Raw genomic sequence first — 144179 nt, 5'->3', positions numbered from 1 at the left:
TTCACGAGTTATAACGATCAATTTCTTTTACGTCAAAGCACTTCAGCTCCATGGTCTAAGTCAAACAATAATTTATGGGATATTACATGCTGGTTAAACCAGTTAACATCAGTTTTTATGCATATGTATTATGACTGTAATTTCTGTAATCGTACGTGGTTAATTCGCAAATTTGCGTACAATGTAAAGTGTACAAATTTCAACGCGCATATAAAGTCTTTAAGTAATCAAAAGTTTTCGTCTTTTTGTTCGAGCTTCCTTTCATAAAGGATCACTTCTCAGATTCTGTCAGTTTAGGAAACATAACAGTTGGAACATCTTATCTCTTACACAAACTGTCTTCTAATTTCATTGAATTGCTATGTTCACTTTAAGAGTAATACGTTTCACTGAATTCAGAATAATCAATACGCAAATTTAAAATAATATTGAAACTGACCGAGTAGCCGGTCCCACTGCTAAATTTCAAGATTTCAGTAAAATGTTTCATTTCACAAAAATATTTCAGGTGAATATAGAGGAACTCACCATTTATCATACAATGAACGATCTTATTAACGGTTAATATAAATGGGTTCAATAATTAGGTCACTTCGGATCACAGTTTACGTCATTCATGCTCAGCAGGTTCAATTTAACCATTTATAAATAGTTTACGTTATGTAGCATAGAAGTATGTCAAAACATTAAATTCACAGGCGAACACAAATTAAAACTTATTTGTAGATACACGAGGACGTTGACATATCAATTAAAGTCGCTTTCATTTGTAACGTAACCAGGGACATAACATTTGAATAGTTTGCTAGATTTTAGAATCTGCATAAATCAAAGTTGAACACTAATAAATTGTCACATTTCTAAGATTGTACCGGTTCGTCACGATGACAATTTTTACTGGTCAATCTTTACTCGCCGTTTTTGGTCTGACAAAACTATATCATCATACAAGAATTAGGATATTTAACAACGTTATGATTTTTACAAAAATAAATCAGTTGGATTTCAGTTTTTTCTGTTACAAACTAAGATTATAATTTTGTCTTTTGATAGTACCAGGGTGAATATTCCGATTTTGGTATTTATTTTCACCGTCACTGATGACGACTTGATTTATGATACAGACTTGGATTTACAGCATAACATTGACGGAATTGTTTCCAATCTTAGCGGCGGTTGTGGTTTGGGGATCAGACTTATTAAACAACTGCTGAATAATAAGTAATAAATCTAAAAGCTCTTTTGCCTCAATAGGGCAGTTATAAGTATCTTGTACAAACTATCATGTAGTTGTCAGATTTTATTGTTTTCCTATATACGCTGAACATGTACCAGGTCGTCACGATGACATTTTTGGTTTAAGTTATTCAGATTCAGATAAGCAGCTCCTGGTGTAGATCCATAGAGTTCGAACATTGCTACAATCTTAAATAAAAGTAGCACTTATACCTCGGTTACATACAATACAGCTATTAAATCATTAAAAAAAAAAAAAATAAAAAAAATCACTTACCGTTTACCTTAACAATGACCGATATCAACCCATCACATTATTTTTTTATAGTGTATGTTGTTTTGTGAAAGACGAATTTAACTTACATTACAGGCTTAAAATCCTACCCCGCTGCTATTCAATTAATTCTGTTGTGTGTATGCAACCATGATTATAATAGGCACGTACCACACTGTTGCACGCAAAACTAATGGTATTTCATATAGAATTATATATAAAATAGACTCTATTTTGACAGGTGTCACTGTTCATAGTCGGGATTTTCTTGCTTTTTCAGTTACGATTCAAGGTTAAAATGTAGGACGGGAGCAGGGCTTTAAATTAATGTCACAAACTGCACGGGTTTTTCATTTACATACGGGTTTCGTCATAAATAAACTGTTAGACGGCTGTCGAAATAATTGTGCTACCCGAGACAAGCGGACTCTATCGACAAAGTTTTTAATAAAGGTCAAATGCGACTGCTTCCCGTGCACGATATACGAGGAATACGAGTTGAAAATATGTTAGACTTTGTTTTTTGTATCATACTTTGGTTTGTTTATGTGAGCAAACGATTAACATACGAATTGTTCAAGTTTCAGACTTGTCCGTAGTTGAGAACAAATATGCGTATATAAAATTTCAAAACAATGAAATATGTATCTATCAAACCCCGTTATTTCAGAATTAAGGAGTAGAAATCGGGTCACATAATTTTTTCTATAGGCGCAGACAAAATGTCTTCTGTATGTGCATTAATTATCTCAATTAATAGAGAAATGATCGTAAATTCAGGACTTCTACTCGTTAATCTGGAGTAAAATGTCAGTTTTTTCTTTTTTCTGCCGTTTCAGCCAAATCTTTAAAAGGGGAGCTTGTACTGTCTAATTGTTGATGCAAGTTATATCAAAATCATAGCTTTTGAAGTTGTAAGATTAGATTTGGTAATATATGGCCTACCGCAAGTTAGTTTATTCAGGTGGCAAATTCATTATAATTAGGCTCGATATTGATGCTATGCCACATTTTATTTCGGTAACATGGAAATACAGTATAAGAAAGTAGGACTACAGTTTTTTGGTGATTACATAAAAGATGCGATTTTTTAAAGAAGAGTTTGAAAGGCCGTAGAATTTTGGCGGATAAATTATAAATTTATTGTGGCGGTAAAATTCTGTCGGCCGTGAGGTGAGCGGATACGGTGTCTGTATGTTTGCATTCAAGTTGCGTACTTTGGGGTATCATATGTTTACCAGTTTGTGTTAACTGGATAGTAAAAGGTTTTGCCCTAGTACTTGGCAATGCCTAGTGTTGCGTGTGTTGCGTATGTTGCGTTGCTCTCAGTGGTGTCACTTTGCCTTGCCTTGCCTTGCCTTGCCTTTCATTGACTCGTGTTGCGGTTTCGCTCATTCTCGGTGAAACCCGAAATGGGTGGAATGGTAGCTCGACGTTCAATTGAAATTGGTGTGTGTTTGCATTTGAGTGATACCTGTTATAAAGTGCAAAGTGTCTTGTGTTGCTTTGCCTTTGAGTGACACCTGTTACAAAGTACAAAGTGTCTTGCGTTACTTTGCGTTGTTTGAGTGATACCTGTTACAAAGTACAAAGTGTCTTGCATTGCTTTGCCTTGTGGTCCGTTGTGCTATATTGCCTCGCTTTACATTGGCTAGGGTTGTGCATTTGACCGCAGCCCGGTGACACCCGGGCTGGGTTGGATTCACAATTCGAAGTTCGATGGATTGCGCAGTTGCGTTGTTTTTGCAAGCCTTGGGTTGGTGCGTCTGTTCTCCTCTCAGTCGACGGATTTTGCTGTGCTTTTAACGACTCTACACGGTGAGACCCTTGTTGAGTCATGAGCGGCCGATCAACTCCCAATATTGTCAATATACTTTTACTGAATTTAATTCAATTATTACAAAATGTATCATGCGTATGTTTAACTATCGTTGTAAGTATCAATGCATATTCTTGTTGAATAAAGAGTGTTGTATGAGATAATTGGTTTTTATTTTGAGTAATAAAATAATACATTTTTCCACACCTAAAATCAAGCTGCATTTCTGTGCATCCTGCTATATGAAAAATGTATTTTGTTTGGATGTGGGTTTTAAATCGAACCGACAAAGATATAGATGGTATTTGTTTCTTTCAGTGTAAAATTGAAATATATTTTATGAATGAACACCAGATGCAATATTGAAAATGTAATATATGGTGTTCATGAGTGGAGGGTATTTTTTATCTTGTATGTAAAAACAAAAAACTTTTCTTTTTAGTTCATGTTTTAACTAAATTTACTCATTTTACAGTTTTTTACCAGTCAAAAATCTTAGACTTTAAAATGCAAACCGTCGTAACTTCGTTTCTAAAATATATCTGTTTAGCTGACACTTTGCAGAGCTTTTTGTTTTAGTATACAGTACATTCATGCCAAATTTCGTGGAAATCCAGGCATGATTTACAAATTTAGGGCAAACAATGATTTTAACATTTCAAAGTCTCAGTTTCAGACTTAAAATGTTGATAAATGCGAAGCAAGGTTTAACTCAGGACATTATTTCAGGCAGACGCAAGCACCTGGGTAGAACCAACAACCTTCTATGGCTTCAAACAGGCCAATGCTTAATGATACACTCGGCCGCAGAGGCCTCTGTTGAGCCGTATATGTGGCACCTTATTGTAACAGATAAAGTGGTTTGGAAATATGGATTTCATAAACGTTGTATTTAAAACTTCTGTATGGAGGCAATTTTCTAACATTGAGAAAGTTAGCGAAATGGAACATTAAGACCAGAATGTATGAGTTTAGAATCATGCATCAAAAGCAATTCAATTCTTTTTACTTCTGGTGCCAATTTTTGCTCTGCTCGTTGCACAGATATGTATTATTACATGCCACTAGATGCTCTACAAATATGCAAATTATTCTCTTATGCATATTTCAGTAAAATTTACATTCGACTGTCATATTTACAACAATAATGTCAATCTAGAAATTTCTATATCGCGAATTTTAACTGAATTTCCAACAGTTACCATGCATTTTAATAAAACATGGTGTTTTCTGGACAAGAACTCTAAGTCCATTTGGGTTTTTGTTTCTCGTGAAATAAAGGCATTTAGATAGACAACAAGGCTGAGTAGAAATCGTTTGATTGTTATAAAAAAAAAATTAAATATCGAACTTCTACAGGGAGGTAAAAATCAGTGGTAGCAAATTAAATTAAATATGTTAATACAATCTAAACAGCTGGTCAAATACTCATATTAAGTCTAAACTGATACATAAGCTCTATCATGTTTATGTTTTAAATACTACCAAGTTATATTTAGCATAATAAGGTCAATATTCATACCTGTCAAATCAATTAGATACGTCTTAGAAACAGCATTTATCAAACCACTTAAATCAAACCTAGTCTATGTAATATGATATATGTAACAATGTCAAAAGGAAATCTATGAACCAAATTAGTATGCTCAATATATGATATGTCAGACAACTGAGAATCCTTATCATTTATTTCCCGCAGATGGAAATAACTTCAAATATTCCAAACCTATTTCTAAATGTGTTCATAATAACCACAATGTGTTATGTCAGTGGCAAAACTGTTGTTACTTTATAAAAAAAATGTCAGAAAATGTATCGTGTCAGACGGTAAATGATACTAATAGAATAGTTACATCTATATAGAGACCATTTCGATATCTCGCACTAAGTGAACAACAGAGTGAAAAATATCTTTATCTTATTTTTTGGTAAACAAATAAAAGTTTTCAATGGTTTTAAAATCATTTTTCTTCTCATTTTGTTCTTCAGTACTAATGAAAAAATATGTCTGATGTTTGTGAAAAGTGTATATATTTCAGATGATTCACTGAAAAACATGTATATAAATTGATTTCTTCGTTTGAATCCATCATTTTGTTATGAAAGTCGCCATCTGTTTAAATAACAATTAATTTCATATGGATAATGTGTCCATGCAATGTGCTGTATCAATTATAGTAATGAATTTGATCAATATCACTCTGGCTCGTTTACTGACAGGAGATAAGAACAGACTCTGTCTGATTGAGCCCTTTCATTAGTGGTAATGAAACGTGCAACACAAATCACACCCTTTAGCACGTGCTCAAGCAAAACTCTGTAATACAGGTTAATTATATGTAAGTATTTATAGTATGGATTCAATGTTCTCTTTATGAAAGAACGAAGAGACTTTTTAAGGTCGTCACGCGGAACATAAAAAGAGTATTTTTGTGATAGTAAATTATAAAGTGGTCTCAGTCTGGCCACTGAAGATGCAAAACTTTTAACTATCTATGAAACAGGCAGTACTCATGCCCTTCGTAATGAGGAGAATGATATTTTTGAGCAAACCAAAATGTGCAAAAATATACCAGAATTACTCTATTTTTAGAACAATTCTTGTCTGTTTTTTTCTGGTTTATCATGTTTTATACTAACAATAAAGAACTATTAAACAGTGAGTCAATCATTAAATATGGAGTATCATGTCAACTTCCGAAACATCTAATTGCCGTTTCCACAGCGAAAAAGGGTTAACTTCTTCTTTATGTTAATGCAGTTAACCATATTTTTGCACTGAGTAACAAAATTCATTATATTTCCTTTCATAGAAAGTTTGTAAACTACAATATGCTACAAAAACAAATAATTATCCACAATTCGGAATTATGCACCTCTTGCGAAGGGAATTATACCTACTGACGGTGTCTAGAAACTACTATACCGCCTACAGCAATGTGTAATGATAAAAAGAAAATATTTAGAGTCCAGCAATACATCAATAAAAGAGAGAATTTATATTAATTACATTTCTACGATTGTACTCATAAGTCTAGTGGTCTTTAGGGCAGCATCAGACTGGTAAATGTCAACGGTAAAGATGGAATATTCAGTAGAAGTATTCAGTTAATTACAGACACCGTAAAATGGAATCTCTCCAAATATGAATAGATATTTTATTTATCAATCACTTCTTGCCAGGGATTAGAATGTGAAGCTTCTTATGCAACAGAATGTGAAGCAAATGTTAATATGTAAGAAAAATCATAAATGTGTGGTCCGATTATTGCTGTGATACCATATTTATGTGGCACAGTTTTCATTCCTGAACACGTTATGACTATGTTTCTTGTAAACCGGGAAAAAGAATGTAGACTCTGCAGTGTTAACGATGTTTTTTCTTTGATTTCACTTACTGGTATAGTTTTGTACCTCAGATAACTAAGTTTTAAATGTGTCCGAAAATTTGTAACGACAATTTCATCAGACGTTTGTTTATCAAGAAGATAATATGCCGTAACTATTGTTTATCATGTCAGAAAATGTAATGATATAACATTTATACTGTTTTACCAATGGGAATTTAGTGTTTTCAAAGTAACAGATAAATGTTCAAAATTGTTCTTGACCTTGGGTGTTCAGAATTGCTTGGACGATCGTTTTCACTATGTCCACAGAAAATGATAGAGACACTTTATATTCCACGATTTATGGCAAAGATATTTAGTAAGTCCTTACGTCTAAGCAGCCTTGAGGCTTCCTTGGGACAGCATCTGAAATGACTTCTGAGGCCTCTGGTTGAAGTGATTGATTCATTCATTGTTCCGGCTGGGATACACGATAATCAACAAGAACCAAACGGCTTTCCAGAAATGATCCGCCAAATTTGTAAGAGGCTCTTACAAAACCACCAGCTGATCAACAGTATTGACTAGACTGCTCTGAAAGAGCGCCGAGTCAATGCGAAACTGGTGATAGTTTACATGATTATGCACGGACTTATAATATTCGCCCTGCCAACCTCAACACTAGATCCGACCAACTTAGAATCCTGGTGTCATTCTGCAGGATCGACATACACCAAACTCCATCTTTTTCTTGGCTGTCAAACTGAAGTACAACCTATCAGAGTGTGTTGACACAGCAGACACCTCCGAGGATGTCCAAGGAAGGTAGGTCTGCGTTCAGTAAAGAGACATCCCCTTTTACCTCGTCCTTATTATATCATACGCCCATTGTACGATGATGTCCAATAACGGGATAGGTACACTAAAAGAAGAAGAAGACTTTTCAAATTTGTGATGCTCGACTTTCAACGTGGGACCATGATGTAACTTCATGAAGTGTCTTAAAACGTTTCTCCATCATTATAAATTCTAGGACGCACTTACAGCAAGAAGGGTAATGGTTAGAACCTGTTTCACATAATACTTTAAGATACTCGGAAACTATGTCTATGGAACATATCAATAACCTCTGTGCGTTCTGTTAAAACCAAGTCTAGCTGCTCTCATCCCAAGAGCAGAAGCTTTTGTTGATCAGTATTGATTTGTGGAAAGCAATATCTTCATTATGCATGCAAAAATATACATGTGCAAATTTAATCATGTCAACAAAGACAGGATCTTGTTATAATTCTCCATCCAAAAACATACAATTTCGACAATAAATAGAACAAAATTGAACAGTTTAAAATTTATATTTTATTAAACATATTTTAACCATGGATAATAAAGATATTAGATACTCAATGTATAAACGAGCATGAAGAATAATATTTAAAGTCAAGTTGAATGTTTAAATATTCAAATTCAATCAGTTTTGTAAATACAGATTTTAATATTATCTTGTTTTCATTCTTTATAAAGATATGTGTATCTTACTAGATTAACAGTACAATTATCATAGTAATACGGGTTCATTTTAGTATGAAAGCATTTTTATGAGGGCAAGAAAGATCCAAGAAAAGCACCAATTATGTGCAAACAAACATTTAAATCGTTCGTTTTTACGAGTAATAGTCTTCACATCTGTTCCATTTGTGGATGTTGTCACTTGCTGCAATGATACTCTGTTAAAATATCAATATATGACTGACATTGCTAAAAAAACAGCGTTACGCCCAACACAACAATACATGTTGCCACTACTGCTATTGCTGCTACTAATGTATTTCCTACTGCTACTTATAGTACTACTATACGTGTTACTGCTACAGGTACTACTTCTACAGCTGCTACTACTGTTACTATTGCTACTGCTACTACTATAACTGCGGCTGCTATACTACTGCTACTGCTACTGCTGCTACTGCTGCTGCTGCTACTGCTGTTCCCACTGCTAATTGTACTCCTGCTACCAGGTCGATTTGGTAGGGTCGCTTTCCTGTCATCGCTGTAACCTTTTACTATTTATCTGCTTCCAATATTAAGTGTATACTTATTTTGCAGATATACTCAGAAAGCCCCGGAACTGTATCGTTCGGTGATGTAAGCTGTTTCTGTCAAGTGCCATATCACAGACGACTACCATCTCTTCTGCGAGAGAAAGCCTTCAATCTATGGAACAGTCAGAATCCCCAGATACCCCGCCAGTTCCTGATGAAAAAAAATTCACGGTACAAATATTTAACAAATTTTTCACCAACCAACTTTGTTCGCTCGGATATGGTGGCTGTTGTTGAGAGGTTGTACCGAATTATGATTGTTTCCGGGAAATCTACCCTTACCTTTTATCTTTTACTATTTGTTAGTTGCATGTCTTTTTCGGGAATACTTGATATTGACAATAGCCATATTGGACAGTACTGCGTGGTATCGTACGATGGTCGGCCATATCCTGGCATTATTCAAGACGTTGACACAACTGACTTCGAGTTGAATGTCGTGCATTTCGTTGGCGAGAACCTTTTTGTCCGAACCGAAGTGACGATGTTCCCTAGTACAACCTTGAACAGTTCATAATTCTGATTTCACCACCCTGAAAGTTGACTCGGCACTTTGACATTCAGAAAGATATATGGAAGAAAATAAAAGACTATCTAAACATATGAGGTACATAGGTGACTTGGCACAATCATGTTAATAAATGATAGAAAATATATAGCGAACAATAACTGCACTGTAAAAATACGCCTGAAAAGGGATTCAAGGGATTTAAGGTTGTTAGAAGCAGTATTTTATTATTGTTAATGACGGTTTGTTAGAGATTGTTCTGTATTTTGTTATCTTTTCTTCAGTAATTGAGTTGGTCCTGAGCAAATCTTCAGAGTGTTGTCAGGTTTAAGTCTTAAATATGTTGCAAAGGTATACACTGTTAGTCTGAAAAGGATTTCAATGGTGTTAACCCTTAAACGCTAGACTATGTTAGGCACAGACCAGCTTAGGCGCAGACAGTCGGCAAGCAACCATGCCAGCTGATCAGGGTCTAAACAGTTTGCTGCTTAATCAGTAAATAATGTATCTGTGTCTAAGCAACGAGATCAAAGGCAAGGTTGTGGGCAGGCTGATCTGCTCGCAAAGGCCTACACAATCCAGCGGTTTAAGGGTTAAAATCATTATCTATGTATTGTAAATGATAGTTTGTTGTTTGATAATGAATCTTTTCGGCTGTACCTGTCGTTGGTCTGAGCAATCAATGTAGCCTAGAACTGGTTGTGAAGGTGTAAAATGTAAGCCTGGAAAAAGGTCTAGAGTTTTTTTATTGTTCATCACTCAAGCTAAATGACAGTTTATATTGTTCGTAGTAAATGAGGTTGGCACTGAGAAAAACTTCAGAGAGTTGTCACGGTGATCATTTCCATGAATAAATCATTGAAACATGAGTGGCTTTCCTTTCATTTAACTACTAGCGTTATATGCAACAAATCATGGTAATATCTGAATTGTGCAACGGCCACGATATTATTGTATAAACAGAACAGAACATATACATGTATTATTGAAGAAGTAAACCATAACGGTTTCTACATATATCAATATATCACAGTGCCAATTTTCATAAATAGTAAAGGTATTATATATCCTAGTAGAAGATAAACATATCCTGAGAATGTGTTTAATCGCCACAAACAGAATATCGTAATAATAATGCTATGAATATAGTGTTTAATTATCCGTTTCATGTATTATTTGTCACTTCCGTTACGAACGTGTCACAGCCGAGACGCTTTGTCACAACCATGACACTGACAAATTTATTGTATATTTACCTAAATTATGTAGTTAGAGTTAACCTTTTTGGTTCGTCTTCCTTGCTTGTGCCTATATTTCTTAAACATAATCTTAAACAGTGATTCAAATTCAAAGAAATCGTCACAATTTAATTACTCTCTAGGAACAGGAGCTACATTTTGTCTTCTAACTGACTAACAACTTAAATTGAGCTGATGTTTTGTAACTCCAAGACGAAAATGCATTTACTTCATAGTTAATCAGATATAAGGCAAAATAAAAAAAAATATGTGACCTATAGCACTGAAATCCTTAATTTATCTGCGTCGCGGAAATGACTCAATTAGAACGTCCAATTGTAAAACTAGATAGAAAACCAATAGACAAACGTTATTGCTATCTATCCAATTGTCAAATTAAGAATCAGTTATATGTTTGCTTTGCAAAAAAACACAAAAACTATATAGAAGTTACATTTTTTTATTTTGGTGTTAAGGTTTTTCCAAAATACTCGTTTCATGTAGAACAACCCGTATGCAATAATCAAAAATCCATTAAATTTCCTATGAGTAAAACTTTTGAAACAGGACACGTGTCTTAAAGTATCTGTCAAACTCTCTTAACTCTCCTAATTGATTTGTCGCATTTCTAACTCCGTGATGTATTGAAGTAATGAGGAATTAAGTTTGAGATATTTCAGTATATGTTGATGAATACGCGGTTGTACTCGGGACATTATTTCAGGCAGACGCAAGCACCTGGGTAGAACCAACAACCTTCTATGGCTTCCAACATGACGATCCGGCCTAGGCTTAATGTTACGACGGCCATAAAAGCTGATTGGAAAATATGGATTTCAAACTTCTGTATGGAGACAATTTTCTAACATCGAGAAAGTTAGCGAAATGGAAAATTAAGACCAGAATATATGAGTTTAAAAGCATGCATCAAAAGCAATACAATTTTTTTTACTTCTGGTGCCAACTTTCGGTCACTGCAAAGATGTGGTGTTATTACATGCCAATATGAATATGTAAATTATTCTCTGGTGCATATTTCAGTAACATTTGCATCTGAATGTCATATTAACAACAATAATGTCAATCTAGAATTGTTTCATCAAAACAGTTCAATATATTGAATGTTAACTAAATTTCCAACCATTACAATGCACTCTGATAAAAAAGTTGCTGTTTTTTCTTCTTCTTTTTTGTTTGTTTCTCATTAAATAAAAGCATTTAAATAGACAACAATGCTGAAAAGAAATCGTTTGATTGATATAAAAGAATTTAAAACCCAACTTCTTTCGGGAGGTAAAGATCAGTAGTAGGAAATTAAATCAAACATGTTTATGCAGTCTAATCAGCTGGTCAAATATGCATATCAAGTCAAAAATGATATTATTGACAGTGGCGGTAAACACAAAGATACTGATACAACTCGTGTTCAAAGACTGCTTATCCTATCTATACAGTGAATAATATACGATAGCATTGTAGACCTTTCATTTCTAGTTTGATTTAGAACACATTTTTCCTTTCCATGTATGCAAATTACATCTTTTCTATCTATTATTAATAGAAATCAACTACACTGAAATCATTTAAAATTCATTTGGGAACTTATTTCTATATGTTTCACGGTTGGGTCGATCCACGATGTTAATCCATAGAATTATTTACTTCCCATTCCAGAAATTCATGTTCCCACGACATACATGTATTTGTCCAAAACCACCAAACATCAAGCCAACAAAATTAAATGATATTACAGTATTTAATTACATTGCCTCAACATGCAATAGATGCATTAGGTAGTCATTTCGAACGGCAATATTTGCTCATACTAGTATGACACATTAAAACAGCCTCAAGGCATAGACATTTTTTGTTTTAATCAAAGGCGGTAGGGCTTCCCTTTGTTCGCAGCTTGGAGTTGTCCGTGTTTGATTTCATGGAACAGAATTATCAGCAGAAGAATAAGGAAATTGAATGTCATGAAAATTTCCTATTATTCAATGTTTATTTGCAAACTTACTCCTGGTATGTAAGATCTTTGTAAAACCATATTAAAATTATCCAATTATTTTAATATGCAGACGTCAAATTCAGCACAACAGACAAGTTGAATATCCCACTACAGATTTCTAACAGAGGTTTAAACTTTCTGATTTAAACATAAAGAAAACGTTTGACATACCCAATATCATACCATATGCTTTGGTAATACATTTTGCATTATGCACAGTCCTAGGGCGTAATGGCTTAATAAAACTGCTAATACTCCTAGAATCACATGAACTAATGGACAGTCTAACGAAATAACAATGTCTCTCACTGAGATTGTTTTTTGCACAGAACATTTTTCCTAAAACTGATCCTATTTCTAAATATATACAATGTCTGGTTAAAAACTTGAAAAGATCAAGACCACAGATGGCAATTACTCCACGGTAAACAGGATTTATTTACAGTATAATAAGGCAGGACGATGCCATAAACACAGTGTATAGAATCTCTGTACGCCCAAACGGAAGTCGCCAAAAACTAGGCGTTCAAGAATCAAAACATAAATTTTTGCTGTCGCGGATGGCTTGGATTTTCTTTGTTTATTTCGTTAATATCGCATAAAGTAAGTGTATTTTTTAATTTACGTATTGTCTAAGAGCTACTGTTAACGTAGATACCAAACATGTCAGATGAAATACATTATATGCTTAATTTCAAGTCAAATCACGTGTTGATATTTGTTCGATTTTGTAATGAAACTATCAATTCTTTGAAATAAATGTATCTTGAGCTTTTGCAAAGAATTGAAACCTTTGCTACTTCGTAGATAAATATCTTACGCATCGGTAAATACTAGCGTGGCTCTATGGTAACGAATACGTTTTCAGGAAAATGTGTTTTTCCGAGACATGTATGCCGATGACACTGTACACTATTCGATACATTACTGGCCCACTAATCGCAATCAGTTTTAAAATCCGGACTGTACGCTTAGTCAAAATACTGTACGCCTATTCAAAACTTCTTAAAATCATTTTTTTATTTCAATGTTTTGACTTTGTGTTATGATAACCAACAGTTAAAAAATAATAGTTATAATTTATTTCGTTTCAGAACAGTCATGGACCAGTTTAGATGTTATTACTGCAGTTTTGATTCCACTTTTTGCATAGTTTAGTGTTTATTAGTACTTAAGCATTTATCAAATTAAATTGGTAGCGCGGCGCAGCCGCAAGACCAATTTAAATTGATAAATGCGTACTAATTACTAAACACTAACCTGCATAGTGTCTGAAATTATTTTTTTGTAATAACGTCTAGATTCTTGATAAAGTTAGGAACATTAATCACTAACGCATCATTCATGTAATCGTTACGTGGCACAACTCAGTGTTTGGTCCATTTCCAGCATCTCAGAGACTTGTTCGGACTTTACGATGGAGACTTTATCATCATTCACAGAAAAAAAACAGTTGTCATCAGCGCGGTAACTGGTAATTTCAGTTTATTTTAATATCAGGCTCCAGAGCACCGCTGATCATTATCATTCAAAGTCAAGCAGATCGAAGCTAACATCCAGCTCTTTCTCGTTTTCATTCATAATTACTGCAGTATTCGCTACAGAACACTACAGAACAAACTGAAAATGACCTGACTCATAGTGATTATATCAGCTGTTTTACATGTATAACTAATTTGAATAAAGCTACCATTGCCCTGGAAGATAGTTTTAATTAGACACTTTGACTTTACCAGGTAATCAGGTAGACAACGCGTGTGTCAGTAGGCGGAGCATAAATCTGTAAACAAAAAATAATAAGTATAACACCTTGGGTGACCTTGACCTTGGGTATAATGGATACAGTCCCTGCATCAAAAAGGCTTTGTTTGTAGGCTGCACAATGTTTATGTGAAGTTACAGTAAGATATAAGCAAAAGTAAAAAAGATGTGAAAGAAAAACAAGTTTGCCGAAAAACTTTTAACCAAGAAAGCCAATGCCGAAGCTGGGGCGATTAGAACAGCACCCCCGAATAGTGGAGATAAAAATACAAAGGAAAAATGAAACAAGAGGGCCATGATGGCCCTATATCGCTCACCTGAGTTCGGTTGCTTGCTTGAACAAATTTCTTTGCTAAAGCTTCAAAAACAAGAAAGTAGGTCAGTAGGTCAAATTCATGGTCACTGAAAGTCAGTTCTAAGATTAGTGTGCAAAACTGTACATGTCTTCCAAATTTCAAGGCTGTATCTTAAAAAACAAGGAAGTAGGTCACATTCATGGTCACTGAAAGTCAGTTTTCAGATCGGTGTGCAAAACTATACATGTCATCCAAATTTCAAGGCTGTATCTTAAAAAACAAGAAAGTAGGTTAGTAGGTCAAGGTCACAGTCCGGTGACCCTTATCACTTGGGGTCATCAGGTAATTATAATTAAACAGTCTAGGATATATGATCTGATAATTTTTTAAGTATTTTTTCCTATATAACTCATATATCAAGTGACCCCTGGGGCGGGGCCTCTTTTCACTCCAGGGGCATAATTCGAACAAACTTGTTAAAGATCAACTAGGCAATTATTCATACAAAATATCAAAGGCATAGGCCTTGAACTTTCAGACAAGAAGAGTTTTAAAGTTTTTTCCTATACAAGTCTATGTAAAATTCGGGACCCCCAGGGAAGGGCCTCTTTTACCCCAGGGGCATAATTTGAACATTTTTGGTAGTGCTCCACTAGGCAATGCAACATACCAAATATCAAAAGCATAGGCCCTGCAGTTTCAGGCAAGAAGATTTTTAAAGTTTTTTTCCTATATATGTCTATGTAAAACTAGGGAACCCCGTGGCAGGGCCTCTTTTCACCCCAGGGGAATAATTTGAACAATCTTGGTAGAGGACCATAAGGCAATGCTACATACCAAATATCAAAAGCCTAGGTGTTTCTTTCCTATACAAGTCTATATAAACCATGTGACCCCTGGGGCGAGGCCATATTTCATCCTAGCGGGATCATTTGAACAATCTTGGTAGGCCTTATGGTTTTGGACAAGAAGATTTTCAAAGTTTTTCCCTATGTAAGTCTATATTAACCATGTGACCCCCAGGGCGGGGCCATATTTGACCCTCGGGGGATATTTTGAATAATCTTGGTAGAGACCCACTAGATGATGCTACATAACAAATATCAAAGCCCTAGGCCTTGCAGTTTTGGACAAGAAATTTTTTAAAGTTTTTCCTTTCGGTTGCCATGGCAACCAGAGTTCTGTACGGAATTCAATTCTTTGAACAATTTTTAAAGAAGACCATCCAAGGATCATCCCTGTGAAGTTTCATCCAAATTGGCCTGGTGGTTTAGGAGGGGATGTTGCTTAAAGGAAAGTGTGGACCCACGGACGGACGGACGCCGGACGGTGTGCAATCACAATAGCTCACTCTGAACCTTTGGCTTAGGTGAGCTAAAAACAAAGTGTCCTGTCAAAATGAGCGGAATAAATATATATTTTTCTCGTTTGTCAGCGGAAACACGCATACAGATTCTATTTCTTGTCCAAGACAAGGACATCGTTCAACGGTTGGTGGAATAGATCAGTAAATACTGTTTGACTGTCGCAAATAAAATACAATACAAAACTTATATTTATTAATTCAATGAGTACAGTGTATGGAGCTTTTAAGCCCAAACACTTCATCATTTCTTTATTGAATAGGCGAACAGTGTTTTAGCGAATAGTGGAACAGTTTTATATCAAGTTTTGCGACTAGGCGGTCAGTGCATAATTCAGATGCATGTTGGATTAAACAATATTTCAAATATTCGGGATTGTAAATGCATATTTGTAGGTATAAACTCATGTGCATGGATTGATAATGAAACATTCAGAAGCGGTTCTGACACGAATTTCCTTCGCAATTCCAAAATAACAAGCGTTATTAGCCTGAATGCTTCGTCTTTTGCTTTGACTAGCTGTGTTTTTGGTGAAAATACGTTTTAATTTTAAGCGTTATCGTCTATTTAATGACCCTGTGTTGCAAAGACATTTATCATACACTGAAAAATATATACAACAAAAATATTTATTTCAAATAGCCAGAGAAAAACATAAAAATACTTACTACCGACAGCTTCAAGAAAATGAAAAACGAAAGTGAACGCCTAGTTTTTGCGACTTCCGCTTGGGCGTACAGAGAGTCTATACACTGTGATAAAAGTCTATTTAAAACGGCGTGCAAGAACATTTAAGTTCTACGCCTTTGCAGAAGGTCTTAATCATGCCGCTCTTAACCGCATTTTAAATGAGTTCCAGTTTAGTCACTAAATACTTCATCAATTCTTATCACATTACATCATTGTTAAATTGTTATAGTAAAAATAGAATATCTACCCTACAGACTAAAATGCTGAGATATAAATATAATGGACACATGATTCTTAATATGTGTGTTAAACACAAAACTTTTAGCTTGAACGCTTAATCACTACTCATACATTGAGAATTAGTGTTCCACTTCAGACTTAAAAAAGCCTTATAATGTGAACATAAAAATATTTAACTTCTTACTTGGAACGCACACTGTCAAGATAACCATACGTTAAATATTTAGCCAATATTTACAAATTTTGGTTAACGTTTCCCCCCATCTTTCCTCAGTTGTTTTCAATATTTGCTTCACCTAAACCCAAAGCAATACAAACATCCAACAGAAAATGATTATAACCGTGACCTCTAATCGTGGCACGAAATATATATAATAGTCTTTGGCGTAATTAAAGTCGTATTTTCAGGGATGCTATAATGAGATATAATGTAATCTGCATTTGCTACACATACGTCAACTGGTTTAAGCTTCTTTGCGCACTTTTTACTTATTTCGACGGATGATTATGAAATTAATATCAATGTCTGTTATATATAATATAAAAAATACCAGCCTGTATCAACCTCAGCAACATTTTTTTTATTATAAAACAAATGCAAGTAAATCGAAATTTGCAATATCTGAACATATTTACCTATACAATGGACATCCCCACTCATTAACAAAATATGTCATGTCTTTTACAAGAACATGAAAAATACGTTTTTAGTGGTTTGTAACAGCGCTAGCTTGTCTAGACTGATTGCGAAGATTAAGGTAGTGTTACAGATAAACCTGACTGCAATGGGAATCAATAGGATATATCATCCTCGTAAATTACTCCTCGTTTCTGTTTTTAGTTTCAATAAAACACTCAGAAATGACGTCAGGGAGATAAAGTAACAGAAAATTCTTCCTTGATACTCGACTGTCATACAATATAATAATTTAAGATTCTAACACGACCAGCAAATAACCTATATACATGTAGAGCAAAATCCATCTCGGGTTATTCTGCAATATACCACTCGCGTGTCATGACGTCTTCGGATCCAGGTGCGTAGTACGGTCGTAAAGTAGCTACCACTTTTTTCTAACATTTTTGATACTAGTATGTCGTGTTAGAATCGTAATAATAAGTTCCTAAGTGTGATTTATCGTAGAATAACCCGAGTTTTGAGTTCTTATGCGAAACAATATATCACTCAGGCCTACGGCCTTCGTGATATAATCTTACGCATAAGAACTCAAAACTCGGGTTATTCTACGATAAACCACGTTTGAGAACTTATTATTTCTTAAATATAGAAACACAGCAGATTTATTTAGTTTCTGGAAACAGACATTTTTACAAAGGCAACGATTTAGGTTTTAATTACATGTGAAATTTGGTAGAAACAATTCATATTAAATATGTTTGTCTTGTTTTAGAGTGGCATTTGTATTAAAAGGCAGATATGCTTGAAGAAATAGCTGATGGGCAAGTCATTACAACCAACTGTTTGATTCATCTTTTCTCTGACAATGTATCTCTAAATATATGATAATACTATTGATCAGAACTTCCATGAAGCAAATATTTTAAATGTATTAATTTTTCATTTATCATAAAAATCAATTTACACGAGTACAATAAATGGTTACAGTCTTCCACATCAACGTAGCATTATTTTTTCGCATTCATTATTCTCGTTTGAAAACATGCCATGTTCCAAACAGTTACACAAAATCTCAAGACATGAAAATAATCAACCATTATCTGTAAAACATTTAACACCAAGCAAGCAAGTTGATTCTTGACTAAATTTGAACATTATATCTTTTTTTTTTGTCATGCAAATTGCTGGAGGTTCTATTATGTCAAGTGCCTATTATGGGATAATGAAAGCATCACGAATTCCTGATTAAATAATGTAACCTACTGTAAAAGACGGCACGCGTTTCCTTACTTTCAGAACATCTATTATATGGTAGAACAGATTTCAAGAAAAGTGGAATAATCTTGCACAATTCAGAAATCCGATGACTGCTGAAATCCACGCAAGTACCTGGGTAGAACCAACAACCTTCTATGACTTCCAGCATGACGATCCGGCCTAGGCTTAATGTTACACTCGGCTACGGTGGCCTCTCATTATACCATATTAATGCTGTTTGGAAAATATGGATTTCAAACTTCTGTAGGGAGACAACTTTCTAACATTGAGAAAGTTAGCGAAATGGAAAATTAAGACCAGAATGTATCAGTTTAAAATCATGAATCGAAAGCAATTCAATTCTTTTGACTTTTGGTCGCTGCAAAGATGTGTGATATTACATGTCAATATAAATATCCAAAATATTCTCTTGTGCACATTTCAGTAAAATTTGCATCCGAATGTCATATTTACAACAATAATGTCAATCTACAATTGTTTCATAAAAACAGTTCAATATCGTAAATTTTAACTAAATTTCCAACCATTACAATGTACTCTGATAAAAAATATGCTTTTTCTTGACAGGAACTCGTAAGTCCATTTGGTTTTTTGTTGTTTTTGTTGTTGTTGTTTTGTGTGTGTGTGGGAGCGGGGAGGGGTTTTGATTGTTATAAAATATTTTAAAGTCCATCTTCTAAAGGGAGGTAAAGATCAGTAGTAGCAAATTAAATCAAACATGTTTATACAGTCTCATCAGTTGGTCAAATATTCATATCAAGTCTATAAACTGATATGATTGACAATGATGATACAACTCGTGTTCAGTTACTGTATATCCTATCTAAACAGTGTATAACTTACAACAGCAATGTAGACCTTTAATTTCTAGTTTGTTTCAGAATACATTTTTCCTTTGCAAGTATGCAAATTATATTTTATCTATCTGTTATTAACAGAAATCAACTACTCTGAAAGCATTTAATATTCACTTGGAGCTCATTTCTGTATATTTCACGGTTGCATCGATCCACGATGTTAATCCATAGAATTATTCACTTTCCGTTAAGTAACTCCAGAGATTCATGTCCCCATGACATATCTGATTTGTCCAAAACCACCAAACATTAAGCCAACAAAATTACATGATTTTACAGTATTTAATTACATTGCATCAACATTCAATAGATGCATCAGATAGTCATTTTTCGAACTGTAATATTTGCTCATATCAGTATGACAGATCAAAAAGCATAATATATCAAAATGCATCATTTACATATACATGTATTTATTACAAGTTACATTATTACAACGATATATAGTAACAATTATTTTGTCATCCGTCTCATTAACGATACAACAACGTGCTTCTTGTATGATTCTATGTAAATTACAACTTCTTGTGTCAGAGTAATTGTACAATAGACAATCTCCATGTAAGTAAAATGTCGCTAATATTGCCCAAAACCTGTCAGTGAGTTAATATTATATACAATGCTTTAGGTTATAGCAGATAACTTTTCCTGTATTCCAATTTAGATAAACGAAATTTAGTCGATTCTTTCTGTATATCAAACAGAAAACAGCTTTTCTTTACAAAACATTCAGCTTTGAATAGAAATTCGTGAGTTTTTCTCTCCATGCCATTGTTTACATGAGCAGATTTAGGGTGTACAGGATAGCTTTGGTCATTTTTTCCATTATTAGTTTACAATTCACATCTAAACAAACTTCCCACAATCGTTTTACTATAAATCAGAAAAATAATGTATTCTCTTTTCAAAAACATTCAGCTTTTTAAATTTCTGTCAAGTAGTTTTTATTCACTGATGTTTTTTACATACACACTGATTTAGTCAGTAAATGATTGCTTCGATTTTCATTTGATGACTTATGAAAAATAACACATAAAGCAAACATTTAAAATGTATGTCAGAATGTCTGTCTGCATGCCAGTAAAAGAATGATATGAAAATTTATACAATAATTAAAGTCTAAATACAAAATTTATCAACCTATCCTCTATACCATAAAATCCGCTATACCCTAAAGCACTGTACGTAGTCTTATCATACAGGATAAAAAATACGCATTCCAGACTGATGCCCAATAATCATGGAACGAAATATACATGTTTATTATATACCTAAATAAATTCTGTAAAAAACCGGCTTGTATTTTACAATTAAATATGAACACTCAGACAAAAATTCCGTATTGTACCCTTTGAATTCCGTATTGTACTTTCCGTATTGTATGCTGCCGGACTATTTTCATTAATATGCATGACACGACACATTTCTATAAATAGCGCACATAAAAACTTCACTAAGTTCCAATTAATATCGATAAACATTGAAGATTTCGTTCAAGAACAAAACAAGAATCAAAATGGTAAAGGTATTATAATAAAAGGGTCATTATAACAGTAGCTGGATCTGGGACTTTGTATTCGGCTCTCGTGGATTTTGCAAGGTCGGATCACACTCGGCGCTTGCGCGCCTCGTGAGATCCGATCTAGCAAAATCCACTCGAGCCGAATACTGCACCCCAGATCCAGCTACTGTTATAATAACCCTATTATATATAATAGTCTTTGGCGTAATAAATGTCGTATTTCTGATATGTAGTACTTTTATACCATTAAAGTAGTTCTTGACATGAGATATGATGTAATCTCAATTTGCTTCTTTGGGCACTTTTTACTTATTTCGACTGATGCTGAATGTCTGTTTTATGAAGTATAAACAATAATAGCAGTCTGTCATCAGCAACAAGATTTTTATTGTAAAATAAATGTAAGTAAATCGAAATTTGCAATATCTGAACATATTTACCTACACAATGGACATCCCCACTCATTAACAAAACATGTCATGTCTTTTACAAGAACATGAAAATAAGTTTTAAGTGGTTTGCAACAGCGCTAGCTTGTCTAGACTGATTGTGAAGATAGAGGTAGTGTTACAGACAAACCAGACTGCAATGGGAATCAATAGGATACATCATCCTTGTAAATTGCTCCTCGTTTCTGTTATTTAGTTTCAATAAAACACTCAGAAATGACGTCAGGGAGATAAAGTAACAGAACAGTCTTCCTTGATACTCGTCGGTCATACAATATAATAATTTAAGAATAAAGAAACACAGCAGATTTATTTAGTTTCTGGAAGCAGACATTTTCACAAAGGCAAAGTTTTAGGTTTTAATTACAATGGTAGAAATAATTCGTATTAAATATGTCTTGTATTAGAGTGGCATTTGTATTAAAAGGCAGATATGCTTGTAGTAATAGCTGATTGGCAAGTGTTTGATTCATCTTTTCTCTGACAAAATATCTCTAAAGATAAGAACTTTCATGCAGCAAATTTTTTAAATCTATTAATTTTTAATTTATCATAAAAATCAATTTACACGAGTCCAATAAATGTTTACCTTCTTCCACATCAACGTAACAATTTTTTTTTTCGCATTCATTATTCTCGCTTGAGAACATGCCATGTTCCAAACAGTTATCAAAATCTCAACGCGTGAAATTAATCAATCATTTTCTGGAAAAAAAATTCAGAAACCAGAATACAATCTGATTCTTGACCAAACTTGAACATTTATTAAGATCTTTTTTTTCTCTGTCATGTAAATTGCTGGAGGTTCTATGTGTCAAGTGCCTATTACGGGATAATGGAAGCATCCCGAATTCCTGATTAAATAATGTAACCTATTGTAAAAGACGGCACGAAATTCCTTACTTTCAGAACATCTATTATATGGTAGAACAAATTTCAAGAAATGTAGAATAATCTTGAACAATTCAGAAAATCCGATATCTGCTGAAATCCATCCATTTTCTGCAATAATTGAATAAAATCTGAAAAGTCAGTTGGTCTATGCAGAAGTCCAATAATTTTGATCAAATTTAGCAAACTCAGAAATAACAACAGTAAATGCAAATTTCAATTTAATGATTATTAATCGAATGCGATAATGAAAAATCGTATCAATACTTGGAAAATCAATAAATGGTGGGGAGGGGGGGTGGTACAAGTAAAATGGTCTTGCGTAAGTAATAGGTTACAACACACTAGTTATTCTTCTTTATTCTATATAACATTGACATATTTCAAATGGCCGCAGCACACATCAGGACCCATTTAAAATGTCTGTAACTTACATTTTCCTGAAGAATATTGTAAGAGCTGAATACAAATCAAAAGAAAAGTTGGGGGTAATGTTTGATGCAAGAAAAATATTTTCAGTCAAACACACAAACTGCAAAATCAGCTAAAAAGTGAGACCCCAAATTGGTGGTGTATAATATAAGTTTCCATGACAAATTCTGTCATGTTATTATTTCATTGTAAAATGCTACCTGCATGTCAAGCATAGATCTGTCATGTGATTTCAGTAAAAGAAATTGCAAAGAAAATTAGGAAAATATCTTTACAGAGCAAAACAATCTTAGGACTATTTGAATCCGCCATTATACCATTTTTCGCGCCATTTTCCTGATTAGAATCTGTATGCCAATAAAGTGTCTTTTCGTACTGAATTTATTTAGAGTTGAATAGAATAATCAAATGCGAGGCTTTGTCGAACTTTTTATCAATTTCGTTCACTTTGTTTAATAAATTCAATGTTGAAAGGCACAAATATAACATCCATTTTATCACATGTTAGATTTTCCTACTGAAACATCAAAATTTCTTCTTTCTTTACCTATGATACACTAAGTCAATTCGACAGACGTCTCCTTAAAACGACGCCAACGTAAAAGTTTTAATACACGAGTGTACCACCAAATTTATGTAATGGCTTTATTTCACTCCCTAGACGACGTAAAACATTGATAAGTTTTCTCAAGGAAAATCGTTTGATTGTCAGTAATATTTCGTAAATTCCCCTGTGGTACAATAGCTGTGCGTGTACACTACAACTTTTCTTAGTCTCAAAGTCTCAAGAACGTCCCGTTCCTTGTGATATCAAAATGCATTAGTACATTTTTTCTCCTTTTTTTCTTTGTTATTTTGTTTCTGATACATTTTTTTCAAATTTTGTTTCATTTTATAGCCAGTTCAACAACAATAATTCATCAAACCCCAAAGCTACATCGACATAAATGAACTTAAACATAACTATAAATTAATGTTCGCCGTTTCCACGTCTGTTATGGAATGAAGATCCTCCGTTTAGGTACAAACCGACACTCTATCTGTAGAGCTGGATACTGTAAAAAAAAAGGTTAAAAAAAAAAAGATAAAAACATGCACATTTAAATGAGTACGGCAACTCAACATTGCAAAACGTTACGCGCAGTGTTGTAACCAGTCGAGCTTCGCTTCGCGTTGTCGAGTGACGTATCGCATTGTCATGCGTCGTGCTATTGACGTAGACACGACACACGACAATGCGATACGACATTAAGAAAATGACACTTCGCATTATCGAGTGTCGCTTCGAGTTGTCGTGCGTCGTATCACATTGTCGTGTCGCATTGTCGTGTGTCGCGGTCATCAAAAAAGACAGAGCACGACACACGACAATGCAAAGTGACATCGCGGCAATGCGATACGACGCACGACAACGTGAAGTGACATTTCGATATATCATGCTATTGACATGCGACAATACAATATGACATCGCGACATTATCCACTCACATTGTCGCCCGTCGTATGGCATTGCCGAGTCCGTTTCGCATTGTCGGGCGTCGTTTCGCATTGTCGCGATATCTCTTCGCGTTGTCGTGTGTCGCCCCGTAAGCTCGACAGACGACATTACAACTGGCACGAACAGGATTCCGTAGCTGATAGCTAACTGATACATGGGATGTCTGCCTCATGTATCACAGACGAATGTCCAAATTACCCATATTTTACGTCATTAATCTGTTATACTATAGACAGAAATCCGTGAGATGGAAAAATGGGTCGTCATGAAAACCATCTTATTATGCTATTTACGAAATCTATTCATTGATAGCCACTTTCAGGGCAAAATAACTTTATTTTCAAACATAAACTTAACAAATCTTCTAACACAACGATTTTTTTATTTTTTTTTAATAAAATATTTATTTTTTTGAGGATGAACTTACTAAATTTCAACCGTTTATGTATTTTCTTATTTTAGACATGATTCAGGCAAAAGAATAAATGTACTCCGTCACTTTATAGTTGCATGAAAAGCAAGCGTCTATTGTGCACAAATAAATAGTGCGTGTTTCAATTATGAAAATTTGATCAGATGTTTTAAGCACAAAACGGTTAGACTTTATATGCAACAAAGGGCTCAATTTCATAGATCTTGCAGAGGGCACCACGACTTGTTGATAGGTACGTTCTAGCCCTCGTCCAGTTTTATCTATTTTGTGAAAAATATTAAATTAGTAACCATAACATTGTCATTCTTCGTAATGCAAATAAATGTTTTCACTAAAAGTCATGTTTCCATTTTGACGTCGGCAGGTGTTCATATCAGTTTTGATAATACTCGAGTAACAAGCCATTATATTTTGTGTTATATCTGGCAACAATAGCTAGAACAAACAGAAGTCTGCAACTGATGCATGGCGGAACATCTAAAAATAAGCCACGTACTTCCTGCACATTTAGTTAACGTAAAGTAAGGGCTGTTGGGCCAAGAAATCGCGTACAACATTTCTGTGTGAATCAAGGCTAATCATTTACAGTCTGTGTATGCGTATTCGCTGCCTACCCTATTTTCTTACGACACTGAACGGACATGCTAGATGTAGCATTTTTGCTAAAAATGTGCTCAAATACCACGAAAATGTGTCGTCAAAATTCTTGCGTTTGGCAACTTCTTTTCTAAATATATACCAAATTTCAAAATTATATAATTACTCGTAAAGATATTTGCAATTTATCTAGTGTTGCGTTAGAACATCTGTTAAGCGTAAGTTAAATAAGAACATGCATATCAATTCTGTAAAATGCCAACCTGTTTTCATTTTTTCGATGACGACAAATTACACAGACGTGTTTGAAATCCGTGACTCTGCGTAGAAATTCGTAAAGGAGGCTCATTACATGAAAAAAAAAGAAAGCGATTTTTGACAAGAATTAAAGAACTAACCCAAACATACGGTAAATTTAAGAAAAGTCTGGTAAGATTGAGACTTCACCATAAAACAACATTTTTTTGCACCCCACGGATTTTCTAAAATAAAAAAAATAAAAAAAAAAATTAAAAAAAAAAAACGAGGTTCACGTGCACACGTGACAATGGTTTCGCTTTGAATGTCACAAAAGGAGCCGCTATATTAGATCAGATTTAATAAACAAATATATGACTAAAATTTTTGACCTAGAAGTTAGAAGAATGAAATGTTTGACAGAAAAGGATGTTGCGGTTTCTTTTTTATTTTCTCGTGTGTGGTAAATTTAGGACTTGCTACAAGAACAAAATAATTGTTCGTATCCACATCTGTCCCTATACTTTAATACCAAACACCTCTCGTGAATTTTAAACCTACGATCTACTACAAGAACAAATATTTGCCATTGCCAACATCTACTCACCTCTCACGAGTAAAACTATTGACCAAGTCCAACCCTCAGCATTTTTAGATGATAAAAGCATAAAATATTTAAGAGTTCAGCAAATGTACCAACATAAGAAAGAAATAATATAAATCATCTTCATATATAACAATTTCCCATCTTTGTGTTAATGAGTCTGAGGGTCTTAAGGGCAGTCTGGTGATGTCAATGGTGAAGAGAGAATTATGTATTTCAGTTACAGAGCAGACAAATATAAAAAAAGGATATTCATCAAACGCTCTGGGAATAGAATATGAAGATTTCTAAAGACGTTTACATATGCATAAGTACATATGCAGAAGAAAGGTATACAATAATAATGAATGGAGAGTTTCCAATTATTATTATTATTATTATCACCTTTATATAGCACTGCTTACATCTTTAAATACGTTCATAGATGATGTATATATCGGTAAAATAATTGTTATTTACTAATCGTTTCTGTAAAGTTCAATCCAAATATATAGGTTGATGAGAAGATTGATGTTAATTTTTTTTTCATAACTGGAGTATAGGGACAATATTCATGTTAAATGGATTTGTCGGACCGTAGTTGGACAAGACAAAACAATATCTTACCATGAATGAAGGACTGCAACTATATGATTAAGTACTTAGATATATCCAAACAGATCCGTATTTAGAAAAGCAGACAATTGTTCAACAAAAGAGGTTTCATCGCTTTATTTAAAAAAAAAATATGGACGTAGCCCCCTTTTTCTTATGACTTGAAGTACAGTTTTCAAGGTTGGAGAAAATGAAACATTCTGTCCAAGGGCTCATAAATCAGCAATGCCTCAAACTACCCATGAGCCGTGCCATGGGAAAACCAACATAGTGGGTTTGCGACCAGCATGGATCCAGACCAGCCTGCGCATCCGCGCAGTCTGGTCAGTATCCATGCTGTTCGCTAACAGTTTCTCCAATTCCAATAGGCTTTAAAAGCGAAACTGGATCCATGCTGGTCGCAGAGCCACTATGTTGGTTTTCTCATGGCACAGCTCCCATAAAGTCACACAAACCATACACGTGAAGATTCATTTGAACCGAAGAAGCTGTTGCCACACATTTCCAAACACCAGTAATGCAGTCTTAATTTTATCATTATTATTATTATGCCAGATTTAAGGGCGCATAACTAAGCAATACCTCAACTGACATTACAAATATGCCTTTATGTGACCATAATATTATATATGAGACCCGAGAAGACGTCACGCATATCCACACTTCATGGCAATTATATGCGTAATTGTATGAAGTTTCAATGGAATTATTATAAAAGTGTGGAAGTATTTCGCACTATAAAATGGATAAAGGGCCCGTCTAACTCTGAAACTGCTCTTAGACTTTGGGTTGTTATATTTTCCCGACTTTTTGTGTGTTGCAGAACATTCAATATCTGTAAAACAGGATTCCGCTCTAAGGCTTGTACTAGGGGTGCGAGTGGTGTTTCAAGTTTTGTTTAATGATTCCAAAGGATTTTTATATAGTTCTTTCTTCCATCCAACACAGACGAACACTCTATGTGGAACCATTTGAACAAACTTGAGACGACCAGGATGGTACACAACAAGTTAGGTGACCATCCACACAGAGGTTCATGAGAAGTTGCCATTAAGAATTTGTAGATGATGGCCGTCGGACCATTTTCAAAGGTAACTGAACCATCTTCTCAGGTAATTGTCATATCTATAAAGGGAGGTAATTTGAAAACTGCTCACGATACTTATTGGTATTCCTCGCACTGGCATCTATCTCATCGAAGGCTCGTTAATATTTTAAATGTTATCCACCAGACAAAACGTGTAACAGACTGATATACGGATAGACAGCATGATGCTTCAGAAATTGTGAACTCTGTATCATACCTCTTCCATTTATATGGAAATACTCTGTAATAAAAACTAATGTATTTTTCAGAGTTATGTCTAAATGTTGTTTCTAATGACTACAATGTATTCATTCCAACTGTGCCAAAACTGTTGTTAACGGTGAAATAAAAAAAAAGTCAGAATACATAAGATGATAAATGATCAAGGATAGTTAGCAGCAACTATATTGTAAATTACTGGTAGGATTCCAGCATTTTTATGAAAGCAGCATTCTGTTCATATAGTGCCGTCTGGATAATGGCTTCATGCTGTGTGCTGTATCTAACACAGAAATAAAATCAATATTTCTCTTTGCCTTGGGTACTCATTATTGCTAGGACAAACGTCTTTTTTTCCTGTCATAAAAATGATAGAGAAACTTTATATCAGGGCGTTATGGCAAGAGTTTTCGGCAAAGTACTGTTAGAAAAAAAGTTCTCTCAGTGCAACATCAGACATGATTTCCGAGGCCTCTGATTCAAGTGACTGCTTAGCAGCAGATACTGGGAGGCCGTTTGACTTTAACTCCCTGTCCCTGTAAACTCGAGCACAGACTTACATTAAAGAGGGAATAAGTTGAAAATGCTGAGAAATTTTTGAATCCGACAACTATTGAAAAACACATGTAATTTTAAACGTTACGTAAATGACTAATCACGGAGGCATTCGCATTTAAGTGTATTTGTGACGTCAATTAACAAATAACCTTTAAAATAGATATATTTATATAGATATCTGAAGTTTCCTGACTTAATGATGTAAAACATGATAATTTCTTTCGTTCTAGTTGAAAAAGTAGAAAATACTTTACAGAATCAAGGAAATACCATCAAAAAGTCAACCAAATCCGCCATTTTTTTTTTTTGTTGCCATAGAAACAAAATGGCTACTATTTTGATCTTATATTGAAATGTTCACAATATTTTCATTTCTTAGCCGATTTTTGAAAACTCTTTCACCGATTTAAATGATTTCAGAAGACCTAGCAGACAGAAAAAACAACAACATTAAAGCAACAGCCTTTCCTTCATAGCTATATACAGAATCACCTTAACAATTTGGAAGAACACTGCAAAGCTCCCTCTTCAAACCAAATCTGGTTGCCCTCATTCAAATTTTCATGTGTTCAGAGTTGTAGATGGAAGTTTAATATGGTGCATATTAGTGTATATACAGTCTAAACTCGGTATCTCAGATTCAAATTGATCGAGCGTTTTACTTCGAGATAACCGAAATATTCGACCTAAAATGAGCTGTGCCATGAGAAAACAAACATAGTGTGTTTGCGACCAGCATGGATCCAGACCAGCCTGCGCATCTGCGCAGTCTGGCCAGGAGCCATGCTGTTCGCTAACAGTTTCTCCAATTCCAATAGGCTTTAAAAGCAAACAGCATGGCTCCTGACCAGACTGCGCGGATGCGCAGGCTGGTCCGGATCCATGCTGGTCGTAAACCCACTATGTTGGTTTTCTCATGGCACGGCTCAAATGATATTTTGTGCACGTGTTTTCGGGAAAAATGTCTCCGAGATAGACGGAATTTTGAGATAAGCCAGTTCGAGATATCGAGTTTCAACTGTATATTCATATTCATTCAAGTCAAAAAAGACAGCACTTTGTTATTACTGTCCAAAACATGAGAATTCATAAAGAAAACGGGACAAAAGTAAACAGTTCAAACTTTTATTTTTTGGTAAAATAAACTTTAACATGGACAATTACTTAAGATATAATAATGGACATTAAAAGGAATGTTATGAAATAAACAATGTACACACATACAGGAATGGGTATATTCACAGAGAATAAACGGTGCAGTTAACTAAGTATTTTCAAATTGATACAAGTACCAATCAAGTCATGACTTGCATACAAATCATGTGCCATATAAGTATCATGAGTCAAAGGTAAATCACGACTCGTACATATCATGAAAATCACATGTAAATCATGAAAATCACATACAAATAATGAAAATCACATATAAATCATGAAAATCACATACAAATAATGAAAATCACATACAAATCATGAAAATCACATATAAACTAGAAAATGCTTTTGTAAAAAAGCGCAAGTCTCCCCCAATGCAAAGCCCTATAGGCAAGAAGTCAATAGGGGTCTGGAGCGAAAGTCAAAGAGACACTGATGGTTGGCTGCAATAGGGATCATCTACTTGGCATGTCCAGTCATCCCGCTAAATTTCAACACTCGTGGCCTAGTGGTTCTCAAGTCACTGTTCAGGCTCCTGTGCCCTCGACCTTTGATCAAGTGACCTCAAAATAAATAGGGGTCATCTACTCTGCATGTCCAATCATCCTAATAAGTTTCAACATTGTAGGTCAAGTGGTTCACAAGTTATTTCATAACTAGAATGTGTCTGTAGGACACAGGGTGTGCCCCCCATTGGTACATTTGTCACAAATAAGGGACAATAATTCAAATGTTTGTAGTCTCAGTTTGAGGGTATAGCCTCAACAAACATTTTATGAAAAGGATTCATTATTCTAGGCCATATACTTTTTGAGCTATGTGCATCACAAACAAAGAATCCACTATTTTGGCTATTTCAAGGACCATAACTCTGTAATAAGAGCTAAGATTCTTAAGAAGAATGCCAAGTGTGCAAAGTCACATCACGATAAAGACTCCAGCAAGGTTTTCTGAATTAACATCAAATACTTTTTGAGCTAGGCACATAATTAGGTGAAAATGTGCATTTTTTGCTATTTCAGGGCCATAACTTTAAAAATAGGGGGTGGAGCCAGCCAAAAAATTAGAGGTGTGCAAGTTTATATCATGATTAAGAATTATGCAAGTTTTCAACCATTTATATTAAATATTTTTTGAGCTAGGTGCATCACAAAGTAAAAATGTACATTTTTGACTATTTCAGGGGCCATAACTCTAAAAATAGGAGGCGGACCCAAATGAAAAATAGGAGGTGCGCAAATTCATATCATGATTAAGACTCATGCAAGGTTTCATGAATTTATATCAAATACGTTTTGAGCTAGGCATGTCACAAGGTGAAAATGTGCATTTTTGACTATTTCAGGGGCCATAACTCTAAAAATAGGGGGCGGAGTCAGATAAAAAATAGGAGGTGCACAAGTTCATATCATGATTAAGACTCATGCAATGTTTCATGAATCTATATCAAATACTTTTTGAGCTAGGCATGTCACAAGGTGAAAATGTGCATATTTGACTATTTCAGGGGCCATAACTCTGAAAATAGGGGGCGGAGCCAGACAAAAAAAAATAGGAGGTGCCCAAGTTCATATCATGATTAAGACTCATGCAAGGTTTCATGAATCTATATCAAATACTTTTTGAGCTAGGCGTGTCACAAGGAAAAATGTGCATTTTTGATTATTTCAGGGGCCATAACTCTGAAAATTGGGGGGCGGAGCCAGACGAAAAATAGGAGGTGCGCAAGTTCATATCATGATTAAGAATCATGCAAGGTTTCATGAATCTATATCAAATACATTTTGAGCTAGGCGTGCCACAAGGTAAAAATGTGCATTTTTGATTATTTCAGGGGCCATAACTCTGAAAATAGGGGGCGGAGCCAGACGAAAAATAGGAGGTGCGCAAGTTCATATCATGATAAAGACTCATGCAAGGTTTCATCAATTTATATCAAATACTTTTCGAGTTAGGCGCGTCACGAACTTCGGACAGACGCACAGACGGACAGACAAGACCAAATCTATATGCCCCCACCACTCAGGGGGGGGGGGGGGGGCACAAAAATGTTTTTACATGAACAGGCCACTGTGACCTTGACCTTTAATAGACTGACCCCAAAATCAATAGGGGTCATCTACTCGGCATGTTCAATCATCCTATGAAGTTTCAACATTCTGGGTCAAGTGGTTCTCAAGTTATTAATCGGAACTGGTTATCAATGTTCAGGCCCCTGTGACCTTGACCTTTAACGAAGTGACACCAAAAACAATAAGGGTCATTTACTCTGCATGAACAATCATCCTATGAAGTTTCAACATTCTGGGTTGAGAGGTTCTCAAGTTATTGATTGGAAATGGTTTTCCATGTTCAGGCCCCTGTGGCCTTGATCTTTAACAGAGTGACCCTAAAACTGTTAGGGTTCATCTACTCTGCATGACCAATCATCCTACGAAGTTTCATCATTCTGGGTCAAGTGGTTCTCAAGTTACTGACCGGAAATGGTTTTCAATGTTCGGGCCCCTGTGACCTTGACCTTTCACAGAGTGACCCCAAAATCATTAGGGGTCATCTACTCTTTATGACCAATCATCCTATTAAGTTTCAATAATCTGGGTTCAAGTGGTTCTCAAGTTACTGACCGGAAATGGTTTTCAATGTTCAGGCCCCTGTGACCTTGACCTTTAATGGAGTGACCCCAAAATCGATAGGGGTCATCTACTTTGCATGTACAATCATCCTATGAAGTTTCAACATTCTGGGTCAAGTGGTTCTCTAGTTATTGATCAGAAATGGTTTTCAATGTTCAGGCCCCTGTGACCTTGACCTTTGACGGAGTGATCCCATAATCAATAAGGGTCATCTACTCTTTATGACCAATCATCCTATCAAGTTTCAACATTCTGGGTCAGGTGGTTCTCTAGTTATTGATTGGAAATGGTTTTCAATGTTCAGGCCCCTGTGACCTTGACCTTTGACAGAGTGACCCCAAAATCAATAGGGGTCATCTACTCTTCATGACCAATCATCCTATGAAGTTTCAACATTCTGGGTCAAGTGGTTCTCTAGTTATTGATCGGAAATGGTTTTCAATGTTCAGGCCCCTGTGACCGTGACCTTTGATGGAGTGACCCCAAAAACAATAGGGGTCGTCTACTTCAGCAGCCCTACAACCCTATGAAGTTTGAAGGTTCTAGGTCAAATGGTTCTCCAGTTATTGCTCGGAAATGAAGCGTGACGTATGGACGAACGGACGGATGGACAGGGCAAAAACATTATGTCTCCTGGGGGAGACATAATTATGAAAATCAACTATAAATCAGGAATCCGATAACAATCAAGAACAGCATATAAATCACAACTCAAGATTCAAATCATGAACATCACATATAAATCATGACTCACATACAATCCATAACTTGCATATAGATCAATACTTGCATACAAATAATGAATTACATACATCATGGCTCACATATATTTCATGAATCACATATAAATCATGAATATACAATCATGATTATGCTGATTATTTATTGAGCAAAGTTATAGGCCAGAAGACAAATCCATTCAGAACATCACAATCAGTATGTATAAATGCTAGCTCCATTTTTTCACAGTCACTACCTATTCCTCCTAAAACAGGCTTAACTGAATACAAGCTATTAACAGCCATGTTTCACCTTAAATTATAAATGAGTAACATCTCTTTAATGCTGAAAGCCAGAATTTAGAAATAAATGCTATTGCAAGCCTTAATGGAGACAAAACCTATAAATTCAAACACGGGCAACAACATTAGCTTTGGTGTATGTCACCATAAAGTAACCTAACTCAAATCCATTTACAAACTGGTATGTAATAATCGATAATCCATTATCTTTGTAATGAGTAAAACCTTTGAAATAGCACACCAATCTTAATATAACTGTCAACATCTCTGGCATTTCAAATTGTTTTGTCACCTTTTAAACTACATGAATAATAAAGAATTCATAAACTGAGACAAACTTATGACAGAAGAAACACCTGAAGCAAGGAGATACAATGGCTGTATGTAATCATAGACTGGACATACATTGTAAGCCATACTCATATTGAAGCAAAGAGATACAATGGCTGTATGTAATCAATGGCAGCCATCATAGACTGGACATACATTGTAAGTCATACTCATATTGAAGCAAGGAGATACAATGGCTGTATGTAATCAATGGAAGCCATCATAGACTGGACATACATTGTAAGCTATACTCATATTGAAGCAAGGAGATACAATGGCTGTATGTAATCAATGGCAGCCATCATAGACTGGACATACATTGTAAGTCATACTCATATTGAAGCAAGGAGATACAATGGCTGTATGTAATAAATGGCAGCCATCATAGACTGGACATACATTGTAAGCTATACTCATATTGAAGCAAGGAGATACAATGGCTGTATGTAATCAATGGCAGCCATCATAGACTGGACATACATTGTAAGCTATACTCATATTGAAGCAAGGAGATACAATGGCTGTATGTAATCAATGGAAGCCATCACAGACTGGACATATATTGTAGGCCATACTCATATTAAAGCAAGGAGATACAATGGCTGTATGTAACCAATGGCAGCCATCATAGACTGGACATAACGTGTAGGCCTTACAAATATTGAAGCAAAGAGATACAATGGCTGTATGTAATCAATGGCAGCCTTCATAGACTGGACATAACTTGTAGGCCATTCTCATATTAAAGCAAGGAGATACAATGGCTGTATGTAATCAATGGCAGCCTTCATAGACTGGACATAACTTGTAGGCCATTCTCATATTAAAGCAAGGAGATACAATGGCTGTATGTAATCAATGGAAGCCATCACAGACTGGACATAACTTGTAGGCCATTCTCATATTAAAGCAAGGAGATACAATGGCTGTATGTAAGCAATGGCAGCCATCATAGACTGGACATACATTGTAAGCTATACTCATATTGAAGCAAGGAGATACAATGGCTGTATGGAATCAATGGCAGCCTTCATAGACTGGACATAACTTGTAGGCCATTCTCATATTAAAGCAAGGAGATACAATGGCTGTATGTAAGCAATGGCAGCCATCATAGACTGGACATATATTGTAGGCCTTACTCATATTAAAGCAAAGAGATACAATGGCTAATGTAAACAATGGCAGCCAGCATAGACTGGACATAACTTGTAGGCCATTCTCATATTAAAGCAAAGAGATACAATGGCTTATGTAATCAATGGCAGCCATCATAGACTGGACATAACTTGTAGGCCTTACTCATACTGAAGCAAAGAGATACAATGGCTGTATGTAATCAATGGAAGCCATCACAGACTGGACATAACTTGTAGGCCATTCTCATATTAAAGCAAGGAGATACAATGGCTGTATGTAAGCAATGGCAGCCATCATAGACTGGACATATATTGTAGGCCTTACTCATATTAAAGCAAAGAGATACAATGGCTAATGTAATCAATGGCAGCTAGCATAGACTGGACATAACTTGTAGGCCATTCTCATATTAAAGCAAAGAGATACAATGGCTTATGTAATCAATGGCAGCCATCATAGACTGGACATATATTGTAGGCCTTACTCATATTAAAGCAAAGAGATACAATGGCTAATGTAATCAATGGCAGCCAGCATAGACTGGACATAATTTGTAGGCCATTCTCATATTAAAGCAAAGAGATACAATGGCTTATGTAATCAATGGCAGCCATCATAGACTGGACATAACTTGTAGGCCTTACTCATATTAAAGCAAAGAGATACAATGGCTAATGTAATCAATGGCAGCCATCATAGACTGGACATAACTTGTAGGCCATTCTCATATTAAAGCAAAGAGATACAATGGCTGTATGTAATCAATGGTAGCCATCATAGACTGGACATATATTGTAGGACATACTCATATTAAAGCAAGGAGATACAATGGCTGTATGTAATCAATGGTAACCATCACAGGCTAGACATATATTATAGGACATACTCATATTAAAGCAAGGAGATACAATGGCTGTATGTAATCAATGGTAGCCATCATAGACTGGACATATATTGTAGGACATACTCATATTAAAGCAAGGAGATACAATGGCTGTATGTAATCAATGGTAGCCATCATAGACTGGACATATATTGTAGGACATACTCGTATTAAAGCAAGGAGATACAATGGCTGTATGTAATCAATGGTAGCCACCATAGACTGGACATATATTGTAGGCCACACTCGTACTGAAGCAAGGAGATACAATGGCTGTATGTAATCAATGGTAGCCATCACAGATTGGACATATATTGTAGGCCATACTCATAATGAAGCAAGGAGATACAATGGCTGTATGTAATAAATAGTAGCCATCATAAACTGGGCATATATTGTATCATTCTCATATCAATGGCTGTATGTAATCAATGGTAGCCCTCATGGACTGGACATTCATTGTAGATGTACTTATAAATTGAAGCCAGGAGATACAATGTAAGTATGTTATCAACTGTCAAAGACTGGACATACATTGAGAAATTAAGTTTGTATCATTTAAGTCTGCCTGTTTCCAAACAATCATACACATTGCTCAACATCCCCTAATTTAAGTACTTGTATCAAGAAATGTCTTGAAGCAACAACAAAAAATTCAGCTAAAATCTGATTTAGCTGTATTTCTTTTATGAACTAAACAATGTAAAACCTTAAAGATATGTATGTATTAACAAATTTAGAAAATATTTTTTTCATGACTACTGGCACCAATTCTTTGGTTATCACAAAATGTGTCTTATTGCGTGTCAATATAAATATACAAAAGGCTCTCCTGTGCACATTTCAGTAAAATTAGCATAAAAATGTCATATTTAAAATAATACCAAGGCAGAAGCTATTGTTTCATCAGAACGATTCAATATCATGAATTCTAAACAGATTTCCTACTGTTCTAATAGGAATTGGTAGTATTTTCTGGAAAAGATATGTTTAAAATTCAAGAGGTGTGTTCTATGTCTCTAAAATAAACCCAATTAACTAGATAATGTTTAAAATACAGAGAAAAAAAAGCATTTGTAAAGTTACAAAAGGCTTTCCAGTCCATAATAATAAAGGGAAGTAATAAGAAGTAATGAAATAAATCAAACACATATCATAGTCTTAGATCTGATGGAAAAACATTCAACTCTAAACTGATAGTTTTGCTAGATGTTTTGAAAACATTTTTTAACAAGAGGGCCAAGATGGCCCTAGATAGCTTGCTTGAATTTCACAATTCAAACAAGTATAAATCACATATAGAAACTGGCTCTGCCTACCAGCACCAATGTTTTTACAAACAGTCCAAGTAATAGAGTGCTAACAACATTTTTCAGGACTTGATCCAGCATTTTTGACCCTGTTTTCCACATTTTTTAAGTTGACATAAATTTTCAACAAAAAATGCTTAATCTCCCCTGTGTTTATAATGATTTTCTATAATTTAACCTAGTTTTGGACCACAAATGACCAAGATGAGACATTATTATTTTCCATCTACCCTTAGCCTGCTGGCGGCAAGTGATTCTGCCTTTGCGGCCAGTGCAGACCAAGATCTGCAGTCTGATCATGATCTGCACTGTTTGCCATTCAGTCAGTATATTTTTGGTATGCACCCCTATTAACAGTTAATGGTACTGTCCAAACTGAAAGATGGACAAGTTCATTAAAGAAATTTAGCAGGGTAAAGGTTAATATCTTCCATTAATATTATCTTCAAAACTAGAAATCCACAAATACATATATATATGTCCTATAAAACTGTTAAGCCCACAATATAAAGTGATTCTACAGTAGTTTAAATGAGCTGTAACATCCAAGTACATAATATCAATATGTCACAGATGTATCTGGTAAACAAACATTTTTGTTACATACTGTATGACACATCAAAAGCAAGATATATCAACATCCATCATTCACAGATACATGCATCTTTCACCAGTTATATAATCACATCCATTTTGTCATCTGTCTCATCAACAAAAACACACTGATATGAAAACTGTATGATTAAATGTAAATGGCAATTGCATAGTTTAAAAGTCTGATCAGTGATGGTATAACTGACAGTTTTCATGTATGTACAATATTGCAAATAGCATTACTGCCTAAAACACTATCAGCTAATAAATATATTACAGAATTCAGCAGTCCATGAGTAAATAGGCCCTTTTATGGTAATTCCAGCTCACGTATTATATAGAGGATATTACATGAGTGTCATTTCATAATAATAAAATGCAAACTTTCAATTTTATTCAACGAGTTTAATAAATTTAATAAATTCAATGTTGAAAGACACAAATGTAATATTCTTTTTATCAAAATCTTGTAAGTGTTTCCTGCTGAAACATAAAAATTTCTGCTTTCTTCAGTAATTATAGACCAAGTTAATATGGAAAGTAAATAAGCAACTTGAAAATTTACTTCAGAAATATAATATCACAGAAAGTGATTTGAGCCGCGCCATGAGAAAACCAATATAGTGCGTTTGCGACCAGCATGGATCCAGACCAGCCTGCGCATCTGTGCAGTCTGGTCAGGATACATGCTGTTTGCTTTCAAAGCCTACTGGAATTAGAGAAACTGTTAGCGAACAGCATGGATTCTGACCAGACTGACTGGATGCGCAGGCTAGTCTGGATTCATGCTGGTTGTATACGCACTATGTTGGTTTTCTCATGGCATGGCTCATTTGTTGTTGAATAAAATCATTGTTTGGAGTACAGATGTGAATGAATTATATCCGGGTGCAATAATAAGGATTATAATAATACCCATCTGAAGGACAAATAATTATTTCATTCATGCAAAAACCACTGTTTGAGATATCTTATTTTGATTCTAACATAACATCAAAGATTACTTTTCTACATCCTGAATGACATCCACCAAATATTTGCCTGTTTTGTGTGCGTGCCACTATGGACGTTATAACTGTGACATACAAGCTGGTTCTTTTGTTGCATAATAAAACCTGTTTCAGTTTTCTCTGTTTAACAGGAAAGTAAATTGGGTCGTGTCAGAATGTTACATAATATTTATTATGCTGACATAATTCATGTACTAAGTTCACATTTATGTTATAATAAAATGACACTTACTGGTACGTGAAATTACTGTAGTGGCAAAGTACTAAACCATATCAAAATTTTCCAAATGTATTTACTGTACAACAATGTGCTATATAATTCAGTAATAAATCTTTGTTGAGGGTTTATTGCCTATATTTTCAAACATTTTTACAGCTCATGAATATCTATTGTCCAGATAAGGAATTACTACAGATGTCAATCAAATTTAGAAACTGAATTCATCACAGACAAAAAGTATTCCTAAACACCCTCAATTAAACATTTTTCAACTATGTATGTGTTACAAAATTTTCTGATTCTTTTAGAATGAACAAACATGGGACACAACAATTTGACCCTTTTCTTCATCATTTTGGGACTGCAACTAATAGAGGATGAATTGGGAAAAAGCTCTTTGAAATATTTCTTAATTGGGAAAAACTGAAAATTACAATAATGTATATAAAGATGTCTTTGTACGAGGTGTGTTCAGGAAGTCCGTGGACAAGACGCGCATTACAAAATGTGTAACGTTACCCTTACAAAAAGACGCAAATGTGTTGATTTGGTCAGTCTACAATCAATTTTCAACTTTTGGCGCTCCTTGCATCACTGCAAGTATACTAAAACGTTGATATAGCAACACTACCTCGCCTGCACGCGGCACTTCTTATTTTCAGAAAAACGCATATGTATGCCTTGTCTATTGTCGTCTGCATAAGCGGCAAAATGCGCGAAAAAATGTATCATATCAAATGTGACGTCATTTAAGGTTTTCAGTGGTTATTTTGAACGTCATCTGCATTGAAGCGCGTTCTATTAGCGTTAAACAAATCGCAAACAATATTCAGCTATGGCAGCTACGTTACACAATGAGTAGCGCAGTGTGATAAAGTTTTGCGTAAGTGCAAACATGACACCGACGGATACACATAAATTAATGCAGAAAGGGAAATTTCACGTTTCAAGAAGTTTAGTGTTTAAATGGCATAAAAGATTTTCAGAAGGACTTGATGATATAAGTGACAAACAGATGACAGGGAGGCCTCGCCGAAGCGAGAGTGAAGTTAAACAGGTGCGCGAAATCATTTCAGGAGGAGATCGGTGCGGGAAATCAGTGACATTACCGGCATTAGCGTAACTGGTGTTCATGATATCTTAACAGAGGAGCTTGGCATGGGCAAAGTGTGCGCGCGCTGGGTGCCGCGACTCCTCCGAGACAACGAAAAGGAAACACGTGTTAGACTGTCGAAAGTATTCATCGACCGTTATGAAAGAGAGGGTAATGATTTTCTTTATCGGGTTATAACTATGGACGAGACGTGGCTATATCCGTACGAGCCCGAATCAAAGCAACAGTCTATGGTTTGGAAACACCCTCAGTCACCACCACCAAAGAAGGCGAAAACCTGCAGGTCATCTGGGAAGTTCATGTTCATGTTCTTCATGGACTCAGAAGGGATGCTCCTGCAGCATGCGATACCTAATGGAACAACAGTCAACGCTGAATATTACCAGAAGGTTAGTTTATTATGATAAAATCACATAGATATTATTTTAATAATAATAATGAAATATTAATTCAAAATTGCAAACAAGGTGCACAATTTTAAGCTTCAAAAATTAAAAAGTAACATTCAATATTAAAAACGGAAAAACATTTTTGCACATGTGTTTGGTTCTGTATTTTCAGGTCATTCGCCGGGATCTGACGGAGTCAATTCGGAAAAAGGCAAGGAATTTGAGGATTATATTTACCACCACGACAACGCCCCCGCCCATAGAGCTACCGAGACCTTGTCAATAATAGACTTTCTTGGGTTCGAGAGGTTGGAGCACGCGCCCTACAGTCCGGACTGCGCGCCTATCGATTTCGCCGTTTTTCCAAAACTGAAGGGTGATTTACGCGGCAAGCGCTTCTATGACATTGATGAGCTGAGGTTTTCAGTTCGCTCCATAATCGCCTCGTACAAAAAGGAGTTGTTTCTGGAAGTTTACGACAAATGGGTGCAGCGCCATCGGAAGTGCGTGCAAGTTGGTGGGGAGTACTTTGAAAAAATGTGATGTTGACGTCGTGTTGTGAACGTGACGACGTCAAAGTGCCGCATGCATGTGATGGTACATGTATTGTGTACTATGTACTTCAAAAACTGTTTTATGTAATTTTGTCACTTTTTAAATATGCACTGAAATTTTAAATCTGCTTATAATGATATAAAATACAGATATGTCTCTCAAAAAATACGTTTATTTCTGGCCCTGTCCACGAACTTTCTGAACACACCTCGTATGTGATATTTGCTACAAATTTTTTATTTATAGATGAAAAAAAAAAATCCTACAAGACTTATACCGAGATTCAAGTTGTAATAGTATTATGCAAAGACCTGGAGTTAAATAGCACAATTAAACTGTTAATTAATGTCCTTAATGTAATAAAATAGCAGGTATCAACAGACCGTCTTAGATCTGTAATAATTACTTTGTCTCAAATTAAGACTGTTTTTACATACAAAATATTTCTCCTGTAACTGTCACTACTTTTAAGGAAATAGGTTTCTGTATAAAATATTCTTCAAAGCATATTAAGATCAAAGAAGCAATTTATTTTTACGGTGTCGATTTTAACAAACAGAATTTATTTCATTTCAAATCCCTAGTTGAAACATTAAACCACTTCTTAATGTACAAAATAAAATTGTTACACCACCAACTTTAGAAGTCAATATATCAGCAGACCTGGTTTGGAAAAACAGTAAACATAAACAGAAACTAGAATGTGTCTGTAGGACACAGGGTGTGCCCCACACTGGTACATTTGTCATAAATGAGGGCCAATAATTCAAATGTTTGCAGTCTTAATGGGGTATAGCCTCAACAATCATTTTATGAAAAGGATTCATTACTCTAGGCCCCTTACTTTTTGAGCTATGAGCATCACAAACAAAAATTCCACTATTTTGGTTATTTCACGGGCCATAACTCTGTAATAAGAGCTAAGATTCTCAAGAGGAATGCCAAGTGTGCAAGTTCACATCACGATAAAAACTCCAGCAAGGTTTCCTGAATTTACATCAAATACTTTTTGAGCTAGGCACATAATTAGGTGAAAAAGTGCATTTTTTTACTATTTCAGGGGCCATAACTTTAAAAATAGGGGGTGGAGCCAGCCAAAAAATTAGAGGTGTGCAAGTTTATATTATGATAAAGACTTATGCAAGTTTTCAACCATTTATATTAAATACTTTTTGAGCTAGGCGCATCACAAGGTGAAAATGTGTATTTTTGACTATTTCAGGGGCCATAACTCTAAAAATAGGGGGCGGACCCAAATGAAAAATAGGAGGTGCGCAAGTTCATATCATGATTAAGACTCATGCAAGTTTTTTATGAATCTATATCAAATACTTTTTGAGCTATGCATGTCACAAGGTGAAAATGTGCATTTTTACTATTTCAGGGGCCATAACTCTGAAAATAGGGGGCCGACCCAAATGAAAAATAGGAGGTGCGCAAGTTCATATCATGATTAAGACTCATGCAAGGTTTCATCAATTTATATCGAATACTTTTTGAGCTAGACGTGTCAGAAGGTGAAAATGTGCATTTTTGACTATTTCAGGGGCCATAACTCTGAAAATAGGGGGCGGAGCCAGATGAAAAATAGGAGGTGCACAAGTTCATATCATAATCAAGACTCATGCAAGGTTTCATGTATCTATATCAAATACTTTTTGACCTAGGCATGTCACAAGGTGAAAATGTGCATTTTTGACTATTTCAAGGGCCATAACTCTAAAAATAGGGGGCGGAGCCAGATGAAAAATAATAGGTGTGCAAGTTCATATCATGATTAAGACTCATGCAAGGTTTCATCAATTTATATCGAATACTTTTTGAGCTAGGTGTGTCACAAGGTGAAAATGTGCATTTTTGACTATTTCAGGGGCCATAACTCTGAAAATAGGGGGCGGAGCCAGACGAAAAATAGGAGGTGTGCAAGTTCATATCATGATAAACACTCATGCAAGGTTTCATCAATTTGTATCAAATACTTTTCGAGCTAGGCGCGTCATGAACTTCGGAAGGACGGACGGATGCATGGATGGACACACATATGCACGGACAAGACCAAATCTATATGCCCACACCACTTATGGGGTCGTTTCTACTTTAGTAGAGTTTTGAATTGATGTGTAGCTCTGATCATAAATATCAGTGAAAATAAATCTTTTGAAATTTTACTGAATCTACAGTAAATTGTTCTCCATATTTTATGAATTGTTTCAAATATTTAAAACCAATATACAGCCGAACTTTGTTTGCTTGAACTCAAATAATTCGAACACCACGATCATCAGGTCCTGCTCAAATCCCTATATAATCTATATTGTTTGATGGCCCGAACTACCGATAACTTGAACAAATTTTGCTGGTCCTGTCAAATTCGAAATAATGAAGTTTGACTGTAAATGCAAAATCTATCTAATTTGAAATGAAAAGAAAATTATTATAACCGTGCCCTATAATCATGGAATAAAAAGCTTAAAAAATAACAGCCTTTCATGTAATAAATTCATTAGTTTCAAAAAGTGCAGTGCTATCATGATTAATACTGCTAAAACAGTTACCCGAGAGAAAGGTATTGGGCCTTTTACTTCAAACTATCACATCGCATTTATTTCATGTCCAGTAAAAGGTTAACAGAAACACCTTTAGAATGCTTTAAAATGCTGAAGTATTTACAAAAATTCTAATGTCCAAAGAATCCAAAATTAAAACTATACACTGCTGCTTCTTATACATTATAAATATGCTGTAAATTCATCAAGACATACGTAGACTGAAAAGAGGCAAAATTTCACACATAATATTATGTTCTAGCATTTTTAATGCTGGAAAAAAAACATAAACTTAAATGCTAAAAAAATCACAAAATGCTTTGGTACACAGGAATTGCATCACACATCTGTTTGTCTCAGATCTGTTTTTTTCTTAATCTTATCAAGATACCCCATTGCTTTTATCGTTTTGTACTGATCTGGAATCTCCATCATTGCATGAAGTGCGAACGTCGTTTCGGGTTTTCTTGATTTTGCCGTCACTTTATGATAATTCACAAACTGAAAGTTGTCAAATCTCCGTTTAGGTAACAAGTTATCGAAATCTTCCATAGTTTCCCAGGGTCCATCGCCGACCCCGATAACAACAATACTGAGCGGATATTCCGAGGCGGCCACGATGGCTTCAATTGTTCGGTCTTCCTCGGTAACTTGCCCATCGGCTATAATTAGAAGTATGTGATAATGGCATTCTTTTTTCAATATTTCTATTGCTTTATAAATTAATGGAGCAAAATTTGTTGGACCACTGAGGTGTACTCTAGTAGCGATATTGTTATATCTCTCTAAAACGTCTACAAAACCTTTACACGGAGATCCATCAGAATGGAATGGAAATACACTTTGATCTAAAGTGTTACTATCACCAAATCCAAATGCTGGAATGTTTCGATCATCGTCGAAAGGTTCTAGCGCATTTCCCATGATATGTATAACTTTCTGATATGGATTGTATATTTTTGAGCCAATGATGCGATGCAAACTATTTCCGTGAAATGTCTTTCTTCCCTGCCATTCGTTACTTGCAGTAAAATCGACTCCAACTATGAGTCCACAGCGCTCCAGACCGGCCTTTGCACAAGCCTTACTTACTTCACTAAAGCTGGAAAAATGGTCCTCGATTGCATAGAAATTCCGGCGATTGTTATTGCTTTCAATACCAAGAACGGCAAATATTGAGGGTGTTTTCTGGAAACGCTTCCTTCGCTTAAGTAAAGCCTCTGTTGGAGCAGCTGCCTCATTCTTTTCCCGCTTTTGGAATGAATAGTAGAGCACCATTCCGATAATTATAGCTATAACATAAGCAAGCGAGGCATATAAGGACATCGTCAGGTTCCAGACGTCATAGTGTGTCTCGCTGAACCTGAAAATATATCAAATGGCTAAAAATAAAATTCAGCGGCAGTGCAAAATGTCAGTCTACTAGGAATATAAATAATTTGTTTTTTTTTAGTGACCTTGTACAGAAATATACAGGGTGAGTGGGATAAATAGAGGGAGGAGGGGAGGCAAATTTATCATGCCGACCCTACATATTTCCACAGAAGTTAATACTAACAAACCCAATATCGACCACATATTTTTAGCCTACTGTCAAGAAAATGTAGCAAGTTCAAGTTTATTGATATTATTTAGGGCCCATAAGGACATGTGACATGCATGACAAATAACACAATGTAGCATATTTCTGATGGCAAGACAACTATTATATAACCAAAATTTTTTATAATGTGGAGGATAAGACATCCAATTTTTTGACCAGAAAATGTTGAGTATTTCATCCTCATCCAAGCTGACCTATCAAAATTTACAACAGACATCATGTCGCTTCCCAAAGCATAAAAACAAACCCTGCCCGACTAAAAGATGGAAAACTCAACACCACACGGCCAAACAATCAGAATGTGGATCATTTACCGGCTAACATGACCTTTTTACAAAATATTGACAACTTCAACAGGGTGTCTTTACAATTACTATTCATTAATAATGAAAATTTTACAGCATTTGCAGTCCCTCTGCAGAAATATGGTGAGTCACCATGTGACCATCTATTAATCTTTTAGCCTGCTGGCGGCAAGATATTCTGCCTTTGCGACCAGTGCAGATCAAGATCAGCCCTCACATCCATGCAGGTTGATCATGGTCTACACTGTTTGCTATTCAGTCAGTAAATTTTCAGTGAACACCCCTTCGAATAATAAATGGTATTGCCAAAATTGAATGATAGACCAGTCCATTTTAAAAATTTAGCAGGCTAAGGGTTAACCCATGACAATGCTAGTATCTTGTGGGAGGTAAAACAATGTGCAGTAAACATGCCAGCTAAGTTGTTGTTTGCTTTCCTATCTTGCTGAACTTTGCTATAGATTTAGTACTTAAGTATATAGTACTTAAGTAACAAGCACTACAAAAACTGCTGAAACTGCCTCATGTCATTTCCATGACAGTCAAACATCTAAGAAGATTGTTCTGTTTATCTCCCTTTTTGTCATTTGTGATTGTTTTATTGAAACTGAATTATAGAAGCTGTAATTTACAGGGTTAATATATCATATTGATCCGGTAGCCTTTTGTCTGCAACATTACCTCCTATGTTCGCAAGTTCCAGTTTCATTAACTCTGTTGTATACCACTGTAGAAATAACATTTTCTACTAGTTTAATTACCACGTTTTTGAAGATAAAAAAATAAGTCCCTTTAAAACCCAACTATTACATAATAAGTTTTTGCATTCTATGCTTTAAAAGGATCTTCTTATATATCTTATCAACTATCACAAAAGAAGTCTTTAAGTGCTGTGTGGCAGCTGTAAAAGTACTCCCCTTACTTTGATTTAGTGTTGTTATTTTTTCTGTTCCTTTTGGATCACAGAGTACATTCATTTTAACTAGGATGAGTGATGGGTGTTGCATATTGCATTACCACTCATGAACAGATTCAATCAAACCGAGTCTGCTTTTATGTTGCTAGGTTGTGTTCTATGCTTCCAAAGGATCTTTTCATGCATTTTATTCTCTTTAACCTTTACTCTGCTGGCGGCAAGTTATTCTGCCTTTGCGACCAGTGCAGACCAAGATCAGCCTGCACTTCCGCAGGCTGATCATGGTCTGCACTGTTCGCTATTCAGTCAGTAAATTTTCAGTGAACACCCCTTCGTATAATAAGTGGTACTGCCCAAATTGTATGATGGAACAGTCCATTTTAGAAATTTAACAGGTTAAAGGTTAACTAAATGATAATATCATCATTCTAAACAAATTCCAGTGGTAAAATGGACTTATTTTAAAAACAAATTGATCAAATATTTCTAATTTACCAAACAAAAATCAGCAGGAGTATTTTCAGTTTTGTAGTACATTTAGAAAAAGTGCAATTCACTAGATCCATATGAAACTTCACATATCTTTGAGGGCATAAAAGTAACATCCACATGTAAAATATCTCAGTAAGCATAAAAGTAACATCCACATGTAAAATATCTCAGTAAGCATAAAAGCAACATCCACATGTAAAATATCTCATGAGGCATAAAAGTAACATCCAAATGTAAAATATCTCAGTAAGCATATAAAAGTAACATCCACATATAAAACATCTCAGTAAGCATAAAAGCAACATCCACATGTAAAATATCTCATGATGCATAAAAGTAACATCCACATGTAAAATATCTCAGTAAGCATATAAAAGTAACATCCACATGTAAAATACCTCAGTAAGCATAAAAGCAACATTCACATGTAAAATATCTCATGAAGCATAAAAGTAACATCCACATGTAAAATACCTCAGTAAGCATAAAAGCAACATACACATGTAAAATATCTCAGTAAGCACAAAAGCAACATCCACATGTAAAAAAAACCCATATATTTATACAGGGACTATTCTAAGAAAATGATTCAAGGAATTTTCAAAATTTTAGTTCCAACCATCACTCCTAAAGAGCTGTAGAATGAAAATAAAGATGGAATTCATGGAAAATACTGTTACAGAACCCTCCCTATCAGATAGTCATTTGTAGCTCATTTACTTAAATCTAATGGGAATCATCAATAAGTCTGTACTGTACTTGAACAACAGTGTAGAGTCACAGTCCAGTTTTTACCTGTACTTGAACAACAGTGTAGAGTCACAGTCCAGTTTTTACCTGTACTTGAACAACAGTGTAGAGTCACAGTCCAGTTTTGACCTGTACTTGGACAACAGTGTAGAGGCACAGTCCTGCTTTGACCTGTACTTGGACAACAGTGTAGAGGCACAGTCCTGTTTTGACCTGTACTTGAACAACAGTGAAGAGTCACAGTCCTGTTTTGACCTGTACTTGAACAACAGTGAAGAGTCACAGTCCAGATTTGACCTGTACTTGAACAACAGTGTAGAGGCACAGTCCTGTTTTGACCTGTACTTGGACAACAGTGTTAATAGACACAGTCCTGTTTTGACCTGTACTTGAACAACAGTGTAGAGGCACAGTCCAGTTTTGACCTGTACTTGAACAACAGTGTAGAGACACAGTCCAGTTTTGACCTGTACTTGAGCAACAGTGTAGAGTCAGTCAGGTTTTGACCTGTACTTAACAACAGTGTAGACACAGTCCAGTTTTGACCTGAAGCTAAATAACAGTATGGAGACACAGTCTGGTCTGACCTGTACTTGAACAACAGTGTAGAGACTCAGTCCAGTTTTGACCTCATGTTGAACAACAGACAGCAGAGACATGCCCGGCTGTATATATTCCAGAGAAACTGTGGAAAAACTGCAGACAAATGCACATCTTTCATGGAATGTAGGTATGGAAAAGTTACCTGTTATATAACATGTCCCGAGTGTTTGCAAAGATTTTCTATGGACATCTCTGGAAATCACTCCAGACATCTTTCAAAATGTTCTTGGAATGTTCACAGACACAGGGGAAATGTAGCACTTGAAAAATTTCTGGTCGTTTAAATAACTCTCATTTTCTGAGGGATTTTAAACACAAAACAATAAGCTTCACAGTGGGATTACCACTTATTACTAAGGATACATTTTCCTTGTTCATATAATATCATATAGTGTTTGAAACTGAAAAGTGATCAAATGCAATAAAATCATATTACTTGTTATTGCTCACTATACAGGAACCACATAAAAGTCTCATAAATCACATGTATTGTTATTGAATAATATTGTCAGCAGAGCTTCCTGGACAGCTGTGGAAAACTGTCCATGGATGTCCATGGAATAACTTGGGAAAATTGTTCAAGGACGTCCATGGAACCACTCCAAAAAATTGTCCTTGAAAATACTCGTAGTATTTTTTAAAAAATTTATCCCTAGACATTTTTCCATAGTTTTCTGCAATACTCCATATTCAACTCTGGAAAGTCTGCCCGAATACTCCAGAATCTGGACTTTCGTGGAAATTCACAGACATTCTATGGAAACCTCTGGAATTTTCTCAGCCGGGCTGAGTCAGGTTTTGACCTGTCATTGAACAACAGTGTAGAGACACAGTCCAGTTTTGACCTTAAGTTGAAAAAAAGTGTAGAGGCACAGTCAGGTTTGACCTGTAATTGACCAAAAAAGCAGAGACACAGTCCAGTTTTGATCTTAGTTGAATAAATGTGTAGATCGAGGCACAGTCAGGTTTGACCTGTAATTGACCAAAAAAGCAGAGACACAGTCCAGTTTTGACCTGAAGTATGAACACCATATCTTGCATTATGCCACTAGAGAAAATATTGCATTGGTGTTTACTTGTGAAATATTTTTCAATCTTACACTGAAATGAACAAATATCCTCTATATTCTATGTTTGCTTGTTGCCAGTATTTGAGAAGAATCCCTGCTGAGGTAAATGGAATCAAGATTAATGTCAGGTTATGTAGTTTGTCATGTTAAGTAAATAGCATGCTTTAGCAAAATTATCAATTACCAGTGAATTCAGGAAAATCAATTTTTAATGAATCAATTGTGTTAGGAGAATATTTGTCTTGTTGTAATGGTTTATAATGAATTCCTAAAGGTCCTGCTAATATGTTATTTAATTAAGGCAGCCGATGCTCAATCAGCAAGTCAGTTTGTACTCAAGCCCTCATGACCCAAACATAAATAAATGTAGTAATTAGATTCTAATCCTACAGAACCTCTACACTGTTCAACTAACGTTCAAAACCCAACTTTACTGATACTAGTGACAGAATAGCAAACAGTGCAAACCAAGATCAGCCTACACAGACCTGCATGCTGATCTTGGTTTGCATTGGTTGTAGAGGCATAATCACCTGCCACCAGCAAGCAAAAGGTTACAAAGTACTTTGAAATTTTTAATTTTTGTGGGGCATGAATCTATATCTCTTTGAAATAGAAAATTTCAGCCAAAACCATGAAATTTCCTGCATATGAAATTTTTCAGAATATGTGATTTTTATCATCAGATTGCAAACATGACTCCCCTTGTACCATATTTTAGCTGACGTTATGACTAAAGATAAAACAGACTAATGGAAGTACCAGTGACCAGTCTTTCAGACTAATGGAAGTACCAGTGACCAGTCTTTTCAAGACCAGTTGATATGTATGCACTTTGCCAACAAATCTAATATTATGCTATGCCATATTCATTTACCATGAACCTCAATAGTACCAACATTTACCATGAACCTTAACAGTACAAAATTTGCCATGAACCTCAACTGTACCAACATTTACCACATACCTCAACAGTACAAACATTTACCACGAACCTTAACAGTACCAATATTTACCATGAACCTCAACAGTACCAATGTTTACTAAGAGCCTTTACAGTACCAACATCTACCATCTACCTCAACAGTACCAACATTTTGCAATGACCCTTAACAGTACCAACATTTATCATTTACTGTAAAATCATTTAATTTCGTGGGCATGAAAGTTCGTGGTTTTGGTCAAAACGGCTATTTCTTGGGGATATGAATTCGTGGATTTCAACTTCTGAACATAAGATGAATGGGAATTTTACTTGCTCATTGGGATTAAATTTCGTGGATCGACTCAACCACAAAGTCCACGAAAACTAGTCCCCCACGAATATATTAATGATTTCACAGTACCTTAACAGTACCAACATTTACCATCTACCTTAACAGTACCAACATCTATCATTCACCTTAAAAGTACCAACATATACCATCTTCCTGAACAATACCAGCATTTACCATCAACCTCAACAGTACACATTACATTACCTAACAGTTCCAAATCTACCTTAATAGTACCTAACATTTTGCCAGACCTATACGTACCACATTCATTACCTTAACGTTCCAATCTACCTTATAGTACCAACATTTTGCCATGAACCTTAACAGTACCAACATTTACCATTTACCTTAACAGTTCCAAATCTACCTTAATAGTACCAACATTTTGCCATGAACCTCAACAGTACCAACATTTACCATTTACCTTAACAGTTCCAAATCTACCTTAATAGTACCAACATTTTGCCATGAACCTAATAACAGTACCAACATTTTGCCATTAACTTCAACAGAACCAACATTTACCATGAACCTTAACAGTACCAACATTTTGCCATGAACTTCAACAGAACCAACATTTACTATGTACCTTAACAGTTCCAACATTTACCATTCAGCTTAACAGTACCAACATTTTACCATGAACCTTAACAGTACCAACATTAACTGTAGCATTACCAACATTTACCATCTACCTTAACAGTACCAACATCTTGCCACAAACCTTACCATTACCAACATTTACCCTCTTCCTGAACAGTACAAAAAATTGGCCTCTGCAGTAATAACTATCAAGGTTTATTTGACTGTGTCGAACTTTCTTACCTAAAATAATCCAGTTGAAGACTTCACAAAAACAAACCATTTGAAGTTTCATGAAGATGAGGTAAAAATAGTAGAACAAATAGTATAACAAAGGCCTCTAGAGTGTAAACAAGTTTTTTTATGATTTAGATTAGTTACCTAGTATTTTATCTCTTAGATATATAAACCAAGCACTGAAAATGACACAGATTTCATACTGACAAACATTCTTAAAGTTTGATGAAGATCATGTAAAAATTGAGGTCTCTGGAGTTAATAACGTTTTTAGTGACCAACTTCTTGACCATAGATAGTCCATTTTCAAACTTGGCCTAGAGTTCATAAAGACTAACAATCTGACAAAAGATCACACAAAATATGGCCTCTAAAGTTGTTCAATGGTTTTTGTTCTATGATTTTCACTGGTGTCCTAGTTTCTGACCAAAGATGATCCAGTTTCAAATTCTGGCAACATTTTATGAAGGCAAACATTCTGACAGGTTTAATAAAGATCTGGCAGAACATATTTATGTCCTATACTGCATTAACACAAGATTTTTCTACATTTGATCCTGTGATCTAGTTTTCAGACCCAGATGACCCACCTTTGAAAACATCTAAGACTTTATTGAGGCAAACCTTCTGACAAAGTTTCATTAACCTTTAGCCTGCTTGCAGCATATGATTCTACCATTGCGACCAGTGCAGACCAAGATCAGCCTGCACATCCATGCAGACTGATCATGTTCTGCACTGTTCGCTGTTCAGTCAGAAAATTTTTCATTGAACACTCCTTCAAATAATAAATGGTACTGTCCGAATTCAATGATGGACCAGTCCATTTTAGAAATTTAGCTGGCTAAAGGTTAAGACTGATCCAAAATTGTGACCTCCAGAGTGCTGACAGTAAAAATGTTAACTGACAACGACAGACTACAGAAGCCTTTCACAATAGCTCATCTCGAGCTATTTGTGCTCAGGTGAGCTAAAGATGAAAAGAATCATTCTCCAGTAACAACATCCACAATCCAGAAAATTGATTCTTGACCAAACCTGAACATGATATCATTTCATTATCATGTAAATTGCTGGAGATTACAAGTGTCAAGTCCCTATTATGAGATAATGAAAGCCTCACATTGCTGCTAGATTTCCTTGATTAAATAAGAGGTTAACATATTGAACAACTCTGCATGCATTTTTTTATATATCTCCTTAGATTAAATGGTAGAAAGTGTTCCAGAAATGTAAAGGATTATTATATCTAGTCAATTTTTATTTATTTCTTGATACCATTATCTAAATCAATTTGTCAATGTCAAAGTCTATTTCATTTTAAGCAATTTTTTTGCTTGTTTTTGTTTGGTTCAATGTTACACCAACAAAATTATAGGTCATATGGCGACTTTCAACCTTTTTTATGGTAGAGGATACCAGGGTTGTTAATAATTACTTGAAAAAAGTAATGCATTAACTTAGTATTACTTGGAAAAAGATGGCATTAACTTAGCATTATCATTACTCATTTTTATTAAAATAATGCATTAAATTAGCATTACATAGGGTGCATTAGCATTAGCATTACCATTACTTTTTGAGATTCATTGCATGTTATTATCAGGATACCCCAGGTGCCACTCTGTGCATTATGTTAGGCATGGGCATGAACTTGGTTAGCACCACTGACCTTCAGTTAGCTTATTACGCTGGAAGCTAATTCTTAGAATTACCCATTTCAAAAGTCAACAATGTTCAATACTAAAAAACAACAAGAACAACCTATGTGTTGGATGGTACTGGCTTGTGTGAAGGCAGGACTCTATCATGTGTTGGGTGGTACTGGCTTGTGTGAAGGAGACTCTAATGTGTTGGTACTGGCTGTGTGAGGCAAGATTATCATGTGTTGGGGGTACTGGCTTGTGTGAAGGCAGGACTCTATCATGTGTTGGGCGGTACTGGCTTGGTTGGGTTACTGGCTTGTGTGAAGGCAGGACTCTATCATGTGTTGGGTGGTACTGGCTTGTGTGAAGGCAGGACTCTATCATGTGTTGGGTGGTACTGGCTTGTGTGAAGGCAGGACTCTATCATGTGTTGGGTGGTACTGGCTTGTGTGAAGGCAGGACTCTATCATGTGTTGGGTGGTACTGGCTTGTGTGAAGGCAGGACTCTATCATGTGTGGGTGGTACTGGCTTGTGTGAAGGCAGGACTCTATCATGTGTGGGTGGTACTGGCTTGTGTGAAGGCAGACTCTATCATGTGTGGGGGTACTGGCTTGTGTGAAGGCAGGACTCTATCATGTGTCTGGGTGTGGTTACTGGCTTGTGTGAAGGCAGGACTCTATCATGTGTGGGTGGTACTGGCTTGTGTGAAGGCAGGACTCTATCATGTGTTGGGTGGTACTGGCTTGTGTGAAGGCAGGATCTATCATGTGTTGGTGTACTGGCTTGTGTGAAGGCAGGACTCTATCATGTGTGGGTGGTACTGGCTTGTGTGAAGGCAGGACTCTATCATGTGTTGGGTGGTACTGGCTTGTGTGAAGGCAGGACTCTATCATGTGTTGGCGGTATGGCTTGTGTGAAGCAGGCTTATCATGTGTTGGCGGTACTGGTTGTGTGAAGGCAGGACTCTATCATGTGTTGGGCGGTACTGGCTTGTGTGAAGGCAGGACTCTATCATGTGTTGGGCGGTACTGGCTTGTGTGAAGGCAGGACTCTATCATGTGTTGGGCGGTACTGGCTTGTGTGAAGGCAGGACTCTATCATGTGTTGGGCGGTACTGGCTTGTGTGAAGGCAGGACTCTATCATGTGTTGGGCGGTACTGGCTTGTGTGAAGGCAGGACTCTATCATGTGTTGGGCGGTACTGGCTTGTGTGAAGGCAGGACTCTATCATGTGTTGGGCGGTACTGGCTTGTGTGAAGGCAGGACTCTATCATGTGTTGGGTGGTACTGGTTTGTGTGAAGGCAGGACTGGCTTGTGTGAAGGCAGGACTCTATCATGTGTTGGGTGGGTGGTACTGGCTTGTGTGAAGGCAGGACTCTATCATGTGTTGGGTGGTACTGGCTTGTGTGAAGGCAGGACTCTATCATGTGTTGGGTGGGTGGTACTGGCTTGTGTGAAGGCAGGACTCTATCATGTGTTGGGTGGTACTGGCTTGTGTGAAGGCAGGACTCTATCATGTGTTGGATGGTACTGGCTTGTGTGAAGGCAGGACTCTATCATGTGTTGGATGGTACTGGCTTGTGTGAAGGCAGGACTCTATCATGTGTTGGGTGGTACTGGCTTGTGTGAAGGCAGGACTCTATCATGTGTCAGGGGGTACTCAGGCAACAGAACAGACTTTGTCATGTGGTAGCTAGGTTACTATAGGCCTCGCTTATGAGAAGGCAGGACTTCATCATGTGTTGGGTGGTACTGGCTGCTGAGATGGCAAGGCTCTGCCATGTTCACATTAAGTTCAACTGTATCAGCACAAATAAGACTAATGTTCATGTATGTCAAGTAAACTGGATCTGATACCAATAATCAAATAATTGAAATCAAGTTTAATCTAAATAATGATTACATGCGTATCAACCTGAACAGGAAAATCAGGAGTGGTATGTCCATAACTGATGTGTCAAAAATGTCAGTCACAGGATAATGTATCTTCCATTTATGGAAATGTTCCAGAATAAAAGCTACTGTCTATTTCAGAGCGAATCATATGTCTGAATAGCGTTGATATTCTGCCAGTGCCAAAACTGTTGTTTATGGTGAAAAATATCAGAAAATGTATCAGCTGACCTATGCATGGATATTTTTCAGTGTAACATCAAAACATTCAATATTTTCAGGTGGCATTGCAAAAGTGAAAATGTGAAGTGTGAAGGTTGAAATTTTGCCTACACCTTTTTTAACTAAACATATTTTTGATATTTGTGGGAAAAAAGTCAAGTATATTTTTCATAGTGAAATTGCTAGATATCTTTCGCTGTTGTGTTTCAATATTTCATTGAAAAAATATTACGTGATTTTTTTTCTCAATATTGTCTGTAAACTTCTGACACATGTCTTAACATAACGCTGAAACAAGTCTGAACAGAAAGTTGACTGACTTCTGTGTTCAGAAAATTGTTTGAATACATTCTTATTATTTCTTAATAATATCAAGGCAGTATTCTGAAATTGTCTGAATACTTTTGATTCTGTTTTCATAACCGTTCAGAATTGTTTTTATCAGAAATATGTTGAAATATGTTTTGCATTTTTCTGAAAAGGAATCTTAATAGATCCTAAATGAAGTCTGAATACATATGTACCTGCTGAAGTGGGCCAATTTCAATCAGTATTCAGAATACCTGCTAAGTGGGCCAATTTCAATCAGTATTCAGACTTTTCAGACATATTCAGATATTTTTCAGCAATTATTATGACAAGACAACATTCAGATGATAATTTTCCTGAGAGATGTAATATATTGCCCTTATGCAGGCAGCAACCTGTTCAAATACGGTCATTAGTTTTCTATTGATCATGCGTCAATTAACTTACTATGGATTATGTGTCCATTCTATGTGCTGTATCAATTCTAGTATAGTACTTTGATCAATATTGCTTTCTGCTTTTGCTTCTGCCAGGACAAACATCCTTTTTTTCCCCTCTGTCCACAGTACATGTATTTTGGTGATTACTTATGTTTGAGATTCATGGTGTTATGTACAGTAGGTGGTGGCATCCAAGTGAAGAAGCATGGGGGTGGGGTAGAGTTACAGCGATACTATATCAGTTATATGTGTGACTTTTCAACTGGTGTCCCTCCAGGCATTATTTCTACATGGGCAGAACCACTGGCTTTTTGTAAGCCAGCTGGATGGTTTCCTCACATGCAGAATTCTACATCCCAAAGGAGGTTTCCAACCCTGGGGCAAGTGATGTGAAGTCGGCGGCCTAAAACCGCTTGGCTGCAGATGCTCAAGCAACCAGGTGTAGTAAACTAATCTATGGTAGGGGGTGGCATTCAAGTTTAGTAAAGTGACCTACAGTATGGGGTGAAATTTAAGTATAATGAAGTAGTCTACAGTAGGAGGTGGTATTTGAGGAAGTAAAGTGTCAGATCTATTGCAGGCAGTGGCATTCAAGTAAAGTGATCTATGGCAGGGGGTAGCACAGGACGATGGGCTATCCACCTAGTATACAGATAGCTCAACATGAACAAAGTTCAGGTGAATTAAAAAATGTAACCTATGGTTTATTACAAGAACAAACAATTGTCTGTGTCCACAACTATTCATATATCCCAGTATCAAACACCTCTTGTGAACAATAAACCTACGATTTATTACAAGAACAAATAGTTATCCACTTCTTACATTTCAGTATCAAGGGCCTCTTGCAAGATGGCAATAAAACTTATAATTGACCAAGTCTATAAACTATCATACAACCCCCCTCAGCATTGTTGGATGATAAAAACATAAAATATTTAAGAGTCCAGCAATATATCAATATAAGAAAGAAATGATCTAAATTTTCCCAACAGAGATTGTAATCTTTATGTTTCCTGTATAAGGCAGTCTGGTGATGTCAATGGTAAAGAGAAAATAATGTAATTCAATAATACAGCAGAAGCAATGTGAATTGCAGACAGCTTAAAGTGACTCGTAAACACTTTGATCATATGAACAAACGTTTTTTTTTTCTCTATAAATTATGAAACTACCACAAGTATAAGGCTTGTAACCAAATATACTCTACTGTACTGTATTTTCAGAGAAAATAGTGGAAAAGCCTCAGTTACCAAATTATATATCTTTATATTTAAGTGTAAGAAAAATGAATTAGGGAGTGTTTTTTGCCCCTGGTGTCAAAGACCCAGGAGGCGTACAGTGGAAGAAGATTTAGTGCTTCTGTGTTTATATAGACTTGGACTCTGTTTACTTTTGCCTCTTATATGGACATGCAGCCTTTTGTCTTCATGGTGCTAGTCATACAAAACAAGAGCTGTCACTTTTAGTGCCAAATGCCCCCGAAGCATACCCAAGAATGCTACAGTTGTCTGTGCAAAATATGCAAGAATAGTATTGGTATGAATCATTTTGTGACCTTGACCTTGACCTGAGAGACCCAGGTCATAAAGCGCAACACACCTCAATATGGTTAACATTTATGCCAAGTACTTTTAAAATCCCTTGATAAATGGCAGAGTTATGGACCAGACAAGAAACAGACCCTTCTAATAGTGACCTTGACCTTGCAGCTAAGGGTCTTATTATGGGGAACATCTGTACCTTGTGTACTGAAGTCCTCCTACAATTATAGAACTTGGTATCCATGCTCATAATGGAAATTTCATGTCAGATTTTTTTTTCCAGTTTGCTTCTTGTTTTGACTTGGTATTTTATTCTACCATGCATTTACAGGGGGCATGTGTAATACACTTGTTTAATTTTATATCATTAGCCAATTTAGTGGTTGTCAATTTAGTGGCAGAGAAAATAAATTGTCAACAAATATTTAAATAAAGAATTATTTTATAATCATGTTTTACTTCATGAGGTCATTATAACCTCTCATTCTACAATGTATAATGATCTTGTGCATGTTCTGTCAATTTTCTAATGTGGTTAACAAAGGCATCAAAATTCCAACAAGTGGCCTGTTACAATTCTGCAGTACCTGTATTGCTTAGCATCCCAAGACTTTTTCAGCCTTTTTTAAGGTTTAGGAGTATATCACCAAAACACAGAAATATTTTATAAACCAATAACATCGTTACCAATATTTTACTTAACCATTACATGTTCTACCGTACTGTCCCGTACTGAAAATATTCTGAAAAAGTTGTCCCCCTTTGAAAATGAATGCCATTTGTAAAGAAATAAAAATAAACAATTGCTGAAAACTGTGTTCCACTTAATTATGTGAAATTTCAACACTCGCATGCGATTGCAAATGAATCAAAACTAACATGTGTAACAGCTCTTTGAAAATGGTGAGTTTTTGAAGGCGTTTGACTGCCCGGAAGTGGGTCCCATTCAGGCAGTCTTTTTTTCGGAATTCAATGTTTATATTAGTATACTGACACTTGTTTTGTTGTTTTTGTAATGATAGTGTGTATATTACTTATATTACTCTACAAAACAAGTGTCAGTATACTGATATAAGCATTGAATTCCGAAAAAAGAACTGTTTAAACAGGCCCCACTTCCAGACAGTCAAGCGCTTTTAAAAACTCACCATTTTCAAGGAACTGTTACACATGTTTGTTTTGATGCATTTGTAATAGCGTGCGAGTGTTGAAATTTCACATAACTAGGTGGAACACAGTTTTCAGCGATTGTTTATTTTTAATTCTTTACAAATGGCATTCATTTTCAAAGGGGGACAACTTTTTCAGAATATTTTCAGTACACACAGTACGGCAGAACATGTAATGGTCAGGTAAAATATTGGTAACGATGTTGTTCGTTTATGAAATATTTCTGTGTTTTGGTGATATACTTCTAAACCTTAACTAAAGTTTGTTTTCCTGACTCATTTTGTTATACATAAATTATACAACAAAATTAATTTTTCGGGCTGATAAAACACACGACATGAAGGTTTCACCAATACTAGCCTAGTAACAGACATATTTGTGGGCAAATATCAATACTTTTCATCCCACTTTAACATTTATGTTTGCATATCTTTTTTTAATTTTGTTTGACAATGTCACAATCAATATCATTTCAAGTTCATCCCACATCAGGAGCAACATTCAAAAACTCTTATCTTTTATTGTTTTACTTGCTTTTTCCTCCAGACTGTTTTACCTGGTCCATTGTTTTACGAATTGAAAAAATCATCAACTAACAGAAGCTGCTAAGCAAACAAAGTTCTATTAATATTACAGTAATACGGTAATGCATAATTTTTATACCACACAAGCATTACATGGGTTAAAATTTCTTGTAAAATGCATGTATGTGACATAGATAAACTTTTGCAGTCAATTGAGTCATTATAGGCCCTTCTTAATGTTCAGTCTTTATTAGTCTGGCTACTGACTAGATAATCTTTTTTTTTTTAATTTTCTTTTTGTCTAAATTTACAATTTTTTCTCTTTCAATATCTCAGCAACTAAGTTACATATGTTTCAAGAAGAAAAGGGGGATAGTTATACAAAATTTGAATAGCCTCAGGAGTTATCTTCTATTTATATTAATTAACAAAACATTCTGTCTGAACAGCTACAAAATCTTCTTTAGAAACTGCAAACACACAGGTCATAGGTTTATCTATGTGAATGCAAAATGATGTAGGAAGAGCCTGTCTAAATTTTATCTTAAACTTTAGTCTAACAGAGTTTGTGAGCAGATATCTAACATTTAGACTATGGAAACTTTGGACCACATTCATAAAGGCCAAAAGCTCCGTCAGTACTAAAAGGCCAGATAAGGTAAAAAAAAATCTGCTTCCTGATCCTGTGCTTGTGTGTAACATGCTAAATATCAGCTACCTTACAAATAAACTGTCCGGCTTCTGTATTTGCTTCAGTTTACACTGGACATGTACATTTTGAGGTCTTTTGCACTCTGACTTGTTTCTGTACACAAGCTGTTACAAGGGTTAATTCAACCTGAAGAAAAGTATTGATATGGTACACTGTTAGGTATGTAATGTATAATCATCAAAACAGAAAGTAATTTACCATATGCTTGCTTTAGCAAATACTCAGATTTATAACATGGGATCTCTAAGTAATATATATATCCAACCTTGCTTCAGTAAGTACTTATCATACACCATATGCCTGTAAAAGGAGCCTTCACATAGCAAATATTTAACTCAGTTTGTGTCAGCTTCCAGTCAAAAAGCCCTCCATAGCAAGTATTCTACACAATGGAAGTGTCCAGTCAAAAAGCCTTCCCCTAGAAAGTATTCAATACAAAAGGTATTCAACACAATGGAAATGTCAGCTTCCAGTCAAAAAGACTTCCATAGCAAGTATTCAACACAATGGAAGTGTCCAGTCAAAAAGCCTTCCCCTAAAAGGTATTGAATACAAAAGGTATTCAGCCCGCCCGCTTAGCTCAGTAGGTAAGAGCGTTGGTCTACGGACCTCTGGGTCGCGAGTTCGATCCTCGGGCGGGGCGTATGTTCTCCGTAACTATTTGATAAACGACATTGTGTCTGAAATCATTAGTCCTCCACCTCTGATAATTCATGTGGGGAAGTTGGCAGTTACTTGCGGAGAACAGGTTTGTACTGGTACAGAATCCAGGAACACTGGTTAGGTTAACTGCCCGCCGTTACATGACTGAAATACTGTTGAAAAACGGCGTTAAACCCAAAACAAACAAACAAACAAACAAAAGGTATTCAACACAATGGAAATGTCAGCTTCCAGTCAAAAAGACTTCCATAGCAAGTATTCAACACAATGGAAGTGTCCAGTCAAAAAGCCTTCCCCTAAAAAGTATTCAATACAAAAGGTATTCAACACAATGGAAATGTCAGCTTCCAGTCAAAAAGACTTCCATAGCAAGTATTCAACAAAATGGAAGTGTCAGCTTCCAGTAAAAAAACCCTCCACAGCAAGTATTCAACAAAATGGAAGTGTCAGCATCCAGTCAAAAAGACTTCCATAGCAAGTATTCGACACAATAGAAGTGTCAGCTTCTTGGATAAAAAAGCCTTCCATAGCAAGTATTCAACACAATGTAAGTCTCCGCTTCCTGTCAAAAAGACTACCATATCAAGTATTTGACACAATGGAAGTATTAGTGTCCAGTCAAAAAGACTTTCCGAGCAAGTATTTAACACAATGGAAGTGTCAGCTTCCAGTTATTAAGACTTCCATAGCAAGTATTCAACACAACAGAACTGTCACCTTCCAGTCAAAAATCCTTCCATAGCAAGTATTTGACACAATGGAAGTGTTAGTTTCCAGTCAAAAAGACTTTTGTAGCAAGTATTCAACACAATGGAAGTGTCAGTTTCCAATTGAAAAGCCTTCCCCCATCAGGTATTCAACACAATGGAAGCGTCTACTTCCAGTCAAAAAGCCTTCCCCCATCAAGTATTCAACACAATGGAAGTGTCCACTTCCAATCAAAAAGCCTTGAAGTTTCCCAATCAAGTATTCAACACAATGGAAGTGTCAGCTTCCAGTCAAAAAGCATTGAAGTTCCCCCATCAAGTATTCAACACAATGGAAGTGTCAGCTTCCAGTCAAAATGCCTTCCTTTAGCAAGTGTTCAACACAATGGAAGTGTCAGCTTCAGCCAAAAAGCCTTCCCACAACAAGTATTTAACTCAATGGAAGTGTCAGCTTCCAGTCAAAAAGCCTTCCCTTAGCATGTGTTCAACACAATGGAAGTGTCAGCTTCAGTCAAAAAGCCTTACCACAACAAGTATTTAACTCAATGCAAGTGTCTGCTTCCAATCAGAATTCCTTCCCATAAGTTATCAACAAAATAGAAGTGTCAGCTTCCAGTCAAAAAGCCTTCCCTTAGCAAGTGTTCAACACAATGGAAGTGTCAGCTTCAGTAAAAAAGCCTTCCCTTAGCAAGTGTTCAACACAATGGAAGTGTCAGCTTCCAGTCAAAAAGCCTTCCCTTAGCAAGTGTTCAACACAATGGAAGTGTCAGCTTCAGTCAAAAAGCCTTACCACAACAAGTATTTAAGTCAATGGAAGTGTCTGCTTCCAGTCAAAAAGCCTTCCCATAAGTTATCAATACAATGGAAGTGTCAACTTCCCACTTTTTTACGGTGAAAGAAGACACCAGGTGCACCAGGATGGCATATGGATAGAACCATCGACCTTCTGCAAGTCAGTATGATGACTTCCTCACATGACCATGGGGACATAATGCAGAGCTCAAGACTGAATATTTCATCCAACAAAATGGCCAGCTTGTATTTTTCATTTAAAATCAGTAAATCAGACTTTTTTTAAGCAAAAGAAATAAATAACCATTAGTAATTAGTTGGTCAGTCTGTCTCTACTCAAACAAACAGACAACAATTTCAATCTAAATTTCCTTTTATGTCGTCTGAGACAATCTCTAATTATCTACAACTTCTATTAGACTACTATACAATTATCTACAGAATCTTCAATTAGTGAGAAAGATTACTTCCAACAAAAGTTGTTTTTGTAAAACAAAAACATAAGGCGGCTGCAATAGCCTGTCGGAAGCAAGTGGGTATGTAACTTTATATGATGTGACCTTGACCGTTGACCAAATGACATCAAAAACAATAGGGATCATCTAATGACTAGGCAACCATACTATGAAGGCCGACAAAGCAATCTAAAATGATTGAGCAGAAACGCATTTTCAGTTTGGGCTACTGTAACCTTGACCTTTGGCCTACTAGCACCCAGAATAATAGGGTTCATTTACTGACCACAGGCATTTGTTCTATTTAGTTTGATGACAGTAGGCTTTCAAAACTTAGTCTAAAATATCTAATTACTTTTTTATTCTATGTCATTGACTTACTGACTTTTCAATACACTAGAAGTAAATACTGGAAGCTTTACCCTGTTAAATTTCTAAAATGGACTGGTCCATCATTCAGTTTGGGCAGTACCATTTACTATTGAAAGGGATGTTCACTGAAAATTTATTGACTGAATAGCGAAAAGTGCCGACCATGATCAGCTGCAAATTAAGGCAAAACCACTTGCCGCCAGCAGGCTAAAGGTAATAATTTAAATGTACATTTTATACTTGAACAATGGAAAGCACAATGTGGCTTGGGGACTTGGAAAAAACCTTGATAAAAAACTGAAACAGCTTGCTGAAATTGACACAACAAGAGCTGTCACTAATGGTGACAAATGCCCCTGCAGCACCTTGACCTTGGACCTGGTGACCTTGACCTTTGACCTGGTGACCCCAAAGTCAGTAGGGGTGGTGTACTCAATAAGTACTATCAGTATGTGAAGTTTGAAGGTCCCGGGTGCAGTGGTTCCCAAGTAAAGTGCCTTCATGCAAAAAGTTAACGTTGACCTCTGTGACCTTGACCTTTGACCTGGTAACCCCAAAGTCAGTAGGGGTGATGTACTCAATAAGTACTATCAGCATGTGAAGTTTGAAGGTCCTGGGTGCAGTGGTTCGCGAGTAAAGTGCCTTCATGCAAAAAGTTAACGTTGTGACGAACGAACTAACGAACAAACGAATGGACGGACAGTTGAAAACTAATATGCCTCCCTTCGGGGGCATAACAAGAGCTGTCTGATGACAGCGCGCTCGACTATTCGAAGAATTGATTGAAGAATGGGGTCAAAATATTTCCACGGATATTCAGACAAAAAAAAAATAGATTAGAGAAACAATGTTCCTGTATTACTTTGATTTCGATAAGTCTTGCACTAAATGGCAATATATGAGCCAATTTCAGAGTCCAAAAAGGGCCATAATTCAGTCAAAATACTTATGTACTCTTGCCTACAGATGGAAATCATAATGATAAACAAGTGTTCAAAGTTTAAAAGCCATATGTCAAATAGTTTTGACAAAATATGGACTTGTATGAAAACAGAACCAATTTCAAAGTCCAAAAAGGGCCATAATTCAGCCAAAATAGATGACAGAGTTATGTTCTCTTTCCTACAGATAAAGACTATTATACTAAACAAGTGATAAAAGTTTCAAAGCCATATGTCAAACACTTTACAAAAAATATGAATTGGTAAGAAAAACTTAACCAAGATTTCTAAGTCAAAAGGGGCCATAATTCAGCCAAAATCCTTTATGGAGTTATGTACTCTTGCCTATAACTGGACATGGTGATGGTAAACAGGTGTTGAAAGTTTCAAAGCTTTATCTCAAAAGACTTTGTCAAAATATGAACTGGTACGAAATATTAACCCAGATTTCTAAGTCAAAAAGGGCCATAATTCAGCCAAAATCCTTGATGGAGTTATGTGCTTTTTCCTATAACTTGACATGGTGATGGTAAACAAGTGTTGAAAGTTTTAAAGCTTTATCTCAAAAGACTTTGTCAAAATATGAACCGGTACGAAAAACTTAACCATGATTTCTAAGTCAAAAGGGGCCATAATTCAGCCAAAATCCTTGATAGAGTTATGTGCTCTTGCCTATAACTGTCCATGATGATGGTAAACAAGTGTTGAATGTTTCGAAGCTTTATCTCAAAAGACTTTGTCAAAATGTGGACTGGTACGAAAACTTAACCCAAGGTGTGACGCCGACGCCGACACCGTGGTGAGTAGGATAGCTCTACTTATTCTTCGAATGGTCGAGCTAAAAATGTATATCATAGGTCAGGTATCACATGTGGATATTCCTTTTCATGTAATCGAAGTATTGTATTTATTGAAAATTAAATTCTAACACAACCAGCAAATAACCTATATACACATAGGAGAAAATCAATCAACGGTTATTTTGCGATAACCCATGTGCGTGCAAAGTAGTGACGTCACCCTCCATGTATAGAATGATCCAGGTGCGTAGCATGAAGTGTAGTTCATGTTGTAAAAAGTAGTTACCATTTTTTTCTAACACTGTTGATACTAGGATGTTGTGTTAGAATCGAAATAAGTTCCCAAGCGTGATTTCGTGATATATTCTTACGCATAAGAACTCAAAACACGGGTTATTCTACGATAAACCATGCTTGGGAACTTATTTCTTAATTAACCCAAATAAATATGAACCAATTTGAAAATTATGCTTAATCAAATTGTTAAACCAAATTCCTCAAACCGAATTCTCTAACTATAACTTATTTATACATTCACAGCTGTAAGCAAATTATTCATTTCTGTTCCAGGAACATCTTAACATCATTACAATAATGGCTTTTAACTAACTGTCTTAATGCAAAATTAATCTTCTACATTGAATGCCAAACAGCAACACTTGATAAAACAAGAGGACCATGATGGTCCTGAATCGCTCACCTATCCCCACATGACCCAGTGTTGAACTGAGTATGACGTCGTTATTTCTATTATTTGACAAAGTGACCTAGTTTTTCAGCACATGTGACATAGATATCATCAAGATAAAAAATTCTGACCAATTTTCATGAAGATCCATTGAAAAATATGGCCTCTAGAGAGGTCACAAGGTTTTTCTATTATTTGACCTAATGACCTAGTTTTTGAAGGCACGTGACCCACTTTTAAACTTGACCTAGATATCATCAAGGTGAACATTCTCACCAATTTTCATGAAGATCTCGTGAAAAATATGGCCTCTAGAGAGGTCACAAGGTTTTTCTATTTTTCGACCTACTGACCTAGTTTTTGACGGCACATGACCCAGTTACGAGCCTGACCTAGATATCATCAAGCTGAACAGTCTCACCAATTTTCATGAAGATCCATAGAGAAATATGGCCTCTAGAGAGGTCACAAGGTTTTGCTATTTTTAGACCTACTGACCTAGTTTTTGACCCCACGTGACCCAGTTTCAAACCTGACCTAGATATCATCAAGATGAACCTTCTGACCAATATTCATGAAGATCTCATGAAAAATATGGCCTCTAGAGAGGTCACAAGGTTTTTCTATTTTTAGATCTACTGACCTAGTTTTTAACCCCACGTGACCCAGTTTCGAACTTGATTTAGATATCATCAAGGTAAATATTCTGACCAATTTTCATAAAGATCCATTGAAAAATATGGCCTCTAGAGAGGTCACAAGAATTTTCTATTTTTAGACCTACTGACCTAGTTTTTGACCGCACGTGACCCAGTTTCGAACTTGACCTAGATATCATCAAAGTGAACATTCTGACCAATTTTCATGAAGATCCATTGAGAAATATGGCCTCTAGAGAGGTCACAAGGTTTTTCTATTTTTAGACCTACTGACCTAGTTTTTGATCCCACATGACCCAGTATCGAACTTGACCTGGATATCATCAAGGTGAACATTCTGACCAATATTCATGAAGATCTCATGAAAAAAATGGCCTCTAGAGAGGTCACAAGGTTTTTCTATTTTTAGATCTACTGACCTAGTTTTTACCCCCATGTGACCCATTTTCGAACTTGACCTAGATATCATCAAGCTGAACATTCTGACCAATTTTCATGAAGATCCATTGAGAAATATGGCCTCTAGAGAGGTCACAAGGTTTTTCTATTTTTAGACCTACTGACCTAGTTTTTCACCCCACGTGACCCAGTTTCGAACTTGACCTAGATATCATCAAGGTGAACATTCTGACCAATTTTCATGAAGATCTTGTGAAATATATGGCCTCTAGAGAGGTCACAAGGTTTTTCTATTTTTAGACCTACTGACCTAGTTTTTAATGGCACGTGACCCAGTTTCGAACTTGACCTAGATATCATCAAGGTGAACATTCTGACCAATTTTCATAAAGATCCCATGAAAAATGTGACCTCTAGAGTGGTCACAAGCAAAAGTTTACGGACGCACGCACGCACGCACGGACGGACGGACGGACGACGGATGCCGCGCGATCACAAAAGCTCACCTTGTCACTTTGTGACAGGTGAGCTAAAAATCTGAACAGGTTGCTGAAATTGAAACAAAAATGCATATCATAGGTCAGGACTATCACATGTGGCCCTGGAAACAAATGTTCCTTCTGTGTAATCGAAGTACTGTATTGATGAAAAATTATATTAACCCATATTCTGCTAAATTGTTAAACGAAATTCCTCAAACCAAAATGGTCTTACTATTCATCTATATTAACCTTTCACCTGCTGGTGGCAGGTAACTCTGCCTTTGTAACCAGAGCAAACCAAGATCAGCCTGCACATCCATGCAGTCTGATCATGGTCTGCACTGTTTGCTATTCTGTCAGTAATTTTCCAGTGAACACCTCTTCAAATAATGAATGGTACTGTCCAAATTGGAAGATGGACCAGTCCATTACAGAAATTTAGCAGGGTAAGGGTTAAATTTTATTTTGTTGAAAAAAATCATTCACAGCTGTAAGCAAATTATCCTTTCCAGATTTCTGTTCTAGGAATATCTTAACATCATTATATGGAAACTAATGGCTTAACTAACTGTCTTAATTAATCAGATTTTGATAGTCATTAATTAATAACTGATCATTCCCACTTATGTATGATCATAGAATGCCTAATACCTAGATTTAGATTTTTACTAGAGGTATTTCATAAGTCCTGACTGTCAAACCAAGGGTTAATTCTAAACACACTTTAAACCCGAACACACACTTACTAGTCTTGTCTACTGACTGATATGAATATAAGAACTATTGTACATATATATACTACATTTCTCAAAGACTTCTACTGATAATCCTGTATTTAGCAGCAGCTCCGTTCGTCAGAACTGCATTTAAGTACAAATGTGATGACCTCCCTTTGCCCACCTTAGTTGTGCAACCAAGATAGATTGGAAATAAATAAATACTGAATGTGTAAGCAGCTTTAAAACTTGCCTTTTTGTTCAGATTGTTTAAATACCTCAATAACTTTAAAATGCAAAATTTAATATTGAAATCCTACAAAGTACTCAGCTTTTTAAACAGGTTCATATTGAAGAATGCCATTATAAAACTTTTATATGAGACAGCGCACTTGACTTTTTTCAGAGCTTGACTCTGAATTAGAGCTTTGCCAGTAAAAACTTTATAAAATTTTAACCAAAAAATTCGAAGTTAAAAAGGGCCGCATAACTTTGTCAAAATTCAAATCAGAGTTTTGGGGATTGTTTCTCCTGGTGTAGACTTTGATAGTAAATAACTATTTTAAGCTTCAAGTCAAGAGCTTTGATATTAACAGAGATATCTGATTCATCAAAAACTTTAACCAAACAAGAGGACCATGATGGTCCTGAATCGCTCACCTCTTCCCACATGACCCAGTTTTGAGTATGACGTCGTTTTTTCTATTATTTGACATAGTGACCTAGTTTTTGAGCTCATGTGACCCAGTTTTGAACTTGACCTAGATATTATCAAGATAAAAATTCTGACCAATTTTCATGAAGATCCCTTGAAAAATATGGTCTCTAGAGAGGTCACAAGGTTTTTCCTATTTGACCTATTGACCTAATTTTCGAAGGTACGTGACCCTCTTTTGAACTTGACCTAGATATCATCAAGGTGAACATTCTCAATAATTTTCATGAAGATCTCATGAAAAATATGGCCTCTAGAGAGGTCACAAGGTTTTTCTATTTTTATACCTACTGGCCTAGTTTATGACCGCACGTGACCCAGTTTCGAAACTGACCTAGATATCATCAAGGTGAACATTCAGATCAATTTTCATGAAGAGCCATTGAAAAATATGGCCTCTAGAGAGGTCAAAAGATTTTAATAATTTTAGACCTACTGACCTAGTTTTTGACCGCAGTTGACCCAGTTTCAAATTTAACCTAGATATCATCAAGATGAACATTCAGACCAACTTTCATACAGATCCCATGAAAAGTATGGCCTCTAGAGAGGTCACAAGGTTTTTTTATTATTTGACCTACTGACCTAGTTTTTGATGGCACATGACCCAGTTTCAAAACTGACCTAGATATCACCAAGGTGAACATTCTGACCAATTTTTATGGAGATCCATTCACAAGTATGGCCTCTAGAGAGGTCACAAGGTTTTTCTATTTTTAGACCTACTGACCTAGTTTTTGACTGCACATGACCCTGTTTCGAACTTGACCTAGATATCATCAAGATGAACATTCAGACCAATTTTCATACAGATCCCATGAAAAATATGGTCTTTAGAGAGGTCACAAGGTTTTTCTATTATTTGACCTACTGACCTAGTTTTTGATGGCACGTGACCCACTTTTGAACTTGACCTAGATATGATCAAGATGAACATTAAGACCAACTTTCATACAGATCCCATGAAAAATATGGCCTCTAGAGAGGTCACAATGTTTTTCTATTATTTGACCTACTGACCTAGTTTTTGAAGGCACATGACCCACTTTCGAACTTGACCTAGATATCATCAAGATGAACATTCTGACCAATTTTCATGAAGATCTCATGAAATATATGGCCTCTAGTGATGTCACAGGGTTTTTCTATTTTTAGATCTACTGACCTAGTTTTTGACCGCACATGACCCAGTTTCGAACTTGACCTAGATATCATCAAGATGAACATTCAGACCAACTTTCATACAGATCCCATGTAAAATATGGCCTTTAGAGAGGTCACAAGGTTTTTCTATTATTTGACCTACTGACCTAGTTTTTGACAACACGCGACCCAGTTTCGAACTTGACCTAGATATTATCAAGGTGAACGTTCTGACCAATTTTCATGAAGATCTTGTGAAATATATGGCCTCTAGAGAGGTCACAAGGTTTTTCTATTTTTAGACCTACTGACCTAGTTTTTGACGGCATGTGACCCAGTTTCGAACTTGACCTAGATATCATCAAGGTGAACATTCTGACCAATTTTCATGAAGATCTTGTGAAATATATGGCCTCTAGAGAGGTCACAAGGTTTTTCTATTTTTAGACCTACTGACCTAGTTTTATGATGGCACGTGACCCAGTTTTTCACTTGACCTAGATATCATCAAGGTGAACATTCTGACCAATTTTCATGAAGATCTTGTGAAATATATGGCCTCTAGAGAGGTCACAAGGTTTTTCTATTTTTAGACCTACTGACCTAGTTTTTGATGGCACGTGACCCAGTTTCGAACTTGACCTAGATATTATCAAGATGAACATTCTGACCAACTTTCATAAAGATCCCATGAAAAATGTGACCTCTAGAGTGGTCACAAGCAAAAGTTTACAGACGCACGCACGCACGGACGGACGACGGACGACGGACACCGCGCGATCACAAAAGCTCACCTTGTCACTTTGTGACAGGTGAGCTAAAAATTCTAAGTTAAAAAGGGGCATAACACTGTCAAAGTTCAAATCAGAGTTATAGGGATTGTTTTTTCTGGTGTAGACTTTGATAGTAAATAACTATTTTAAGTTTCAAGTCAATAGCTTTGTTAGTATTTAAACTGAGATATTTGTCTTTTAAATTATCAAAAACTTTAACCAACGGCGACGGTGACGGCGACGGTGACGGCAACGCCGACGCCGGGGTGAATGCAATAGCTCTACTTTTTCTTCGAAAGGTCAAGCTAAAAATAATGAACTTCTAACAGGTATCTAACACTATGTAATAGTTTTTTGTTCCATAGACATTCTCTAATAGAAAAGACAAAAAGCGAAAAATGTAATAATACATTGAAGATTGACCACCTTTAACAAAGTAACTTGGAAGAAGCTGGTTCATTAATTACAATTTCTTCCTTCATGTCTCCCTTCAATTTCTGAAATGTACCAATTTTATATTTGAAATTCATGGAAATATACTTCAATGTGTGCCCAAACAAATTGGCTGTCTTTCATAATGAGACACGGCCATCAATTTTGACACTGCTTGGCAAAGTTTCAGTGAATTGTTATGCTCATTCCAACAGCTGTACCAAATGGTATTTCACAGAATAAAATATTGTTCACTGTTTAGTATAAACATTAAAGGATGATGACAAAGGAGGTCACAACTGCCGTGGTACTGCCCTTGATTCAGGATTTGGAACAGCATGTGTCAACAATAACCCTTACCCTAGCTGCTAGATTTCTATAGTGAACTTGTCCATCTTTCAATTTAGACAGTACCATTAACTGTTAAAAGGGGTGCGTACCAAAAAGATACTGACTGAATTGCAAACAGTGCAGATCATGATCAGACTGCATGGATGTGCAGGCTGATCATGATCTGCACTGGTCGCAAAGGCAGAATCATTTGTGTCAAGCATGATAAGGGATAAAATTGAAATGCTCACAACCTAGCTTATAATGTTTGCACAGAGAGTACCAGAGTTTACTGAATGGTGCAAATTGGAAGCTGAAGTGAAAGTACCATGTAACTGAATAGGGTTGAAATTTCAATTTCTAATTTCTATCGAATGGCTCCATGATCTGTCTAAAAAAAACTTTTGAAAATCTTCTTTTGTAAAAGATGAAGAAGTCACATTAAACAAACCACATACATTTAGCAGATAAAAAATGCAATTAGCTGTGGACACCTTTGCACAAAAATTATAAAAAATGTTGTTACAATGTCAAAATCTAGGACATGACTTTCATACCATATAGATAGTCATCAGAAGATTCATAATGTTCAAAAACACAAAAATTATTATTGCTTTGTCATTTTTAAGAGTACAAAACAATGATTTTGGACTTGAAATAATAGCAAACAAATATATAACAGAGTCCAAAACTGGCATTGAAATAATAGCAAACAAATAATTATATAATAGTGTCCAAAACATTATGATTTTGGCATTGTAATAACTGCAAACAAATATGGTACTGACCAGCTTTTATACAATTAATAAGCAAGTCTTACCTGTTTCAAATTAAAAATCCTGAAATATTCTCCAAGCCTGTTCTTAACTGACGTAATGAGAACTAAAGGCTTGTTCTTGTAACTCTGAAGTTTCTCACATCTAATTTGCATAAAACAGTTATAACTTTCAACTTCTTAGAAATGTGTCATCTAATCCATCTTAAGTATATTTCAAACATGATCTTTTCAAAAACGACCAGCTCTAATGTACTCCTATTCATATTTTAAAGCAGATCTTTTCTTGAAATAAATAATTTACACGACAGTTTGCATTAGTCCTAACAAACAAATGCTTTTGAAAAATGAGAACAGAGTACCCTCCTGTGATTTGACACTAGAAAACAAAACCTTCTCATGTTATCTTTTAATCTCTAAACCGCAAGACGTACAGAATGATATTCCACCAGAGCTAATTCATTCTCATCAAATATAGATCATCGCAAATTGACGAAAATCCCCATGAGTATTGTTCCTAAATGCATTTATCCAGTATGTAAATTAAAGTATACGTAATACATATTCGTCACAACACTCTCGGGGAAATAAAACCCTATAGTCAATACCATATGGTGCAGGGCATACATTCATTTCGACATACTGTGTCAATATAGACAACTGGAAAAAAGAAAATACTGGTAGTTACCCTGCTCTTATTTTCTCTGTATACAAATCGACCATCAACACATAAAATCTTTTGTAGATCTACCTGGTATAAGAACATTTAAAAACTGGATGAACTGTTAATTCTTAATGCAACATTTATAAGATAACCCAGAATTAACATTAAAAATAATAACAAATTTTAACAGATCCGGTGTCAGAAAAATTGGGAAACTATTATGCAGTTTACAAAATAACACTATAGTGTTATCAAATGAATCGTAAACAACCACTGAAATGTTGTTTCTGTGCTTCTTAAATTTGTATCAAAAATTAAAATCTTTTATTGACTAGATTAGTCATTTTGATACTTAGGCCTAAAAAAAAAATTCTTTGTTTCCAGTAACATGCTCAAAAAAATTAGGGTAGGTAGCTATAGGTTGGAAAAAAAATTTTTTTTTTGGATTTTTTTTTTTATTAAAAGAGACTTTTTGGTGTCAAAAAATGAATGCAAATAAGGGGGTTATGCTTTAAGAGCATCAGTAAGTTGATTTCTAACATCACTGACCATGTTTAAAGCATAAAAGGTGCCCAAGGCTATAAAAACATTTAGGGTCGGGCCAAAAATTAAGGGTAGGTCGGGATACCGGAAATTTTTTTTTACGCCTTAAAGTAGGGCTGTCATCGATAGAAACGATATCGATGTATCAACGATATATTTTTGTCAATAGATTACCGATTCCCATTTTCAAAAATCGATATTTTACTGAGAAAAAAAAACTATCCAAATAAACACTCAGACCCTAAAAAACAACTTAAGTTCACAAAGTTGTAAATTTGGATAAATGCAAAAAAGGAGTGAAGGCAAAATAAAAATGAAAGATATTTTTTTTTTTTTTCTTTTATTTCATAAATACAAATACAACACAATCAAACAGAAATATGAAAAGTAGGCAATAAAACTAAAAATTGCAATTACAGGAAGGTATATAGTATGCATATGAACAAATAGGTCGTTAAGCTAATTTAATAATCGATATATCGATGTATCGTCGATATTTGTCTTCTGATATATCGGTATTGTCGATATGCCTAAGACCCAATCAATGACAGCCCTACCTTAAAGTATTATTCTTTCTCATACAACATAGTAAGATATCTGTGTAAGATTGGTCACTGAAAAGTCAAAGAAAGGATAAATTTAATTTTGAAATATTTAAACCATGTTCATTACCTGTCATTATGTCACTAAATAAGAGAAATTTAAGCTGTACTAACTTCTTTTTTGCTTGGTTATGTCATTGTTGGTATTTAGTTATCTACTGATAAGATGGGACATGTACAAAATTCCCCCCTCTCCCGTCCCTCAGCTCATTTTGACCAAGGCGGTTAAAATCTCCCCTTTCATTTTTCAAAATTATTTCTAGATTTTCACTTCATTTCATTTAGAGTCAATTATTATCATCTTAAAAATTCTCAAGTTTTCATTCAACAAAACAAAACGGTGATTTTTTCCTACATCGTGATAAGGCATAAAAAACAAATTCTTTGTTTCCGATAACATGCTAAAAAAAAATTAGGGTAGGTAGGTCGGAATTTTTTTTTTTTGGATTTTTTTTTTTTTACTAAGGGAGACTTTTCGGAAATTATTTTTGTGTCAAAAAACGAATATAAATAAGTGGGTTATCAGGAAGTTGATTTCTAACATCACTGACCATGTTTAAAGCATAAAAGGTGCAGTTTGGTAACTTTTTGTCAAAAATTTGAAAAAATTATTCTCCAAGGCATAAAAACATTTAGGGTCTGGCGAAAAATCTAGGGTAGGTCGGGATACCGGAAACAAACAATTTTTTTTTTACGCCTAACGTGTCATGCAAGAAGTTATACAAAACTTGTGTTGCCACCAGAAATGAAAAGATGACTATTCACATTACAAAAGTATAAGAATAACGAATATGAAAACAAAAAGGAATCAATTAAAATCTGTTGTATCCTCAGAAACTTCAACAGACAACCAATTAATGATTTCATTTCAAATGGCACAAATTAGGTCTCCTATGACATTCTGTCTCTAAATCTAATTACTTTCACACATCAACACAGTACAGCTGTGTGAAAATGACCTTAGCATTAATGCTTATAGGACAGAAACATTAATCTAGAAATGTCGTACTGAAAAAACAGAAATTTTCGCGATGGTTTAATTTCGCTATATTCACGAGGTCCCTCACCTCACGAACATTAATCCTCACGTAAATATTAACCATCAGTATAATGCAAATCAAGCAAATCTTGTTATTACACAAACCTTTCCCAACATATCAAATGGTGTCAAGAACCTTAATCACTCAACCATTGAGTTCCCTATTGCTTTTGATAGAATACAGTAAAATCCGCCTTTAAGCGACCCCTTGCTTTCAGCGACTTTCTGTTTACAACGACCGATCAATTTCACATTTCACATTAAAATTGGCTTGTTTCTAGCGACCCCCTGTCTGATGCGTACAGCGACCATGATTTCTTAGCCCCAAAGCAAGACTTCAAACCTCTATAACGACTTTTTGATCCCTCCTCTCAAAGGGAGAAAACTTCTCCAATACAAATCATGAAGTGTGGTTCTTGATCTTAATAACTGCCTCACCATCTTATCGATGAAAATAAGTGAAGCAGACTGAAAGATCATTTGAAATGTTCCATGTTTCATCAGAGTGTTTAAAGGTCCTTAAACATGTGTTATCTGCCTTAAACCAAGACTTCTCCTAGTCAGATTGTGTATAGAGGCTCCCTGTTTACAATGACCTTTTTGAAATTCTCCGAAGGCTGGTTACTGTAGACAGTCTTTACTGTATGTGCAAAAGTAACAAAATCCCTCCTAGAAGCTGTGAAATATCAGTTCAGTCTCTCAACCTTTAGCCTTCTGGTGGCAAATGATTCTGCCTTTGCGGCCAGTGAAGACCATGGTCTGCTTTGTTTGCTGTTCAGTCAGTAAATTTTCAGTGAACACCCCTTCAAATAATAAATGGTATTGTCCAAATTGAAAAATGGACCAGTCTATTTTAGAAATTTAGCAGGGGAAAGATTAATGCAATGCTCTCATGATGACCGTTAGCTCAAAGTAACATTTTAAATTTATGTGTCCGCTACTTCTTCATAACAGAATGATGTGAACAAATTATTTTCATATGACCTTCAGCAATTGTTTTGAGCAACCATGCCACTTGGTAAACTTGTTTAAGATCATGTTTTTATAATACTTTACATTTTTGCATATTATAAGTTTCATGAAGATTGACAACCTATGTATCAATAAGCAAGTTAAGATAATTATAAGATGATCCTTATGTACATTTTTGCTTGTCGAAGAAGTTGAACTTGTCCCTAAGGGAACTATTCAGACACTATAACTACATTAGATAGCTATGGAACATCTCCCTATACTAGCTGGATAGTCTCACTCGCTGCTGTATGCACAATTATACACTATCATTACAAACACTGAAGAGTTGCTGACCCATCTCCAACCCCCATCAAACCCACACCCAATTGATGGCCTGTCTGAGGCACATGGTTCACTAATTGTCACACACTGTGACCTTGACCTTTCATCCTAAAATATGATTGCTGTGGGGCCAATTTGCAGGACTTCTTACTATGTGTCCAACATTTTACCTTTATTTTGGTATGCAAAACAAGAGCTATTGGAGGAAAGCAATATTCTGTAGCCTTGTCATTAAAGAAAGTTAAATAAATGAAAAACAAGGGGCATGATTTTGAAAAATGCAGAATATAGTTATGGAACCTGTGCAATGCATGTCAGATCATCACAGTGAACAAGTGTGTGAAGTTTTAATCTATTCCCACACAGAGATACCAGCTTACATTATATATGTAACAAAAACTTTACCAAAATTTGCTAAGTCGAAAAAGGGGCATGATTTTGTAAAATGCAAAGTAGACCTATGGAACATATGCACTGCATGTCCATGCATGGGTGAGTCCAATAGGTTTACCTAGCCTTTGAATAGTTGAGCTTATAAGCAAAGTAGAGTTATGGAACCTGTGCACTGCATGTCATGTCAGTACATCTCTGCGAATAAGTGTGTAAAGTTTTAATCCATTCCAACAAGTGGTTACTTAGATATCAGATATAAACACTAAACCAAATAGGGACACTGACACCGATGCCATCACATGGGCGAGTGCAACAGCTTTACCTATTCCTAGAACAGTCATGCTAAAAACAATGTTAATTACTTATATAATTACTTTATATAAGAAGAAGTAAAAGTATAGGTTATATGGCATAACCTGTGGGCCTGCAAAGACATTAGCATATTTACATCTTATCAGAAGGTTGAGAAATGACAAATCACACTAAGTATGACAATTGCTACATCCATCTTATATATGGATTACCATGAAGTGTTTATTTGCTCGGTAAAGATAAAATGGGTCGCTGTCAGGGAATATGTAGACATTTCATGAACTGCATGATATGTAAGTAAACTGTTCTTAACAGCCTCTTGGTTATGTTGGTTCTGATCGAAGATAATGTCAATCGTAATAAATGAATAAGGTATACGGCCATGAGATATATGTAAATAAGAGTTGAACAGAAAAACACTCAAGACTGGATTTGAGTTAAAGATTTGTTTTTGTTGGGTTTAACGTCACACTGACATAATTATAGGTTATATGGCGACTTCCCAGCTTTGATAATGGAGGAAGACACCAGGTGCCCGTCCGTGCATTATTTCATCACAAGGGGGCACCTGGGTAGAACCATCAACCTTCTGTAAGCCAGCACATGAAGAATTCAATGACCCGAGTGAGGCTTGAACCAGAGCTGTCAAACATTCCTACTGGTTACCTTAACAAACTTGAGCAAATGAAATTCAGCTGTAAATTCATATTCAATCCTTAACCCTTATCATGCTGGACATGACTGATTCTGCCTTTGCGATCAGTGCACATCCATGCAGTCTAATCATGATCTACACTGTTCGCCATTCAGTCAGTATTTTTTTGATATGCACCCCTTAACAGTTAATGGCACTGTCCAAATTGAAAGATGGATAAGTTCATTATAGACAATTACGTGTGTAGCAGGGTAAGGGTTAAATATACACATGTGTCAAATCAAAATACATACTTAGCGTACACTTAATTTCTTACACCGTCACAAAAAGCAACAGACAAAATAGTTTTTATGACTATCTTTGTCTACATAAACCAAACTCAAAACCTTATTTGCATATCTCAATGTTGCAACATTCCTGACTAAAACATCCTATAGATACAAGAGCAGACGGCAACTGGCAAAATGACGGGCTGTCTGAAATCTGTCAGACCAAAGAAAAACGTCAGACAAAAATTTATTCAGTCCCACAAAAATACAAAAAAACTGGTACATTCTATTCCACACTCACAAAGAAAGATTGTCAGCTTTACCATTTGATCAGTCTCAGTTTTTCAAGTAACTTCAACAACTGTATCATTTATCTCAAACATTTTCCTAAGGACATAGGTTCAAACCCCAAACTGTCATCTCGATTAATACCAGCACAAGCCATTTTCCTGACGATGTTCACTAAACAGTTATCAAAGTTATTTCACAGTCAAGTTAACATAAATCATTACAAATTCAAACTTGTGTTTCTACCTCTGATTATTTTTTTGTGTTTTTTTTTTTTCTTTTGTAGGATTTAGAGTCTAAACCACATTATTTATGTCATGGGGTTATTTTTCCAGCTTTGATGATGGCATAAGATTCTAGGTGCCCCTTGTAGCATTGTTTCAGGCAAAGGCAAGCACCTCAGGTACAACCTCCAACATTCTGTAAATCCATTACGGTGAGGGCATGTGATTCAAACCACTTGGCTATGGAGGCCCCTTATGTCTCTGCATCTCAGAAAGAGAATGTGAGCTCTAATTAAGCACAGACTTTGACATTGCAATATATATATAATATATCTTTTTCAGTGATTTTTTTTTTTTAAATTCTTGTGGGAAATATATCTAATAATTTCATAGTGAAAAATATCAAATATATTTTACATCTGATCCAACCAAAAGTTATCTAACTTTGTTTTTTATTTTCAGTATGTAGGATGACTGGGAAGTCAATCTGAAGCATATAGATGTTACTGATACACAGCTCAGTAGTTGTGTGCACTAGGAAGCCTGGTATGAAGTTTCAATCCAATACATGCAATGATTACTGAGATATGATCTTGACCAAGGCAATGCCCAGGTGATCAGAACAGCTCTCACTTTCCTTGGAATAGATGAGCTAAAAAATGAAAATGTGTTTATTTTAAATATAAGATCAAAGCATCTGTCACTCAATGTTCATTCAGTGGAAGATGTTTTGATCTTACACTGACACAAACAAATATTCATCATTTATGAAGAAATTGTTTCCCATATTGTAAATTTACCTGTAACAGCTAAATTCTCTGTAAACATCCAGTTATGGTATTACGTATATTATTTTGTGATATTACGCTCTGATATCCACCGTCCAGTGCAGCCTATAAATATCATTTTTAGAATGAACTACCTGTATTCAAGTACAGCTTGAACTGTTCAGTAAAATGTACTCTTATATTAATATCCAAGTGTAGCATGAGCTGTTCTACTAATATCCAAGTGTAAAATGTACAGGTTCATAAATATCATTGACAAAGTGTATCATGAACTTTTCTACAAATATCCAAGTGTAGAAGGAACTGTTCTACTATAAATATAACTGTTTTATAAATAATCAAGACTTAGTGTAGAATGTACAGTTCAATCAATATCCAAGTTTATCATGAACTTTTCTATCAATATCCAAGTGAATCATGAACTGTTCTATCAATATCCAAGTGAAGATTGAACAGTTCAATCAGTATCAGTGTATCATGAACTTTTCTACCAGTATCCAAGTGTACCATGGATTTTTCTACCAGTATCCAAGTGTACCATGAACTTTTCTACTAGTATCCAAGTGTACCATGGATTTTTCTACCAGTATCCAAGTGTACCATGCACTTTTCTACCAGTATCCAAGCGTATAATGAACTGTTCTAACAATATCCAAGTGAGAAAATGAACAATTCAATCAATATCAAAGTGTATCATGAACTTTTCTACTGGTTACATAATCCAAGTGTTAGCATGAGCTTTTCTACCAGTATCCAAATGTAGCACAAACTGTCAATATCTAAGAGAAGATTGAAAACTTCAATCAATATCAAAGTGTATCATGAACTTTTCTACTGGTTACATAATCCAAGTGTTACGCATGAGCTTTTCTACCAGTATCCAAATGTAGCACAAACTGTCAATATCTAAGAGAAGATTGAAAACTTCAACCAATATCCAAGTGTAGCATGGACTTCCCTACTAATATCTGAGTGTAGAATGTTCATATCTAACAATATCCAAGTGTATTATATATTATCCAAATACTATAAATTAGGAGTAACAAATATCCAACTGTAGCAAAATCTAAAAATATTGAAGTTTTACCTATATCCAAGTATAATGTAAACATACATCAAACTGATCAATGAACACCATGTCTTTTCCTTTAATAGTCCACTTTCTGAAACAAATAAAAATATTTCTTCAAGAAATAAAAAAAAAATATATAAAAATTGCACACTATCTAGTTAAAGTTTACAGCTCCCGGTACATTATCATATCTGGAGGCATTGTTATATACAATCAACATTTACTGCCTGACCAGTTTCTGGGTATGTACCTAATCAATTAACTGCATCAATTGGCATATAAACCATAGTATACATTACATTCAGAAGTCCATGCTTTAAGTATTCATAAAATATAATAATGTGCTATAACATTTTGACATGTATGAGCAAATTATATAAATATCCATTTGTAAATACTGATTCATATACATCATGTACATGTAGACTAAGTATCTTTATGTAAAATATAATATAACAACAAGTGCTGTACTTTCAAAACCGTTATCAGGTTTGTTATGGGTCATCGGTCAGCCAAATAAAGATTTTAATTGGTTGAATGGTTCAGTTTTGTTTATTACGGTTCTCACTTATCTTTGAAAGTACAGTATCAAACTTTTTAAAGTCAATAAACACATAAAACGTATTCATACACAAGTTCAAAATATAAATATAAATATTTTGAAATGTCGTCTGCAGCACAGGTCACGAAAACGTTAGTCAGCACAAACCAAAATCTATGACACTAAAAATTTGAATTCAATGTTATATTTCAGAATCCAATATTATTTATCCAAATCCAATGTTATGTATCAGAAATACACTAATAACAGAAAGTCATGATGTCCCATTCCAATATTTATGCTAGATCGTACAGCAGTGTCATGTTACAGCAGTCAATAAATGCTATCAATTATTACAATCAAGAGTAGCTATGGGTGGTTAATCGGAGGATATATAGACTATTCCCCATATTGTCATGCTTTATGGGTTTATCTTTTTTCAGGCCCGTTTTTCCAATATCCTGATTGTGGCAATATAATTCAATATCACTCATAATATATTCATGTACAAACAAGAACAAACATTTTCATTGGAAAAATAGAATTTTTTCACCAAGAGATAAAATTTTATCTGCTTTTAATATCTGTCAACAATACAACAAGTTTTAATGTCAGTTATTCAAATTATTAATGATCAAAACAAAATCATCTGTTGTCACAACATAGCAGAATTTATGATGTAATTAAAAACACTTGCGGCAGTTTCTTGTAAGTTGTATGAGAGATGGGGCAAAAATTTCCCAATTACAGAATTTGTTCAAACTTTGCATAATTATGAACTCAGTACAGACAAATGCAAAAAACAATCATAGGTCACCATGCTTGTTTAGGACTTATCTGCCCTTAAAACTAGATTTTTCTTCAAAGTTACATATTCAAGGTCAGATAACTCCTTAACAAGCATGTTGACCTACCTTCGATTTTTCCCCCCATAATTCTGTTTCCAACATGACACCTGTGTTCATAATACAAAAGTTTGAACAAATTCTATTATTGGGATTTTTTTTACCCAAAACTGCCATATTCACAGTTTTTGACATTTCCCCCCCCCCCCCCAAAAAAAAATCAATAAAATATGGATACTGTGAAAGTGACAAGTGGTACAACCTTATTCATATATATGATTTCTGCAAGATATCATATAAAGAAAATTACCAAAAATATTGTGCAGATAGGAGTACACCATTTGTAAAGCTTTTGAACAAAAAAATGGAGAAAATAAACACTTGAATTTTTATTGCTTTTTAACACTAAGCTTAATTTTCACTTACTATCAACATTTGGTGTCATATATATATATTCTATACCAAACTTGGTAGAAATGAACTCAGTGTGAGTCAGAAGCTTAAATGGACAACACATACAAACAACATATTTACAAGATATACATAAATTACAAATTTTTCTAGAAGAAAAACGTCTTCATATTTATCAGCATTTTACATTTTTTCATAATTACCACTCTTCTGTTTTGCCCCACCCCCTCTGCATCCTTGCCCCACTGCACCCCACCACACTGCAAAACCTGAGTAAAATAAAATCATACTTATCATTTCTGTAAATTTTTACAAAAAAAAAAAAACAACAAAAAAACCCAGAAATTTCTTCAAAAAGATTTCTTTCAGCACAAAAACAAAATCTGTAGAAATTCTCCCAATTGTCTGGTGTTTTTCTTGTCTCACCTCTACATAAAAATATGGCTCCAATATCAGAGATCAACACGGAGCAACTGAATTGTGAAACCTTAATATGCACAGCTCTTGAGGTTACAAATTGTTTGTCTTGACAAGATCAATACAAAAACAACAAACAAGATGGCCTTTATAGCCCTAATTCGCTCACCTCACCTTCACAGCTTAAACATAGAAAGTCACACTGGCAACAGACCAGAAAGAAAATGCAATCTAACATGTTATAATCCTAGATATACTGTAAGAACCACTTAACACAAATGGAAAATATACAAGCCAATTTCAGTCGCACATTTCTTATCTAAAACATGCAAAGAACGAATATTTAAAGGGAATTCCTATAGTTTTTTATGTGCATCTTTCTGCGCAGCCGACACTTTCTATGGAAAACTGAACTGAAGTCAACATTTGTCGAAACATGTTACAGACAATCTTAGATATGAGGTTTCTTGAATGAAATAACATTTTTTGATATGTTTTATCAGTAATCAAATGTTGATACTGGTTTATGTTGTATTGACAAGTATCATGCCTGACAGATATCTTGCTATTTTTGTGGTTGTGTTTCACATCGCATTTTAGTACAAAGACAGTGTTGTTCATATAATGTAAGATAATTGACTTAGTACTGATAAGTCAATATCACCTTTCAGATTATCTAGTATTCAATTATAGAAAGAATTAAGAATTTTTAAAACCTTTTTTAACTTCTAGCACACATACATGTAATCAATTTGGCCAGGTTCGCGCCACTTTCCGTCCTAACAGGTGTTGTATTCTAGCGGTCTGAACATAAAATTTAGCCTGGTGACCCATACATTTTTAGCCATTTTTATTTTCACAATACAATTATCTATACACAAGAAAAACAGGAAAATATTCTATGAAATAGTTTTTTCAAAATTTAAAAAAATATTCTTCACTATGGGTATTTTTCATTGAAAAAAAGTTCACAAAAGTAAATATGAAACAATATTTTTTTTCATTTGTACTAATTACTGTAAGGATAGAGTATTACAATTATGGCTATAATATCAAATAAGTATATAATAAAATTTGTAAAAAGAAAAAAACCTTATTGTGCTGTCTTGATGTATATTTTGGTTGGTGTGTTCAAAACAATTTTTCACAAAAACAAGCCTGGTGACCTACTGTTTTTATTTGTTCATTGTTTTCAGCATAAAATTTCATATCATATATGTGAATTTAAAAAAAATCTATGAAAGGAAAAAAACTATAGGAATTCTCTTTAAGCTGAGTACTGAGAATTGTGGATTAGATACGAAGTTTCAACACAATAGCTTATCCATCATTTGTTAGAAGATTAACCTCTCACAGAGTTGGTGAACTTTTCAGACAACAGGCTGAGGGTTCCAGCTCAATACAGGCAGACAACATTCAGCATTATTGGCATGTTGGTTATACCTTTACAGTAGTTGAATGCTACAGTTGATCCAATACATGAGCTCAGCATCGTGGAGTCGAGCTTTACTCAGAAAGACTTGTTTTACCAACAGTACATGTATTTTTTCTCCAAAGGACAACATGTTTTTGTGTACCCTTGGCATGAATTTTTTCGTGATTAAAGGTAATACCCCTGTAATAGTTTGAATTATGTTACATTATCATGATTATGTTTTGTTGCAGCGATTAACTCCGCTATATAGAGTCCTAATGGTCTAAGACTAGTAAACGAACATTCTGAATGAGTAGTATGGTACTTTAATAGTCGCTGAATGCCGGGTTATTTGTGACACGGATTACAGCTCTGGACTGGAAATCTTTGGGAACTGGAAAAAAATATCCGTTTTGCACTGAGTAAGAGTCCAATAGTTGGACCTGTGAGATAGGCAGAAAAAAACCTGATAACAATAGTTCATCCCAAACAATTCATGCTCTGGCGAGCTAAAATGTACTCAAAATAAGGCTTCAATAAGCAGCTAAATACAATGTATGCCTGGTTTTAATATCCTTAACAGCATCATATAAAGTTTGTATGAACTGACATCCAGACACAATTTGGCGAACATCAATGAATTATTGGATGGAGGTCTAAAAATTATTTTAGAAGGTCTATGCAACAAGAGCCCTGCAAAGTTTGGCAATATATGCCCAAATTTCTAGACCAGAGGAGGAAGTGAAATCTTAAAGAAAATTTTTGGGGTGTGTGTATCAGACTAGGATGTTATGCGGCAGAGGGCGGGGGTTGGTGGGTATTTGTTAAAGGGTGGTGATGGAATAATAAAGCACAAGAAACTAAGTGAATTATTATTATTTTTGCTTTTGGGGGAGGAGAGTAATGTGGATGGTGGCACTCTATGAATCGTCTCATAACCATTCACCTAACTTCAAATTTAAAGTCAATACCTAGAATAGTTTTGAAGTTATGCTATGGGCACAAAATACAAAGGGCAGATTTTATATCTGAACTCAATTAGTGACCTTAACCTCTGACCTCCTGACCTGGTTCATGCACTCTGCACATTATCTCATCACAATCTACCTATATAACAAGACTGACGTCAATATCTTGGATGATTATTAAGTTATGCTTGACCTTTGAGCTCCATCTGTGACCTTGACCTTTTGACTCACCAAGCTGGTTCATGTTCTTTTCACATCGTCTTATCAATACCTACATAATACTGAGTTTCAGGTATCAAGTTATGGTGTGTACACAAAATATGAGGGTCAAATTTGACCTACATGCATTATTTGTGACCTTTGACCTATTAACTTCAGTAAGTTCATGTGCTCTGCAGATCGTCTCACTGCCACCTATGTATATGCAAAGTTTAAAGTCAATACCTTGAATAGTTATCAAGTTATGCTCCAGACATGAAATATGATGGACAGATTGGCAGACAGACAGATGCACACGCCGTCTCGGGCAATCCCTCTTGATGACTGTAGTTCCTGAGCAAAAAGTGACTGAGTATTGCAATGGCAATACAGAAGTCCCCTACCAGTGGAAAACTTTGTTAATGTTCACTGTTGGCAACAATGTTAGGACTAAAAGTACTTCAAGGCATTTAAGAGCTAAGAAACAAAAACTATTTTCACTTAAATTTCAATAGTGACCTTGACCTACAAGCATAGATCATGTGCTGACATAATTATTGTCTCATCATGAGGAACATTTGTGTGTAGGACACTAAGATAATGCATCAATGCATATAAAAGTTATGGAGTGGAAACAATCTTTACTTGACCTTCAACAGTGACCTTGACCTATGATATATAAGAATAAGTCATGTAACTATGTGCATAATCTATATATTGCCCACTATTCACAAACCAAGTTTTATGAACCTAGCTTGAATATTTTTTGAGTAATTGCAGGATCCAGACGGACACATGGGAGGGGCCATTCCTACATTGTATAGTCCACTCTGGTGTACAACCAATAGGGGACTAAAAACCATTTTCAGTAGAGTGGTTACAGTAACTTTGACCTTTGACCTACAAATAAAAAAAACACGGGTCATCTTCTGACAACTGGCAATCATCCTATAAAACATGACCAAGCATTCTGTAGTTATTAATCAGAAACCAAATAGTCTGACAGACAGACAGACCAACAAACCGAAAATGAGCAAAACAATAAATCCCCCCTTTCTTAAAAGGGGGCATAATAATAATTTGTCTGCAGAAAATGACATTATTTCCTTTTCATTTGTTTTTCCTCTCAGCAATGCCATCAGTTTATTATATATTTTATATCCTATCATTCTCTGGTATATTACTGTTATTACAGTTGTTCTAGTAAGTTGTACATAATAACAGACCACAAGAGGACCATAAGTTCCTCCTCCCAGTAAACTGAAACTACCAGTAAAACAGTCCACTGTGCTCTCCAGCCATCTGTTTTGTGAGACAAGAAAATGTGAACTCTAAAGTTTATATATTTATTTCCAGGCTATTCTTCATCTGCAGAGTTGAAATATCAGATTACGTAGTTAGTTTTATTGTTATACTGACATCACAGTCTTTCATGCTTGAGGGTTCAGTAAATCAAGGCCAAATTTAATTAATGCATAATGAGCCGTGCCATGAGAAAACCAACATAGTGGCTTTGCGACCAGCATGGATCCAGACCAGCCTGCGCATCCGCGCAGTCTGGTCAGGATCCATGCTGTTCGCTAACGGTTTCTCTAATTGCAGTAGGCTTTAAAAGCGAACATCATGGATCCTGACCAGACTGCGCGGATGCGCAGGCTGGTCTGGATCCATGCTGGTCGCAAACCCACTATGTTGGGTTTCCCATGGCACAGCTCATAATATCTTCTATTTTAATTTTACAGAAAATTATGTGGCCTTATTTCCACAATGCCATAATTAGCTTTTTGATAGCTTTGGGAAATAACGTTTAAACAGTTGAGTGTCAATGACTTTACACTCCTTACAGCCTTGTTGCCGGTTTATGTTAGTTCTACAAGGCCACAAATTCACCATCATACAGAGGTCATAGAGACATACCTAATGACACTAAAATATCTCAGCTTGCCAAAAATGGACTTATGGCATTGTGAAAATATGGCTAAAAGTTGTACAGTTGTATGTTTACTTTTACCAGAAGTCAAACAATACTGCAACTGCTGTAACAAGTGTATGCCTTGCTCACTTAAGAAATAATTTATAGCAAAACAGTGCTTTATCACTTTTTATACATGACGGGCGGTTATACGTTGGGCGTAATAATTATAACCGCCCGAGTGTATAAATAGTGATAAAGCACTGTTTTGCTATAAATTATTTTGATTCTAATATGTTCTTTATTGTAAAATTTATATCAAATGTGATGGAACTGTTTCTTAGCGCAAGCATGGCGCCAATAGTAGGTATTTGTTAAAACACGCCAGGACAGGAAACGGTGATACGTCTTGCAGCAGAATTCAGTTCGAGCGAAAATTATTACGAATTATTCAGCAAAGCGAATAACTAATTCAGTATGTGTATAAATTGATCAAAACATTTGTGCAATGTGACATTTCGTTTAAAACATGTTATTAAGTAAAATATTTCATGAAATTTGAAAGCGCTATTTCTCTATGCATACATGGCGCTAAATATCACGTTGACGTGACGTCAACATTGTTAGCCATATTAGAATATTTGGTAAAAGGCCACAGATTATCCAGCCTATATTTAATGTATTAATATGTCAAAGTAAACCTTAAAAGTGGAATTACACACATTTTTCAAGTAAAAATCCAGCTGAAATAGATGTGTGTGTAAAAAGAAACTGAATGGAGGAAATTATAGCTTTTAACCATATATACCAAACTCTTCCTGTTTAATAGCAGTACGAAATAATAACTTTCCAAATAAGACTTTTCTTATTTTGACTGGGGCAGTCTTTTTAAGAAAAGTCAAACTGCACGTAGGGGTTGCTTCCCTTCAACTTCAGAAATCTTTGCCTATAGGTAAGGGAGATCACTGTGTAGAAGACTGAAGAAAAGAACTACATGTATAATCATTTTATTAGTCCTATTTGTTTATTTCTAAAGCATCAACTTCAAATACCTATGCACCATTATCGTTAATTTAACACATTTAAATGCACAGCATCTGAAAACTGCTTTTATAAAACATTCACCAAAAACATACTATGTGCAGTAGGATGCGCATAATGCCACTTTAACACGGTGGTAAACGAGCAATCCAATTCCCGCTGGGAATACGCTTAAAATGGGTTGCGCAACGTCCGGTGCTGGTGTTGCGTGTAAAAAAAGACGAAACTGAGGTATGTGAAGTTATGATTTTGCTTAGTATGAGACAAGAATGAATTTTCTCGAAAAAAGCAAAATATTATTCGACACAAATATGATAATACATCATATGTGTAAAATATCTGGTTTGTAAGTTATGATTCGGCTCTATTATCACAAAAACTCAGGCGACAAGATTGTCACAAGAAGCTTGAAAAAAGTATGAAATCAACAAAAATGGACGTTTCTGACCTCGTATGCCTAATCTGAGGACATTAAATTTTGATGCTTTTTATGATAACTCAACTGTTATAAAGTAACGAATATCAAAATTATTTGCTTCAAATCCTGCTTACGGGGACATAATTGACAAAAAAGTAATCAGGAATGGGGTTGCGCACCGGGAATGGAGTTGATCGTATACATCATAATGTATATAATGTATACGTGCAACTCCATTCCCGGGGCGCAACCCAATTCCCGATTATTTTTTTGCCAATCTTTCCCCCAAAAGCAACATTTCATTCAAGTGTATGTAATATTCATGACTGTTTTACACGTGTTTGATCATTAGATGCGTCACATTTCCAGGAAGAAGGCACAAGAGTAAGAAAATTGGCATTTTTCATGATCTCATGCTTTTTTTGACAGTTCGAGCCAGCAGAGTTTTCGTGATAACAGAGCTGATTCTTAAATTGATAAGTTGGTATTTCACACATATGATCTTTATTCATTTTTGTGTCGAACAGCATTTTGCTTTTTTCGAAAACATTCGTAAATGTGTCATTATTTACAAAAACAAAAACCCACCTACCTCGATTTTGTATATATTGATGCGCAACACCAGCACCGGAAGTCGCGCAACCCATTTTCAGCATATTCCCAGTGGGAATTGGATTGTGCGTTTACCACCCATGTTATTAAACCATTTGACTTGTGGACATTTTTTTCTTAAGCACTGTTCTTTTGTTGTTGTTTTCTATTCCTGACTCCCAGAACTACTTAGCAGAACAGTTCTTTTTTATCATTTTGGGAATGCCATCAGCACCAGTGGAATTAGGAAAATGTCCTTGGAAATTGTCTAATTTGGGCAAAATTGAAACGTACCATGATGATAAAAATAAAATTGATGTACTTACGAAAATACCTTTTTGGATAATATTTGCAAATGTGAGATCTATGGCATTTTAATAATTGTTGAATAGTATATTGTAACTGTTGTTTATTTAACCTTAAAACTCATACAAAGTAACAAATCTATTATTTTTAAACACAACAAAAACCCTACATGATAACAATCATTGGGGAATTTTTAGCTCCGAGGTGGAAAAAAACATACTTCTTTGCTTTGGGACTGTAACCTTTTACCAGAGGTAGCTTTATTGGGCAAAATAGTCCTGCAGTAAATAATTTTCAGAATGATATTCAATAAAGTAAAAACTGCTCAAAAATCATACAATGCTGGTTTCCTATAAACTGCGATTGCTCATATACCATTAAAAACGATATGGTTTGAAAGAAAACTAGAAAATGCTTTTGTAAAAAAGCGCATGTCTCCCCCAAAGTCCTATAGGCAAGAAGTCAATTGGGGTCAGGAGCGAAAGTCAAAGAGACACTGATGGTTGGCTGCAATATCTACTTGGCATGTCCAGTCATTCCGCTAAATTTCAACACTCTTGGCCTAGTGGTTCTCAAGTCACTGTTCAGGCTCCTGTCACCTTGACCTTTGATCAAGTGACCTCAAAATAAATACGGGTCATCTACTCTGCATGTCCAATCATCCTATTAAGTTTCAACATTGTAGGTCAAGTGGTTCTCAAGTCATTTCCAAAAAATGATTTTACATGAACCGGCCACTGTGACCTTGACCTTTAATAGACTGACCCAAAAATCAATAGGGGTCATCTACTCTGCATGTTCAATCATCCTATGAAGTTTCAACATTCTGGGTCAAGTGGTTCTCAAGTTATTGATCGGAACTGGTTATCAATGTTCTGGCCTCTGTGACCTTGACCTTTAACGGAGTGACCCCAAAAACAATAGGGGTCATTTACTCTGCATGAACAATCATCCTATGAATGTTTCAACATTCTGGGTCGAGAGATTCTCAAGTTTTTGATTGGAAATGGTTTTCCATGTTCTGGCCTCTGTGACCTTGACCTTTCACAGAGTGACCCCAAAATCGTTAGGGGTCATCTACTCTGCATGACCAATCATCCTATGAAGTTTCAACATCCTGGGTCCCAAGTTGGGTTCTACTATGTATATGATCTGGAAATGGTTTTTCCATGTTCAGGCCCCTGTGACCTTTACCTTTGATGGAGTGACCCCAAAATCAATAGGGGTCATCTACTCTTCTTGACTAATCATCCTATGAAGTTTCAACATTCTGGGTCAAGTGGTTCTCTAGTTATTGATCGGAAATGGTTTTCAATGTTCAGGCCCCTGTGACCTTGACCTTTGACAGAGTGATCCGAAAATCAATAGGGGTCATCTACTCTGCATGACCAATCATCCTATGAAGTTTCAACATTCTGGATCAAGTGGTTCTCTAGTTATTGATCGGAAATGGTTTTCAATGTTCAGGCCCCTGTGACCTTGACCTTTGACGGAGTGACCCCAAAAACAATAGGGGTCGTCTACTCCAGCAGCCCTACAACCCTATAAAGTTTGAAGGTTCTAGGTCAAATGGTTCTCCAGTTATTGCTCGGAAATGAAGTGTGACGTACGGACGGACGGATGGAAGGACGGACGGACAGGGCAAAAACAATATGTCTCCTGGGGGAGACATAATTACAAAACTGCTATTATGCATGAACACTGTCATGTCTTGATGCTGTGTCAAGTTGTCAAATTGCAATGACATCATGAGGTTAAGCGCTTAATGTGTGAACTGTTGTTTAAACCACTGAAAAGACAAAAAAAATTTAAAAAATTTGCATGCCCAGTAAGAGACTCAAAAAAATTTTATTAGGGATACATGTTAACAGCAAATGCATGACTGTCGGGGCGTGTAGTGCTGCATGGAGGTATGTACAGAAGGGGCCCTTACAAAATGGTCAAAAAGATGTGAACATGCTGAACATGCTGCAAACATATATATTCGCAGGAAATATTCATGGGATATTCACTGCTACTCGCAGTCATGCCACGATTTATTTGGTACTAGTTCGCGGGATGTTTGCAAGAAGAACGATGATCATGCTTTATTCGCGAGAAGAACTTTGAAGACGTAATCTTTTGGTAAACTGTTCATGAAGAGCTTTGACAAGAGCAGGTAATTGTTGATCGATGCATAATCACAACATGTGTTCGCGGCAAACTTTGATATTTCATTGGTGTTTTGGGGTCTCCCCTTGCACAGTTTTAAATATAGGTATGTAAATGTTGGCCTCTGGTGCATTTTTGAATCCAAATTCTGAGCACAAAATATCAGTAAAATCTTAAACACATAAACACCATTTTGCATCACTATTCTGGTCCTACAATGACACAAATGAAACTAGAGGACCATGATGGTCCTGAATCGCTCACCTGTCCCCACACGACCCAGTTTTGAACTGAGTATGACGTCGTTTTTTCTATCATTTGACATAGTGACCTAGTTTTTGAGCTCATGTGACCCAGTTTTGAACCTGACCTAGATATCATCAAGATAAAAATTCTGACTAATTTTCATGAAGATCCGTTGAAAAATATGGCCTCTAGAGAGGTCACAAGGTTTTTCTATTATTTGACCTAATGACCTAGTTTTTGAAGGCACGTGACCCAGTTCTGAACCTGACCTAGATATCATCAAGGTGAACGTTCTCACCAATTTTCATGAAGATCTCATGAAAAATATGGCCTCTAGAGAGGTCTCAAGGTTTTTCTATTTTTATACCTACTGACCTAGTTTTTGACCACACCTGACCCAGTTTCAAACTTTACCTAGATATCATCAAGATGAACATTCAGACCAATTTTCATGAAGATCCAATGAAAAATATGGCCTCTAGAGAGGTCAAAAGGATTTTCTATTTTTAGACCTACTGACCTAGTTCTTAACCGCAGTTGACCCAGTTTTCAACTTGACCTAGATATCATCAAGATGAACATTCAGACCAACTTTTCATACAGATCCCATGAAAAATATGTCCTCTAGAGAGGTCACAAGGTTTTTTCTATTATTTGACCTACTGACCTAGTTATTGAGGGCACGTGACCCAGTTTCGAACCTGACCTAGATATCATCAAGGTGAACATTCTAACCAATTCTCATGAAGATCCATTCAAAAGTATGGCCTCTAGAGAGGTCACAATGTCTTTTCTATTTTTAGACCTACTGACCTAGTTTTTGACCGCACGTGACCCAGTTTCAAAATTGACCTAGATATCATCAAGATGAATATTCAGACCAACTTTCATACAGATCCCATGAAAAATATGGCCTCTAGAGAGGTCACAAGGTTTTTTTACTATTTGACCTACTTACAAAGTTTTTCATGGCACGTGACCCAGTTTCAAACTTGACCTAGATATCATCAAGTTGAAAATTTTGACTAACTTTCATAAAGATCCATTGAAAAGCATGGCCTCTAGAGAGGTCACAAGGTTTTTCTATTTTTAGACCTACCGACCTAGTTCTTAACAGCAGTTGACCCAGTTTCGAACTTGACCTAGATATCATCAAGATGAACATTCTGACCAACTTTCATAAAGATCCCATGAAAAATGTGACCTCTAGAGTGGTCACAAGCAAAAGTTTACGGACGGACGCACAGATGACGGACGCTGCGCGATCACAAAAGCTCACCTTGTCACTTTGTGACATGTGAGCTAAAAATGGTTATGTGCATTTAGTTAAGATACATCTAGAAAGATTTGCCTTCATGCTGTTTTCTCATATTCTCAGAAGCCTAAGGAATTGTTTTATTCTAAGTAACAGATTAACCATTCAAAAAACAGTATTTTGGTGTACTTTTGTAGAAAATTCACTTGCTTTTTCAGACTGAGCCATGAGATGTTACAGAATTTATCCAATTTAATTATCTTGCTACAGTCTACAAGTTTTTTTTTTTGTATTCCCGTGGATTTAGATTGAACTCTTCAGCACAAACAACTTATAGAATTTAAAACACTTAGATTACCACGGTGCAATAAAGAGATACATTCTACAGAATCCGGTTAGTGCCAATTGAATGTCGTGTGTCGCCCTCATACAATCGACACAACACAATGCATGACATTGCAATGCGGCAGACGACAATGTACCAAGACACACACCATTTGAATGTCTCATTTTCACGCTAGGTTTTGGCAAAAAATATTGCAGTAAAAATGCGTCATTGTTCATTGTCGAGTGTCGTGTTGTGTGTTGCGCTGAATGTCCTGTGTCCTGTTGAATGTCGTGTGTCACACTAAGAGCATGCACACAACATTCAAGGCAATACACAACAATGTACAACAACACTCGACATTATATCACGGTCACATGTCGAAGTAAATTTACTGAGGGCAACACACAACATTCAACAGACTCACGACAACGAGCAATGACACACGCCAGTCTATCATGCAAATGTCGAATGTTGAGGTAATTTATTGAGGGCGACACAAAACAATCAACACGACACGACGCACAACATTGCAATGCGACGGATGACAATATACTACAACACACAACATTTTAATGTCTCATTGTCACTCTAGGTTTTGGCAAAAAATGTTGCAGTAAAAACTGAGTGTCGTTGTTCATTGTCGAGTGTTGTGTCGTGTCGCATTGAAAGTCGTGTGTCGTGTCGATTGTCATGTGTCGCCCTCAATAAATTACCTCAACATGTGCCAATTCCAAGACCTTTGCGCGATAGACTGTCGTGTGTCACTCCTCGTTGTAGTGTGTTTGTAGTGTGTCGCGTTGAATGTTGTGTCGGCCTCAATAAATTACCTCAACATGCGACAATTCTTCGACATTTGTGCAATATAATGTCGAGTGTCGTTGTACATTGTTGTGTTGAATGTCATGTCGCATTCTTAGTGCAATACACGACAAATTAATGCAACACACGACATTTAACGTGACACACGACACAACACTCTACAATGAACAACAACACTCAATTTTTACTGCAATATTTTTAGCCAAAACCTAGCACGACAATGAGACATTCAAATGTTAAAATGTCGTTGTACATTGTCATCCGTTGCATTGAAATGCCGTGCGTTGTCTTGTGTGTCACGTTGATTGTTGTGTGTCAAAGGGCGACACATGACATTCAATGTGGCACTAACTGGATTCCTTAATATTCTGTAGTAAATGCATCAAGAACAAGAGCTGTCACAGGAGACAGCGTGCTCGACTATTTCGATGCTGGATAGTGAAACTGGGCACATCTGAGGAAACTAGAGCTGTCACTGGAGTGTTTAATGACTCCAATTATGGATAAAGATATTGCACAATAGCCTGAGTCTATGTCAAAATATCAACTTAAAGTAATAAGAGAGGTAAAGATAAAATGTATCAAAACACTATATAAGCATATCCTAAGCAAAAGGGGCATAATTCATTAAATATTGGTGCCAGAGTTATGCACCTTGTGTCATATGGTGTTGGTGATGATGTTGAACAACTATTTTAAGTTTTAATCAAATCCATTCAGTAATAACAGAGACAGAGTGAAAGTGCATCAAAACTTTAACCTAAAATTCTAAGTAAAAAGGGGAAATAATTCATGAAAAATTGGCACCTTGTGTCACATGATAAGGGTAATGATGATGAACAATTGTTTAAGTTTGAATCAGATCCATTCAGTAATAACTGAGATAGAGTGAAAGAGCATAAAACTTTAACCTGAAATTCTAAGTAAAAAGGGGAATAATTCATGAAAAATTGTGCCAGAGTTATGCATCTTGTGTCATATGATGTGGGTGATGATGCTGAACAACTATTTTAATTAAGTTTGAATCAAATCCATTCAGTAATAACAAAGGTAGAGTGAAAGTGCACCAAAACTTTAACCTGAAATTCTAAGTAAAAAGGGGGAATAATTCATGAAAAATGGTGCCAGAGTTATGCACCTTGTGTCATATGATGTGGGTGATGATGTTGAACAACTATTTTAAGTTTGAATCAAATCCATTCAGTAATAACAGAGATAAGAGTGAAAGTGCATCAAAACTTTAACCTGAAAATCTAAGTGAAAAGTGGGGATAATTCATAAAATATTGGTGCCAGACTTATGGCCCTTATGTCAGATGATGTGGATGATGATGAGGAATAAGTATTTCAAGTTTGAATCAAATCCATCAAGTAATTACAGAGATAAGTTGAAAAAAGAGAAAGTGTAAAAAAACTTTAACCAAGGTGGGGAAGCGGAAATACGCCGACGCCGGGTCGAGTAGGATAGCTCTCCTTATACTTCGAATAGTCGAGCTAAAAATGACAATTAATACAAATGTAGCATTATAAATAAATGATTTATTGCAATTTTTCTAACCCTACCAGAATAAACAAGGATTCTTTTTAATTGAGTAAAATGCCAGTTTTTGATCCATTTGCTTTCAAACCATTTGAAATTTATTTTCAGTGTGTTACCTGTCTAAAATAACAAACATTATATCATTTCATGATACAAGAGAAGGGGAAATTGGGCAAAATGTCACACTTTAATACTGAAAATACAGGAAAGAACAATTCAATTATAACCATACATGAGTGGGTTTTTCGTTCGATAGGCACTCCTAATTTTAGTTATAACTTATAAGTATTTCCTGAGACGTGACTGTTTACACACATTCAATTTGACATAAAGCCTCAGGACCTGATGAATTATCCCCACGCATCCTAAAAGAACTCCACCATGAAATTGCTCCTGTACTTGCCCATATATACAGGTTATCTCTCGAATCTGGCCTAGTACCCAGTGATTGGAAAAAAGCCACCGTAGCCCCCGTATTTAAAAAAGGTCCCAAGTCTAAACCTAGTAACTATCGCCCAATTTCCCTAACTTGCATTGCTTCCAAACTTCTTGAACACATTGTTGTTTCCAATCTTATGACCTATTTTGACAAGCATAAGCTACTTAGCCAGTTCCAGCACGGCTTTAGATCAGGTCACAGTTGTGAGACTCAGCTCATTAATTTCACTCAGGAACTTTACAATAACACTGAACAGGGTCAACAAACAGATGTTATTGTCATGGACTTCTCCAAGGCGTTTGACAAGGTCGATCACATTAGACTAATTTATAAACTACAAAGCCTTGGTGTCAACCCACAAATTACCAAATGGGTCAAATCTTTCCTGTCCAACCGCTCCCAGAAAGTCGCTGTTGATGGTCATTTTTCCAGTGAACTTCCTGTACTGTCTGGAGTTCCCCAGGGGTCTGTTCTTGGCCATGTCTCTTCCTGGTATATATCAATGACTTACCAGATTCCGTCAAATGTAACGCAAGAATGTTTGCAGATGACACCATAATATACCTTACCATCAACTCCATTTCAGATAGTATATCTCTGCAACAAGACCTGATTAGCTTAGAAACCTGGGAGAAGACATGGTCCATGGAGTTCAACCCGGACAAGTGTGAAGTCCTTAGAATTTTTAGAAAGAAAAATCCTGTAGTCTACCACTACAAACTTCACAACATAGAGTTAAAAACTTGTGAGGCAGCTAAATACTTAGGCATAACCATTTCCAAAGATCTAAACTGGTCCAAACACATTGACAGTATCACTTCCAAAGCAACTTCCACTCTTCGCTTCATACAACGAAATGTCAAAACTGATAATAAAAAGGTCAAAATTGCTGCCTATAACACCTATGTCCGCCCTCAACTTGAGTACTGTTCAAGCGTCTGGCATCCTTGGCAAAAAACCCTCACTAGCAAAGTCGAAAATGTCCAAAGGTCAGCTGCTAGGTACGTCATGTATGACTACAGTTACACCAGTAGTGTTACACAAATGCTGAAAACCTTAGAATGGAGTACACTCCAATATAGAAGGTTACACAATTCATTAGTAATGTTTTATAAAATAAGGACCCAGACAGTTGCAGTCGACCAATCTCATCTTATTCCAACTAGAAACCTAAATTACTTAATCCCCATGTCTCACACTCAGTACTTTTCTAACTCCTACTTCCCTAGGACCATCCGACTCTGGAACTCCCTACCAACTCATGTTAAATCTAGCCCCAGTCTCAGTATCTTTAGAGAGAGGCTGGCGGTGGTCAGTATGTAATTCTGTTGCCTCTGTCCCATTTTAACTGTAGCATACTGTCTTTTTTAGCTTTTATTCTTTTATCATTGTAACATATCAGTTCTTTAACAACTGTTTCTCTGACAGCGCCGCCCAGTGATAGTCGGAAATCGACGGTTGGGTGAAAGATGTAGATGTAGATGTAGATGTCAACTGTTACGTCCGAAAACTATTCAATTGATAAACCCGTGCAAATTACATGTAAAGAAAATGACATGATAGAATTCGAATAAAACCAAACACAGGATAACTTTTTACGGAAAATTCTTAGACACTTACCGCGATAACTAATTCCTTATCTGTTAAAAACCAACTCATTCCACAAACACAATCAATCTTGACCGGAAAGCATTTCTCACGCGACACTTATTACACGACACACCGAGCACGTGTAACCGGTGCTGAAGTAAACAAACAAGCAATCGGTATGTATTTTACGGATGTTTTACTAAAATTGATGGTTTACTAATTTGCTATCACTTTACTGCATTTGAAATTCAATGAGAAAATCCGATCGTGCGGAGACAGTTTTGATCCTATGAAACATTATTTCAGTCTCAGAACTTTGCTTTCGTTGAAAAAAAATGTAGTAGTCTTACTTGGCACACACAGGTAGGAGATCATCACAAATCGGTGTGTTATCTACAAATCTGTAGTTAACACATCAATCAGTAGTTATCAGTAACTACCGATCTGTAGATACACAATACATAAATCTAGAAATTTTCATTTTAAAGGTTTGTTTTCATCATCCGGAAAATGCCTATCCTTCAACAAGTTTTATCGGAGGCAAGTCTCCGATAATTTGTCTAAATATAATTTCAACAACGAATATTAAAGATACAGAAGCAGAAAATAAATTGACGTTTCACTACTAAATGCATTTTACTTGTAAAAATCTCAAGCAAAAAGCTGTTATTTTAGTTATTTTCACTTTGCAATTTCCGTTCCTATCCGATGTTTGCCATCTTGTAAAGTAATAACACTGCTCGTGATTGGCTACTTTTACTGAAATCTTCAGGCTCACGTCAAAAGGTCGCTAAAGTACGGAAGACGGGTATGGGTAAAAATCGCGAATATGATTAAACTAAGATTTTTTAATGAAAGGTTTAGACTATTATTTCTGTAAATACTTGCTTAATATTAAGTAGGAGCATAGAATGGGGGAATATATAATATTATATGCCTTCCAGTCTCAAAAATTTTGGAAAAAGAAGAACTGATTAGTTCAAATAAATGGAATAGCCTGCTTGAAAGGGAATTTTAATGCATTGGTACATTTTGTAACTTGGTTCTTATACCATATTTATTGACAAGAACGTCTAAATTTTTCTCGACAGATCAACCATTTTTGCACCCCGCCTCCATCCTCCATCAACAGCACTGGAAGATAGATAGATAACAGTGATTTTTAGGCCGTTTTGGGGCCGGAATTTGGTCCCTTTCCCATATTTCTCAAAGAAATTCCATTGAAAAAAATACATATAAACCCTTTCCACTTTCTAGATCGACATGATAATGTAAATTGTACCATTTAAAACATGAGGCAATGTATTTTTAAATAATTATCTTTCTTTGCGCAACATATCTATGAAAAATATTGCTTTTATCACGACGCAAGTTTTCCCCTATTTTGGTTACGGCACGGTTTTCACCTTCTTACGGGCATGGCCACCATTAGCCCAAAACTTAAAAATAAACAGTGGATGATACTGCATTGCAACTATTATGTGTAAAACTTGTACATCAAATAAATGATGTATTTCATACTGTAAAGGTATTACTAATGTATGCTCCTGTTTGTACACCATACTTTTACTTGCAACAGCATCCAAAAATAACTCCTTACATAAAATGCATTATGGGCACTGCAAAGAATGGATCAACGGCATGGAAATGCTGTAGGTGTTTTAAATGCAAATTTAAGCGTTATAAAGTGGTTTCAATTGATTTTAATGGCTGCATTTGTGTAAAATTGAAATTATGATGTTTGAAAAATGCAAAAAACGGAAGATACTATTCCTCAGAACTGTTTGAAATAACTTTGTTCCGATAGCGGAAGTTGATACCATTTATTGCAAGCGTTCTTCAACACCTGGATTTTCTTGTTTACAAAATTAAAAGGGTATTTTAATTTTTTATTCTTATTTATCTACAGATCGGTAGTTACTGATAACTACTGATTGATGTGTTAACTACAGATTTGTAGATAACACACCGATTTGTGATGATCTCCGACCTGACACATACAGTAGATGATAGACAAATCTGTACAGTTTCCAATTACGGCTGTAAAATGTCAGGCATGTAGCGCTCCGATCCAGTCCACGAGTTAGGGACCAACAATTCACTGATCCTGTTAAATTATATAATACCAGTAATCCAAATAATTTGAACGTCAGAACTTATGCTGAGATATTTTGTGATAGGGCAGAACCCCTTTTTTTACGTCAAAACCAGTAAAGACCTTTTCTGTGGAGAAAATAGATTTAGGTAGAAACACGATCAGGCAAAATACTTAAACGAAACAAAATAAAACTGAATCATTTTATGGTTTAAACAAAACAGTAAAACACATTAATAAAGAGTAAACATTATATATTTCATTTGGCTTAGCCGCTACCTCTCTGTATTTATATGTCCGTCATTACACTCTTGTTGCTGACATTGTGGTTATTGATCACATGACACAAAGTGGAGCCATATAAAATGTGTGTAAACAGGTTTTTTTTCAGCCGTTTTTATAGCCGTTATTCGGCTATATTCCCAATGCCAAAAAGTATGTATTTTCCCAAAATGAAGGCAAAAATTCCCAATCTACATTGCTTAAACACATCCTTACTATATCCTAGATGGGACTAAATATTTCCCAATTTGAAACATTTACGCGTAAAAATTCCCAATTTAAAGGGTATAGGCTACATGTATGTTCCCAAATTAGCCAGAAAAAACCCTGGACTAAACTTTAGGGTGCATTGTTTAAAACAGTAACAAACTTGTGTTTTGACGTTTATTTCTGGTAAACAATATTTCGGATGGTGAGTGATGGTTTGACGTGATGATCTTGTTTTTAAATTTGCAAAAACTGATTATACATGTACCTACCCTGAGAAACAGCCAGAGTGCACTAGTTGAAGTAAATATTTCAAAAAATATTCCTGGAGATGGTGAACCCACTCCTATACAGTGACCCTTTTAGTGGTGTGTATCTAAACATTAGTATTTACTATGTGTGCATAGCTTTCAGCTTAACTATACGAATTATGGAGAGCTGTCCTACTCTACCCGGCGTCGGCGTCTTTCCGCGTCCGCACCTTGGTTACAGTTTTGATGCACATTCTCTTCGTCTCTGTAATTACTTGATGGATTTGTTTCAAACTTAAAATAGTTATTCCTTATCATCACCCACATCATTTGGCACCATGGCCATAACTCTCACACCAATGTTTTAGAATTATCCCCCTTTTACTTACCTCTGGCACAAATTTTTCATGAATTATGCCCCCCTTTTACTTAGAATAAGGTTAATTTTGATGCATTTTCACTATATCTCTGTTATAACAGAGAGGATTTGATTCAAACTTAAAATTTTTTTTCAACATCATCACTCACATTATATGACACAAGGACCATAACTCTAGCACCATTATTTCATGAATTATCTCCCTTTTTTACATAGAATTTCAGGTTAAAGTTTTGGTGCACTTTCACTCTATCTCAGTTATTACTAATTGGATTTGATTCAAACTTAAAGTAGTTGTTCCACATCATCACCCACATCATTATGACACAAGGTGCATCACTCTTGCACCAATATTTCATGAATTGTGCCCCCTTTTTGCTAAGAAATTATACTTACTTAATGTTTTGGTACACTTTATTTCTCTTATTACTTAATACTTTTGACACAGACTCAAGCTATTGTCCAGTATCTTCATTCAAACTGGAGTCATTAAACACTCCAGTAACAGCTCTAGCTTTCTCAAATGTGCCCAGTTTCATTATCAAGCATCGAAATTGTCGAGCGCGCTGTCTCCTGTGACAGCTCTTGTTAAAAGTCTGGGTATGTCCCTGAGAAGCGGCTAACATTATTAAATCACATTGATCAATTGAATGATGCCCTGTTCTACACTGCAAAGCAGCATCCAAGCCAGCAGTAAGTTACTAGTAACGTCACAAATGGCATCAACCAGACAGTGCTGCTGTAGAAAAGAAGCTTCAAACAGATCTGTAGGCTTATTGCTGACATCGTAATATATACTTACACATGTATACAGTACTATTCCTAAACTGTTGATGTTTTGTTCTATTGTTACCATATAACAGACCAAATTTCTTGAGTCAGAGTATATGCTCATAATGTAGCCATAGATTGATAACCATTACAAGGTTACAGGATAATTTTGGCCCAGGAACTGTACACAGTATTGTCATGTTTCCTGATTGCTTTTTGAGGCCACATCAACGAACAGTCCCCACAAACTGTAACACATGAAAATCAGACAAGTTTTATAAAGGGTAAAAAATATAGTCCAAAGAGTTGGGATGCTTCATTTAATGAAAATTGTTATAGTCACATTGTCTGCTCATAAGAGGTTTTATTTTCAAACTTTCACCAAATTTATATACCTCTAAATTTTTGTCATGTTTGATAATCAGCAAGATTGTACCGGAAACTAGAGTTACAATGTATAGCCATATTTAATTATACATTAGGTATTATAGGTTTTTTGGGGGTATTTAAGAATAACAAATGTGGTAAATGAATGTAATTTATAGTTTCAGCTGATAGATATTAAAGAAGAGAAATGATCAAGAAAGCTATATGTGAGATCTGTAAAGAGGTAGAGCACAAGTACAGATGTCCCCAGTGTAGGATTGTGTAGTAAGTATTGGTGTAGTGGCAAAAAAACAAAATCACCTTATCATTTTGCAACTTTTATTGAATTAAGAAACAATATATCTCAAACAGTGATTTGTCATTGAATAAAATCATTTTTTGGGGTTCAAAGGTTAAGGAATTTTAAAAATATCACAAGGGTGCAACACGAGTGATATAACAATATGCATCTGAATGAAAGCGACTTAATTCAAGAGCAGATCACTGTTTGAGATATCTTATTTTTATTCTAACATGACATCAAGGATTACTATTTTCATCCCTAACAACAGTCATCAAATATTAAATTTTGCTAGTTTGTGTAGTTTTCTTTTCCAGCACAGTGCGGTGACATTTGACACTAGGACATAATAATTGTGAACTCTGACTTTGTTGCATATTTACACACAGTTTCAGTCTTCTTTGTTTCATAGGAAAATTAGTTAGGCCTTGTTAGAATATAAAGCAATGTGGTTTACTCTAGTGTTACACTTATAGTTTACAGTGAAGTGTCTAAAGCATTAACCAAAGCTCACCAACCCAGATCAGTTAAAGATTTCATTTTCAATTACCTCATGCTTTGATCTAAATCATAATTATAAAGTAAGATTATGTAATATTCTTGGCATATGCGAAAGAGATTAATAAAAAAGTTTCACAATTTCTTTTTCAGCTGTTCACTAGCATGTTACAAGACACATAAAGGTAAGATACTTTTATTGAGCCACAACATGAGAAAACCAACATAGTGCATTTGCGACCAGCATGAATCTAGACCAGCCTGCGCATCTGCGCAGTCTGGTCAGGATCCATGCTGTTCGCTTTCAAAGCCTATTGCAATTAGAGAAACTGTTAGCGAACAGCATGGATCCTGACCAGATGCGCATGCTGGTCTGGATCCGTGCTGGCCGCAAACGCACTGTTGGTTTTCTCATGGTGCGGCTCATATATTATTACAGTAGAACTTCATTTGCTCGAACTTGGATAATTTGAACACCATCCTTTGCTCAAAGTTATTGTCAGGTCCCGGCAAAATTCCTATATAAAATGTATATGGTTCCAACACTCAAACTAGCTGTAACTCGAACTAATTTTGCCTATCAAGTCAAAAAGTCAGAATGAAATTTGACTAAATACCCTATGTAAATGGAGAATACAAAATTCTCCATCAGTTTAGCTTGATATTATATGATATATATTATTATATTATTTCTTAAGTTATTATACCACAAGGAAGTACTCAATGTAAAATTTCCATATATAATCAGGAATTTATTTTGAATATTTCATTTTGAACAGTCTGAAAGTGTGATTATTTTTCCGAATATCTCAATGCTGGATGTTATTCATTACAAGAACACCTGTAATAACAGGCATCCAGGAGACTTACTGTAGAAATCTATAGAGAACTAGATAAAAAGATGCATATATGTTACTGATCAGGAAATCCAGAGAAAAAGTTGCAATCAAAGAAATTCAGTGTTTAGGCTAACTTTTTAGTTTGATAAAGATTTGGTATAAATGATAGAACAAATAACACAGGTCAGCGAGGGTGTCGGTATATTGTCAACTTTCAAAAAAGTGCTATTTTCATTTTCTGTGCATGTGATATTTTCTTTTCATATAATATGAATATTGCATTCCTGAGAGGGAGATATGAAAATGTTCCCTCATAGATATATGAAAATGAACAAATTATGGCATCAGCCGAGATCTTTACTCATACTTCAAGGGGTAACAATTTTTATATGACCCATTCAGGAATGCAATATTCATTTTATTATACCAAAAACATAAAAAGGGTCTAAATCAACATGAGTTAATGATTTTTTGAAATAATTGATAAAAAGTAGAATATTAACACCATTAAAGATTGACATATCACAAGTAAAGATTTTTTGTCTGTAAAAGGCAGGAGGTTATACCGAGAAATAATGGCAAATTTGCTGTAAGAACTTTATAGTTATTTCTGTTATACACCCGAAGGGACATATTATGTTATGACACTAGAGTCCATCTGTCAGTCCATCCATTAGCAATTTCGTGTCCGCTCTGTAACTCTTGAACCTATTGAAGGATTTCGAAGAAACTTGACACAAATGTTCACCACATCGAAACAACATGCAGAGCACATGTTTTTGATTGCTCGCTTCAAGGGTAAGGTCACACTTAAGGCTCAAAGGTCATATGACCTTGTTTCGTGTCCGCTCTGTAACTCTTGAACTGCTTGAAGGATTTTAAAGAAACTTGGCACAAATGTTCACCTCATCGAGAGGACATGCAAAGCGCATGTTTCGGATGGCTCGCTTCAAGGTTAAAGTCGCACTTAGGGGTCTAAGGCCATACCTTCGGGCGTATATTGCTCCGCATTTCAGTGCGCTTGTTAGCTCACCTGTCACAAAGTGACAAGGTGAGCTTTTGTGATCGTGCGGTGTCCGTCGTCCGTCCGTCCGTGCGTGCGTCCGTAAACTTTTGCTTGTGACCACTCTAGAGGTCACATTTTTCATGGGATCTTTATGAAAGTTGGTCTGAATGTTCATCTTGATGATATCTAGGTCAAGTTCGAAACTGGGTTACGTGCCGTCAAAAACTAGGTCAGTAGGTCTAAAAATAGAAAAACCTTGTGACCTCTCTAGAGGCCATATATTTCATGAGATCTTCACGAAAATTGGTCAGAATGTTCACCTTGATGATATCTAGGTCAAGTTCGAAACTGGGTCACGTGCCATCAAAAACTAGGTCAGTAGGTCTAAAAATAGAAAAACCTTGTGACCTCTCTAGAGGCCATATATTTCACAAGATCTTCATGAAAATTGGTCAGAACGTTCACCTTGATGATATCTAGGTCAAGTTCGAAACTGGGTCACGTGCCATCAAAAACTAGGTCAGTAGGTCAAATAATAGAAAAACTTTGTGACCTCTCTAAAGGCCATATTTTTCATGGGATCTGTATGAAAATTGGTCTGAATGTTCATCTTGGTGATATCTAGGTCAAATGCGAAACTGGGTCATGTGCGGTCAAAAACTAGGTCAGTAGGTCTAAAAATAGAAAAACCTTGTGACCTCTCTAGGGGCCATATATTTCATGAGATCTTCATGAAAATTGTGCAGAATGTTCATCTTGATGATATCTAGGTCAAGTTTGAAAGTGGGTCACATGCTTCAAAAACTAGGTCAGTAGGTTAAATAATAGAAAAACCTTGTGACCTCTCTAGAGGCCATATTTTTCATGGGATCTGTATGAAAGTTGGTGTGAATGTTCATCTTGATGATATCTAGGTCAAGTTCGAAAGTGGGTCACGTGCCCTCAAAAACTAGGTCAGTAGGTCAAATAATAGAAAAACCTTGTGACCTCTCTAAAGGCCATATTTTATATGGGATCTGTATGAAAATTGGTCTGAATGTTCATCTTAATGATATCTAAGTCAAATTCAAAACAGTGTCATGTGCGGTCAAAAACTAGGTCAGTAAGTCTAAAAATAGAAAAAACTTGTGACTTCTCTAGAGGCCATACTTGTGAATGGATCTCCATAAAAATTGGTCAGAATGTTCACCTTGATGATATCTAGGTCAAGTTTGAAACTGGGTCATGTGCTGTAAAAAACAAGGTCAGTAGGTCAAATAATAAAAAAACCTTGTGACCTCTCTAGAGGCCACACTTTTCATGGGATCTGTATGAAAGTTGGTCTGAATGTTCATCTTGATGATATCTAGGTCAAGTTTGAAACTGGGTCAACTGCGGTCAAAAACTAGGTCAGTAGGTCTAAAATTATTAAAATCTTTTGACCTCTCTAGAGGCCATATTTTTCAATGGATCTTCATGAAAATTGATCTGAATGTTCACCTTGATGATATCTAGGTCAGTTTCGAAACTGGGTCACGTGCAGTCAAAAACTAGGCCAGTAGGTATAAAAATAGAAAAACCTCTCTCTAGAGGCCATATTTTTCATGAGATCTTCATGAAAATTAGTGAGAATGTTCACCTTGATGATATCTAGGTCAAGTTCAAAACTGGGTCAAATGAGCTCAAAAACTAGGTCACTATGTCAAATAATAGAAAAAACAACTTCATACTCAAAACTGGGTCATGTGGGAAGAGGTGAGCGATTCAGGACCATCATGGTCCTCTTGTTTTTGTTTTGTGATTATCTTTTTTGTCATTAGATGAGCGTTTAATAAATAAATATCAATCAATAAGTGCTTGGCCAACTTGTGTATGTTAACCAATGGGAGATACGAAAAACAATATCACATGCTCCAAATCCAGATAGCATTACTGCACAATGTGATATTGAATTAGTGATAATGTCACATGCGGTGAAAACCAATATACTAATTAAGCATGACTAAGGAATATGATATATTAATTGGGAATTTGCATGTAGCATTGATGTGAGGTATAACAACATTAGTCAGCATATTCCCCAGGAGTTTAATATTTCCAGCATAAAATTGCTAGTTTTGATTTATGGTAAATGTATATTGTTTTTCATATCACCAGTTGGATATGATAGCATACTGCAGTGATAAAAGTTGACAAGACAGTTATAGATTTTGCTTGTAAAGTGTTAGTCCAACGACAGACAAGATAAAACAAAAGGAAAGGAAAAAGGTGTACTGTGCAATGTACAATGTATAAACAGCACAAACCTGCAATACATTTGCATTTTATTGTACTTTTTGTAGCAAATATTTTACTTTTTATTGACCATTTCATTCTTGTACAGACACTTTCTCAAGCAGGTGCAAGTTCTGTTTGTCCATGGTTACACTTAAGAGACCTAATTTCCACTCATTTTAGGCACATTTTGTTTTAGTTTGTCAAATATTTAAGCCACCATTTCCACATTATGGCTTTAATTGAATCATATTTGCCTGACACAGGGGTTTTTTATGATAAACCTAAAAGGTTTACCATTTAAGCTGATTATTTCATTACAGAGGATTGTAGCAAAAAGGAGGAGCCTTTAGAAGAGAACAAAGTTACAGACATCACAGACAAACCAGGTAGGTGCACGGTGAACTGTTCAGTTACCTTCCCTATCATGTATTTTCGCTTTAGATTTTTGCCCTTCACAGACTAGCGTTCTGTACAACATATATTTGCCATACAGTTATAAACTAGAAATGTGTCCATGTGCCCCCACTACACAACATTAAAATGACCAATTTTTTTACTAAGTTAGGGGCCATAACTCCTACAGGACTGGATGAATCCGAACGCGAAACCTTAGGTGCACAACTACACATGCTGACCAACATTCCTGTAAAGTTTTGTGACTCTACATCAAATACTTTTGGAGCTAGGCACGACACAACATTCTCGGAAGGACAGACAGATGGATGGACAAGGGCAAATCTATATGCCCCCCTTCCCGAAGTGGGGGCATAAAAAGCTATGAGAAAAATATTTTTTATTTTAGAGTTACAGAACTGTGAATAGTTATCCAAACAAGGATTTCAGTAATGTTCTGTAAGAAAATCATTTTTCACACAGCTTTTAATAACTTTACTTGCTATGATGGAAGGGAGATAATCTGAAAATTCAGTGTCTTAATTTATAGGCCATACAAAAATTGTGAGCAGATCTCAACCAAGGATTAGAAATAGTAAGAAGTTCAAATACTTCTATAGTCTAGTTTTAATGTATATTGCATTGTTCAGCAACTGTTTAGCAAGGACATTTCAAGCGTCACTGCTTTAAAGGTGGTACCAGTATTTATGACATGCGTTTGTACTTTTTGTGTTGCAGAAACCACCTTTCCAGAGTTTACTTTAAATGATGAGGAATCTGAAGACAGAGTTAGTATAGAACAACTGGAAACTTTAGGTAAGGATTATGTAAGAGTAAAAGCATCTTAATTACACCTCTTTGAGAAAGGGAGTTTTGTTTAAGGAAAATTTTATCCTCATCTTCTTACCAGGAAACTCCTCCCAATCAGTCCGTCGTATTGTTGATTGACTGGTGTTCATCAAATGTTTTATGAAGATGACCATGATATCAGGGAGTTGGTAGGGTTCTGTGTGTCTGAAGATGGTCTAGGTATGGAAGTACCTTCTGCATGTTGAGCAGATTGTCTCATTTTGATGATCGAGATTGTCGGAACTACCTCTACTCTGGATCCGGTTTGCACAAAATATATCAGAAAGGATCGATACCAAACCTTATGCATATTTTTGTGCCCCACCATACCCATGAGTGGTGGGGGCATATAGATTTGGTCTTGTCTGTCCGAAGTTCGTGACGCGCCTAGCTCAAAAAGTATTTGATATAAATTGATGAAACCTTGCATGAGTCTTTATCATGATATGAACTTGCGCACCTCCAATTTTTCATCTGGCTCCGCCCCCTATTTTCAGAGTTATGGCCCCTGAAATAGTCAAAAATGCTCATTTTTACCTTGCGACACGCCTAGCTCAAAAAGTATTTGATATAGATTCATGAAACCTTGCATGAGTCTTAATCATGATATGAACTTGTGCACCTCCTATTTTTCATCTGGCTCCGCCCCCTATTTTCAGAGTTATGACCCCTGAAATAGTCAAAAATGCACATTTTCACCTTGTGACACGCCTAGCTCAAAAAGTATTTGATATAGATTCATGAAACCTTGCATGAATCTCAATCATGATATGAACTTGCGCACCTCCTATTTTTCATTTAGGTCCGCCCCCTATTTTCAGAGTTATGGCCCCTGAAATAGTCAAAAATGCGCATTTTCACCTTGTGACATGCTTAGCTCAAAAAGTATTTGATATAGATTCATGAAACCATGCATGAGTCTTAATCATGATATGAACTTGCGCACCTCCTATTTTTCATTTGGGTTCGCCCCCTATTTTTAGAGTTATGGCCCCTGAAATAGTCAACAATGTACATTTCCACCTTGTGACGCACCTAGCTCAAAAGGTATTTCATATAAATGGTTGAAAACTTGCATAAGTCTTAATCATGATATAAACATGCACACTTCTAATTTTTTGGCTGGCTCCACCCCCTATTTTTAAAGTTATGGCCCCTGAAATAGTAAAAAAGTGCACTTTTTCACATAATTATGTGTCCAGCTCAAAAAGTATTAGATGTAAATTCAGGAAACCTTGCTGGAGTCATTATCGTGATGTGACCTTGCACATTTGGCATTCTTCTTGAGAATCTTAGCTCTTATTACAGAGTTATGGCCCTTGAAATAGCCAAAATAGTGGATTTTTTGTTTGTGATGCTCATAGCTCAAAAAGTATAGGGCCTAGAATAATGAATCCTTTTCATAAAATGTTTGTTGAGGCTATTAAGACTGCAAACATTTGAATTATTGCCCCATATTTGTGACAAATGTACCAGTGGGGAGCACACCCTGTGTCCTACAGACACATTCTAGTTTTTAATTTACTTAACTTTAGCTTTAAAAATGAATTAACCCTTACACTGCTAAATTTCTATAATGAACTTGATATGTCCATTTTTTCAGTTTGGATAGTACAGTTAACTGTTAAAAGGGGTGCTTACCAAAAAGATACTGACTGAATGGCGAACAGTGTGCATCTTGATCAGACTGCATGGATGTGCAGGCTGATCATGATCTATACTGGTCGCAAATGCAGACTCAGTTGTATCCAGCATGGTAAGGGTTAAACCGACTATATAAGGTAAACTTTGAGGAATAAAATGTCAGTGTAGGGAAGGACTTGGACTGTTTTAATAAATCTACCTGTTACAGTCAAACAGAACCTCCAGGGTACTTTTGATATGTGCTGAGGCATGCAAGATATTGACCTATTTCATTTGAAATGAGTTGTGTTTGAAAGTATTAGAATCAATTCTACAAAACTAAACATCAGTATGAGTATGAATAAAACATTTAATGATTACACATTTCGTATAACACAATATTTTAATGCAGCATATACATAAAAGATGGTAATTCAGTGTAGGAGGTGTGTTCCATAGGTAGTTGTGTATTCATTTTTGTTATTTACTATTTCAGAAAAATCAGATGAGTTGAAAGAAATGTTGTGCAATCCACATTTGCGACATATGATGACATCGCTAGTGCATTCCGAGAATCCTAGTGCCCAGCTTGAGAAGGCAATGCAGGAACCAATCTTTACAGAATTTGCTGACACCTGTTTATCTATTATTGATAATAAAACTGATACTAGTTGAACCAGTCTTTCCAGTTTTTATGCCTTCCATGTGTTTGTGTTTGGAGGAAAGTTGTTTATTGTCAGGAACTTTTGTCATTGAAATTACACCTCTTTGAGAAACAAATTACCACCTTTACAAGTGCAAGAACCATCTCTAGTGATGGTCCAAAAACTGCCTTGTCCCAGTTATTTTTCTGTACATTAAAAAAATGCCACAGGTTTTTGTTAATGGTCCTTCCGTTTACCTATGTACTACTTCATGTTAGCTTGACTGGAGAAAGTTCTATGGCAAGGGTCTCAGTTTTGTTATATTGTTTAAACTATTGTCCCTATAAATGTCAAACTTCACATAAATGATAAGGATTGATCTTAGTAAGGAAGAGACGTCTTCTGGATTAGGGTCAGGTACCTCGTAAGGGCAAGGTCACTGATACAAAACACTACCACAATGACAAAAATCTGCCTGTATTTAATTTTATTTCCCTGAACAATTATGACCATATATGTACCGACACAACAAAGTTGTGTTCTGTATCTGCTTTCTTTAAGACACGCAAAGGGGTAGAGTAGACAAAAAATACTACATACTTAACCATTTATTTCGCTGTAGGGCCTCGGCCTTAAATTTTCATCAATGAAAGTCGTATTCTGCCCTTCATCACACGGCAAAAATTTGTGTAAAATTCAATTCAAAACTTGAAAGGCTTAGTTATACTCTCAGAAATGAAGTATATTGGAACTACATCGCAGGCATCCTCTGGTTGGTCCATCAGTCGTTCCATCCGGTAGGCTTACCGCCACAAAAATTTTCAAATACATATGTTTACCATCATAATATGACAAAAATGCAAGCTGCAAGCTGGACCCAGGTCTTATTTTATCTTCTTTAAATTAGCATCTGTTGTGTACCTTATAAAGCACACAACCTAGTTTGCTAGGCTCAATGTCTCACTTGGAGATTGAAGGCCATTACACAGATTCATTTCATATCCACTGTTTTTTCTCTATAGCCAATCATGGTTTAAATATAATGCAAACAGTCACTGACCAGACTTATTTAGTTCTACGAGTCATTGATGGCAGTACTAGAAACAATATAAATACTGTCAAATCATTTAATTTCGTGGTTTGGGCCAAACTGGCAATTTCATGGGGATATGAATTCGTGGATTTAAACTTTTGAACAAAAAATAAATGGGAATTTTACTTGTTCGTTGAGATTAAATTTTGTGGATTGACTAAACCACGAAATCCACAAAAATTAGTCCCCTACAAATATTAATGATTTCACAGTAAACCAATATAACCAACAAAGTTATCTATCTTTGAATATAAACGGAACACTTGATACATTACATCAGACTATGTACCTTATAAACCATTGGATTTCAGTAAAACTAGCATTTGTTCAGTATGTGTGCACTTACCTCCCCTCTCCCTGTATCATAATGGGTTGGTCATATTTTATCTGGATTGCAAACATTCTGTTTCTTCTGGGCCACCTCCTACCTTAAAGCTTGCAAGCTAACCCATTTACTGTGTAAATCTTAGTAAAGAAGTATAACAAGATTTCTTGCTTAGGTTCAAAGCTTAAAGTTGAAAATTTTACCAGACTTTTCTGAAATTTAATTTTTCACTGACCAATTTTCAAAATCAAACAATTAACCGACAAAGAAAATATTTCCCCGATTTTTCAAGGTCGGTGGCATCTCTGTGAAAGATCAGTCATGGCTGATTGTATTAACAATCTCGGGAGTACACTGGAATCCTTGTTACTGATGTTTGGTAAGTGTCTATAAAGGCGTGTAAGTAGCATCGCCCAGAGAGGATCTGCAAAATATTTGTGAACCGTTTTTACTACTGTAAAAGCTTGAACAAGACTACAGCGTTACAAAATGGTAACCTACCTAGTGAACCGTCAGCAATTTTCTAATCTGTGTACAAAAGAATTATGATCCATCTAAAAGATGTAACTGAAAGTATTTTTATTGTCTCACAATATTGTCTTGCATTTTCAAGCTCATATAGTCATATTGTTACTGAAGATAAACCGAGGATCTAAAACAATCTATACCTCAAACACGAGACGCGCACAGATCCGATACCAAAGCTGGACATTGAATATTTAGTATCAACAAACCTATAACATTACTTATTCATATTAAAAAGACAACTTATGTTTTCATAATTTATTCGCTTTTTATACAAACACTCGATAGCAATATAATTTATGTTCAATTGACTATAGTCCCAATAGAGAAAAGAATTTTATAACCCTAGTATGAGCTTTTCTTACTGACTCAGAGCTTCCTTTCTAACACTGGCAAATCTCAGCTTCCTGTCCCACGCCTGCAACTCTCTTGACAGCTTCCTGTCAAACCACTGGCAACCAACTTCCTTTTTTTTATAAATACAGTTACATGTTATTTCTTGCCATTAAATTATTAAAAAAGCTGCTTCCCTCAAGATTTTTGTCAAAACTACTAAAAAACAAAACTAAATTCTCTATAAATCTATCTATTTTACATCAGCAGCTCACTGGGTAAAGATTTTTTTAATCACAAATTACAATTTTTATTATCTATAAAGTCAATTTAAAAAAACAAAACAAGAAGCTGCGTTCAATAAACGCTTGATGCCCCCAGTGGCATCCTTGTCAATACAAAGCAACCTAAGTCCAAAAGGAGGTCAAGGTCAAACTGAGGTCAGGTGATGTTTGAAGATGAGGAATGGTCACGGGTTACATCTGCATTAGTATCAAGTCATTCTTGTAAGGGGTACTGATGCTAGAGGAAACGGTCCCATTTGGTTAATCAAGAGATGGCCCATACAAAGCAAACTAAGTCCAAAACAAGGTCAAGGTCAAACTGAGGTCAGGTGATGTTTGAAGATAAGGAATGGTCACAGGTTACATCTGCATTAGTATCGAGTCATTCTAGTAAGGAGTATTAATTCTAGAAGAAACGGTCCCATTTGGTTAACCTCGTACGAACGGAAGGATGGACAGGACAATCACTATATGCCTCCCGCATCAGTATCATCAAACTGTATTCACATTTTGTTTTTCATTAATAACACATAGAATGTGGAGGTTGTCTGTTTAAACTACATGGACACCAAAAATCATATTCTTTTTTTACAGCATGTTGAGCTGCTGACAAATACAAAGCTGCCAGTTTGTATAATCCACATAATAAATTATAATAGATCCTTATTTTAAATCTTAATGTAAAATCATTTATATTGGTGGGAACTAATTTTCTGCATTGACTCAACCCACAAAATTAAATCCAAACTAGCAGGTAAAATTCCCATTCATTTAATGTTCAAAGGTTAAAAGCCCCGATTTTCCCATAAAATAGCCATTTTGGCCAAAACCACGAAATGTTGTGGTCACAATTTCATATTTATTCAAAGCTACTGCTTACAGTTCTTCTGTTAAACAGCCTAAACCTTATAACAGAACCTTAAATTAGCAATCAAGAGGGCCATGATGGCCCCAAGTTGCTCACCTGACTGACTGTTTTGACTACATATTGAATATATGTTATGTTGATCCAGTTCCAAGTCTGTCCTAGATTTCGTAAAAAAACTTGGTTTCAAATGGATCTGGCAGAAAATGTGGCTCCTAGAATATTAACTTTTTTTTCTATTATTTGATTTGATGACCTGTTTTTACCCTACTTGTGGAACTTAACCTAACTTCATAAAGACAAATATTCCAATTAGGTTTCATTTAATGTGGATTTGAAATATGGATTTTTTTTTATAATTTGAGCTTGTTATCTAATATACGATCCCCAGATGACGTAGTTCAATCCCAGCTTGGATGCCAAAAAGACAAACACTCTGACCAGGTTTAGAAAACATGGTAAACAGATCGTTTTCAAGGCGTCTATGATTAATTGTCCAAGATTTTATTAAGACAAACATTTCGACCGATTAAGATTTGGCCACAACTGTGAGTTGGTAAACCAACTGTGGACTACATTTTCAAAAAGACAAACGGTTTGACCAAGTTTCATTGGGACCAGATAAATACTGTTTCTATAGTATTAACAATATTTCATTATTATTATCTGATCTAGTGACCTACTTTTTCAAATAAGGTGACCAATTTCAAACCTCTACTTTTATAATGACAAACATTTTGACCAAGATTTACCACTAGGGTGTTTACGAAGACTAGAAGACATGGGACATTGGACCATCCACCTATCAAACAGCTCAATAAATTCTACTGTTTATGCAGCAACTACATTAATGAGCCGTGCCATGAGAAAACCAACATAGTGGGTTTGCGACCAGCATGGATCCGCGCAGTCCGGTCAGGATCCATGCTGTTCGCTAACGGTTTCTCTAATTGCAGTAGGCTTTGAAAGTGAACAGCATGGATCCTGACCAGACTGCGCGGATGCTCAGGCTGGTCTGGATCCATGCTGGTCGCAAACCCACTATGTTGGTTTTGTCATGGCGCGGCTCATATCATTCATTTAAATAAAAAAAAAAAACAATGGTCCCAACACTGCTTCTTCATGAACTTTTCTTCCATCAAAGCTGGATGTCATATAGTGGCTTTGCACTAAGTCTAATGCCTTCCAAATGGGACAAAGAAGGGGTGTTCACTGAAAATGTACTGACCGAATAGCGAAGCGCGGACAATGATGTGCAGGTTAATCTTGGTCTGCACTGGTCGCAAAGGCAAAATCACTTGCCACCATAAGGCTAAAGGTTAACTAGATATCTGACAAGTGCTTAGATTACATTTTTCTGGAAAGTTTTCCACACAAGTTAAAAGTTTTTCACTAGAGACGATGTTGGTTAACTTTTTCTGCAAAGACCTATTAGTATTAAGCTTCTAAAGGTAGGTCAAAAATAAAAACAGAAAGTGCAGAACAGTATCTACCAAATAAAACTGTTTACAACTGACCAGAACTTCAGCTAAAGCTTCAATGGGAAAACAGGCTGTTATTTCTTTTGTTCAATACAAGATTGTAAATACATGTATTACCAGCCAGTAGTAAGACGGAAAATTTCATACAATGAGGTTAAGTCTGAGGTTACAAGGCAAAGCTCATTTAATATATAGCTTACCAAACAAATGAGGAGATAAGACAGAAGTCAACATTAATGCCTTACATACATTTGAACTGTTTTTCTATCAAAAGACATCTCTTTATTAAGGTGGGGCATGGGTCACTGTGTGCTGCTATGGCAATGGAACTGTACATCAATGGCTGTTAGAAAAAAAGCTGCAAAACGAGGTACTTTATATATGGCATATTACACCCACAATAACCCTCAGTACACCACTGTATTTTTAAAACACAGGCAAAAAAAAATCCATAACCAGTATGTGATAATAGCTCGGAATCAATATGTAAAAAATACAAAATAATATCACATATCAATCGTCTGCGGGTCTTACTGGTCTGTGACCTTTTCTACGTGGACCATTTGTTTTACTGTCTCTTCTTGAGAGGTGTTGTTTACGTGACCCTGCAAATTTATCCTGCTGTCTAGTTGCATGATCTATTTTTCTCTGAGTTTTCTTATTTCGAATTGCTGACCTCTCAGAAGCATCACTGTCACTTTCACTATCACTACTGCTGCTGCTCGAGTCTGACGATGAAGACGATGATGATGAATCGGAATCACTACTGGAGCTTGAATCATTCGAGCTTGAATCAGAGCTTGACGAGGAACTGCTGGAGCTTGAGCTCGCTGCCACTGTCATTTTTATTCTTGAGGGCGCTATCTGTTCATCATCTGATTCATTTTCAGTATCTGTTGGAGACCGAGATTTTCTTCCGAGACGAGATCGCGCATCTCGACCCGTACGTGTCCTATCACTGAACCTTCTGTTTACAGGCGATCTTGATCGTATATTAGACCTAGCTGGACGTCTATTTATAGGGGATCTAGAACGTGACCTATTAAACCTTCTTATAGGTGAACGTCTAAATGGAGACCTATTTCTCACTGGTGACCTGTACCTATTATTATTACGTCTCCATACTGGAGACCTAGTTCTTGATCTACGTCTTACAGGACGTCTATTTCTATTCACAGGAGAACGAGACCGATTGAACTTTGACCTAAACAGGTCATGTGATCTGGACCGTCTAACCCTAGATATTCTGGTGTCGCCAAATCTCTCTGGACTTTCATTCACTGGCGACACTCTCTTACTAAGTCTAGATCTCACATTATTAGGAGATCTTCGTGCTGTCCTAACATCAAGGTCATCACGAGCCTTTTTACTCAACCTTGAACGAACATCTTTCGGCTTTTCAATTTCATCCATTTTTGATTTAGTTCCCAAAGGAGATGAAGTCCTTTTCTTTCTTTTGACCTCTTTAACAGGTTCTGGTTCTGGTTCTGGTGATATTTCTTTCACTTCTTCAGTTTCAGACATTACTTCATTCTCTATTGTCATATGCATGGGTTGAATGATCTTGAAATTCATTCCCCCGCCCATGTCTCTCTCAAAGTCAGGTGAGAGTGACCTTGACTTTGATCGTTTCCAGGAAACAGGTGATCGCTGCCTGTTCATCTTCTTCTCCTGTAATGCTTTCCGAAGATCAACCCCAGTAATTAGTTGCCTGGCATCCTTCACTGTTTTTACCTTCTTCTTTGCATCTGCTACAATTGTTAGAGCCCCTACCATTTGTCTTTGCCTGAAGCAAAATAATTATCATCAGTAACAAAAATTACTCATTTAAACTACTGTAAAATCATTTAATTTCACCTAGACAATAAATTTTGAGGTTTTGTCAAAAACAACTATTTCATGGGCATATGAATTCTAGGATTTCAAATTTTAAAGATAAATAGAAAATTTGGCTTTTCATATGGATTCAAATAAGTGGACTGATGCAACCAGTCACCCATTGAAATTAAAATTAGTCACCGAAAAATATTGAGTTCACAATATCTATATATTTCTAAATAAATAAAATATTAATCATCATCTGTCAAACAGATTTACACAAATTAAGTTGTTTAAGTTATTTAACAATAAGATCTGGACTCTGTTTAAATCAGTACATGATTGATTCTGCCTTTGCTACCAGTGCAGATCATGATCAGCCTGCAAATCCATGATCTGCACTGTTCACCATTCAGACATGTCTTTTTGGCAAGCACTCCTTTTAACAGTTAATGGTACTGTCCAAACTGAAAGATCGACAAGTTCATTATAGAAATTTAGCAGGTGAGAGTTAAAAATATACAAATAATACTTCTACCTGTTTACTTTCTGTTTTTCCTCCAGCTCGTCCGCATACATTCTCATCACTGGTTTCTTCTCTTTGGCCCTCAGCAGTCTCTCCAGCTCTTCTTCATCCACATCACTATCTGTTGCTCTATCTTCTTCCCTGTCATTCGTCATCACTCTTTCTATCACAGGGAAATCATTCTCCTCCTCAGACTGGTACATCTCTTCTTCCTCATCCTCTGTTACATACATCAGGAAAAAAGTGTTACATTTGACAGCAAGACACTACTTTAGTTCTAAGCAGTTAAAATGTTGTCTTAAAGAAATTTCTGAATTGTGCCAACATGAACCCACGTAAAAAATTATAATTATAGAGTCTCCAAATTACAGACAATTTAGACAATCTTAAGATGAAAATTGCTTTTAAATTTAAGCCTCATCATATATATTTATCAAGTTTTAACAGATTATGAAAAGTGGAACAAACTATCAACACAGGATGATTTTAAGATTTGTTTACTGAAAAATAACCGACCTTTTGACAGAACTTCTAATAGAGTAAAACAGACACAGTCCCGATAATACTCCTAGCTACTTTAAGGAAGACCCCAGGTTTTATTTTAATGTTTCATGAATTAAAATGGACATAAAATGCACACAGATCTCACCTGACTGCGCTTTCTCTGGCTTCTTCAATTTTTTGCCCAGTTTTTGTGAAGTTGAGTATAAATCTATCTCTTCTACCTCAACAGGGGTAACAGCATCGCTGAATAAATCGTCTCCATATGATACCTAGATATAATTATAACATAGTAATTACAAAGATACTGTTACAATCATCATCATGTATCCAGTGAGAGAAAACAGCGGTAAGTAGGAGGCAAAAATACACAAAGACAAGGTTGTGTTACTCTTATGAAGATAATTTCAAATTGCAGAGATGTCGACAATATACACAGTAACAACATACAGTCATACTTCATTCACGCAAACTTGACAGGCCAAACTTGTTTAAATTATCGGTAGTTTGAGTCATTGAAAAATATACATAATATAGATATAATATAGAAATACCTGATTTCTGTCTGTCACAACTATCCCACTTTCTGGAACACCAAATCTGTCAAAATCATCATTGTCTCTTCTAGCACGTAACTTCTGCTTCCTGCAACATCACAAACCTTCTACGTCAAACTAATCACATGTACACTGATACATAGAGGATATTGTTTGTTTGTGTAATACTGAAATATATCTTTCACGAGTGAACACCAGATGTAATGTTTTCACTAGTGGCATAGCTAGAAGTGAAAATGTAAGATATGGTGTTCTCGAGTGAAAGATACTTTGATCTTGCATATAAAACAAATTTTCTTCGTCTTTTTTTTTTTTTTTGACTACGTAAGATATATTTCACTCTTATATTTCGATAATTCACTGAAAAACATGTAATAACAAGTGACTGAGTATTGCAGTGGCCTTGACCTTTTACCAACAAGCATAGATCATGTGTTGACACATTGTCTCATCATGAGAAACATTTGTGTGTACCATTAAGATAATCAATCAATGCACATCGGGGCTTTTCATCCTTATATAACAGAGGCCTGTATAAGGCCACTTCCCAATCCAAAAATATACTATTTTTCCCAACTATGGTAGAGATATTTTCCAAAATGCAAGGTAAGATTTCTCAAAATCATGCCAACAGATAGTTAAGATTTTGTTTACATTTTAGTATTTCCAGAGGAAGCGTTTATCTGGTATTAATTTTTGTTACACTATAGCCTAACAGTGCACAGAACCACGTGTGATACATTACAAGTCTAATCTGTTATTTTAGTTATAGCCTGTATTTTAGTCAGTGTTTCAGGGGAGATAAATTTAATTCGTCTTTCGGTGTTTACTTCCGGTTGATTACTTTTTCCAAAATGGACAATTATCGCGCATAAATTTCCCAATTTCAAAGGCCAAGGCCTCTTCCCAATTTCCTGATGAAAAGCCCTGCACATTAAAGTTATAGAGCAGAAACAATTTTAACTTGACCTTCAATAGTGACCTTTGACATAAAAGCACAAGTCATTAAGTGCATAACCTACATGTTGCCCTCTATTCACATACCAAGTTTTATGAACCTAGCTTGAATACATTTTGAGTAATTGCAGGACCCAGAGTCTAGAGGTCTGACAACTGGATCTTTTGACAGCCCTGTAAAGGTTTATAATAGGTTTAAACAAGAGTGCAAGAATGTCACAATATACGCCCGTCACAGCAAATTTCTTTACTCTAGCACCTGTATTTGCAAATGGAATTTTAACTGTGTGGTTGTTTAGTAATAACTAAGTGTTTTGTTTTTCTAAGTCCACAAAAAAACTCCTTACCAGGTAGAGATACCTTAAAATACACCTAAAATTGGAAAGTAACATCTATGTTGTACCACAGAAAAGTGGTCTTGGTTTTTCCCTACGGTCAATTATAAAAAAGTTACAATATAAGTTATTTATAGTAACAACTAAGGGAAGTTAATCTTAAAAAAAAAAAAAAAAAAAAAAAAAAAAAAAAAATCAAAAAAAAAATTGTAAGCCCTCACAAAAATCTTTACCAGGTAGAGACTGGTCAAAATACACCTCAAAATTGGATGTAGCATGCATATTGTACTACAGAAAAGTGGTCTCGATTTTTCCCTATGACTAGTAATGAAAAAGTTACAATATAAGCTATTTATAGTAACAACAAAGGGAAGTAATTCGAAAGAAGGGAACTGCGCATGACACTTCGTCTCATGATGGTGTATAATTGTGTCAAGTTACATCAAAATCCCTCCATGCATGAAGAAGAAATGCTTCGGACAAAGTCATTCTTGTATCTGACCTTTGGCCTCTAAGTGTGACCTTGACCTTAGACCTAGGGACCTGGTTCTTGCGCATGACACTACGTCTCGTGGTGGTGAACATTTGTGCCAAGTTATATCAAAATCCCTCTATGCATGAAGAAGACATGCTCCGGACAAGGTTTTCATTCTTGTATCCTTTGACCTCTAAGTGTGACCTTGACCTTAGACCTAGAGACCTGGTTCTTGCGCATGACACTCCGCCTCATGGTGGTGAACATTTGTGCCAAGTTATATCAAAATCCCTCTATTCATGAAGAAGAAATGCTCCGGACAAAGTTTTCATTCTTGTATCCTTTGACCTCTAAGTGTGACCTTGACCTTAGACCTAGGGACCTGGTTCTTGCGCATGACACTCCTTCTCATGATGATGAACAATTGTGCCAACTTTCATCAAAATCCCTCTATGCATGAAGAAGATATGCTCCGGACAAAGTCATTCTTGAATTTGACCTTTGACCCCTAAGTGTGACCTTGACCTTAGACCTAGGGACCTGGTTCTTGCGCATGACACTCCGTCTCATGATGGTGAACAACTGTGCCAAGTTTCATCAAAATCCCTTCATGCATGTAGAAGATATGCTCCGGACAAGGTCTGTAGACGCCGCCCGCCCGCCCGCCCGCCAACCCGCCCGCCCGCCCGCCCGCCAGGGGCGTTCCCATAATACGTCCCGTTTTTCAAACGGGCGTATAAAAAGTATCTTGTGTTATGTGACACTGACATTTTTTGCTAAGAAAACATCAATTTTTTTTTTATCTGATACTTACATTGATCGGCTAAGAAGTCCTACTCTTCCTGAAAAATAGAAGTGATACATGTAATGACAACTAGTCTTCATTTGTACTGAACACCAAACCACTTTTCGACACTTCACTAACTTCATAACAGCCTTTGGTTAAAGGTATAATGGATCCAAATCTTATGCGTATTAACAGCATTATGCATTAGGTTTAAAATGTACACACTTAATACATGTATAGCGAAGCACAGAATATATGTGTACTACCACAAAACAAAATTGAAGTTTTTGTAACAATCTTAACATTTTATTACAAGTGTAGCTCTACATATACACACTTAATTTATATATCAAGTAAAGTTAAATACACATGATGTGAATTTCTACATTCGAGATAAAATATTTCAGTCAAAAATGGGCAAGGGATATCTTTAAAACAACTGTGTTCCATTATTTGTAACAAGTGTCAGCAAGCAGAATTACCACATGTAACGAAGTTGAAAGACAATCTCAAACATTTCTCATGATAAATTAACACAATGTGGGTCATACTTGGGTCTGAACTTGTGTCATACCATTCACAGGTTCGTACTATTAAAAGTAACCATGTAAAATTTCAGACAGATCTATTTTGTCTAGTGAAACCTATACAAACCTCCATAGTTAGGATTGCCGTATTTCTGGTAATATTTGCTCCTCTTCTCTGCACCAGGAAGTTTCACATCAGCTGTAAAATACAGTCAATTTGTCAGAAAAATATACAAGCAATTCATCATAAATAACTTTACAAGGTAATTTTTCTTTGTTGGGTTTAAGTCACACCGACACAATTTAGGTCATATGGTGACTTTGCCAGCTTTTGGTAGTGCATGAAGACCTCAGGTGCCCCGCCAGGCATTCTTTCATCATGCAGAAATAGTACAAGAGATCAATAAATGACATAAATAAATCCTACCTGGCATTTATCTATGCACATATATGATACCAGTTAAAAGGAACAATGAACTAACTGTATTGTTAAAAACTTGGTAATAAGTCATTTAATAGTAATGTCAATTTTCAATGTAAACCTGAAGAGTTTTGTTTTTGTTTTTATATATGATGTGTGATATGGTAAAAATAACATTATGTCAAAATTTAAATAGTGGATCTAAATTGATTTTATGACACTTATGTTCTGATGTTATACAAAATAAATTAATTAAACAACTATTTCACAGTCAGATAAGTTCTTCCAGCAAAAGTCTGGTTATAACTGGGGATTATATGTTTATCAATGACTCGATAGGTAGAACTATCTGCAGGATGGGATACATGGAATCTGAATAAGAAGTTTCAGGAAAGCTTAAACAACATGCTTAAAAATAATCAGATCAAGACTTTAGTATTATACTTGATCTTAACTGTTATATATAAGCACTCAACATTAGATTTTTAATTGTTTATTATAATCTAAAATTTCTACAATCATGGGTGTGCATAAACCCCCCCCCCCCCCCCCCCCCCAAAAAAAAACAAGAGGACCATGATGGTCCTGAATCGCTCACCTATCCCCACATGACCCAGTGTTGAACTGAGTATGACGTCATTATTTCTATTATTTGACATAGTGACCTAGTTTTTGAGCACATGTGACCTAGATATCATCAAGATAAAAAATTCTGACCAATTTTCATGAAGATCCATTGAAAAATATGGCCTCTAGAGAGGTCACAAGGTTTTTCTATTATTTGACCTAATGGCCTAGTTTTTGAAGGCACGTGACCCACTTTTAAACTTGACCTAGATATCATCAAGGTGAACATTCTCACCAATTTTCATGAAGATCTCGTGAAAAATATGGCCTCTAGAGAGGTCACAAGGTTTTTCTATTTTTCGACCTACTGACCTAGTTTTTGACCGCACATGACCTAGTTACAAACCGGACCTAGATATCATCAAGCTGAACATTCTCACCAATTTTCATGAAGATCCGTTGAGAAATATGGCCTCTAGAGAGGTCACAAGGTTTTTTCTATTTTTAGACCTACTGACCTAGTTTTTAACCCCACGTGACCCAGTTTCGAATGTGACTTAGATATCATCAAGGTGAACATTCTGACCAATAATCATGAAGATCTCATGAAAAATATGGCCTCTAGAGAGGTCACAAGGTTTTTCTATTTTTAGATCTACTGACCTATTTTTTAACCCCACGTGACCCAGTTTCGAACTTGACCTAGATATCATCAAGGTGAACATTCTGACCAATTTTCATGAAGATCCATTGAGAAATATGGCCTCTAGAGAGGTCACAAGGTTTTTCTATTTTTAGATCTAATGACCTAGTTTTTGACCCCACATGACCCAGTTTCGAACTTGACCTAGATATCATCAAGGTGAACATTCTGACCAATATTCATGAAGATCTCATGAAAAATATGGCCTCTAGAGAGGTCACAAGGTTTTTCTATTTTTTAGATCTACTGACCTAGTTTTAAACCCCACGTGACCAGTTTCGAACCTGACCTAGATATCATCAAGGTGAACATTCTGACCAATTTTCATGAAGATCCATTGAAAATTATGGCCTCTAGAGAGGTCACAAGGTTTTTTCTATTTTTAGACCTAATGACCTAGTTTTTGACCCTACGTGACCCAGTTCGAACTTGACCTAGATATCATCAAGGTGAACATTCTGACCAATATTCATGAAGATCTCATGAAAAATATGGCCTCTAGAGAGGTCACAAGGTTTTTCTATCTTTAGACCTACTGACCTAGTTTTTGAACCCACGTGACCCAGTTTCGAACTTGACCTAGATATCATCAAGGTGAACATTCTGACCAATTTTCATGAAGATCTTATGAAATATATGGCCTCTAGAGAGGTCACAAGGTTTTTCTATTTTTAGACCTATTGACCTAGTTTTTGATGGCACGTGACCCAGTTTCGAACTTGACCTAGATATCATCAAGGTGAACATTCTGACCAACTTTCATAAAGATCCCATGAAAAATGTGACCTCTAGAGTGGTCACAAGCAAAAGTTTACGGACGCACGGACGGACGACGGACGCCGCGCGATCACAAAAGCTCACCTTGTCACTTTGTGACAGGTGAGCTAAAAAAAAACTACCTTTAGTAGCAAATCTCAGGAAGATATAATTGGCTTTATTCTTGTATGGTACCCCTAGCCTCCACTTTCCTGGGGGCCACCGTATCCTGTCAAACGCATTCTGGTTTTTACTTTGAACTTCTGACTCGGAGTCACTATCAGTTATCTCCCCTTCTTCTATTCCTTCATCCTCCATCTTCTCCTCCTGAAAATTAAACAGTATGGTAGAAATGCTACTATTTATCTCAGTTCCATTCTCTGTAGAAACATTACTTTTACAGTCAAACTTCGTTTGCTTGAACTCTGATAATTGGAGCACAGCCCTTCGCTCCAACTCATCGCCAGGTCCAGGCAAAATCTCTGTCAAATGTATATTGATTGCTTGCTCGAACTACTGGTAACTCGCAAAAACGAAGTTTGATTGTACCTCAAAGTTCACTACTGAAAATAACTCAATAATGTCATCCATTAGCATACAGTACCCTCTGTAAAATACTATACTGACTTAAATAAATAATTTATATTACAAGTATGCTTTTTTAAATAAAATACAAGTTCTTAGCCCATATATGTCTTTGCATACATTTGTCCTGTACAACAGAGCTCAAGTGATCCTACAAACAATGTATGGATAAAATTTCATTGTGTCAAATTACATAAACATTATGACTGTACTGGAGATAACTGATTTACCTTTATACCTATAAGAGGAATTAAAGCATTTTGTATTTAATAATGGAGGGCTTTCACTCAAATGATTATCTACATAGCTGCATCTCAAAAATGGTATAACCATATATGTCAGTAACTAAATACATAGCTGCATCTCAAACACAGTCTAACAATATCTGCCAGTAACTAAATATGTATCTTCATTTCAAACAGCACGTAACAATATCTGACGGTAACTAAATACATATCTGTATCGCAAACACAGTCCAAAAATATCTACCATCAACTAAATACATATCTGTATCGCAAACACAGTCCAAAAATATCTACCATCAACTAAATACATATCTGTATCGCAAACACAGTCCAAAAATATCTACCATCAACTAAATACATATCTGTATCGCAAACACAGTCCAAAAATATCTACCATCAACTAAATACATATCTGCATCTCCAACACAGTCTAACAATATCTACAGGTAACAAAATACAAACCAAACTCACTTCATCAATTTTGTTTTCTTCACTCTTGTTTTCCTCTGCTTTATTTTCCTCTGGTTTTGTTTCCTCTGTAAGATCTAGGTCATCATTATCTTCTTCCATTTTTTCTTCATTCCTTTCTTCCTCACTTTCTTTCTCTCCTACTTTTTCATTATTTTGTTCCGTACCATCGTCATCCATTTTAGACTCTGAAATCAATTATATCACACTACATTAACTATTTAACTACTTTGATAAATACAGCTTAGATCTACTTTCTTTTTGGCATAACTTTTATTATAATATTACTCTGTTCTCTTTTCATGTTGTCAAGCTTTCTTCAGTTTCAATTCCTTTGTTGTTGTAAATAGAGCAGACCTGGCGTCAATTACATTGCAAAGTAATTAATTTTGTTCCACATTACACTGAAAAATCTTGATTAAATTATACATTGCTTATATTCTGCAAAGTAATTAATAAAATCAACATAACATAACCAATGTAATTAATTAAATTACAACTCACAACTAATAATTAGAACTGATGTATTTGTTTTTATGTCACAAGTTTTACATCTCAGCACAACTGAATGTTTAAGATGTTTTAAACATTGCAATACTTAAAGACATGTTATATTTTATTTTAAGAACAGCGCACACATTACACGCACTTCCTGGTTATACAACCAGTCTGATTAATAAGACAACCCTTGGAACATTCCTGTGAACCTTGGATAATTGGCATGCTGATTTAGGAAATAATTCTTAAAGAAATTTGGACAGACAGATGACGGACATTCAATGGTTCTAGAAGCACTTGCTCAGTGAGCTAAAACAGTGGAATAGAAATAATCAATATACCTGAGGTAGTTTCTATCTTTGCTTTGTTTTTGTCTGCTTTGTGATTAATTGGAACCTTTAAACCAAAATCTGCCATTACTTGCTCATAGCTACGACTAAGTTTTAACAAGGCACGGGCTGCAGTCATTTTATCTAACCATACCACATTACCTGAAATTATAAGACAAAGAAGCAGTAAAATCCCAATTCATTTTATGTAAGGTCAAAATCCTTGAATTATATCCCCATGCAATAGCTGTTTTGGCCAAAATCACAAAATATTGTGTCTCTGAAATTAAAAGATTTCTAACACAGTAGTTTAATTTTGAAGATCATTTCATTAAGAAATAATTTATAGCAAAACTGTGTTTTAACACTATTTATACACGATGGGTGGTTATACGTCGGGCATAATAATTTCATGTGGGCACAGCCCATGCGAAATTATTTTGTATGAAATATAACCGCCAGAGTGTATAAATAGTGTTCAAACATGGTTTGGCTATAATTTATTTTGATTCTAATATGTCTTTTATTGTAAAATTTAGATCAAATATGATAGAACTGTTTCTTCGCCCATGTATGACACCAAATGGCAGGTCATCACGCTCCTTTGTTTATAAACAGGACCGGAAATGGTAATATGTTATGCGGAAGAGTTCCATTTGGGCGAAAATGATGGCGGAATATTCTGCAAATCGAGTAACTAACTCAGTATGTGTGTAAAGTAATCAAGACTGTTGTGCAATGTGACATTTCGTTTTAAAGCAGCATGCCTCCAGATCGTTGGACAACAAAAAATATATTTTATTTAGATATCTTGTAATAAATGCTAATTTCTTAAGGCTTTAAAACTTAATTACTGACAAACTTTATGTTACGAAAACACATGAGAATTTGCTGTCTTTACTTTTTATGGTGAAAATCGAAAAGTGTTTGTCACGCTTTTACTCTAGGTAAACTGTCGCGATTATAAATATTTTAGTTTGAAGTCATTATTCACTACTTCAGCAATAGCGCTATTGGTTACGACGACGGGAAAATGTCTTTATTACAGCGGCGGTCCGGGGTTCGATTCCTGGCGTGGTCATCTTTTTTCTAGATTTGGAACTTTTAAAATATTTTAGAAACAAAAATTCATATTCTAATGTTCATAATATGACCAAACTTCAATTTAAAAGATAGAATATTTTTTAGCCAAATCTGGAGGCATGCTGCTTTAAGTATGCTATAAAGTACAATATTTTGATCCAATTTGAAAGTGCTATTTCTAAATGCATACATGGCGCTAAATATCAAGTAGACGTAAAGTCAACATATTATCATTGTGATGATTTAAGCATTGCTAGCCATATCAGAATTAAATTTCCTTAATCACTTTATAACAAATAGGTGCAATTAACACTGATCAAAAGAGTAGGAAATATCTAAATTTTAGGCAAAAAAAAAATATTACAAGATGAACATGATGAAAGCATGAAGAAAGAAAACAGAAGATTTTGATGGTTATAGCTTACCAAAATTTAGTATATGTAAGGAATGTGTAATTATAATATTGGTGAAATTTTATTATTCCCTCATCCCCCCTCCCTTCCCCTACCCCCTTGCCTCCCCAACGTCTCAAATGTATACACAGAAGATATATGTCTGTTTTCTCCACTAACAGCTTTGGTCAATATATTTTTTTCAAGGGGATTCTGTCAATTTCACATGGCTATATGTCATACTGAGTATATGACTGGATGGAAATATCATATAAATTTACTGTTTATTACACTATACCTGGCATTTGTTTTCTTTTTCTTTTTTTTTTGAAATTTTAGATTCAATACCAAAAAAGCTAGAAATATATACAGGAATCATTAAATCAGTTTATTGCTGGTTCAGACATGGGGAAAAACACTTACAACTTTCATCATCAATCCATTCACAGCTGCCAGCAGCGAATTCCTGGAAGTAGTTGAACACATCTTTTGTATTCATCTCATTGACACCCCGTATATGTACAGCATCTATACGTATACCTCTCTCATCTTTAGGATTTAAATCTTCCGCCTTCAACCCAAGACTGAAACACCAAAACAATGTATACCTGTTAAATCTTTTTAACCTTTACCCTGCTAAATTTCTAAAATGGACTGGTAGCCCGGCTTATAAATCCTAAAATATGGCCGAACCTTGCACATTTTAGTAGAGACTTAAGATAATATATTTCTTACAGAATAATACCAGAAGATAAATTCTGGATATGGAACACTCGAATCAGTCAACCATGAAAGCCTGGGCAAACTGTTTTATGACGTCATCTTTAGGACTATTAAATTCATAAATATAATTTGATCATGTTCAGCAACGTTTAAAATTTTATCACCCTTTTCAAAATTTCTAATAATCTGGTGACAAAACAATTCTTCTATGTAGAGCTTCTCAAAGTTACATAATTTTTAGAAATATCAAAGAAAGGTTACTTTTGGAATAATTTGTATGAACAGGCATAAATTATCTAAAACGACGTATCACATTTCTTAAACTTTACATCCTGTTTTCAAACAAAGACAAAGTTTTATAAAATAGTGTTATAAAAAGAGGAAAACATGTGTTCATAATAAGATTATATCGCTTTAGAATTCTTCTGACTATATATGCCTTTTCGGGTCATTTTAAACTTGTCCACACATACGGGAGAGATGCCTCATATTTTGCTCATTCTAAATGTTGTATATTTCTTTCTTGTGGATATGAACTAAACCTCGCGTTTATGTAATAATCAATTCATACTTAGATTTTAATTTGAATTAAATACTTTTCTATACTTTTGCAGCGATATATTACTTGCTATAACATAATGAAGAACAATGTAGAGTGGTTAATTTCATGGCTATTTCGCAACATAGCTAGGCTAAGGGATGGCATATAAAATACTAAGAAAAGCAGACCTTTCTAATTAGTAAAAAGGAAGAAACGTATATAAAACTGAAAGAAGAAATATTCCCATAAAGAATAATTGTAGGGATAGGTCAGAGAGATTTTATTAGTACCGCGATGTTGCATACAGCTGTAAACTGTATGACAACATGCACTTACCAAATCTTCAAGCGTCATACTTAGACTTTTTCAAATACCTTTCAAATTGCTACATGCACATATTTTTACTTATTTAGAAAAGTATATTGTTAGTAAAATGTCAAAATTAAAGCTAATTAAAAAATATGCAATATCAAATACTTTTACTCACATCAATGTCTCAACCCATTTAGAAGCGGCTCAATAAAAAACTTAATATATCTATTTGGTCTAAAATTAAGTATCTAGCTCATATTTTATTGTTTATTGTAGTTATTTAAAACATTTGTTTAAGACTCCATTTTTTAAAAATGGTATGTGAGATAATGTTTTGACACGAACTAATGCAAGTTGATCCCGATAAGGTAAAATATCCGGAAAGAAGGTGTGTTATGTGTGTGTGTGTGGGAGGGGGTGGGGGGTGGAGAGAGGGGGATACTCATCCGAAACGATTTCCTTACTAAATTTCATTTTTGTGGTGTTTTTACCTGTTAGAGATACATTATTTTATTATATAAGTTAATGAGAGAAAAAAATGTATGATTGCTTAATGTTTTTTCTTAAAGTGTGGCAACTTTGATCTAACATATTTATATCAAACTGCATTTCACCAGATAGATGATATACTGTGCTAGACTGTTGTATGACTGAAGACAAGATATTTATAAATGTACTTTTACATACCGGTATGTTTATAAGTGAACAAAATACATTACAATTTGGACAGGCTACCTCATTAGTGCTTCTGCAATATAAACGATAAACCTATGTACCATTACTATGACTTTACGTAAAGATGGAACAATTGCGGTATAGTAAATGTGTATGTTACCGGATGTGACCAATGGGAATCTGCATTGTGACACCACATTAATACATTTGCTGTAGGGTTCCCGAGAAGTATAACTCCCAAAATATGTAAAATTTGACTGAATATTTCAAGTAGTAGTTACAAGATACACATCACCATCGTGGTTTACAAATTTATATTTTGGTTTGAAATACATAATTTTTATTTAAAGCGCGTGTGAAGACTGCCACCTTCTGTAAGCTAAACACGTCCATATGTTTCATACCCAGATGTGAACCACTAAATCACAGTCTATTTCTTAATGAAAGTGAATGTAAGATGAACATAAGCATTTTACACAACTTAGTACCCTAAAACGATTGCATTTGTTGAAATCAAATGAAATAAACAGTTCTACGGAAGTTAATTGGCTTTCCAAAACGGGGCTACAAATATAAGAACGTTTGGATGTACGATTGCTTACATTGCGTCGTCATTCTTTTGTGATTACACTAGACATTAGTCATAAGACACTTTCATGATGATGCATGCTAGTATAAATATATGACGTAAGTTGAAAAGTTTATCTATAAAAACTTTTAAAAAAAACAGTTAAAGTAATGCAAAACTGAATCAGTGTAAACAATGTTAAAGAAAGACAAATAAAAATGTGCTGATATGATATAAATAGCAAATTAACAGTTTCCATTTTGGTATGTACTACATTGATGCGTTCGAAATACGCGCCACTTAACATTTAAAACACAAATATATTTAGCTGTTTTATTTTACATGGCCATAGACCTTTAGGATGATAGGTCAATACCGACTCTGTAAGACTTTTCATGCTTTGTGTGATTAAATTATGTTCTGATGTCAATTTTCTTTCAATCTAAAGTATTCGTCAGATATAAATACAGTTTGATTAACGTAAGAAATACATCGCGACTTACTACTGTTCGTTTGAGGATATCTTTAATTACGTTAGGTTGCAAAAATTTACAGAATGATATACACAACATGCCGTTACAAAGAGTAAAACAGCTTTGTTAGATTTATAAAAACATTTCACTTAAAATATCACCCATGTCTTTATACAAATCACGCTGTTTAAAATATCGCATTTTAATTAGATATATTAAAAACATTTTGGTTCGATTCCTGCGCATCTGAGCTCTGAATTGTGATAAATCAGGTGAAAAACCGCTCGATGGCCTTCTTTATTTTTGTTCTTACATGGTCATTGAAATTTCATGATAAAATTTTGCTGGGCGTCATTTATCCAAGTAGTAATAAACCGAACGTCATGCCACCATTTGACGTCATAATGGACTTCATAATGCTTTCTTGCCTACCTAGCGGGGAAAGTATACATTTATCCGAGCACGCGCCGGGGATAGATATTCCTGTCTTTCCCTAGGGAAAAACCTTGTCGAAAATAGCGTGCACTAAGGTGACGTCACATAGGACTGGTACCATTGTGACATCATAAACTTTATAAATAATATCAGGAAATACTAAAAACCTATTTGTCTCCACGTCTATTTTGAACATGATAGGCAAGAAAAATGATCTAACATGTCTGCCTGTGTAAGACAGCTGTTTTCCCTACCCTCGGGACAGCATGGATAAAAAACCTCGCTAACGCTCGGTTTTCCATTCCACACTGTCCCTCGGGTAGGGAAAACCCCGTCTTACACAGGCAGGCATGTAAGATCCTTATAGTCTTACCCGATCGCGCGTCAACCATTGTTTATCGCAGATTTTTACACAACCGAATATCATTTTTCTAGCTGATTAATGTGTATTTTTATATATCAATACATTTTCCTGACGTCACAATTATTACGTCAGCCGCACAGGAAAAGAAATCAACACAAAATAGAAAATAGACAAATACTAGCATTTGTTGGATATCGTCAAGGATGTACTTTAAAATCCTTCGTGACGTGTTAGAATCGAAATAATATATCAAATGTAGTGATTTGCTCTTCACTGTTTGTCATCTGATGCGTATAATTATACCACTCGAGCTACGCCCACGTGATATTAATTTTTATTTCTTAAATATACAGAGATTGACTACTTTCTTCTTTGTTTAACATGCTATTGCTATGTCAGAATGTGCAATTTATTTTATGGTAAATCGCCATGAATTATTCAACTCAGTTATTCTTTTTGAGTCTACGAACCTTTTAATCTAAATACATAAGTGCCTGGATACTGGTAACTAACCAATATTATAATACATTAATCACGGTAATGTGACAAATATGCAAAATCTATTTCTACTTACCAATTACCTCCCTTTTAATTGCGTTAACTGATTTATTTTCAGGAAAATGATATATTCGATTGCGAATAATGTCACAAAAGTGTAGTAAGTATTGTTTTAAGGGTTTTGTATTAAAAAATGAGTATTATATTACAAACATTTTACGGTAATTTTGATAAAAAAGAAGGACCGGTAGCTGTTTATAAAACATAATGAATATTTTTGTCTTTTTTCAGAAATATATTATTCATTTACATTATTTCAATTTTGCATTCCTATAAAGATAAATTATATAACAATTTTATCAAGATGCATTAAAAGATATAACTACTAAGAGCATTTTTATCAAAATAACGGAAGTCGTTGCGCATGAATAAACTTGAGAGTAAACCTGCTTTTAATACTATAAATAGAAAGATATTAACACAAAACACTTAAATCCCAAAAATCTTAAATTTTTATTAAAAATTGAGCGAAATATGACGATTTAAAAAGAAATTTGCTGAAAATATCCTTTATATGAGTTGTCTGCCCCTGACAAGGTGCGAAAGGTCAGTGTTCCATATCCAGATTTCTATTTGACATAATCTTCAATCATTTTATGTTCATAGCTTGTCTCTACTAAAAAGTGCAAGATCGAATGACTTATAAGCCGGGCTATGGCCCATCATTCTATTTGGACAGCACCACTTATTATTCAAAGGGGTATTTACTGAAAATTTACTGACTGAATAGCGAACTGTGTAGACCATGATCAACCAGCAGGCTAAAGGTTAATGAGAGATGGTTATAGCCTTGCGATTATTTTTCTACTTTACATACCTTTAGGCTGAGAACAATTTTAAGATTCTCATCCCGATTATGGAAACAATGGGGTGGGTGGTCACTTTTGATACTTTACATTTGAAATATGGGAGACTAGAGATAAAAACTTACTTAAAATTTGAGAGATCAGATAACAAGAGCTGTCCCTAAGACAGCCAATGCTCAACTATTCAGACTGTTGTTCCAGAAGCAGGAATATTACTATAATTGTTAAAATATCTATTGAGTTTCAATCCAGTATCTGCATTAGTTTTGGAGATAGTAACTTTCATGCAAAACTTTAACCAAAAGTTTTTAAGCTCAAAAGGGGACATAATTTTGCAAAATATATGTTAGAGTTATGAAACTTGATGCTAAGACCTAGTTTTATAAACCTGAAGAAACATGTGAAGTTTCAATTCAGTAATTGCATTAGTTTCTGAGATAGTAACTTCCATGCAAAACTTTAACCAGGATTTTCTAAGTCCAAAAGGGGGCATAATTTTGCCAAAATGCATGTCAGTTATGGAACATGATGCTATCACCTAGTTTTATAACCCAGAAGACACATATGAAGTTTCAATTCAATATCTGCATCAGTTTTGGAGATAGTAACTTTCATGCAAAACTTTAACCAGGATTTTCTTAGTCCAAAAGGGGGCATAATTTGGCCAAATTACCTGTCAGAGTTACAGGATTTGACCCAGAGAAGTTGGTAATTGACCTAGAAAAAGAAAAAATAAGTTTCAAAGCTATTATGCCTTTAAATGAAAGCTATAGGTACTTGCATGAAAAACTTTAACCAAGGTGTGACGCTGACGCCAGGGTGAGTAGAATAGCTCAGACTATTCTTTGATAGTCAAGCTAATAAATCGAAATAAAGTGCAAAGTTCTTCATCTTTCCAAATTACATGTATGACAAACCTGTCATAGAAACAGTAGGTATCTCATGCTTGTGTATTTTTTCAACAATACACACTCAGGGCCTGAGCCTCAGAAAGTTGTAGCTACTTTTTGAGAGAAACTGCCAAATTGAAGCTGAATTGCTGAAATTTGGCCACATTTTAATAAAATTCTTGTAGCCACTTTAAAATCTGAATTTGTAGCATATGGCTACATTGGCGAATGGCAGAGGAGGCCCTGACACTGTAATATAAATATATTAACTTTACCTTTGATATAGTTCCCCCAAATTGACAGCTGGTTCAGGTTTGTAATCAATACCGAATCTTTTTGCCCTTTCCTGGAGTTTTTCAGCTGTGTCCTTCAAAATTCATTGAACATTGATACATAAGTTTGTAGATTAACTAATTCAACAGAAAAACACTACAACTTAATTCTAAACCATTTAACAGATTTTAAGACATAAAGTTTAAATGTTCCACCTTATCAATTACCGTATGTTTTATTTAAAAAAGCAACAAAATGTATTTCTTAATAATAAATTGTAGATCGTCTAAATGCCAGTTAACATAATATGCATAAATTTACATCTTCATCACCATGGAAAATGTCTGTTCCATACTAAAACTGATGTACAAATTAATCATCAACATCAGAAATTAAACATTGCTGTATACCTATGATGGTATAATATTATAAATCCATCTCAATAATATAAACAGATTTAACATTGTTTTTACATCTGCAATCCATTCCAATCACAACAGCCCTACATTATTATTAATTTAAATACAAAATGTAGATAAATCATTACATAGTGTATTACCTGCTCTGTAAAATCTATGCCTGTAACAAAGTTTCCTTCCTTATTTTCATATCTTCTTGTCGGCTATAAAATAAAATTTTTAATTAAGTTATCACATAGGTGCTATTAAAGATGCCATTATGAAAGAAAAACGCCAGTGAGAAATTCATTATAAACATTTTGAATACTGCTATTATAGGTTTGGCAGATATACTGTGTAGAACAACTTGATATCAGTCAAAATAGTTAGTAATAATGAACAAGAAAGTACATTTCAGTGTAGACTAAACTGTTGGAATAATGCAACAGTATAAAACTATTAGCATTTTTCACAGTAAGCTATAGACAAGATTTTGGCCTAGGCTATCCGCACAACGGTCATGTCAGTCATTTTCCTTATCCACATAACTGTCATGCCGATAATTTTCGTTATTCGCACAATGATCTTCCCAAGAAAGTCGTGCCAATTATTTTTGTTATCCATATGCCTAAACATACTTTATACATCTAGGTAAAATTCAGTTCGTCTTTTCTTAAGTTTTTCTCTATTTATCACATCCCCATACAACCGATTATCTGACAATGGTTTAGCATGCACTTTTTGGTAATTTCACAACAGCATGCGATTATGATGGTTATAATCATTATGTTGAAAACATAATATGAATAGTAAGAAACACAACACTAAGGTATAATAATTAGCCTGTTTGATCCTATTTTTGCGGTTCTGAACGTCGAAGGATTTGTTTGCATTATGATTTAAAAATAATTTAGTAACCCAAATATATTTTCCTAGAAAAGAAGATTGAAATGATACGGATGGTCGGCTCGCTAAATTTTGTAACTAAAAATAGATCACTATTTTGGAATTCCAACACCAAGGGGGGTATTCGATCTACTCCTTACCATGGAAAAAAAATGGCGGCCAAAACTGAAAATGTGAGTTTTTCTTACTTTTTTGCTTTTTCAAGGATATCTAGACAATAACACATGTCTATCAACTTGCTCCACTGTTTTCTCCATCTACCGGTACCTTTCACTTTGGAAACAGCACTTTATTTTGTCTGGAATGCTGGTCATAAAATTCGAATCGATGGAAAATTCTCCGGTAAACACGGGATAAGGAATAGTGCGACTTGCAAAAATGGTCTTTTTACCTAATATACCGCAGGTTGTAAGCTATTTTTCTGATTTGAAGGAATATTTCCACATATTTATCTAGTACTGTTGGTTTTGAGCAGATCACAGTTCGTATTTTCAAAAAAAAACACAATTTTTGTCCGATGGTAAGGAACAGTGTGCGAAAATTAGAGGATAAGGTGCAGTGCAATTTTTATAAACGGATTTTACAGTTTTCTCTCATCATTTCTGAGATAACCAGTTGACATTTTATACCATGTAATAATTAAAGAGGTCTGAATCGTGACCCTGGCTGTTAAACTACACTAATATTGTAGATGAACCATAGTGTAAACCCTCCTATCGTTAAGTTTTAAATGACGAACAATCGAGTGTTCCTAATCGTGGTTGTTTAAAAATAGGCTCCGGAAGCAAATTAAACATACTATAATTCCAATGAATATGTGTTTATACTTGTTACCTAATGTCAATTGGATTTATCATATCCATAATCCAAAAAATGTACAAAAGACAATTTAAAATGATACATACGTTAATGGCGCCATGCGCAAGTTTTATACAAAAATTCACAACGCTTGACCGCTTTTATAGTTAATGACGGATTTTTTAGTAAATGCAAAGAATACATGTTCCCTAATTATTAATAACTGCATCATAATATGTATGTTTGTGTTATTACGATTCCTAAACAATAAAAAAGATATGACGCCAATGAAGGAATACTTTGGTTATGGATCTATCCTACTATGAATATATGAGCTTGACATATAAAGAATATCGTTTTTATGTCTTTATAGGTTATTTCTAGTTTTGTTTCAACTACATGTTATAACATTTGATACAAGATATACTTAGTAGTGATATATTTTTCACTTAAAAACTTTCCTTATGTAAAGATTCCACTTTCTATGATACAAACGTTACATTTATTCTAAGACACTGAAAATCACAGCAGTTCATGTTGAACTAAGAGTAGTTTTTCATGCCAAAACAGTATATGCATTTTCAATACATCAATCATTTGTCTGTTATGAAGCAGAGGTCCTTCTTAATTTAAATGGCATAAGAAATGGCAAAATGATACGTGATCGATACAAACGTTACCATTGAATCTTATTTAAAATAACATAAACAAGAAAGTGTCACTCAGTTTAATTGACAGTGTCATCAGTTTGTATCGTCTATGTCGTAAGATGCAGATTCACACAGGTTAAGTCGCACATTTGTCCTTGAAGAAGTGTTTTCTTTTTCGAAAATGTTCAATAGGCTCCGCTGGTAATGTTCGGTTTAAATAGGAAGCTTAAAGTAAAACCTATTTGTGATTATATGACAATTATATTTTTTTTGTTTCAATTAAATTTATGTTGCTGTACATATTGAGTACGCCATAAACACAGTACAAATTATTGATACATACGTTACGTATGGTAACGTATGTATCCTTTCATGCCTGATATATTACTTTTTATACAACAAGAGGCTTCTTTTTTTTTGAAGTCAAGGTTCCAAGATAATACGCTCAGGCGTTTTAATTTGCTAAAAAGTTTGTTTTTATCACTATTTTTGTTTAAAACAACGTCATGCAAATTCTATTTTTAAAATCTAATAATATATGCTTTAATATTAATTTCTTGCTAAAAAGGTTTGTTTACAGAACTGGTCGTATGTCATAGTGTTTTTAGCATAAAGATACATGTTTAACATATTTTTGAATACAAAATGAATGGAAAACAGCATACCCGTGGTACCCATAGCACAGTGATCGGTAACGTATGTATCAATACATAGGTTATTGGTGTATCACTGTTGACTTGTGGTGGGTTTCACATCAGGTTAACATTTTTGTAACATCAAGGGCTAAAATCTGAAAGGTGTATCGAGAATGTGAGAAGGCTAAAGACAGTGCGCTACTTTAAAAAGAGAGAATCAGACAGTGAAACTATTACCCCCCTGCTAATTATATCCTTTGGCAAACAGAAAATGGAGGAGAGAAAATAAGAAAAACAAAACGAGAAACGGACTTCGAGACTTTGAAAAAAAACAGTACTTTTTCACAAGAAATGTATAATATGACATTATACATTCCCTGTGAAAATGTACCGTGTTTCTTTCGGAGTATCGAGAGTCTGTTTCTTAATTTGTTGAATAGGCTTGGTTGTTCGGGCGCAGGCTTAACCGAAAAGATAGTGTTTGTAGTTTTGCTAAGAACGTATGCGACCTATATTACTTTATTTTCGTATCTATTAAAATCGATACCTTAAAACAAATCGCTGCCGTAGAACTGGTAGCTAAAAGGTAAAAGAGCTAGCTTTAATTACTGTTAAGGTAAAAATCTGCAAGTAAAAGGCATAAGTTTTGTTCCAACCGTGACATATCTTGAAATATTTTTTACAAGACCGTTAATATATTTGAAAAAGTCTTTTACAGTAAAGACAGACTTAATAGAACTGTTAAGTCTGAATGAAATTTTATATGTAGAATTGTTGGTTTTTGTTGGGGCTTGGTTCATGAATGTGGTTGTACTCAAATAAAATTATCTTTTCTTCATTATTTGGAAAAGTTCTGACACGGTGACTTGTGGTTATATTAATTTTTAATATTAAATAAGTACTTTTTCTTGTGCATTTCATTATATACAGCTTAAAGTGGTGTGATTCATGGATTCAGTGACAAAAGCACTTGTTATAAGAGCTGCCACTTACAAATATACAAGAGAACGAGATTACCAAAGCCGCCTTTGAAAATACGAATAATTAATTTGACAATCGTAAGAAATAATTAATTTGAATAAATAAGTATTTGTGCTTTGATTTACAATGGTCGGCTTCAATTTGATGGCAATCTTGAACACGAATTTTGATACCCGAAAATGAATTTATTAGTTAATTTGGGATACATACGTTACCATCAGCATATTTCTGATCAGTTTTGACAAGTTCAATATGTGTTATTGTTGATTGACATAAATGTTTCCAAGAAAAGCTTGATGATAAATGTTCTTAAATTCGTGGTATAAGATACATAATGTTGGTAAATAACAATCATATTTGCCACATATTAAGCCTTACTTGAATGTATTTTTTTTCTCATACCTATGTGCAATGATACTTACGTTACTTTTGCAATGCAGCTTAAGATACAAGCAGGACACATAAAATATTCAAATTGCTCTTCCAAATATAATGTTAATGGCATCGTAAGAGTATATCTATGGTTTTATGAGCTTATTATGTTTGCGATTTGCCTTTTGTCAATGTTTTTTAATATGTTTTGTTACAGTTCAATGTTCGTTCAATAATCTACTAGCGAACTCGCGAGGTAATATTCCTTAATAACTCTAAGCCAACGTTAACTTAAAATGTAAGAGTTAACCATAATATGAAAAGTCGTATAAAATAGTTATAGCTTCAACCACGAATAATTTCTGGTCTTTGTATCCATAAAATCGTGAATTAGTGCGCCTAAATGTCGCATAACATATGTATTTTAACGCAAAATTACAAAGAATGCATAAACACCTAAACAAGTTAAGTGGTGTTGCTGAGTTTTCACTATCTTTAGTAAAACACATTGTATTTTAAGTAGGTTTAACTTTTAATGGTTTTTTAAGACAAAAAAATAAATAAAATAATATTTCAACATTTTTGTAAGGCAATGCTTGTTGTTAATGACTTTGGGCGCTATACCAAATAAAAAGTTATAAATACATAAATGTTGGCGAGGGATACTATATTAAATACTTGCTGAACTTTTGGCTTTCAGTACATCACGTGTCTGATAGACAGGCGGATACCTTTTAAATCTTACTACATTTAGCAAGAGATAGTTATAAATGATCACCAAAATATTATTGTAATAGAATTTTACTTGATTGTCTCTGAAAAGAGCAAAGTAAAAAGTTGCTTGAAGAAGTGGACTGCACCTTATCCTCTTATTTTCGTACACTGTTCCTTACCATCAGACAAAAAACTGTGTAATTTAAAATTACGACTTTTAATCGGCTCCAGACTAACCATGATGGAAATATATATTGATTCTTTTCTTCTAATTAGAAAAACAGCTCACAATTATTTGAATTATAAGGAAAAAAGACTATTTTTGCTAATCGCACTATTCCTTATCCCGTGTTTACCGGAGGATTTTCCATCGATTCAAATCCCATGACCAGCATTCCAGACAAACTACAGCACTGTTTCCAATGTTAAAGGTACCGATAGATAGAAAAAACAGTGGAGCAGGTTGATAGCCATGTGTCATGGTCTAGAAATCCTTAAAAAAGATAAAAAGTAAGAAAAACTCACATTTTCAGTTTTGGCCGCCATTTTGTTTTGGTGGAAAGGAGTAGATCGAATACCCCCCTTGAACACTAGTATTTAAGAAATACTTTGCATTGTGTCAGCTGCCATTTCTATAAAATACCTGTGTTTAACTTTAGCTAGTATCTTTTGTTTTTAGCTAGTGAACAAAAAAGGCACTAGCTAATTTTAGCTAGTAGAAAATATTGTTAAATTTGACCCTTGATTTCACAGTATGACTTCCTACCTTATAAAATGTTGGCTTGAATTTTTAAGTTGATTATATTGGCTACTTGTCCAAAAGGCGAGTGGTGAATAAATAAATGTAAACACATGTACCATATACCAAAAACAGAAAAGAAACCAAAACACCCGTCATGTAGATAAGGATATTAAGGTGTAGCGGTACTTGTATCAGGTGGCCTCGGTAGCTCAATTGGTACAGCGTTGGCACGGTAAGCCGAAGGTCTGAGGTTCAAATCCCGGTCGAGGCTGCACATTTTTCCTGAGACTGTTACATTTGGGGGCTCGTCCGGGATGCTCACCCTTGGAGCCCATGCAGGGCGAAGCAGTTTGGCTGGGGTGTGCATCTGAATTTGGCTAACAGTCTGCGGCAGACATTGGCCAGGAGTGCCAATGTCTCGCAATAAGTGGGAAGGTGTGTAGCGGTACTCATATCGGGTGGCCTCGGTAGCTCAATTGGTAGAGCGTTGGCATGGTAAGCCGAAGGTCCAAGGTTCGAATCCTGGTCGAGGCTGCACATTTTTCCTGAGACTGTTACAAAGGATAATACTAATTTGCATGACCGTCGTGCGATAAGGAAAGTACCGATAATACTAATAGGCACGACCGCAGTGCTAATACACACATCACAAGATTTTATGTTAAGGGTGTAAACAACTAATAAATCTTATATACAAAGTATATGGGGTCAAATTACCCTATTTATGCTGTTTTCCACTTGCTTAGTTTCTAGTTTATTCAAATAAACGTTGAACTGAACATCATCTTCAGCACCGGTAGCACGTTCTGATCCGGGGGACTCTGGAACTAAAATTTCTTCGTGCACAGGGTTGGTTACTCTTTTATCTATTTCTCCTTCTTCTAGACTTATTTGTGGCTCACCCGTCAACGATAAGTTATCGTCATCCGATTCAGATTCATCATTATCTATGCATATTTTCAGGTTTGGAAGTTTCGTTTTCTCAGTAGACGCCATTTTTGTGTGATAGAATGCAATTTAACCCAATCAAATTCATTCACCAGAATCCACCACCAAATACAATTCCGGTTGTTACATGTTTACATTTTATATTATTTTGTATTTTATGTCACATGTTCTTATGAATCATGACAATATTAAATACAAATAAATCTTTTAAAAAATGCTTTAATAAACTTGAGCCTTAAATTTACTTTCTTAATAATACTGCAACTTGAAGACAACCTACTTGACATAAAATTGTCATCACCCTAACTATAATAGCGGTGTATTAAAAAGAAAACGAAAAAATAAATAAAGGAATCAAAAATAGTTTTCATAAACTTAAGAGAAACGACTTCCTACAAATTTGACAGACTCCGTACTTGTAATACCTGATAGCCTAAGCCCCGTCATGCCATACCTACTTGCCAAGACACTAAAACAAATGCAGTTCTTTCGAGATACGTGTATATAAAAATATCTTTAAAAAATCTCGAAAATGTCGCATTTGAGAATGTCTTCCCCGTGGATCCGGAATAAATCCAGTCTAAGCAGAATATGGCGGACAGAGTTTTTATGCTGTGTTATCTCCTATATAAGTGACACCCCCGCCCCCCCCCCCCCCCCCCCCCCCCACCAAATACCAGACTTTTAATCCCCAATATACAAGATCCTGTCTGGTCCAGTCTGATAAGGGTCCATAAAACGCCTGTAGACTTATGTATCCTAATTATTGTCAGAGAATCATATTTTTTTTGCGTAGAGATAAATTGGTTATTTCCTGTGTTTTGCATTTTATTGATTGAAATGCTGTTTTTATTTGTTTGTTGTTTTTTTAGAATGTACACAAAATTATTTTAATTGATGTTAAGTAATGTCCCAGCCAATTAAATTATAACTCTTATAGCAAAGCAATTCTCACTCCTTAACCATCAAATAATTACTTAAAACTTAATAAAAGAAATTAAAAGTTTGTTTATTCGATGATTATGATCTTTTTATCAAAAGTAACAAAATAAAACCAGAAAAAAATGATGATTGCTGGATTTTATTAGAAATTAAAGAAGCGTTCAAGTGCATTTTTAATAGATAAAATGGAATATGGACAGAAGGATTTTATATATTAAAAATGTATAATTCCTCTTGTGTTGTCTAAATAACATTTCTTTTATGTATAATAAAATCCAGCACTAAAGATAGATTCTTTTATTTCCTCCATTCTTGAAGAGCATAACATATATACAAGTAGACACATATCAGGAAATTTACATTACAATAACCATTTAAACATTATGTACACATTATACGTGAATATATATATCATTTTAGATACAAACAGCATTATATGCTTCAGTTAAGCATCAACTCTACAAACATAATAACACAAATATGCATATTACACCATAATTAACATAAGAAAGTACAACCATCATAAACTATGCTAACATGGTATACTCTTTTCGTTAATGTAACTGCATGCATTAAAACTTAAGATTTCTCTATAATACGTGTATATTCAATGATAAGAGCCATATTTGACTAGGAAGTGCATTAAACAATGTCCACCATTTACCTATATTAAACAATACAAATTTTAAGGTACAACTTACTAGCGATGTAAGCATTATCGTATGATATACCGGCAAAGGCTCAGAGTCTTTAAAATGATTGTTTATATTTACCTGCATCTTGCGGGATAATCCGTTTGTGACACTGTATGACGATGTCCCAAGATCTAAAGCAAAACAGTTCTTGCATGTATAATTTATACTAGAGTTCTCAAAGAGATCAAATTCCTGTGATGACAAATTTTCACAGCTTGAATGAAATCACTGATAACATGAATCGCATTGAATGCAGTCAAATTTACAGTTCAGTCTACAATTTCCACATGGTCAAAAGGCAGATCTTTTGCTTACAGTAATTTTGCGGGTTTTTTTGGAGGCATTTTGATATCACTAAGAATAGCAATAAATGTATGCAAAGAAATAGTATGTAACACAATGAGTGTACAACTAAATACAGGACGTTGCTCGGAAATCGCAACATTTTATATCATTTCATATAAATTAATAAATTGAAAAAAACAGAATTGAAAATTTGTGATTTATAAAAGGTGGTCAATTAGGGAAAGACAGTACATCAAACTAAATATTAAAAAACAAACTTTAATTGATTATTTAGATTAAAGAAGGGTTGTTAATTCAATCAATTGTTGATTATACTGCTATTTCTCAAACCGGCACTCGGGCATCATTATTAAAGATAATTATCGGCCAAACACGTGGTGTTAATTTATGATAACGTGTCAAACAACAGCTATCGCAGAGATAATTGGCGTAACACGTGTTGCTGATAAGATGCCGGCATTTTGGCACTTAGCAAAGGCGTGAAATTTGACTGATTATTTCATCAAATAATCACATGTAAATGTAATATAACAGTTCCTTTGATTTGGCCGCCTGTTAATTTCTGAATTTTTTTTCAGAAAAAAGAAATTTAAAAATGAAATACACTATCAATATGTTATTTTTACAACTGTTAATTGTATTGTAATATTTTATTTGTATCATACGCATAACTCAGTTTTGCATTATTGTTGATCCATTATTTATACAATATTTTACGAAACTTGCACTAATGCATTCACAATTATAAGGGACATAATTCAGTTAGGTATAATTTTTAATCCGTTGTAGTTACCTCCCGTGCTGCGATTTTCAAACCGGCCTACATTATTTTCTTCCTTACTTACCTGTACCAGGAAGGTCTAATACGTCTGTACCTAAGTTCTCCATGTTCTTACTTGGGTTATTT

General features: G+C 35.3%; 4 protein-coding genes and 1 non-coding gene across 15 annotated transcripts in view; 3 read left to right on the top strand and 2 right to left on the bottom strand.

The window, feature by feature from the left end:
* LOC128547264 (uncharacterized) overlaps nucleotides 1-10083 on the top strand; it is an 11438-nt gene extending 1355 nt beyond the window's left edge. The window contains exon 2 of the mRNA XM_053519400.1: nucleotides 8762-10083. Within this exon, the coding sequence (XP_053375375.1) occupies nucleotides 8762-9274 (513 nt within the window). The 3' untranslated portion in view covers nucleotides 9275-10083. The remainder of the gene's footprint in view (nucleotides 1-8761) is intronic.
* Nucleotides 10084-41333: 31250 nt separating this feature from the next.
* LOC123534070 (uncharacterized) lies at nucleotides 41334-97510 on the bottom strand. Of its 9 annotated transcripts, none has more exons than XM_053519396.1 (4): nucleotides 97402-97450; nucleotides 79958-80033; nucleotides 59962-60081; nucleotides 41334-45022 (listed from the first exon to the last, which is right to left on the bottom strand). In XM_053519396.1, exon 4 carries the CDS (start codon nucleotides 44983-44985, stop codon nucleotides 43999-44001), a length of 987 nt encoding a protein of 328 aa, XP_053375371.1. In that variant the 5' UTR covers nucleotides 44986-45022; nucleotides 59962-60081; nucleotides 79958-80033; nucleotides 97402-97450; the 3' UTR covers nucleotides 41334-43998. The 9 variants fall into 9 exon arrangements, with proteins under 9 accessions (XP_053375371.1, XP_053375372.1, XP_053375369.1 ...); XM_053519397.1 differs by having other exon boundaries at nucleotides 59967-60081; XM_053519394.1 differs by lacking the exon at nucleotides 59962-60081 and having other exon boundaries at nucleotides 97402-97510.
* Nucleotides 97286-110163, top strand: LOC123534563 (zinc finger HIT domain-containing protein 3-like). 2 transcript variants are annotated; one of them, XM_045316853.2, is made up of 6 exons: nucleotides 97286-97547; nucleotides 101908-102007; nucleotides 102675-102706; nucleotides 106943-107008; nucleotides 107754-107831; nucleotides 109984-110163. In XM_045316853.2, the coding sequence occupies exons 2-6, from the start codon at nucleotides 101931-101933 to the stop codon at nucleotides 110160-110162; spliced, it is 432 nt and encodes a 143-aa protein (XP_045172788.2). In that variant the 5' UTR covers nucleotides 97286-97547; nucleotides 101908-101930; the 3' UTR covers nucleotide 110163. The 2 variants fall into 2 exon arrangements, with proteins under 2 accessions (XP_045172788.2, XP_045172787.2); XM_045316852.2 differs by having other exon boundaries at nucleotides 97288-97547; nucleotides 101902-102007.
* Nucleotides 110164-115203: 5040 nt separating this feature from the next.
* On the bottom strand, nucleotides 115204-141403 carry LOC123533632 (nuclear cap-binding protein subunit 3-like). 2 transcript variants are annotated; one of them, XM_053519392.1, is made up of 13 exons: nucleotides 141099-141403; nucleotides 134745-134807; nucleotides 134188-134279; nucleotides 127991-128151; nucleotides 126105-126254; nucleotides 125269-125453; nucleotides 124111-124291; nucleotides 121648-121719; nucleotides 121021-121048; nucleotides 118437-118527; nucleotides 118031-118154; nucleotides 117394-117601; nucleotides 115204-116823 (listed from the first exon to the last, which is right to left on the bottom strand). In XM_053519392.1, exons 1-13 carry the CDS (start codon nucleotides 141375-141377, stop codon nucleotides 115551-115553), a joined length of 2907 nt encoding a protein of 968 aa, XP_053375367.1. In that variant the 5' UTR covers nucleotides 141378-141403; the 3' UTR covers nucleotides 115204-115550. The 2 variants fall into 2 exon arrangements, with proteins under 2 accessions (XP_053375367.1, XP_045171297.2); XM_045315362.2 differs by having other exon boundaries at nucleotides 124111-124294; nucleotides 141099-141402.
* On the top strand, nucleotides 140843-140915 carry Trnat-ggu (transfer RNA threonine (anticodon GGU)). The gene has a single exon. It is a non-coding gene; the product is annotated as a tRNA-Thr (tRNA).
* Nucleotides 141404-144179: the final 2776 nt, after the last annotated feature.

The sequence above is a fragment of the Mercenaria mercenaria genome, chromosome 12, assembly GCF_021730395.1.
Source record: "Mercenaria mercenaria strain notata chromosome 12, MADL_Memer_1, whole genome shotgun sequence".
In the NCBI taxonomy this organism is placed as follows: domain Eukaryota; kingdom Metazoa; phylum Mollusca; class Bivalvia; order Venerida; family Veneridae; genus Mercenaria; species Mercenaria mercenaria.
This window is presented reverse-complemented; position numbering and strand designations above follow the sequence as displayed.

Excerpts from the sequence above, each read along its gene's own strand:
- LOC123534563 (XM_045316853.2), top strand. The coding sequence starts at position 101,931 with ATGATCAAGAAAGCTATATGTGAGATCTGTAAAGAGGTAGAGCACAAG. Across the intron at positions 107,009-107,753 it reads AGACATCACAGACAAACCAG|AAACCACCTTTCCAGAGTTT; the intron begins GTAGGTGCACGG and ends TTTGTGTTGCAG. Across the intron at positions 107,832-109,983 it reads AGAACAACTGGAAACTTTAG|AAAAATCAGATGAGTTGAAA; the intron begins GTAAGGATTATG and ends TTACTATTTCAG.
- LOC123533632 (XM_045315362.2), bottom strand. The coding sequence starts at position 141,377 with ATGGCGTCTACTGAGAAAACGAAACTTCCAAACCTGAAAATATGCATA. Across the intron at positions 128,152-134,187 it reads TTGGGGGAACTATATCAAAG|TCTTGGGTTGAAGGCGGAAG; the intron begins GTAAAGTTAATA and ends TTGGTGTTTCAG. Across the intron at positions 118,155-118,436 it reads TTGTGACAGACAGAAATCAG|GTATCATATGGAGACGATTT; the intron begins GTATTTCTATAT and ends AATTATATCTAG.
- LOC123534070 (XM_053519394.1), bottom strand. The coding sequence starts at position 79,986 with ATGTATGTTTACATTATACTTGGATATAG. Across the intron at positions 45,023-79,957 it reads TACATTATACTTGGATATAG|GTTCAGCGAGACACACTATG; the intron begins GTAAAACTTCAA and ends ATATATTTTCAG.